The 129,410-nt window shown below is 45.0% G+C and overlaps 3 protein-coding genes and 2 pseudogenes across 3 annotated transcripts; 2 read left to right on the top strand and 3 right to left on the bottom strand.

Annotated features, from left to right (window-relative positions):
- Positions 1 to 7,226: 7,226 nt before the first annotated feature.
- Positions 7,227 to 32,909, bottom strand: Rnf125 (ring finger protein 125). The gene is made up of 6 exons (XM_032885848.1): positions 32,358 to 32,909; positions 20,166 to 20,322; positions 16,642 to 16,736; positions 15,231 to 15,321; positions 13,402 to 13,509; positions 7,227 to 11,355 (listed from the first exon to the last, which is right to left on the bottom strand). Exons 1-6 carry the CDS (start codon positions 32,519 to 32,521, stop codon positions 11,269 to 11,271), a joined length of 702 nt encoding a protein of 233 aa, XP_032741739.1. The 5' UTR covers positions 32,522 to 32,909; the 3' UTR covers positions 7,227 to 11,268.
- An 8,542-nt stretch (positions 32,910 to 41,451) lies between these two features.
- Positions 41,452 to 42,716, top strand: LOC116884489 (phospholipid phosphatase 2-like). The gene has a single exon (XM_032885610.1). The coding sequence runs from the start codon at positions 41,762 to 41,764 to the stop codon at positions 42,236 to 42,238; it is 477 nt and encodes a 158-aa protein (XP_032741501.1). The 5' UTR covers positions 41,452 to 41,761; the 3' UTR covers positions 42,239 to 42,716.
- Positions 42,717 to 54,238: 11,522 nt separating this feature from the next.
- LOC116884939 lies at positions 54,239 to 95,244 on the bottom strand (annotated as a pseudogene).
- A 1,326-nt stretch (positions 95,245 to 96,570) lies between these two features.
- On the bottom strand, positions 96,571 to 99,330 carry LOC116884938 (annotated as a pseudogene).
- Positions 99,331 to 113,681: 14,351 nt separating this feature from the next.
- Positions 113,682 to 126,511, top strand: LOC116884741 (trafficking protein particle complex subunit 8-like). Its single transcript, XM_032885959.1, has 2 exons — positions 113,682 to 114,193; positions 125,954 to 126,511. Exons 1-2 carry the CDS (start codon positions 114,037 to 114,039, stop codon positions 126,154 to 126,156), a joined length of 360 nt encoding a protein of 119 aa, XP_032741850.1. The 5' UTR covers positions 113,682 to 114,036; the 3' UTR covers positions 126,157 to 126,511.
- Positions 126,512 to 129,410: the final 2,899 nt, after the last annotated feature.

Here is a 129,410-nt window from a genome sequence, read left to right as displayed (position 1 = left end):
CCAGCACCCACATAGTAGCTTACAACCATCTGTATCTCCAATTTCAGGAATCCAATAACATCATCTTGATTTTGAGAGCATCAGGCACACCTGACAGTACACAGACATACATGCAGGCAAAACATAAAGTAGCAAAGTTATTTCTGGGTTTTTGTTTTGTTGAGTCCGGGGTCTATCTGTGTAGCCCTGGATGTTCTGGAATTTGCTCTGTAGAACAAGCTGGCCTCAAACTCAAGAGATCTGTCTGACTCCCGAGTTTTGGGATTAGAGACCTGCCACCATTATTTTAACAAAAAAGATTAAAAAGCAAATACAGTGAAGAAAGCACAAGAAACACACACACACACGAATAAAAAAAATAAAAGGAAAAGACATGACTGCTCCTACATATATGCTGGAGGGGTAGACACATCTGGGTGATTCCCAAATGTTCATGATCCTGAAACCATGCATGCAGAGAGGGGTTGGAAAAATAGAGAGGAGAGCCAAGTACAGCAACCAGGAGGCCAAAGGTACAAAAAGAGAGCAAAATAGGCAGAGAGGCAGGTAACCAAAATGTCTAGATTAAATAGGAAGAACCTCTTGGGGAAATGGCAGCCTAGCCCCTAGGCTATGAAGCTCAGGAGACAGAGGGGAAGGGGATCATGCCAGACCTACCTTGTAATGATAGGGACTGAGGGACTGTGGGAGAACCTGGAGGCCAGGGCTACTTGGATATGTTAAATAAGCACCTGTGCTGCTTGTCCAGTGAATGAAGTTATCGAATCAGTCCGTCAGCATGCGCTGGCTGGGTTTTAAAGCCATTCTTAAGAGGACCTAACAGTAAAGTGGATCGAATGGCTTTAATTTTGCTTCATTGTCTGCAACCCTAACATTCCACATGTCTGTTCAGATATATTTATACCACCCCCACATACCGCACAAATCATGTGCTGTAGCTGAAAGCATAGAGCTGGTAGCACATATAAATCCGTCAGTAAATCGGTGGTAAGAGCTGGGCATGGTGGAACCAACCTCCACACTGTAGGTAGAAAGAGGATGTTCAGTGCCAGCCACAGCTACAAAATGGGCTCCTCCGGAGACCTTATCTCAGAAATTTGATAAAATAATTTTCTTCTTGACGAAACCTAGCTTTGTCTCATTACAGAACTTCAAAAGCCTGTTTTGTTGGTTAGATTGATTGCCTTAGAGGAAGCAACTGGAAAACTACAAGAATGAGAGAGAGGTGCAGGTTCCACCCTTTTTTGTTCCAAGACTTTAAATAGACAGGACTATACACAGGCCCCTGAAGAAAATCCCCATGATTCCCTTGTAAAAGGAGGGGATCATAGTGGAAGTACTCAAGCCACGCACGCATGCACACCCTGCTCCCAGCTCAAGCATCCTGCTGCAGCTCTTGGCTCAGCTCAAGCAAACTTTGTCAGACTGCTAAACTGAAGACCCAGGGCTGAGGCTGGGAAGGTGGCCTGGTGGTATAGCACTTTGCAGGCATGGGTAAGGTTCTGAGACTCCCTAGGAGGCAGACAGATAGGGAGATGGGCCATGACTAGGTAATAAAGATGCCCAGCTTCCAAGGTGGCCTGGCTTCTTTCTCACCTTCTTGGGCTGAGACAAAAACCCTTAAAACCAAGACTTTGTAGGCCTGTCTCCAGCCAGCCAGCCCATGCTGATGGACTGGTTCAACAAGTTTATAGCTGGGACAGGGCATGTTTACACAACACCCATGGGCATCAGATCTTTCTTTAAACTGATCAACTCTAAATTAGGGAAGGAAAACTATTTAGAGACTTTAAAATGTCCAGCCCTCCAGAAAATACTGGATTTCTTGCATTCCCAAGTGGCCTTTCATACAGAAAAAAATATCAGCTCAGGATCTGAGACCAAATTCTTAGCACAGAGGAGATTTGCCCCAGAGGGATAGAGGGCAGGGAATAAAAGACAAAGATAGGAAACAGAGAACTAGGGAGAAGGGGAAGGGAACAAGGAAGAGAGGGCAGGATATTTGTCCCCTGAGGATCAAAGGCTGTCTCCTGATAGGTTGAGACAAAGGTGACACAGAGGAAAATGGCAAATGGGAGTGTTGGGATGAGGTGTTCGATTTTAATTGGGCATGTTAATTAGGTGAGCCGGAGGGGGCTTTTGATTGCTGGGCTTCAGTACTTTGACAGATGGACCTTGGTAGTGAGCCTCAGGAAGAGGAAGTGGTCAAATAAAGGGAATAGACCTTGGGGACCAGCTTTTGGAATGCAGTCCAACAGTTTTTAGCAGGGCCTACCAGAGTCGCGCTCACCACTCCAGCTGGCCAGAATCCCTTGACCCCTGCAAAGCAGAGGGTCTTTTTCCCGTGCGTCTCCTGCATGCAGGTGTCTCCTCACCTCCAATAGCACCATTCTTCAACTGCTAGCTCTTGTCTACTCCTGTTTGAGGGCTTTGACCGTTCTCCTATGCTATCTGTAGGACTCAAATGTTCCTGCCCTTTTATTCTTTCCTTGGCAGAGAGAATGAAGCCAATAAAGACCACCCCCCGAGACTGTATCAGCCCAAGTTCAACTCTAGTACCAAAAGTCAATAAAGGAGAGGAAAACTGAATACGGGGTGCACTTCTGGGATCTAGCACTTAGGAGGCTGAGGCAGGATGAACCCCTTGGGGGCCAGCTAGTGTTACAGAGTGAGATCGAAAAAGAAAGGGAAGAAGGAAGAGAAAAAAGAAAGAAGAAAGAAACTCAAAAAGGGGAATGAGGATTTGGTTAGGTTGGGATTGTGTTGAGGCCCTGGGTTTAGACTCCAGCACCATAGAAAACACTAGGTGTGGAGGTATACTCTTGTATTCCGTACTGGACAGGGAAGAGCAGGAAGGCCAGAAAGTCAGGGTTATCTGCTTCCTCTCCTGAGTGCCAATTGGCTATCAGCCTGTCTGGATTATGTGAAATTGTATCTAGAAAAAAATGGTGAGAGAATTTTAGCCATTTCCAGTGCCACACACCTATATAGTCCATGCTATTGAGAGACTAGGGCAGAAGGCTCTCTAGACCCCAGGAGTTCAAGGTCAACACGGATAATATAACAAGACATCCCAACACACGTACGCACGCACGCACGCACGCACATGGGTGCACTCATATAATCTCAGCACTCAGGAGGCAAAGGCAGGTTGCAGGCCTGCAAGAGACAGCCACTGAGAACTAGGATCGGACTAAGGGATGGCCTCACTTAGAAAAGGCCCAAATTGCTTAAAAGATAAAGGACAACGGCACACTTGAGGGAAAACTATATTCCCCAGAGAACAAAGAAAAGACTCACTTTGCTAAATACAGAAATGGACTCATTTAGGAGATAAGAAGTTTGTCCAAGTAGTTAAGGTGTATGTAATAGACTTTAAGATTTTAGCCAGAGAGACAGTAGAAAGTATAAGGTATGTCAATAAGTGAATGCTTAGCAAGCAAACAGGGCAAAGAGACCTAGAGAGTTTAGTGAAAAGTCAAAGTGAACTTCACTGAGATAAAACCAGAAAAATATAATCACAAGTATCTCCTAGTGCTTGTAGATACTTTTTCAGGAATAGATAGAAGCTTTCCTCGCCAAATGAGAGACGGCCTCTGCAAAATCTCCCCCCCCCCATTTGGAGTGCCCAAGGTAATCTGGTCAGACAAAGGCCCTAATTTCGTTGCCAAGGTAAGCCAGGGTGTGGCCAAGTATTTAGAGGTTGATTGGAAATTACATTGTATTTACAGACCTCAAAGTTCAGGACAGGTAGAGTAAATAAATAAAACTCTAAAAGAGACCCTGACCAAATTGACCATGGAGACTGGCGCAGACTGGGTGACACTCCTTCCCTCTTGCTCTCTTCAGAGCAAGAAATACCCCTTCCAGATTCAGCCTTACCCCTTTGAGATCTTATATGGGGCCTCAGCCCCCCTGACTGTATTAGATGATGTTACTGAACCAACATGTCATAGTAATAATGATTTGTATGCCAGGCTAAAAGACCTACAGGTGATACAGAAAGAAATCTGCTCACAGCTGACAGCAGCCTATGCCCTGGAGACCCCTGAGACATCCCATCAGTTCCAGGTCAGAGATTGCAGCTACACTGAGCCCAGACACTCGAGCATCGCTGGAAAGGACTGTACCTGGTGCTGCTGACCACCCTGACAGCTGTCAATTCTCAGCCCTCACCAGCCGAGTACTAGCTGTTGGGGCTGAGAGCTGGGACCTGGAGGGAAATTCAGTCAGGTTTGTCCTGGGTTCTATCAAGATAGGTGTGGGATAGGCTTGATTTCCATTACAAATGATGTAACATTGCATATGTTAGTACTCCTAACACTTCTTGGGACTGTGCCTCAGGGATCACAATCTGTATAAGTTTAGAAGTTCTAAAAGCTAGTCATGACCTTGGTGTGTAGGCTTAGATAGTGTCCAGATTGGATCCTGATGCTAAAGACTTAGTAAAGAAAAAGAAAAAAAAAAAGAGTTGAGAATTACTTAAGGCTATCTAGGTGCTACAAGGGCAGCACAAGGACATCTGCCCTTGCCCTGCAACGCAAGGCTTATAGAGAATTCAGAACTGCCATTGACTCAGATATAAAAAGAGTGAAAGAGTTTTTAGCTGACCTCCAAGAATACCTAACCTCCCTCTCAGAGGTAGTCCTTCAGAATAGAAGATTAGACCTGATATTCCTTAAAGGAGTCTGTGTGCTACACTGGAAGAAGAATGTTGCTTCTATGTAGACCATTCAGGAGTAATTAAAGACTCCATGAATAAACTTAGAGAAAGGTTAGACAAAAGACAGAGAGACAGAGAAGCACATCAGGGATGGTTCGAGAGCTGGTTTAGTAGATCTCCTTGGATGACTACTCTGATATCTTCCCTTATGGGACCCTTCTTAGTTTTGCTTCTGCTTCTGATTATAGGTCCATGTGTGTTAAAGAAACTAGTTAATAGGTTTGACACCTACAAAAGATAGAGACGCTCAACAAGGTTGGTTTGAGTCTTGGTTCACTCAGTCTTCCTGGATGACTACCCTACTTTCTGCTATATAGCTGGGCCATTACTAGTAATTTTCTTGGTTTTAGTTTTTGGACCCTGCGTGACAAACAGGTTAATTGCTTTTGTTAAAAATTGAGTGGGTGCTGTGCGGTTGATGGTTCTGAGACAACAGTACCAGTCAGTTAGGACAACTGGTGAGACCAAATACCAGACTTGATATCAAAATTCTAAGATTAGAATTACTTAGTAGAAGAAGAGGGGAATGAAAGGAAAATTATACAGATTTAAGGTTTAAAAATATGAAGTTAAAAGAAAATTCAGACTCAGGACTAAACACTGTGAAAAGCAAGTCCAGGCAGCCCCGCCCTGCCGCTAGGACTAACAGACCATAAAGATAAAGAAAAGGAATGCAGGAACCAGCCCGAGTTATCAGGACTGACCCAAACCATCTGGCAGAAAGGCACCTCCCCCAGCTTACTCAGAGTCACACCTTAAACAGATGTCCTTCAAACCCTGATACGCCCCTAGCTCCTAAAATCCTGCACGCTCCAGTCAATACGTACTCTCCTGCTGTGCTGAAATCTCACTGCCATGTTTAAATGAGCCAATCACCTATAGCCACACCAGAAATTAGCCAATGGTGTGTAAATCCCCAAACCCCTAACCTCCCTATATAAACCCCGAGTTTGGAGGCTCAAGGTCATTCCTCTGTCTCCTGTGTGAGATACGTGTGACCGGGATCCCGCTAAGACCCGGATCTCGTTAATAAAGCTACCTCATGCTTTTACATCAAGAATGGCTACTCGTGATTCCTGGGGGCACCCCACCCCGCGATCGGAGGGAGAGATGCAGTTCCCCGTTTTGGGGTACGCTCTTTCAAAATCAATATATAGCCAAGGACAACCTTGAACATCTGGTCCTCGGCTTGTACCTCCTCAGTGCTGAGATTCCAGGGAAGTGTAACCACATCTGTTTCACTTGGCACTAAGGACTGCACCCGCATTTATCACAGAAGTAATCTTCGTTTAGTTTAGTAGTTCTCAACTAAAGAATCTATATCCCAGCAGATGTTGTCACTGTCTAGAGAGATGCTTGGTTGTACTAACTGGGAAGACAGTACCATTGGCTTGGAATCTACACAGAGACTAAAGATATTCAATATTCTACCCCGTAGAAGATAGCTCTCATCGCTAACATTGAAAATATCCGTAACAGCACGGCATAGAAAACATGACATTCTGAGCACCCTGGTGTTACTGTTGACTGTGGGCTGTTGTCTGTATGCTGGTGAGGGCAGGCACAAGGTAAGGCCAGAGTCAGTGACTGGGCAGTGAAAAAGAAAGGGGGGCTCAGAATTTTAGAGACAGGACAGAGATTACGGAGGGAAGGAGGGAAGAAGGAGGAAGAGAAGGACGACGCAGATCCGCGTGGCTTTAAACAAGCACAGGTAGCTATGAATATCATATAAGGGATGGATTATTACAGGACGATTAGTCCAATCTAAGTGGGCAGCTTATATCAGTATCAGTTGACTCCAAGTTCTTTGTTTTGGGCATTTTATGGGGTAAGAGTTTACTGATGCAAATCTGACTGATAAATTACAAGTCTCTAATGTTTTGATTTTACTGGGTTACAGGGATTTGTGACAGCTAACGCAAGATGGGCGGTCACTGCATGGGGCTAGCTATGGTGGCAGTGAAACCACCGCTGGAGTCAGAGAGTAGCAAGTGCCAGTGTGGTGCATCTTTTTGTTTTTAGTATTTCCCGTGACAGTTGACTGTTAGCAAGGGGATCTACTACACCTGAAAAGGTAAACTGGAAGTATGTACATGTCCTGGGTTCATTCCCTAGCACCGCAAGGAATCAGGGAGGGGCCTCTCCTAACCTACTTAGCCAGGAACAGTATGTAGTGCATGGATAGCTATAATCACAGCTCTTTGCGGAGCAGAGACAGAAGGATCGAAAGTTCAAGACCAGCCTGGACTACGTAAGCAAAATCCAGGCCAGCAGGGCTACATGGTGAAACCCTGTCTCAAAACAACAAAAACTGTGTATGGTGACTCATGTCTATAATCAGTCCCAGCTACTTGAGTTCGAGGGCAGCCTAGGCAATTTAGATCTGTTAAAAAGGAAGCAGACGAGGGATGTAGCTTTGCCCTAGAATGCTTGACCAGCATGTGTAAGGTCTTAGGTTCAATACCCAGTACCACAAAAACAAAACACCAAAATACACACAGTGGATATTTTAGGGAGAACAATGGTCCTGCCATTCTTTATTTCTCATAATGATACAGTCTTCAAAAGAAAGAATTATATAGATTCTGATCAGACGTTCTTTTTACATTTGAACAAAAGAATGAATCTCTTAGTACTTCAAAAAATACCTTCAATGCGTAAGCGTACAATTATCATATGATAAACACCCAAAAAACTGGAGTAGGCTCACTTCGAAGTGAAACACACCTAATACCCATTAACAGCAGGAAAACATTCCCAGCCAGAGTCAGGGCTTCTCAGGAGCTCTAACTCTTTACCGCTGACCCACAATCAACCCATTTCTCCACCAACAGTTTAGGAGAACTTAGTTTTAAAATAACACAGCATCTTTTTCCCCCTGGTCAAATTGTTTCATTACAAAAAGCACATGGAAGTTTTCTTACTGATGATCAACAACTTTGAATACTGGTTTTTACTTTTTAAAACAATGAATCAAACTCCTTTCTGTAAGAAGATAAAAGCACAGTGAAATGATATCTTCATCTCATTTTCAAAACGCGGCAGTTCAGAATACAAAATAATTCAGGTGGCCAGCACCTAATTTATCCTGTATGTGGCAAAATTAAACAAAAAAGCCTTGGGTGGGACCTGCGTCTGTCCAGGCACTTGAACACAAGGTTTTGTTTTGAGACAGAGTCACACATAAGTAACCCCAGGCCAGCCCCAAACTATGTAGCTGAGGCTGGCCCTAAGCTCCTGATCATTGTGTCTCTACCTCCCAAATGCTGGAACTTCAGGCTTTAGTCACCATGCACGATTTAGAATGCAGTTGTTGGGTTTCTTATTTTTTTTTTATTATTTTTAAATATTTGTGTGCATGCGCCTGTGTCCCCAAGTACCAGTGAGACCTGCTGGAGTAGGCTGTCCTACATGGGGCTGAGACCTTGGTCCTTGTGAGTAGCAAGGGCCCTAACTGCTGGCTCATCATTTCCCCAGACCCCGCCTGCTTTTGTGGGTGCCGACGTGAGTTCAGACGCTGCAGTGCATGTGGCGATGTGCAATGACAACTGTCATGAGTCCTTGTACCTCGAGTGTGCTGGGAGTCAAACTTGGGTGCCAGCCTTGCTCAGAGGGCGTTTAACCTACTGAGCCATCCCATTTATCCAGAACATGTTTTTTGTTTTCTTATTTTTGTCAATGTTTCATGAGTTGTGGTGTTTTGCCTGCATATGTCTCAGTGTGGGTGTGAGGGGTCATGTGGGTGCTGGGAATTGAACCTGGGTCCTCTGGAAGAGCAGCCAGTACTTTTAAGCTCTTTAGCACTGAGCCATCACTCCAGTTCCCGGAATAGGTTTTTAAACTTACTCCCGACTTTCATATTGCTCTAAATTAAGCTAGATTGATTGGCAAGGCAATAGTTACCAGTGCTCAGAACTGTGCTGTATTTTCCCCCTGCTAATGATCAATTTCTAAAAACTTACTGTATCATTGACTCAGACTGGAGGGAGAGAGGTTGCAAAAGTCTGTTACTTGTTAGCAGCCGAGAAGAGAGAGTTTGAAGTCAGTAAGGAAAGCAAGAGTGTGACCCAGCCCTGGCCTTATGCATAACAACAGTTCCCAGTCTGACTCAACACGGAAAGATAAGTGAGGGAGTGCCAGGGCTGCCCCGAAAACCTTTCCCTCCCCAGCTTTAGATCTACCCAGTGACCTTGTCCTGAGTGAGAAAACAGTAGCAATATCAAAGCAGTTATGTTAAATTCACTAGAGACATTTTAGAGGCCAGAGCCCACATCTAAGTCCCAGCACTTGAACCAAAGTTCAAGGTCAGTCTGCTTTACAGAGTGAGTTCCAGACCAGCCGGGCACACGGATGAGAACCTGTCTCAAAAAGGTGGGAAGAAATCATGGCACCATGATTATGACAATGTTTATGTACAACAAATGATGCATATAAATTATTACAATATAAACTGTACTATGTTTATTTGTGTGTGTGTCGGGGAGGGGGTGCACATCATGTTTGCACTTGTGGGAGCTAGTTCTCCTTCACAAATGTGGTCACAGGGATCAAACTCTGACTCTCAGGCTTGGCAGTGAGTGCCTTTACCTACTGAACCATATTGCCAGCCCTTTACAAAAGGTAGTTTTAAGTCAACATTTCATCCTCAGGAGTTGATGTCTATAGTGTTTGTTACTTTTTCTTAATTCCAAGATGGAAACCCTAGTAAGTGTCCTGAATATAACATTGAAGAATCACATGTGAAAAAAAAATGCCAATACTAAGATATACACATTACTTGAACTGGCAGATAAAAGGGAGAGAGTAGAGCACAATCCAACTGTTTTTGAAAAGAGGGAATTGCAGGCATGGTAACACATACGTGTATCCTTACACACAGGAAGCTGAAGCAAGAGGGTCTCTTGTTAGTCCATCCTGGACTACCGTGGCTACCAAGCCTGGCCATTTTTATCTTTACAACAAGCATACAGCTGTTTCCTGGCTCTCTCCTTGAAACAATAACCACCTTAATAGCAGTCACCGTCCTTAGAGCCTTTCTTCTGGAATGAGAAAAGGGGGCTGGTTGAGACAGGGTCTTGTGTAGCCTAGGCTGTCCTTCCACTGTAGCTGAGGAAGACCTCCTTACAGGCATGGGCATGAGCTACCACCCCCCAGCTTCCAACTGTGGTTTGAAATACTATTGCCTACAGAAAGAAACAAGGCTTCTTAGAGAGTTGCTGATCTCAGGTCCATAGAAGGAAACACATTCAACGTGGAGGACCTGGCTGTAGTAGGAGACAGCAAGGAAAGTAATAGAGTTTAAGAAGATTGGCCAGCCTTCAAGGGATGGCCAAAGAGAACTGAAGTTGAACCTTAATAAAGTGACATTTGTAACAGATGGAAGTCTACTCACAGATGTCTAAATATATGGGTTCATAATGCTTTTGTTTCTTTGGCTTTGAGACAGGGTCTTATACTATAGCCCAGGCAGGTCTGCAACTACCTGTGTAGTCCAGGCTGGCTTTGAACTGTAATCCTGCTCTGCCTCCTAGCCATACACACAAAACTATCCATGAGCAATGTTCCTTATAACACGTTAGGCTATACATCCTGTATCTGGCTTTTAGTGTGTGCTTTATTTTATACTTTTTAAGATGTTAAAATGAAAAACAAAGCTTGGATGTTCCCCTCAAAATCACCAATGTGGAAACTAATGTGAATACCCGTAGATGGGTCTTAGAAACCGTCTACACTACAAAATACTTCCAAGTAATAAGCTACAAGCATTTGAAAAATAGTCTATCAAATTTTTATATGTGCAAATATAGTGTGTCAATAGTTAAGTTCACCTATTTTTTTCCTTTTTTAAGTTTTTAAATGTTTTAATTTTTTTTTCATGGTCTTATTAGCTAACCCATTAACTGTGGCTGGTCTTACACTCCTGACCTGTGTTCACCTCCTGAAGACTTGGATTACAGGCGTGCTTCACCAGGCCTGGCTAAGAATACACTTCAAACACAGAATTTGTTACGGTATTATGTACTGTAATTTGGTTAAATTGGATTTTGGGTGACTTCAAATTCTTTCCTTTCCTCCTTTCTCATTAGACTATTCATGTTCTTTATTGGAGATGAGAGCATGAGAATTTGACTAAATTTCAGACTTCCTTTAATGTCCGTATTTTGTTCCTTTCTCAGTCTTCTTACATAGAACAGAGATTGGCTTTTCTCACTTAACCATGATGATGGCTGGGAATATGTAGGGTTATACACAGCACCACTGATGTACACGTGAAGCTCCTCCATCACATAGCCAGCCTGTGCTGTGTCTCTTCCGTCTGCTAGTGGCTGACGGAGGCCGTTCCTTGTGGTTAAATGTCTAATAAACTCAAGAACGTAAAGGCAGATCCAAACCAGAATGAAAACAGTTTTTGAATGCAACGTAACAGAGACAAGCGAATAACACTGTAGTACATGCTTCTCCATCAAGCATCGGCAATTTCTCTCCAGTCCTTCAAGCAGCATCTTTAGTGGTAGGAGTGATTGGTCCCCATCCTATTCATAAAATTATGTGGTGTTTGACTGATTCACATATTCAAGAAGCGAGCGGTCTAACACTCTGCGAATAATGGCTTCCTCAATTATATCAAAATCCTATAATGCAGAAAAATGATTAGAAATAGTCAGTAGTGTTTCAGAACTGGGAGGAACACCACAATGCAATGTTCATTGCTCAGGAAATAAATCCTCTGTTACATGGCCTATCCGACTTTCCAGAAGCTTGTCATAGAACTTACTTTGAGGTTACTGTTTCCTGTTTGACTTCCGTGGCCTTTCAACTGTTGTTATCAAGTCTTTTTTTTTTCCCCTTTAATATTTATTTATTTATTTTATGCATATGAGTGCACTGTAGCTGTCTTCAAACATACCAGAAGAGGGCATCAGATCTCATTACAGATGGTTGTGAGCCACCGTGTGGATGCTGGGAATTGAACTCAGGACTTCTAGATGAGCAGTCAGTGCTCTTAACTTCTGAGACATCTCTCCAGCCCTTGCTACAAGTCTTAATGAATCATTTATAGTGAACTAGACACCTGGGTTGGAAATATGTCTCAGTGGTTAAGACCACATAGTGCTCTTCCTGGGGACCCTAGCTCATTTCCTAGCCCCCAAATGTGATGGCTAAAAAACTCCATTTGTCCTAGGCATCCATGTTGGTACCTAATAGCTGTTTGTCTCTTACTTAAGTTCCTGGCAACCCTGACTCCTTGACCCCCACCCAGAAATGTATGGCCGTGACCATCTGCTTGTTATGCTATGACCAGCTGCTGATTCTGGCTTCTGTAATCTGCCTGTGCAGACATCAAGGTCACCTTGACCATAAAATCTTGGCAGAGCAGAACAGCTCTTGTGGTTTACACCTTTAAAAGCTCTTTCTGCATCTGCTTCTGCGTGGTCAGGTTAGAGACTGTAGGCCTTGCTCGTAGCCTTAATAAATTTGCTTTAATTATAATCTGAATTATGTCTGTAGGTCTTTCCCCAGTGGTCATGAACTCCACAATAGCACATACCCACCAGGGAATCTGATGCCCACATTTGACTGCCTTGGGCACTCCCTCCCCACATACACATATACATGTAAATAAAAAGTACATTAAAACTTAAAGATTTAGAAAAATAAAAGAAAGAAATTCTGGTCAAGATGTTACCTATATTTCACACATATCAGGAATAAAGTTACACATTCCTGCTAGTTTTCTAGTGACAGAGTTGAATAACTAGTATTTTCCTAGAATGGTCAAGACCCTAGGGTTGATCTCTAGCATTGGACAAAAAAAATAAGGCTACCTCTAGGATTCAGAATGCTAACAGTGGGCTGGAGAAATGGTGCAGTGCTTAAGAACACTGGCTGGACTTCCAGAGTTCCCCAGTTCAATTCCCAGCAACCACATGGTGGCTCACAACCATTTGTAATGTAATCTGATGCCCTCTTCTGGTGTGTCAGAAGATAGCAACAGTGTACTCATAAAAAGAATGCTAAGGGGCTGGAGAGATGGCTCAGCAGTTAAGAGCACCCGACTACTCTTCCAGAGGTCCTGAGTTCAATTCCCAGCAACCACATGGTGGCTCACAACCATCTGTAAAGAGATCCGATGCCCTCTTCTGGTGTGTCTGAAGACAGCTACAGTGTACTTATATATAATAAATGAATTAATCTTTAAAAAAAAAAAGAATGCTAAGTTATATTTATTTTTCATTTATGGAGAGAAAATGTAAGTAAAATGTCCTTCTCGCTTCATTTTACTTTTTAAAGTGAAATGTAGACTTCATATCAGCTCTACTATAAATAAAACAAAAAATGGCTGCTCCAGCTCATTTTTTGTCTGTTGATATAGTAACTTATCGTGAGGCCCTGGCTGGCCTGGAGCTCACTATGTAGACCAGGCTAACTCAGAGAGCTCACCTGCCTCTGCCTCACAAGTGCTGGGATCAAAGGCGTGCACCATCGCAGCTGATTAAAGAAGACTGCTTCAACATTAGTAGTCAGTTTTACAAAGCACTTGACTGTCAGGACTTTCTCCTTAATGCCAATACTTAACGCTCACTTTTTCTTGCATACTTTTACCCATGGGGATTATAAAAAGTAAGTCTAACGCAGACTGCACAGAAATATAATGTAAAGGGTAGATATATACTTACTATGAAATCGTCGTAAAACAAAGTGTGGCTGACTTGCAAATGTCTAATTAAACTGCCACTGAAGGTACTTGGGCTTTCATTGGGTTGTGAATGGCAAAGTGGGCAGAACTGGAAAGAAGGAAAGACAAGTAGTTCAATAACAAGTTTTAAATAATTATCAATGCTAGATTTTTAAAGAAGTTGCCATTGAATGTGAATCTTAACTATGAATCTGTTGGACACACATCAACATTGTTGGTTTAGTTTCATGGTGTGTGATGTGTGTGTGTTCATGTGTTTGTGTGTATATGTACAGGATCATGTGTGCGCCTGTCTGCGTGGAGGTCAGAGGTCAGAGGTCAATACCCTCAGTTATTCTCACCCTGTGTTTTTAATTTATTTTTATTTTTCATTTCCACTTCATATATTTAAGTTGTCATCCTTTTTTAAAGGACTTTATTTAAAATGATTTACTGACTTTTATTTTATGTGAGTGAGTGTTGGCCTGCATGTATAATATGTGTATCACATGTATGATGTGTGTGCCACATCCATGCTGGGTCCCATGGACCCCGGAAGAGAACATGAGGTACCCTGAAACTAGAGATAAAGCTTGCTGCAGGCTACCACATAGGTAAGTGCTGAGCCTGGAACTCCTCTGTAAGAGCAGCAAGTGTTTTTAAACACTGACCCAGCTCTTCAGCCCCTCTTTCAATATATTTTTTGAGCCAGAGCTTCTCATTGAGCCTGAAGCTAAGCATTTAGTCTAGGTTAGCTGGCTGGCCAGCAAGTTCCAGCAATCTACCTTCTCTGTACTCCTTCCTAGTCCTGGGGCTACAGCAGGTTTTAGGGGAGCACTGGGGATCAGAACTCAGATCTTCCTGCTAGTGTGCAGACATTCTACTGACTGAGGTTTTTAGTGACTGAAACCCCAGCACTGTTTGGTTTTGTTTCTCACATAGCTAGAGCAAGCTTTCAATTCACTGTGGCTAAGGCTAAACTTAAACACCTGTCTACTACTATGCTTAGCTCAATAACAAAATTTATATTTATAGCCAGGAAGATCTGAGTTCAAGACCAGTCTGGTCTACAAAGAAAGTTCGAGATCAGCTAGCGCTACACAGTTAGCCCTCTCTTCATCTGAGTATCTTCCCCCACCCACCATCCCCCTCCTCTGTCTCTCTCTCTCTCTCTGGTTTTTCAAGACAGAGTTTCTCTGTGTAGCCCTCGCTGTCCTGGAACTCACTCTGTAGACCAGGCTGGCCTCAAACTCAAGAGATCCACCTCCCTTTGCCTCCCAAGTACTGGGATTAATGGCATGGGTCACCATTGCTTGGCTATCTTTTTCTTAACAATTAGAAAAATGTATAGGGTCTCACAGTTGTAGAACTACGAACCTGAAAAATCACCATGTAGTCCAGGCTAGTCCTAAACTCACAAGAGTCCACATGCTTTTCCCTTCCAAAGGCCTGTAGCATCATGCCCAGCCACACAATATCAAAGAAAGTTTCTCGGAGCTGGTGAAAAGCTCAGAGGGACGCCAGTTGTGCCAAAAGTTCCCTCATCCCAACTTGTGAACTGTGTGTGATAAATACATGTAGTAATTTTAGAAACTGGAAAATAAGTAAGCAGACTTCCTGATGAACTGTTTCTCCGTGGGAGGAGCAGATACAGTTCCAATCCTGTAGCCCAGGCTGGCATGAACTCTCTGTGTAGCCCAGGTTTGCCTCAAACCTACAGCACCTGTCCTTCATCACCTCTCAAGCGCTGAGATCACAGGCATGAGCCACCTAAACTCCAACGCTACAGACAGACAGACAGACAGACAGACGGTAGATCAGAATCATTACCACAGGCCTCCTTTCTGATCTGTGGTGGATAATACAATGATCCAGCAAGCAGTCTTCATCCAGTTCTCTCTGACAAAATGGACACACGCATCTGGAAATAGCACAGAATCACAATCACTTAAATAGTGGTCAGCTAGAGCGGCCACCTAGTTAGAAATTTCAAAAGGAAAAGAATTGTATAGCCCACAGCTAGGTTAGTCCCCCTCCCCTTTTTTTCCAGAGCTGAGGACTGAACCCAGGGCCTTGCACTTGCTAGGCAAGTGCTCAAGTGCTCTACCACTGAGCTAAACCCCCAACCCCTAGTTCCTTTTTTTTTTTTTTTTGTAGGTCGGGTTCTCACTACACAGCCCAGGCTTGCCTTGGTCCTCCTGCTTCTAGCTCCTACGTGCCAGGATTATGGCTGTACACCACCACATGTAGCTTGCTTTTCTGACTGTTTTAAGACAAGAGTCTTGCCATGTAGCTCAGGCTTTCCCCAAGCTCTCAGCCATCCCTCTGCCTCAGCCTCCCGGAATGCTGCGATTACAGGCACGTCATCACACTGGGATGAGGTTTTGTTTGGATCTCCTTGTGGTGTTCAAACTGTCCTCAAAGTTACTACACAGACCTTCTGCTGGCTTGGCTCCCTGCATACTGGTTATACTCATGAGCCACTGAGCTTAGTTTTACAATTCCTTGTTATGATTTTAATTAGCAAAAGAAATTAAAGTCAGTTCCCGTGTATTTTAAATTTTTCATAAACTCCATGAACTTGCAGTCAAAGCCATATTTTCTCAACTTATTTTTTAGCCTTTCTTCCTCCCCACTGATCAATCTAGCAGAAGCTGTACTCTGTTTACAGCAAAAAAAATATTCAATTTAAAATTCATGGCACCATCTGTAAAGCAGACCCTGCGACGACAGGTGCATTAGCAGGGCAATTTCAAGTAAAGTGAAAGGAACAGAGGAGTCTTTGGATTTCTAGGTTAACATGCATGCATTTGAGGCTGGAGAGGCCGCTCCGTGGTTAAAAGCACTGGCTGCTCTTGCAGAGGACTCAGGTTCAGTCCCCAGTACCCACGTGCGGTTCAAAACTGTTCATAACTCCAGTCCCAGGGCAGTCAACAGTCTCTGACCTCTACAGGATCCTGCACCAGCACGGTGCCGACATATATTTGGGTACAGATACATACACACACACACACACACACACACACACACACACACACACACACACACATTAAAAAAGAATAAAGGTAAGACTTGGGTACTGAAATCCCATTTTGAGTGGCTTTCCACACAGGAGTACCTCACTCTGTAGCCCAGGATGGCCTCAGAGTCACAACTCTTGCCTCAGCCTCCCAAGTGCTGACCTTACATTCCTCATAGACACGCTGAATTTAGCATGGCGTTCTACTGTACTCAAACAAACCTTGCAGTGGTCTCTCCAAGCTCTTGCAGTGGGCCGTATTTATCGATGTACTTCTCACACGTCCTTATGTGCGCCCTCATGTCACTGAGGCAAACCTACACAAAGCAAATTCGAGATAAAACTCCTGTTGGCAAGGGCCCTCCTGCAACCTGGCTTCATAACTTTCAAATCGGGTTACACTGGGACAGTTAATGAATTGGATTTTTTTTTTTCACAAAATACTCACCAAGTACAGGCCTTCTTATTAAAGAGTAATGCATGTACTTTGGTGGTGGCCCACACTGTTAATCCCAGCATTGGAGAGGCAGAAGCAGACAGATCTCTAAGTTTGGGTCCAGCCAGGTCTACAGATGGAGTATCAGGACAGCCAGAGCCACCCAGAGAAACCCTGCCTTGAAAAACCGAAAGGTAATAATAATAGTAATAAATGTGATAAATGCTGTGCTTATGACTGAGGGGGCTTGAGACGCCATATGAACAACAATGCCAACAACCAGAGCTTCCAGGGACTAAGCCACTACCTAAAGACTATACATGGACTGACCCTGGACTCTGACCTCATAGGTAGTAATGAATATCCTAGTAAGAGCACCAGGGGAAGGGGAAGCCCTGGGTCCTGCCAAGACTGAACCCCCAGTGAACGTGATTGTTGGGGGGAGGGCGGTAATGGGGGGAGGATTGGGAGGGGAACACCCATATAGAAGGGGAAGGGAAGGGGTTAGGGGGATGTTGGCATGGAAACCGGGAAAGGGAATAACAATTGAAATGTAAATAAGAAATACTCAATTTAATAAAGATGGAAAAAAAATGTTGTGCTTATAATCTCCTAACACTTCAGAAACTAAATATTGAGATTCTAAATTGTTCCTTCTAAAAAGCATACTTTTTTTTAAAAAAAGGAAAAAGCCAAAAGATGTTTAGTAACAAAGGATGTTTTGCATATTGCTATGCAAATAGGTTTTGTGGGAAAAAGACAAAAACTAGGTGAAAAGAAAGAGTAAGAATAAGGAAAGAAGAAAAACATTCCACAAGATGAAAAGAAATGGAGATGAGAATTGAATGTATTCTGCAAGTGTCCATCATAAACTAAAGGCTCACACATTAAGTGAAGTAGTAAATGCCATCGATGAGTGACATGAACAGTGTTGTATGAGTTCACGATGCACACCATATTTAATAGAGCCATCAAGGCTAACATAAGCCACCGCTCTTGTAATTCATCTTCTTCAGTGCAGGATGAGGAGCCACGCCCACACTCGGAGGGCTCTGTTGATAGTGTAGTATACAGGCCGCTCAGAAATGCCGGTTAAGATCTGCTGGAGAGGGCTGGAGAGGTGGCTCAGTGGTTAAGAGCACTGACTGCTTTTCCAGAGGTCCTGAGTTCAATTCCCAGCAACCACAGGGTGGCTCACAACCATCTGTAATGGGATCTGACGCCCTCTTCTGGTGTGTCTGAAGACAGTGACAGTGTACTCACATATTTAAAAAAAAAAAAAAAAAAATCTACAGGAGACAATGTCTCGCAGTGGCCACTAGGTGACAGCCTACGGCCAGCCCAGGCTGCCCAAACTTCTGTTGCAAGTTCAACTTCAAAAACTACCACGTGATGGAAATAGCCACACACATTTTGGTGTACACCTTTAACCCCCGCACTTGAAAGGCAGAGGCAAGCGATCTATACCAACTTGACCTACATAGTGAGTTCCAGGCCACGTAGGTCTACTCTGGTGCACACATAATCCTCAGTACCTAGGATGCTGCAGCAGGGGGATCACAAGTTCCAGGCTAGACTAGGCTAAGACCCTGGGTTTTCTTTTTTAAGTGTACTCTTTGTTCAAGAAAAACGAGCTTTCCTTAGAAAGATCACCAATCTGGGGACTGTACATGGAGAGATTGACAGATTTACAATGTACACATACATACATTATGTAAGGTACTGTTGCAGAGATGATAGACAATGAAGTGCTTGCCTGTTCTAATGCTGCAGATAATTCCACAGAGGAACAGAGACGTGAGGGCAGGTAGCTAAGAAGTTCCTCTGAGAGGAACTCAGGATAGTAAGGCCAGGCTGCAAGGAGGCTGCAAGGAGGCTGCAAGGAGAGGAGAGCTGCTGCCCTGGACAGTGAAATATGACAAGCTTCAACTCGTTGCAGGAACAGGCAGCCTTCCAGGACAGAAGGGTAGCCTAGAAAGCAAGACACTGGCACAGCGTTCCTCAAACATTAATTACAATCCTGTGACGGATCAGATACAAGAAGAGAGTCTGACGGGGGACTTCATCCAGGGTCTGAGAGAACGCCGTTTTAGATAGACAACTACGGTAAGGTTGTCCATGTGTGGCCCCCTCCACACACAATAAATAATTAAAAGTAAATAAATAACAGAAACAGGAAGAGAGAGAATTAGTGTTGGATATCAGGATGCTTGTCCCCAAAGATTATGTACAGATTCTGGTCAGGTGGCCATGATAGATTATTCCTACATGTATAAATATTTGTAAATGCACCAAGGCCTTAGTAGATAAGAGTTGGGTACAAGGTTACAGAAGATGCTATGCTCCTTGTGTGTCTTTGCTTCAAAGGCCATGGCGATGGCTGACATAGGGAGGGAGAGAGGGGGTCCATTCAGCTCACTGGGAAAGATTGAAAGGAGTCTAACAGGGGAAAAGGACCCGGGCAAGAAGAGGTCCAGGTAACCAAATCAAATCAGTCACTTGGTGGGGCTGGGGGGAGGAGAGGGCTGAGAGCCATAATCGTCTTCCTGCTACCTCAGTCAGAAATAATTCCTTAAGGGCCAGGGGGAAGGGGGACGATATCCAGTTGGTTTCCAGGCTCTGAGGCAAGGGGAGAGAGTAGGCATGCTCTTTGACTGCCTGGGACTGACTTTTTGTTTGGGGTATTTGTTGTTCTGTGACACTGTATTGTTACACAGCCCTGGCTGGTCTGGAACTTGCCATGTATCCTGGGCCAGCCTTGAACATGCAACAGATCCTCCAGCGTGCTGAGATTAAAGGCAAGAGCTACCTACCACACATGGGTTTTTGTATGTTTTCCTTTTTTTTTTTTTTTAAAAAAATTCCACATTAAAAATGTTATTTTCCCAGCTCTGGATGGTGATAGGAAAATAAATGAATGAAGTAAGAGTTCGAAGTCTCAAAAAGGATGTTTAAAAAGCTGGTGGAGCTACAGAATAGGTTCATATCTAGCACAGAGAACTTAATGACTCTGTCTCAAAATCAAAAGAAAAATGAGGACTGGGGCTCTGGTTCGGTGGTATAGCACCTAGCATGCAGGAAGCCCTGGGTTCAACCTCCAGTGCTGTATATACACAAATACTAAAGGCGCTGTCGTGGTGGGGCCTGCATGCAACCCCGGCACTTCCAAGGCTGGATCTGGAGATAGCAAGTTTAAGTCCTCCCTGGGCTACAGAATGAGACCCTGTCCCCAAAGCTGGGGAGCTGGAGAGCTGGAGAAGGTGTAATTTCACTGGAAACCTTTGCTTGTAATGGTGGTTGTGTTACTCACCAGAGTTCCACACTCAGTACAGTTCTGGTATTCTGACTTCATCCTCTTGGCGATGTCAGTTGCGGGCACTCCCTCTGAAGGAAGGTACGCGCGGCAGTATGGGCATGTCCACTTATTATTGTTCTTTATACTGGTTGCAATGCAAGAGCGGCAGAACCTACTCGAAAGAAACAGAATACATCAGAGATACGGCTCAGCACCTGAGTTCACGCTGTTCTTCTAGAGGCCCAGAACACCTATACTCATATAGGCAATACTCACACATACACACATACACATAAAAATTAAAAAAAAAAATCATAGTAGTCCACGATTTTAATTCTAACACTCAGAAAGCAAAGGCAGGTAGATCTGTGAGTTCAAAGCCAGCCTGGTTTATAACAGGTTCCAGCATAGCCAGGGCTGCACCACAAGTCTTCTCAGAAAAGAAGGCCGAGGTATCTGGACTTGGTTACAGCCCATCCAACCACTCCCAGGTAAAAAGACAGAATCTAAGTCCTACCTGTGGCCTGGTGTGGAGACCCAAAACGTTAATCAATCCAGTTGGGCCTGCCAATCAACTCAGACAGGTAAAAAGATGGGTGGGATAATTGTCCCATCACTGCGGTGACGGACTTTTAATGTAGTTTCCCCTCTCAGAAACCCCACCCGGAAGTAGCTGCTTTGGAAGTCAGCATTTCTCTGAATTACCCAGAAAAATGTAATGTCTTCTCTTTCATGCTCTCACTGATGTTCTGGGCCCTCTCTGTCTCTGCTTCTGCTGCATGGCTGCTTGCCGAACATAGATCCTAACTCAAAAGGCGTGACTTTCTCCCCGTGTCTAAATTCTTTTATGAGTGAGACTAAGAATCCGAAGGGGTTGTGTGTGTAGAGAGATGGCTCAGTGGTTAATAGCACTGGCCGTTCTTGCAGAAGACCCAGGTTCAATTCCCAGCACCTACATGGTAGTTCATAGCCACCACTAACTCCATTCCCTAGGATCTGATGTCTTAGGATCTCCACAGGGACTGGGCAAGCAGGTGGCAAACAGAGCTCATACAATAAAAATAAGTATATCTATCTAGCTGGGCAGTGGTGGCCTTTAATCCAATAACTCAGGAGGGAGAGGCAGGTAGATGTCTGTGAGCTCGAGACCAGCCTGGTCTACAAAGTAAGTGAGTTCCAGGACAGCCAGGGCTACAAAGAGAAACCCTGTCTCAAAAAAAACCAAAGGGGATGGGGGGGGGGGGTGGGAGAGAGGAGAGAGAGAGAGAGAGAGAGAGAGAATCTGAAAGGAGACTCAGTTTTCCCAATAATATCTTTACCCCTGGGATCTACTGGGGATTACAGTAGTAAGCCTGGCTGAAGGTGTATTCTTGTTTTCTTTGTTTGCTTTTTAGAAAGGGGTCTCATTGTGTACTCTTGGTTTGCCTGAAACATATTACAAAGATGAGGACGGCTTCAAACTCACAGATATCTACCTGATTCTGCCTCCTAAGTGCTAGAATTAAACGGATGGGCCACCAAGTTGTGGTAGTTGGAATGTGCTTGGTCCATGGGAAGTGGCATTATTAGGAGGTGTGGCCTTATCGAAGGAAGTGCATTACTGTGGGGTGGGCTTTGAAGCCCCACTCATGCAGGAGAGTCAGTCTTCTCCTGTTGCCTTTGGAACAAGATGTAGAGCTCTCAGCTCCTCCTGTGCCATGCCTGCCTGGATGCTGCCATGTTCCCACCGGGATGATAATGGACTGAACTTCAGAACCAGTAAGCCAGCCCCAATTAAATGTTACTCTTTTAAGAGTTGCCTTGGTCATGGTGTTTCTTTACAGAAATAGAAACCCTAAGACACACGTAAAACCTTGAAAGTATATCCTTTTTAAGAGTATTTTTACGAATGGTTCAAACATTCAATTAAAAGAAAAAAAAATAACATTCCAAATACAATTATCAATGGCTACAACCTGAATTCTCTGCTTACACGACTTATGTCCTGGTAGATGACAACTGACTCTATGGGAAGCTGGATATGAGACTGCAGGAGTACGAAGTCTGGTAAGACCTGAGGTTTTATGCTGGGCATGGTGGCACGACTCTAATCTTTGCACTTGGGAGGTGAAGGCAGGGAAATCAAGGTCACTCTGAGGTAAATAGCTAGATTCGGTCTAGTTTAGCCTCAAAAAGCAAACAAATAAATAAACAGAAGCCAATGGGGCATAGGAAGCAGAGGAATGAGATAAAAACACGGGGAGATTCTTTGTCAAATTAGAGGGGGAAAATTAAATCAGCACAGTAATATACCTCTCTAATCCCAGTACTTGGGATTTCAGCCAACCTGGGCTACATATGAAAGTTTTAGGATAGCCTGAGCTACAATACAACCCCTTTCCTAACAGGAAAAAACAGTGGTAAGCATACAAGGGAACCTGGAGAAGAACTGGGAACACTCCTAATAGTAACAAAAACTACAACAGCTAGGAACTGCACTCGGCTGGCATTCAGAAATGCCAGGAATCTCAGGGCATAATCTCAGCTGTGCTGAGAGAGAACGTAGACAGAGGACCAGCCTTAACTCAAGATCACACGAGTTCAGGGCCAGCCGGGGTACTGATCCAGAGCACCATGAAAAAAGACATTATTTTCAGTTGAACATGTGAACCACTTGCAGTATGTGCTCTTCAAGAATATATATACTCTCAGCCCTTGAGACCTCTCTCAAAACATAAGCCAGGCCCAAGGCTAAGAGTCCTAGTGAGGCATTCAGAATTAAGCAGGAGGTTTAACCTTCCGAAGGTCACTGGAGGCCCTGCAGAAGAATGAGCCATCTCATATACTTTCAAGTTTATAATACCTCTATTCAAGAGGGGCGGTGCCTTAAGCTGGGGGCGAGAGCACAAACCTGTAACCCTGACCCTTAGGAAGAGGATCAGAAGTCCGACATGAGCCTCACCAAGTTCAAGACCAGCTCGAGGCGTATGAGATCCTGTCTCTAAAGTAGGTTAGGAGTGTACTTCAGTTGTCTTGTCACACAAGCAGCCCTGGGTCTCATCCCCACCTCTGTGTAAACTAGACAAGGTGGCACATACCAGTCTCATATAATCTCAGAAGTCCAGAGACCGAAGGAGAAGGAGTTCAGGGTCATGTTAGTGAGTTACTGGCTGCCTGATCCCAAAGTTGATTCCAGAAAGCGGGTGGGGCTGATGGGGCTAGCCATCGGACAGACATTGACCACAAAGGACAGGAGGTGATTTGTCAGTGTACGGGAACTAACGATCTCAATCCGGACTGTGCTGTTGTTACAGTGTGAACAATGGCGGCAATTCATCAACCCACTCTGCACTACGTGAGTCAGAGTGTATCACCTCACTAACCCCGAGAAGCAAAACAAAAATAATTCTGTGATGGCAGGGAAATCCCAGTAACACTGTGACGAAGATCACGGGGCCACTTAGAACACAAGGCCCCTCCTCCACAACTCAAGCACAATAGGAGCTGCTCAGAACACGGTCAGAAAGTTGACACAACAGCCAGTTTAGGAGAAATTGCCCAATAGAGACTTTTCTGGGAATTGCTGGAGTTCCCATGAGTAAATCACACTGTGGTGTCCTGGCTGTGGTGTCTTGAGGCTTGGCTGGTTTGTACTGAGTATTTGTATGCACTAAGTGTTTGAATGCTCATAGACAGTAATACACACAAAGCCTGGGTGCTGAGGTACATGCCTATAATCCCAGCATTTGAAAGGTGAAGGCTGGAGGGGCCATAGTTCAAGATCAACCCCAATGGTGTAAAAGGTTGACCAGCCTAAACTCTATTAGATCCTTTCTCAAAAGGTGTGATGTCTTTCTGCCACAAAGACAGAAAGTGGAGGGGAACTGGGGAATGAACACTAGGGAAAGGAGTTATTCAATTGTCTACCCTGACCCCACCCGGGGGGCTGTGAAGAGGGGAATCACAAAAAGAGGGATCAACCCAAGAGAATATAGTTAAGACTAAAAGCTGATCATGGATGTAATGGGATACCATCTTGAAGAAGATCTCACTCCACCCCAGAGTGGTGGCATACTCCTTTAATCCCAGTACTTCAGAGGCAGAGGCTGGAGGATCTCTGTGAACTGAGGACCAGGCTGGTCTGCCGGTCAGTCAAGACTACAGAGTGAAATCCTGTGTCCAACAGCAACAGTCTGGCTTCTTGTTTTCAAACCTCTGAATGCAGTCAGGGAAATACCGAGTGGTAAGAAGCCACCATGGGTTGTCTGACCCCCACAGGAACGCTACAGCACACACACCCTTCCACATACACTGCACATAAAACAAATAAATGTAATTTTTAAATGAAAAAACAACCGCCACCACTACCACCAACAAAAAAAGCTTCTGAATACATTACCAGGGCTTTGGAATCAGATTTCACACAAACCCAACCTCCTGGCTTTGCTGGTCTGACTTTTCTTACTAGCCTGGTACCACTCCAGTGCCATCTCCCAGGATGCTTGGGGTAAAGCCCCTCTCTCTGGGGAGTGTGGTCCTTCCCTCCAGCACTGACCCCATCCCTCTTGTAGCACAGCAGGAGAAAACCAATAAGGAAATCCAGAATGACTCAACCAACTCGGAAACCAGCTGGAAACTTAATTACATCACTCCTATTTGTTATTTTATGAACCCCCATTTATTTCCCTAAAGTAATTAGCCAAAATCCCCTGTAACGAAGAGGCCGGCAGAGTGCTGGAAGGAAACAGGAAAACACAGCCAAGGACACTGGACAGACTTATGTCCCCAGTCTCAGAGCAAAACTAAACTCTAAATGAATTCAAACAGGAAAGGGAAGCCCTGGGGACTCTCTAGGGTTGAGGAGAGCATTCTGGAGGGGTAGTTCTGAGGGGAGGGATCTGGAAGACACAATTGGCAGCAGGTGGCAGGCCTGACCTTTTAACTGAGGCACTCAACATAAAGCTTCACGGTGGGTGAGCTGGCTAGGCTTAATAGCTCACGTCTACAATCCCACCAGTTGGGCAGCTGAGGCAGGAGGACTGCTTTAAGTTGAAGGCTGGTCAGGGCTATATAGTGTCTTCCAGGTCAGCTTGGGTTAGAGTGAGAACCTGTCTAGATAGAGTTAAAAAAAAAAAAAAAAGATACAAACTGACAAGGTAAGCATCAAAATGGAAACAGAGTAAGGGGAGCTGTTATACAAGGACAAAAGTCACAGTGAATATTCCTCAATAAAGCAACACACGCACACAAACCAACTCCCTGGTTGTAACCAACAATGGATCAGACTGGTCCGGCCCAAGTATAGCTTAATGGTTCAGTGTATATAGTGCTATAGTGCTTGCCTAGCGAGAGCGAGATAATGAGGTCTGTCCCCAGCACAGCAAAAAAACAAAAACAAAAATGAAACAATAATTGTATCATAAAGCCTATCATATGTAGTATGGGACATACAGACACACACACACACACACACACACACACACACGCACACAAGTTAAGCTACAAAAGGTCAGAAGAGGTCGGGTGACTGATGCTATGGAAGGACACAAATTGCACAAACTATAGTTTGCTTTGGAGTCACTTCAACTGATAGCCAACACTGAATTGCCAAATCTTCAAGGCCTGGTCACATGTTGCTTTTAAAAAGAGTTCACCTACTAGAACAATGGACACAAGAATTTCCCAATTGGAGCATAAAAGGTAAGAACACACCACATTCTAACACACTCGCCAAGTACGTGGGGTGTTCTTCCGGGGCATGGAAGGTTTGTGGCTAATCATCGGATCTATCCTAAAGTCATTATAGAAAAACCATGGGAGCTGGGGACCTGGCTCAGCTGGGAGAATGCTTGCACAGCATGCACAAAGCCCTGGGCTCAGTCTCCAGAACTCTCGAAGGTCCTCTCCCTCTCCCCTCCCTCTCTCTGTTGTTATGAGCACTTCCTGCTCCTCTACAGGACCTGACTCTGTGCTTTAGCTCACCAGCTAAATGAAAGGATATGCTCTTTTTTTTTTTTTTTTTTCCGGAGCTGGGGACCGAACCCAGGGCCTTGCGCTTCCTAGGCAAGTGCTCTAACCACTGAGCTAAATCCCCAACCCGAAAGGGCCTGCTCTTGAGAGCCACACTTTGCACAGGTTTTGCAGCTTCTGCTAGATCTCTAAGGGGTTTTCATCCACTTTCCTTAATGTGACTGAGAAATGCCCTCACCAGCGTTGCCTTCTGGGAAAAGTGTGCACATCGATGATGACGTTAAGCAGTTGTCCCCACTGAGTTCAAGGGAGATACAGCTCTTCCTATATTACGCCCCCCACTCCAGTTCTCCGCTCTCTTAGGCCCCCACTCCAGGCTCCTCTGGAACGGTGGCCCTCACCCTTACTAATGCTGCCATCCTTTAATACAGTTCTTCACCTCGTGGTAACCCCCCCAACCATAAAATTATTTTAGTTGCTACTTCAGAACTGTAACTTTGCTAGAGGTATGAATCGTGATGTAAATATTTGCATTTTCTGGTGGTTTTAGGTGACCCCTGTGAAAGGGTCACTCAACCCCCAAAGGGGTTGGGACCCACAGGTTGAGAAACATTGCACTAGACCTTTGTGTGATAACTCAGCTTTCATCTACTTCCTCCTAAATGTATCCTCCAGGATCTCCGAGATATTTGTATTTGCTTGTTTCTTTTTGGTATTCCGTTGTTTGGGAGACAGCGTCTCTTTAGGCAGCCATAGCCGGTTGATACTTGATATCCAGGCTGGCTTTAAACTTGTAGCAGTCTCAAGGATTCTACATGTTGAATGCTCACAGGCCTGCCTTGCTAGAATCAGCGATTGGCAGCTGCTTTTTACATCCTTTTTACCGGTTTGCTGGATGTTCAGCAGGGCTCTGACGGCTACTCTTGACCACATGTGGAACTAACTAAAACCCGAAAAGGCAAGGACACGCCTGTGAGGGATTATTTTACTTAATTTGAAGTAGGTAGATTCACTTCTAATCTAGAACCTTGAGATAGGAAGACACAACTTTAATCCGGGCCACACCTTCTGATGGAAGTCTGTATGAGCCCACGGGAGAAACTTAACTCTTTGCCTGCTTGCCCTTACCTTGCTAGCATCTCCAGTCTTTCACTGGCATTGGAGGCTTCTTGGGGATTTCAGGATAGGCTAAACGTTACCTGAGACAGACAGCCTTGTGCACTGACTAACTACTAGATTCGTGGACTTTCTGATCACAGCCAGCCATTGTTCATTGTTGGATTAGTAGGACTGCAGCTGTAAATCAATCTAATAAATTATATATATATATATATATATATATATATATATATATATATATCTCCTTTCATGAATTCATTAAATCCTAGGAACTGTCTCCCACACATTTCTCCTTTGTCTACTATATCTAATTGGAAAGCTAGTCATTTGCTTGTGTCTGTTTGAGTGTGTAACACTAAGCAGTTGAATCCAAAGTATAGAGAGAATATCCTATGTATTTTACGCATGCAGCACCTGTCAATAAAAAAAAAACAAAAAAACCTATGGCCTATAGGAAAGGGTAGAATAGAAGGTGGAACATCTGGGAAGCAGAAGGAATTCTGGGATAGATTGAGGTGGGAAAATTTAAGGAGAAGTGGTACCGAGCACAGGTAACCAGCCACATGGCAGAATGTAGATTAAAACACATGGGTTATTTTAACTTATGATTCTAGTCTGAGAAGGACCTAGCTATATGACCAAGGTGTTTGTAAATATGTTATGAGTCTGAGTCATTTCTGGGAGCATGGGGCTGGAAGGAAAAACTGAATCACAACTTTTACACCAAAGCCTCTGTGCTCACTAGTAAGAACTCTGTCACTGCATTAGAACTGTGGTGGTTTGAAGGAGATGTCCCCCCTAGTTCTGGGCATTTGAATATTTGGTCCCCAGCTGATTGCGGTGTTTCCAAAGGCTTAGGAGTTGTGGCTTTGTTGGAGGAAGTGTATCACCTGAGGCAGACTGGCCATTTTGAGTGCCTGCTACCTGCTTCCAGCTCCTTGGCTCCTCTCTGCTGTCATGGAAACCATATGCCCAACAAATTCTTATTAAGTGGCTTTGGTCATGGTGTTTTATCATAGCAAAGTAAAGTAGCTAATATTTATTGCCAACCCCCCTCAGCAGGTGTGTCTATATCACTCACAGAAGAGTTTTTTATTTGGCACTGGACACTGAACCTTGCACACATTAGGCAAGTGCTTTACCAGCGAAAAACATCCCCAGACATGACTGTTCTCTTCAACAGTAAATTAGGTTCTTTTTTAGTCCAGTTCACAGTTTCCATTCACTCTTTCCCCAGTTCTCTGACAATATTAAAGCAAATGTAGGAAGTCCTTTTGTTCTAATACAATTTTTACAACTATATTTTGTGATATGAATAATCAAATCAAAATATAAAATGCTGGACACACATCCAAGCACTTGGGAGGCAGGTGGATCTATGTGAGTTCACTCAGAGTCTTGTCTGTATGTCTACACAGTGAGTTCCAGGCTGGAATACAGAATAAGCTCAGTCTCTCTCTCTCTCTCTCTCTCTCTCTCTCTCTCTCTCTCTCTCCCTCCCTCCCCTCCCTCCCTCCACACCCACATCACACACACACACACACACACACACACACACACACACACACACGGAGGGGGGAAGGGAGAAGAGAGAGACAGAGACAGACGAGACAGACAGACAGACCACAAAGTAGAAGCAGAGACAGAAGCCTGAACATCAGTAGTTCTTGTTCATGACGTGAGTTTAATGCCAGCTTGAGGTACATGTGACCCTGTCTCAAGATGATTTAAAGCACTACAACCACACCTGATTACTAGAGCAAAACCTCTAGTAGGAGAGTGAATTCCTAAAAGCTATCCTCTTGCCTCTACCCCTGTAGCCTGGGAAGCATGTATCATTGTGATTGTATATGCTTGGCCCAGGGAGTAGTACTATTAAGAGGTGTAGCCTTGTTAGAGGAAGTGTGTCACTGTGTAATGGGCTTTAAGACCCTTGTCCTAACTGCCTGGAAGTAATATTCAGATGAAGATGTAGAACTCTCAGCTCCTCCTGCACCATGCCTGCCTGGGTGCTGCCATAGTCCCACCTGGATGATAATGGACTGAACCTCTGAACCTGTAAGCCAGCCCCAATTAAATGTTGTCTTTGTAAGAGTTGCCTTGGTCATGGTGTCTGTTCACAGTAGTAAAACCCTAATCATCTTACTCAAATAAATAAATTAATTGGGAACCCAGAAGTTCCATTAAACAAACAAGCAAGCAAAAACAGGTATCAGAGCAGTGGTCACACAAAATTTTAATCCTAATACTCAGGAGGCAGAGGAGAGCAGATATCTGAGTTTGAGGCAAGTCTGATGTACAAGGCAGGTTCCAGGACAGCCAAGGCTACACAGAGAAACTCTGTCTCAAAAACAAACAGGTCTGGAGTATAGTTCATTTGGTAGAGTGCCTGCCCAGCCTGCCTTTCCGGCAAAGGCCCTGGGCATCACATGCAAACCACGCCAGTAATCTAGACTAGGGAGGCAGGAGAAATAGTGCTTGTTGGTAAGGATGGCATATGCCTTTAATCCCAGCATTTAGGAGGCAGAAGCAGGAAGATCTCGGAATTCAAGGCCAGCTTGCTCTACGAAGTCTGACCCATTTCTCACAAAAAAGCAAAGAGAAAAATGAAAGAAATGTAACGACTGAAAGTGAACGGTCATCCTTGACTGGAGAGTGAGTTCAAGGTCATCTGGGATACATGGGACTCTGTCAAGGCAAAGGTGATGACTAAGCCTGTATGTGAGTAACACTGGAGATCTAGTCCGGGGCTGGCCTTGTGCTAAGCCAGTGCTCTACCACTGTGCTCCACTATATTTCCAGCTCTCCACCTTCCTTACAGGCTTCTGTGGGTCTCACACGCTCCTAACAGCTCACGCCTCACCCATTTTAAAGGCAGAGAATGAGAGAGTCAACCACTTGGACACAAGGCCGAATCCCAAACCCAGCTTGCAGTCACGTGTTTGCACACCGTGTCACACTTCCTGTAAAGGTTCACCCACACATTCATCCAGAGAATTGTTGTCATTTGTTTGTAAACTAAAATCAACAAAAACAATCCAGTTTTAAAAAAAATCTAACCTCAGCTACGGGATAATAAAGTCAGAGGGTTTCACTTGCCATTTTCTCACTTTCCAGCTTAAGCTTGGCAGAAAATGGTTCATTTAGAATGTACAGTTGTGGGGTTGGGGATTTAGCTCAGTGGTAGAGCGCTTGCCTAGTAAGCAAAGGCCCCAGTTCGGTCCCCAGTCCAAAAAAAAAAAAAAAAAAAAAAAAAAAAGAAAAAAAAAAAAAAAAAATGGACAGTTGCTGTTAACAACAGTCTCCAGTACAAATGGACTCTGGTCAACATTTAAAAAGTGGAAGGGGCCCAAGTTGGCTAAAAGGAAGAACATGGAAATTCTGCCCACAGCCAGAACAATGGGCATAGATTTGTCAAAACAAAGAACAGTTAAGGGAGGGAAGGCGGTTTGTTCGGCCCTTGCGATGATATTTTATGACTATTTTTCCAGTGGCCAGTTTCCTATTCACTATTAACAAAGAAAAAAGATTAAACAGAAAGAAATGTAACAGTTCGCAAGTTTATATTCTCCTTTGGTAGAAACAAATAAATTAAAGTGTTCACAGTCCAACCCCTGAAAACAGTCTGGAGTCACAAGTGACTATAGTGGCAGAGCGGCCCCTGCAGAACAGTGGAAGGGATTTTCAAAACTTACTGTTCGTCTTTGGTTCGACTGTAAGGCTATGCAGGGAATTGAGGCTAGGCTATTTACTTTACCCGAGACTCAAACTCGCCCCCAGAACTCCCAAAAGAAAACAGAGGTTTTTAAAAACGTAATTCTCTTCAGGCCTTTGTTCTGACCTAATTGATATATTTCATAACACTACACAGCAGCTCTCACCCTGTCAACCTGGCCTTTGGATGGTGTGTCAAAGAGCTATGTTGAGACATCTAGGAAACGCCACCGCTAACTGGAAAAGACGTTTAAAAGCTGAAGAAAACAGGTCCTGAGAATAACCACAGAGTAGCGCCCAGAGCACTCTTGATTTAAACACCGTGTGGGCGGCACATTCTCCTCCTTGGCTCCCCGTGGGTACCAGGGCTTCCTGGATCTCCATGTTTGTCAAGCCTTTCCTCAAGTGCTGTTAAAAACATGGTCGCGCATGTGCGTTTTACATATACGGGGTTTTGTTTTGTTTTGTTGGTAAGCCAAAAGTTGACAGCAGCAAATGTGCTTTTGTTCTTGTGCTTATCCGATTGGCATTAGTTTCATCGGAGATGACGGAGGAGTAGGCTTTGCTACTGATCTATGCATGCGTGCAAGCACACAACTTACACCCATGTGACCAACAAACAAACAAACAAACAAAAACCAACCCTGCCGGAATAAACGGCTCTCTGCTAATTCAAACACACCCTAAGAACACACCCTAAACGCACAGGCCTGAGGCTTCTTTTTTAAAATGCCCTCTTAGAAAACTACTGCTTGCTTTGTAACTGCACTGGGTTTTCACTACATTTTGAAGAAAAGTCTATACTTTCGGTTTGGGGAGGGGCCGTGCCAACGGCAGGTAGCACACAACCTCCGGTCACTCTGCAGCAGAGTTTTAAACGGGTGAATTAGTGGCGTGAAGCAAACATCCGAGCTCCAAGCCCCACCCTATCCATGGGTCACGTTAACGACCTCAGAAAGCCTTTGGCATGCTCTAGTTGGTCTGGACGGTTTTCAAGGGGTCGAGGTCTGTGCATGTAGGGAAAGGGACGCGTGTGGGAATTAAAAAGAGTTTGCACAGGTCCTCTACAGCACAAGAGATCAGCCTCTGGAGGTTTTGGAACACAGCACCAAAAAATCAAATCAAAACAAAACCCACCCAGGTTCTCAGGAGGGTGGGCTCAGTCAAAATCAGCGGGACCTATGTGCATGTCGGAGGTCCCTGTCCTACCGCGCCACGATAACCGGGCTCTCACAATCCCGTGTAAGCGCCCCCAACCACATACACACACAAACACATACCCCGGGTGTCTTCCCGGACCTGTCCAGGTGGACGTAGCTCTGCTTCGGTTTCCCCAATGCTCGCAGCTTCTACTCCCACCCACCTTGTGCCCTCCGCTTCCCTAGCATCCCTCGGCGCTGGGTGGGCGCGCCACTCGACACTCACACGTGGCCACAGCGGGTCCGGACCGGCTGGTGTAGCACCTCCAGGCACACGGAGCAGTCGAAGGAGGTGATGGGCAGCTCCGGGTCCCCGCTGCGCTCCAGAGTCCGCCGGGCGGAGTAGGTTGGAGCGGACTTGGAGCTGTCGCTGCTCAGCAGGGAGCCCATCGCTGCGCTGTAGCTCAGCAAGCTGCCGGGAGCTCCGAGCGGGCTGCTGGTGGTTCTGTTGTCCCGCCCGGGAGGAAGGAAGTCCCGGCCCAGCCCGGATCGCCGCCTCCTGGATCGGCCAGCCGCGGCGCGGGGCCTCTCGGTGGAGCGCAGGCGGAGCGCGCGGCCGCCGCTTACAAACGCTCTTCCGCGAGCGACCGAGCACTGCAGAAGCTCGAGGTCCCCGGAGGGTGAAACCTGAACCCTCCACCCGGAGTCCGCACTCCGAGTTCCGCAAGAGTTCCGATAAGTGCAGTTTGAGAACACCCACTGGAGACAGAATGACTCTATCTGGCCTCCAAGTTGGAATCTTAATAAGCCTCAGAGCCGACCTATGACCATTTAGGTGATTGACTCAATACTTTCAATAAGCGAGAGCTAGCCCGGGACAACGGAAAGTTTTCTGATCCCGATGTGAAGCTTAATCCAGAGCCCCACTTGGTGGCGTACAAATACAATGCCAGCAGCTGGGCTGCATTTGAACAAGACTGGGTTTCAATAGATAGATAAGCCAGGAGTCGTGGTTTATGCCTCAAGTGTCAGCATTTAGGAGGTTGAGGAAGGAGGAGGACCGAAAGTTTCAAGACAACCTGCGCCACACGGTGAGTTCCAGGACATTCAGGGCTAGGGAATGGTACCATCTCAAGAAAACAGCAAAATTTTAGATGTAGTTCAGTGGTGGTATGCATGCTTAGCCTGTATGAGGCCTGGGTTTGTTCCCTAGTGCCTTAGTAATGAAAAAGTAAAGAATAAAATAAAATCCGTACGGCTTGTGGTGGGGCATGTCCTTAATCACTACACTTGGGAGGTAGGGATAGGAGGAGAAACAAGCTGAGAGAGTTATAGATATAACGCAGTTGTATGGTCAGATGCACAATACACTATGAACTGTATATAACACCGCAAAACATGTAATGTGTAAAAATCCCCTGAACAGCTGGACCATGGTGCAAGACTTTAAATCCCAGCACTTGGGTAGCAGATGTAGGCGGATCCTTGAGTTCAAGGCCAGCCAGGTCTACAGAGCGAGTTCTAGGACAACCAGGACTACAGGCAGAAACACGGTCTCAAAAACAAACAAACAATCCCTTGAACCTCACTTAACTTCTCCAGGCTTTGCCCTTTTTGTGTTTTGACACTTTTAATTTTTTTTTTCTCTTTTATGACAGGGTCTCTCAGTGTTGTTTTTGGCTGTCTTGAAACTTGCGTTGTAGAGCAGACTGACCTCAGACCGAAAGATCTGCTCTGCTGAGATTGAAAGCGTGCACCACCACCATGTGCAGCTGACCCTTTTAATTTAATTACTTTTAATTTAAAATTTAATATGTAAATTTTAATTTACATATTGTTTAATTTTATGATGCTGGGCCTCGTTTGTTAGGCAAGCACTCTATCACTAAGTTGTAATTCAGGTCCTTTTCTGCTTAGTTTTTATTTTTTTATTCTTGGTATTGTTTTTGAAAACAGATCTCATGATGTTGCCCTGGCTGTCCTGGAGCTCCACATGTGGACCAGACTGGCCTTGAATCCCCAGAGATTTACCTGTCTCTCCCTCTTGAATACTGGGATTAAAGGCAAGCAGCACTACACTGAGCCTAGCCATAGGCTAGTGAACAGGCTTACAGTACCATGTATTCTCTTCTTTTGACCAGGCCTCAGCTCAAATCAGAAATCGCTTGACCGCCCCAGTGCTACCATGCCACTTTTACACCAGTGATTCACTTTTTGTCTGAAGGGTGTAGTGACTAGTGAAGCTCTTGTTCCTGGCCTGTCACCGGGTGGGATTGAACACATGCTCTGCCTCTGACTTATTCATTCTGCAGGCATTTAATGAGGGAGCCTACTTTGTGTCAAATACAACAGTAGACATTAGGGACAAGATAAGGAGTGTTCTAGCTAGTATTGACTGTAAGCTTGACCCAGGCTAGAATCACCCAAAGGAAGCGACTGAGCAGTCGTCTTTAGCAGGGTGATCTCTGGGCCCGTGCATGAGAGATTGTCTTGGTTGCTCATTGGTGTAGGAGAACACAGCCCACTCGTGGCAATACCTTTCTCCAGGCAGGTGGTCCCAAGCTATATAAGAGAGCTCTGGGTTAAATGTTTTATCACAACAACAGGAAGGGAACCAGGATAAGGACAGCTGCTGGTTTTGTCCACTGGGCAGCTTCACCTTCAGTATCCTTGGGTTAATTCTTTTCTTCACCTAGGAATTTAAGAGGCTATTTTGCTTGATCCCTGTGGATGATGAGGTTAGAGGCAATGCAGTGTATGTCTGTGTATGCTTCTAGGACATACAGTGGCTTTGGAGGCTGCCACTCACTGTCCACTTTTTAACCTCATGGCCCGCCCTCCCTTTTCACGCAATCACAACTTCCCTGGCACCTCCCTCACAGCTGACACACTCCCCTTCATCTCCTGCCTTACAGCCTACAGCATCTTACCAACACTTCCTTTTCCTTACACAATCTACTCAGTCAGTCCTGTGGTCTACGCCCACTTTATACTTCTTTCCTGTCCTCGAGACTCTCATGTCTGATAAGCGGTTTAAGAAAATAATACCTTTAGAACCTAGCGTATCATCTGTGATCAAAATCCGTGAAAAAGAATGAGGGTGCTAACTTAGCCCAGAGCATGTAATGAAGGGGAGAATAAGAAAGAACAATTCTAGAGATGGGACTCAGTTAGCAGAGTGCTTTCCCAGCATGCGTGAAACTCTGGGTTTCACCTCTAGCAGAGCAGAACCTGAGTGTGGCAATGCACGACTGTAACCTCAGCTCTGGGGAGGTAGAGGGCCAAGACTTAGAAGTTCAAGGTCTCCTTCAGCTGTGTAGCAAGTTTAAGGTCAGTCTGGGTTACATAAGACCTTAATTTAAAAAATTAAAAATCTCAGCATGGTGGTGAAAAATCCCAGCACTTGGATTAAAGGCAGAGGCAGGTGGATCTCTGTGAATTTGAGGCCAGCCTTGTCTACATATCAAGTTCCAGAACAACAAGGGCTACATGGAGAGACTCTGCCTCAAAAATGAAAATAGAAAAGAAGAGAAGGGGCTGGGGATTTAGCTCAGTGGTAGAGCGCTTACCTAGGGAAGCGCAAGGCCCTGGGTTCGGTCCCCAGCTCCGAAAAAAAAAACCAAAAAAAAAAAAAAAAAAAAAAAAAAAAAGAGAAGAGAAGAGAAAGAAAAGAAAAGAAAGAAAAGAAAAGAAAAGAAAGAAAGGAAACAACACAATACAGTATTTTCAAGCTCAGCATGGTGGAGCACACCATTGAAGCACTCAGGGACAGGGGCAGGAGATTGTCTGTGTTGAGGCCTGTCTACATAGGGAGTTCCAGGGCAACCTGTAATGTAGTGAGACTCTGTTTAAAGAGGAAGGACTGGGGCTGGAGAGATGGCTCAGTGGTTAAGACTGCTCTTCCAGAGGTCCTGAGTTCAAATCCCAGCAACCACATGGTGGCTCACAACCATCTGTAATGAGATCTGATGCCCTCTTCTGGTGTGTCTGAAGACAGCTACAGTGTACTCACATACATGAAAAATAAATAAATAAATATTTAAAAAAAATAAATAAAGAGGAAGGACACCCCCAATTCAAATTGAAGGAAGAGCAAAGCATTCCAGACAGATGAGGATGATGGGTACATGATTTGCACAGACAAGGGGGACAGGAAAACCCAAGCTCCAGGTCAGAAAGCTGCACACAACACTCAATAGAGAGGGGGTGGATGGTAGGGGGGACTTGAGGCCAGGAGGTGTGGATATAAAAGTGGCCTTGGTTAAGTATCGTTTTGTGGCTTTATAGAACTGACCTTGGGCAAGCCAATGACATGCCCATACTGCCTTTCTGTCAAGTCACTGTGTCATCTTGCATCAGACTCACCTGAGAAGCCTGCTGAGACGGCTTGATGCCAAGGTAGCAAACTTCAGTGTCTGTGGTGAGTTATGAAAGCCAGGGTTTAGCTGGGTGTAGTGGTGCACACAGGGAGCTAACACAGGAGGATGGCTGAGAGTGTAATGAGGCTAGCTTACGTATAAGAAAGACCTTATCTCAGACAGGCAAAGCAGACAGTATCAAATCAAAACCAAAACCAGACAACCAGCCAGACAAAAGCCTTCCATTTTAAACAGCCCCCCCGCTGGTGCACATGCAGGGCTTGGTGGTCTAATCCTTTCCAAGCAGTTCGTTGGCTCCTACTGCAGTAGGCTCTGTATATTACTCTGGCAACCACCAGGGTCAGTTCTACTGTGCTGCACAGGTGAGGCTGGGGCCCACTACTCTTCAAGTGCTGCAGCCAACAGGAAGGGCAGGGCCAGCTCTCCTGCTCACATCCCCTCAGGGCTGGCCCACCAGTGTCCCACACACAGGGCCAGCTCTACTGTACTGCCCGGGTGGTGTGCAGGGTCCACTCTCCCAGGTGCTGCTCGCCACTATTCTTGTCTTTAGTTGCTAGGTTTCAGATCATGTGTGTTAGACAGCTATCTCCATGACATTCTGACCAAAGAATTTTTTTTTTATCTTCTGTAGGTAGTCCCAGTACAACCTACCCTCAGAGCAAGCTGTTTTACTTCAGTAATGACTCAAGAAAGATCGTGTAGGTGTCAGTGGGAGACTCCCTGGGAAATAACCAGGCCCGAATCACTTTCACATTAGACAAGCTCTACTTCAGGAAGCGTGAAGTTGCAACATGGATAGAATGTGAAAGGTCTGAGGGAGCGTCTGATCCAATTCTCCCATTTCCAAGACAAGTAAACTGACTCCCAGCGGGGTAAAACCATTCACTCTGCCTCTTTCACCATTTCAGATGGACACGTTTGAAATACCAAGTCTTCGAGCTACGAGTATAATTAAGTGGCAGAACTTGCTTAGCATGGGCAAGGCCCTGGGTTCAACTCCAGCACCACAGGCACATGCACAAAAACTTACCTTATGGTTTGAAAATAACACATCCCCTGTGGACTCATGTGCTTGAATGCTTACTTTGGTAACACAGTTTTGAGAGTCAGAGGATCCTTTGAGACATGAGTCCTGGCTACCCTGGTGGGGAGGTGCTATGCTGGTTCTGCTTGCTGTCTTGTTCTTTGTTGCCTGGTGTCTTAGTTAGGGTTTTGCTGCTGTGGACAAACACCCTGATCAAGGCAACTCTTCTAAAAGAAAACGTTTCTTTCTTTCTTTTTTTTTTTTTTTTTTTAACTTGAGTAATTCTTATTTCCATTTCGAATGTTATTCCCTTTCCCAGTTTCCGGGCCAACTTCCCCTAACTCCTCCCCTTCCCCTTCTCTATGGATGTTCCCCTCCCCATCCTCCCCCCATTACTGCCCTCCCCCCAACAATCACGTTCACTGGGGGTTCAGTCTTAGCAGGACCCAGGGCTTCCCCTTCCACTGGTGCTCTTACTAGGATATTCATTGCTACCTATGAGGTCAGAGTCCAGGGTCAGTCCAAGTATAGCCTTTGGGTAGTGGCTTAGTCCCTGGAAGCTCTTGTTGGTTGGCATTGTTGTTCATATGGGGTCTCAGCCCCTTCAAGCTCTTCCAGTTCTTTCTCTGATTCCTTCAACGGGGGTCCTATTCTCAGTTCAGTGGTTTGCTGCAGGCATTCGCTTCTGTATTTGCTGTATTCTGGCTGTGTCTCTCAGGAGAGATCTACATCCAGGCTCCTGTCGGCCTGCACTTCTTTGCTTCATCCATCTTGTCTAATTGGGTGGCTGTATATGTATGGGCCACATGTGGGGCAGGCTCTGAATGGGTGTTCCTTCTGCCTCTGTATTAATCTAAAAGAAAATATTTCATGGGGGCTGGCTTACAGGCTCAGAGGTTCAGTCCAGTATCATCAAGGCAAGAGCACGGCAGCAACCAGGCAGGTGTGGTGCAGTTAGAGCTGAGTTCTACATCTTCATCTAAAGGCTGCTAGTGGGAAACTCGATTCCAGGCAGCAAGGTTGAGGGTCTTAAAACCCATGCCCACAGTGACACAGCTACTCCAACAAGGCCACACCTCCTAATAGTGCCACTCCCTAGGCAGAGCACATGCAAACCATCACACGTGGTTGCCACCATGTTCTTATTGACCTAGAGCCACTGTGCCATGCTACTCCATCATGAAGGACTGAAGTCCTGAGCCCAAGCAAATCCTTTCTCTATGAAGTAGCTTCTGCCAGGTATTTTATCAACCCAGGACTGTTCAGAGACAACGTTATGCCTTTCTTGCACATGGGCCAATACTTGGAAATAATAAGGCATAGCTGGGCATGGCGGTGCACACCTTTAATTCCAGCACTTGAGAGGCAGAGGGAAACCTATCTCTGTGAGTTCAAATCCAGCCTGATCCGGTTCTCCAAGTCTGGCTGGACATGCAAAGAAACTGAGGATACTCCAAAGCAGCAGGAGCTTTAAACCCAGAGCAAGGAAGGACACAGGAGCCCCCGAGACAGTGGATCACAGTAAACCACTCCAAAACACAATTCTAATTATATAGACAGACTTTCCTGCATTTAAAAAAAAATGGGAAACTCCATTTCAGATCCCTTAAAAGCAAGGAAAAGATTTGAGGGGATAGAAATGTTATTTGAAAAAAAGCTTATCACGGGGCTGGAGAGATGGCTCAGTGCTTAGGAGCACTGACTGCTCTTCTAGAAGTCCTGGGTTCAAATCCCAGCAAACACATGGTGGCTCACAACCATCTGTGATGAGATCTGATGCCCTCTTCTGGTGCGTCTGAAAACAGCTACAGTGTACTCATATGTAATAAATAAATAAATCTTTTTTTTAAAAAAAAGCCATCACAGTACTTATGGCAATAACATAAAGACCTTCCTACTTTCAGTTGCAATCTTCAATTGCAATCTTTATAAATTTCCATCTCAAAAAAGTTTGAAAAAATAGCTATAGGACAAGAAAACTTAGCTATGAGACAGAGAAATTAAGAGAACAGAAAATGCTTGATTGTGAATCTCTGGTACCTAATGAAATTTAGGATCAAGATAGACAGCCCACTGACAATGGGTAAGAAGCCTGACTCTCTGGTGTGGAGCCCAGCTCATGGCATGAAGCCCGCCCAGTTCTCTAGTGTGGAGCTGGGCATGGAATGTCAGTGCCTACCCAAGCGTCCAGTTCATGTGTGGATTCATAAAGTTCTAATTGCACCTTGATAAGCAGAGAGGGGGAATAAGATTACCTGAAAGACACTAGACTATACTGGCTGGTTTTGTGTGTCAACTTGACACAAGCTGGAGTTGAGTTATCACAGAAAAGGAGCCTCGGTTGTAGAAAATGCTTCCATGAGACCCAGTTGTGAGGCATTTTCTCAACTAGTGGTCAAGGTGGGAGGATCCAGCCCACTGTGGGTGGTGCTGTTCTGGGCTGGTGGTCTTGGGTTCTATAAGAAATATGTTTGTGCAGGAATAGAAACCCTGACTAAGACAAATTGGTAGAATAGTGGGTTATTCCTGTGACAACTTGACCATGTTTTGGGGAGGACTGTGGAAGGAACTTTGCGCTAGAAGCGCTATTGGGATGTTAAGAACTTCTGTAGGAGCTTGGAAGACAGTGTTGAGAACAGTGCAAAAGATGACGGTCTGGCTTGTGAAAGTTCAGAGGGAAGATTAAAGATCAAGGTCATGTTTTGTTTTGTTTTTTCTTTTCTTTTTTTTTTTTGGAGCTGGGGACCGAACCCAGGGCCTTGCGCTTGCTAGGCAAGCGCTCTACCTCTGAGCTAAATCCCCAACCCCGGTCATGTTGTTTTGATTGTGAAGATTCTGTGGTTTTTGGTTAGCTGGGGCTGAAGAATCAGCTGTGATTAACAAGATACCAGAACTACAAAAGCAAACCTTTGGGACTATTGATGCTGGTCAGGTGGAGCTAAGAATTTAGCAGCGATTAAGAAGAGACCAGCATGGGGCTGGAGAGATGGCTCAGCCGTTAAGAGCACCCGATTACTCTTCCAGAGGTCCTGAGTTCAATTCCCAGCAACCACATGGTGGCTCACAACCATCTGTAAAGAGATCTGATGCCCTCTTCTGGTATCTGAAGACAGCTACAGTGTACTTATATAAAAAATGAATAAATCTTAAAAAAAAAAAAAAAAAAAGAAGAGACCAGCATCATTGAGGTAAAATCTAGGAAGTGTTTTGTGAGAGCACAAAGAGGCTGTGATCCAGAGATGCCAAGGTTGTACCTTGTGCTGTGACTGGACTTGGTAATGTGTAAGAGTCACCCAGATGGTACTGGTTGTGAAGGCAGGAAGGGGTCATGAAGAGCAGCTGAGGCTGGGCACTGTGAGAGGCCATGGAAGGCCATTGGTGAAGGTGCAGCCTCAGTTGCAATTGATGCTCCAGGACTGAAGGAGTTGTGCAAAGGAGCTGAGACTTGGCACCATGAAGAGAGCCTGTGAGAGGCTATTGGTCAAGCTGCAATGGAAGACAACAGCATTTTGGAGATGCCAGAATCATGAGATGACCACCAAGAGCAGCAGCAGCAGTGGAGTACAGGCAGCTGGAGCCTAGAAGACAAGGTGTGCGCTACAAAGGGCAGAGCTGGAGAAGTGACCCAAGCCCTTGGAGGAGCCCAGAAGATCGTGAGTGGATCCCAGACATTGGATGGTTAGAGTTTGATTTCGCTTTTGATTGTGACTGTGCCCTGATATTTTTCCCTCTTGAAGTAAGAAGTATTTTAGCGTAGTCCACAACTGAGAGACTTTGAATTTTACAAGATATTGGATATTTTAAATGGATTGAACTTTTAATATGTAAAGACAGTGTGACTCAAAGTTATTTAGATCTTGGGGATGACTAAGAAAGTAAGAGTGAGTCTCCACGGCCATGTGATCCTGGGGCTGCCGGGACAGTTGGGGCAAGCGGGGGTCGCGGGCGTCCCTGGGCGGGGGTGACATGGAGCGGAGCCTCTCTGCCTTTCATCATTCTGACTCTGGTGAATGCACCATATAAGAGAGGGTTCTACTGTGGAGACGACTCCATCCGCTACCCATACCGTCCAGACACAATCACCCATGGACTCATGGCTGGGGTCATCATCACAGCTACATACAGCTTTGTCGTCCTTGTCTCATCGGGGGAGGCCCACCTGGTGTCCACAGACCGTCTCTATTCGCGCTCTGACTTCAACAACTATGTGGCTGCCATCTACAAGGTTCTGGGAACCTTTCTGTTGGGGCCGCTGTGAGCCAGTCTCTGACTGACCTGGCCAAGTACATGATTGGCCGTCTTCGACCCAGTTTCTTGGCTGTGTGTGACCCTGACTGGAGCCGGGTCAAGTGCTCTGGCTACGTGCAGCTGGAGGTGCGCAGGGGCAGCCCTGCTAATGTCACCGAGGCCAGGCTGTCCTTCTACTCTGGCCACTCCTCCTTTGGCATGTACTGCATGTTGTTCCTGGCGCTCTACGTGCAGGCCCGGCTCTGCTGGAAGTGGGCACGGCTGCTAAGGCCCACCGTTCAGTTCCTCTTGGTGGCCTTTGCCATCTATGTGGGCTATTCCCGAGTGTCTGACAACAAGCACCACTGGAGTGATGTCCTTGTTGGCCTCCTGCAGGGAGCCTTGGTGGCTTGCCTTACGGTCTGCTACGTTTCAGATTTCTTCAAATCTCGGCCACCCCAGTCTTGCCAGGAGAATGAAGAGTTGGAGCGTAAGCCCAGTCTGTCACGGACGTTGACCCTCGGTGACCGACCCTAGCTGCTATGCTCTGGAAGCTGGGAAGCCACCTGTGGGCCAGTCATGTGTCGGCCCCTTGTCCCTGATCAGGCACTGCTGGCTTTGGAGCTGCCCTAGGGTCCTGGCTGGTGACTGTGGACCAGGGTCTTGGTGCCTGTCTGGCTCTGAGTGTGGGCAGGGCCCGTCCTCATTGTTCCTTGACTCCATGGCCTCCAAAGATGTTGTCCTGCTCTGAGGGTGCCGTGTCCCATCACCAATGGGTTTTCGAGGAATGCCATCCCAGCATGGCCCCAGGAATGGTTGGTCGGAGACTGTTCATGAAGTCAGCACCCTCCTTGATGGCCCTCAGGGAGTGAATACCTTGTTTGCCTGGGTGGGGCGGTTGGCCTTGGCCTTGGCCTTGGGCAGGGATCACAAGTGTGAAGATGGCTGCCAACCCTTGGGCTGCCTAGGAGTCTGGGTTGCCTGGAAGGTCACGTGTAGCTTTTGGTCTGAATCCTTTTCTTTTTTTTTTTTTTTTTTTGGTTCTTTTTTTTGAGCTGGGGACCTGGGGCCTTGGCTTCCTAGGTAAGCGCTCTACCACTGAGCTAAATCCCCAGCCCATGAATCCTTTTCTCAAGCCTGCATAAGATTACTGCTTGAGGCTCCAAGCCCCTCCCTCAGGATTGATGTCGTATCCTGTCCCCACTTTGTCCATATGGAACAAATGTGTAGCCAGGCATTGGAAGTCCTGGATCTGCCATTCCCATCTGTTTCAAAACACTTCAAGCTACTGTTTCATGGGAAGGGTGTGTTATAAACTTTGTACCAAGTTAAAAAAAAAAAAGAAAGTAAGAGTTGAGGCTTCATAGTGATGTGTCTGTGTGTCAAGTTGACAAGGGGTCCATTGTACTGGCCAGTTTTGTGTGTCAACTTGACACAAGCTGGAGTTATCACAGAAAAGGAGCCTCAGTTGTGGAAATGCCTTCATGAGACACAGCTGTTAGGCATTTTCTCAACTAGTGGTCAAGGTGGGAGGACCCAGTCCATTGTGGGTGGTGCCATCCCTGGGCTGGTGGTCTTGGGTTCTATAAGAAAACAAGCTGAACAAACCAGGAGGAGCAAGCCAGTAAGTAACATCCCTCCATGGCCTCTGCATCAGCTCCTGCTTCCTGAGTTCCAGTCCTGACTTCCTTTGGTGATGAACAGCAATATGGAAGTGTAAGCTGAGTAAACCCTTTCCTCCCCAACTTGCTTCTTGGTCATGATGTTTGTGCAGGAATAGAAAGCCTGACAAAGACAAGACTGTAGAAGAAACCTGCTGAATTAGATCAACCTGACATCAGAATGGAACTCAAGGAGTGTGTTAAGTTGGGAAAGAGGTTTTGCCTATGAAAGACTATAGGTTCCATCAAAATTATTAAAGATAAGATCTGAACTTAGACAGGCTTCCACATGAAAGGTTTGACTCAAGAAAGAGACACAGAAAGACAGAAGTGGAGACAACACAGAAAGCAGATCACTCTGCATGGAGACAGCTCAACAAATGAGCTGAAGAAGGACAGATTATTCATTAGACTAACAGATTGGAAAGCCTTGATGCTGTAATGGGCATTTGCTGAAGACAGATGATCAAGACTGAAGGCTGCAGTTATGAAGAATCATTGCATCAACTGATCTTCGTAAGGACATTTGGAAAGTGTTAGAGATTGGTTCTAATGCTTCGATTCAATAGGGAATCTGTGTGTCCAGACACTGAAGGTCCTTGTCCCCAATTGGTTTTTGATCAATCAATAAAGATGCCAACGGCCCATGGCTGGCATGGGGGTGGGACATTTAGAGTTGAGTGGGCAGGACGCAGAGAGGAACAGAAGAGAATCGCCATGACTCAAGGTAATAAAGGCAAGAGATAAAGCCAACCAGTCACATGAGACTGCAGATAAGTGGCCACTGGCCACTTCCCAATTTGGACCTGGGGAAGCAGCAGAAGGTTAAGGAGTGCCCAGCCTTTGAGATAGCCAAGGCATTTTAAAAATAAGCTTGTGTGTGTGTGTGTGTGTGTGTGTGTGTGTGTGTGTGTGTGTGTCTTTTATTTGCAGATCCAAAGATAGTTCCTGGGGGCGAGGGGGGGAGGTGAGCACATGTGATCTGCCAGGAGCACAAAATGGTGGAGCAAAACCCGCCTCAGGAATGTTAAGTTTTATGGAGTTGATAATTATTTATGATACAATAGTTAAACTGTGTACAACCTTTAGCTTAGACAAACCAGGAGATTTGATGACACTGTGAACCTGAGATTGTGAAAAAAAAAAAAAAAAAAAAAGAAAAAAAACCAAACCACTTTCTAGCTGAGGCGAGACTCAGCCCTTATCCACAGGCCTTTAATCCCAAACAATGAGGGTAAAGTGAGTTTGGAGGAAGCACCCCACCCATGTTGGAAAATGATGTATATTGAGGCGACAGACAAAGTGATGAATCAGAGAAAGATTGACAGAATAGGATATGCCCAATTCTCAGGGGGAAAGGGAAGGAAGTTAAGAGAGCAGTGCAAAGGAGGAGGCAGTTTTACTGGGGGAGTTTTCCAGAGACAGGATGAAGAGAGAAGAAGCTACACACTGCTAAAGACAGAATGAGGGAGAATAAGGAGCAGCCAGAAGATGAGAACAAATTGCCAAAATTCATGTGAGGTCACATAGAACAATTCAGGAGAAGACAAGAAAAGCTAGATTAAATCAGTCAGCTTAGAGAGGAGTTTTGAGTCAGACTAGCTGAGTCGACCAGCCAGTACAGAAAGAACAAGAACAAGAAAGGCTGACTAGATTTGATTGTATGGAGGCTAGAAGCTTCCAGGACTGGGTCTAGGTTAGGAGAGGTAGTCAGTAAGCCTTGGAGATGGCAATCACATTGGGCAAGTAAAAATACTGGTCTACATAGCAAACTTCAGGACACATAGGGCTACGAAGAGAGAACCTGTCTTAAAAAAGAAAAAAAGAAGCACAAAAGGAAGACATATTTGGGGAAGCAGGGTCACAAAGGGTAAAAGGATAAATGACAAAATGGCAACTTCGTAGAAAACGAAAAGCTACATTATAAATTAGTCCATGATTCATTCATAAGAGCTTTTATGATTTTTCCAAACTGCCTCAACAACTATATAAACACCTTCCCACTCGATGTTTGTCTGCTACACACCCCTCATTCGCCAAGCCTGCCGAGCCTCTGACCGCCACCAGTGTTCGTGTGTGTGTGTGTGTGTGTGTGTGTGTGTGTGTGTTGTGCTAGCAGATATGTAACTCAGGTGAATCATGTCTTTCACCTGGGTAAGTGAGTTATCTTTTTGATGGCATATACTACAAGTCAGATTTATCTGATTCACGTTAGATGACTTTTGGCTAGCTGGTAAGATGGGGTTCCCCGGGGCCATCACCTTCTCTCATGCCTCACTACTCTGTATTAAACTCTGCTTATATTCTATACCTAAAAAATGGAAGGCCACAATAAAAACAGAAACTGGTCCAGAGTGTAGTGGAAACCACCTACAGTCCCAGCAAGGTAGAGGACAATGAGTTTGAGGTCAGCCTGGGTGCTATAATGAGCTCTAGGTTAGCTTGAACTATACATAGGGACCCTGTCTCAATTATCAACACAAAACAGTATGCTGATGCTAGTTTAGTCAACTACATAGACCCTGTGTAATATTATTACTCATATATAAGTATGCATATGTCTGTGGTATAACAATTAAACTATGAATGGTGTTTAATTCCTGCTATCAACTTGACAGGATGTAGACTGGATGTTTCATAACCATAGAAACACACATCTAGGTGAAGGATGCTTCCTGAAAGGATTAGTAGAAGAGGGAAGACACACCCTGGCTGTGAGTTACAGCCCAGCATGGGCTTGGGGCTTGCGTATTGAAGAGAAAATGAGCTGAGTACAACTCTATTCATCACTGTCTGCTTCCTGACTACATGACTGTGGATGTCCCCAGTGACAGGCTGTGCGCGCACGCACGCACGCACGCACGCACGCACGCACGCACGCACGCACGCACGCACGCTGTGATCTCTGCTCCAGTCTAGGCATATCAGTAGGTCCAGAGTGCTTGTTTAGCTGAAGAGGCCCTGAGCTCCATCACTGCATGCACACAAACAACGTCACCCTATCGTGTAGGGGTTGGTAGGCGTTGGGCCAAGTGCGTGAACTCTCTGAGCCTGACTGTTTGAAAAGATGAAAGAAGAGACGTAGAATGTGTGCGAGGACACTGAGTCCCTCACAATGTCAGGATATACAGATAGGGCTGAGTGTGTTCTGTTTCTGTGCTGTGTTTCCCTTAACGTATTCACGTTGAAAGTCTGTAGGCATCAATCCCTGAATACACGACACAAAGCACAGTAGAACCGGAAAACCTCATGTCTTTAAGTCACAGTCTGAAGACCTCGTCATAGTTGAGCCTCGAGATGTGGATCATCCGCAAAACGCAGATAAGTCTGTCCCCAGCAACACAAAAAGTCAGTGTAATGAGAGTGTCTCCAGAACAAAGAATTTATGAATTTTATTATTCCAGTTCACAAATGGAAAACTGAAGTGTATAAATAGACGGGACGCTGTTTATTTATAGTCTGTGCCCCCATGGAAACTGGTAGCAGTTAAATGTTAACGATCTAAAGCTGTCAAGAGCAAGTGATATATAGATTTTATGAGATTCTGGGAAGAGTAGAGCTAAGAGCTGCTTTTTAAAAATATGGCTTCTTCCTAGCTTTCTCCTTGAGACAATGAGCAGCTCAGTAGCAAAGAGGAGGCAGGCAGAGGTGTTGAGAACCGACTTCATATACTGAGGATGGCTTAAACTCCTGATCCTCCTGCTTCTATCTGATGGCTGGGATTACTGGTGTGTGGCACCACAGTCACCTCCTTGTCATATTAAAAATCACCTCAAATTTCAAATGGCTTGAACCACATGAAACCCAGTTTGTGTTATTCTCAAATGTAGAAGGGAACCAGCAAAAGAAGATTTCATCGTTATCACCGTCACCGTCACCACCACCATCATCATCTGATTACAGTTCTTCCTCCTCCTCCCAGACCCTCCGAAGAAGATATTTTTTTAAATAAATAATAAATTAAAAAAGAAAAGCATGTCAGAACAGTATTCGGGTTTGGCCCCTCTCTGTCCTGTCAGCTTCTGGTCATTTGGTTCTACATAAACACGAAGGCAATGGGGAGGCGTGGTCCACTGAGTGATTGTGGTCCATGGACTCCTGGGTTAGGCTACACCTCCAGTCACCATGGTAGCCTCACACCTCAACTTGCCAGCGTCAGCATCTCGGTGGCTGAGGAGGATCATCCCCTGCCTCGTTAGTATTGCCAGCAGACTCTGAGGGAAGAAACATCATGTCAGTGGACACCAGATCTCCTTTCTTATTTTGAGGACATAAAAAGAGAAGTGTTAAGCTGAGCGAGGCGGGAAGATCAGAAGTTGGAGGCCATCTTTGGCTACTCAGTGAGCTTCAGGGCAGGCTCGGCTAAAGGAAGTGTGCCGCGCCCCCTCCCCCATTTTAGGGGGTACGTTTCCACCTTTGATGCAAAATATCAAGATAACACATCATCACCGGCTATGAAATTTATGAAAATGACAATATGCATATATAAAAGCTCGTAGGAAAAGAACTAACATATTCATCCACAAATTCTTCAAGGCACTAGGTAATTAGATCCAGCAGGATTGAAATGTGCTGTAATTGCTTTTTAGTCCGCGTCTAGCTTGAGCACACTGCATTAGCCTCGTCTGCTTCTGGTGACCCTAACGCGAGGCTGGCTGCCCGGCTGTCATCTGAGCCAGCGGCTTTGGAAATGCCATTGCTGCTGCAGTGAGCACACTTGTGAGCAGAGGCACAATGACGTGGCTTGTCATACTCGATGCTATTACGTCTTTATACCTGAGCCTCATCAAAGACCATCTTGCTGAAGTAAAGGGGACAATACACACACACACAAAAAAAACAAAACAGCAAATGTTCGAGAAGGATGCATGCCAAAGCCCAAAGCTTCAGAGGCTGAGGCAGGGGGATCAGAAGTTTGAGGTTGGACCAAGCTACGTAGTAAATTTGAGGCAAGCCTGAGCTATACATTGAGGCTTCTTCTCTCAAAGGGACAAAAATAAACCCAGTATAGTAGCACATACCTTAATTCCAGCACTGGAGAGTCATGCCCAGTGTGGCCCTGGAGGGGACAGAGTGACATGGTTCCTGCTCCTGGGACAGGGCCCTGTTGTGAACCTCCATGAGTGTTGATGGCTGCTGTTGGCATAAGGCTTGTTTGTGTAATAATGTGTATATTTTCTATATACACTAGCAGTGGAGGACTCTTTTCGTCCAAGGAATGTCCTCCCTGTTAACATTAATGACTCCATGATAATTAGAAGTAGGAGTCGAGGGTGTGGCTGCATTTCCACAAATGGTAAACACTGGACCTTCAGGACAGCCCTTAAGGCTGTGGGAAAGAGCTCTAAAAATATGAGATCAAAAATATGTAATTTCTCAACTATGCAAAAATATAAGGATGCAATATGGATTATGAATCTAAAGGATCAAAGGCAGCTACACTATGAGCTAGCTTGTCAGAAAGATACAAAGGCTGGGAGATACAAGTGCTGGCAGATTCCTGAGTTCAAGGTCAGCCTAGGACAGATTAGGCCCGGGTGTTGTAGAAAAGGTAATTTCAGGGAGGGTCCCACCCAACTAGTTTATCAACTGTGCTTAACAAAAGCAGACCTCTGAATTCTTTTGCAATAGTAAGAAAAAAAAGTATGCTTGCTGTCTCCTAGGACTCAAAGGGCTGGGGTCTTTGGATGCTTATTCATAAGATAATCAAAAGGAAACCGGGTGTAAATGACTGATTGATATGTAAAATAGAAGACTGGAGGCTGGAGAGATGGCTCAGTGGTTAGATCACTGACTGTTCTTCCAGAGGTCCTGAGTTCAAATCCCAGCAACCACATGGTGGCTCCCAACCATCTGTAATGGGATCCGATGTCCTCTTCTGGTGTGTCTGAAGACAGCTACTCATATACACAAAATAAATAAATCTTTAAAAAAAAAAAAAAGAAGACTGGATCTGTGTTCTGTAGGAGATGAGCTATGCAGATAATATTTTAGGATAAAAAGAGAGGACTGCCTAGAGAACTTGAGCGCACACACACATACACACACACACACAACACACTGTCTCAAAAGACCAAAACCAAAAGACACAAGAACAAAGAAAGGTGTTTTCCTTGTACATAATATGTACATAATTTTGAAACATGACACAATAAAATAAAATCTCAGAAATGTGTGAACTGAAACTTAATTTGGGCCGAGGGTATATGGCTATAAGCTACAGGGAAAGTCCTGAGTATGGTTCTCAGCATTGCAACCTTCTAGTAAGAAAGGAAAAGTAGGGCCTGGAAACTTAATTTCCTGGCAGATTGTCTGCCTAGCATGCCTGAGACCCTAGTTCCCATTCTCAATAACACACACACATGCACACCCACACATTCACACACACATGCACACAAGGGAAAAGTCTGGGCACAGTAGCATATGAATATAGTCTCAGAACTCATGAATAGAAGGCAAATCGAGAATTGAAGGCTTGAGACTAGAGATAGAACTCGGTTGACAGAGTGAGGAAATCTTCAAACACTGAGTCCCAGCGCTCTGCCGGAGGAGGCAGGAGTATTGTCCTCGGTCATCCTCAACTACTTAACAAATTCAAGGACAACCTGGCTAAATTAGAAAGGAGGAAGGAGCTATAAATGTGCCTTAAACACACTTCTCCTTTTTAGTTACAGCTGCTGGCCATGAGCTAACAAGCAAAAGATGGTACGGCACACAGTTTCATTATGTGTGTTTCGGAGAATCGTCTGGATTCTACTGACAATTAAGAATAGCAGGCCAAGAATGGTGGCGTATGCTGTGAACCCCAGTGCTTGGGAGACAGAGGGAGGCTCTTTGTGAGTTCAAAGCCGATCCAGTCTATACATTCAGTTCCAGGCTAGCCAGTGCTACATAAGAGACCCCTGTTGAAAGAAAAGAAAGAAAGAAAGAAAGAAAGAAGAGAAAGAAAGAAAGAAAAGAAAGGAAGGAAGAAGAAAAGAAAGAAAGAGGAGGAAAGGAGGAGGAGGAGGAGGAAGGGAGGAAGAAGGAAGGAAGGAAGAAAGAAAACACCAAATGGAACAAAACAAAATTCAGCTAAACAGCAGCATTTGCCACTAAGCCTGATGACCTCAGTTGGATCCCAGGCCTCACACGATAGAACTGATTTATGGGCTGGAGAGATGGCTCAGTGGTTAAGAGCACTGACTGCTCTTCCAGGTGTCCTGAGTTCAAATCCCAGCAACCACATGGTGGCTCAGAACCATCTGTAATGGGATCTGATGCCCTCTTCTGGTGCATCTGAAGACAGCGACAGTGTACTCATATATAATAAATAAATACATCTTTAAAAAAGAACTGACTTTTGCAAACTGTCCCTTGGCTTCCAAATGCACGCCGTGGATCTCTCCCCACCCTCCCCACCACCCAATAAGTAAAAAAAAAATGTAATTTTTAAGACTCCCCCTCCCCAATAACCAAAACCCAACAAACCAATCCCAAGTTAAGCAATCAAATCCAAAACAGCCCGAAATCCACCAGAACCTTGCACACACCTAACAGGCAGTCTACAAAAACTGAATCGCTCTGCTGCTGACAGATATAAGATCCGAGAAATAATATGAAAGTTTTTTAATTTTACTTTATAGATAGGGTCTTACTAAGCTGCTCCCACTGGGCTCAGGTGATCTCCCCACCTTGGCTTCTGTCATATATAATGGCTTTTTATATGGCGTGACAGTGCCCATTTCCTGCTTATCTCTGTGCTGTTGCACTGAATGTAGAAAAGGGCAGGAAAAGCAGGTGCTTCTCATCAGCAGATTCGGCATTTCCTTTACTTCAAGGCTCATGGCCCCTCCCTTAAGGACAGCGGGGAATCAATGCAGTGGGGTAGGGAGGGGCGTTGTTAATGGTTCTGCTGCAGTCAGATCTGTGAGCAGACTCCTCTGCAGACAATCAATACGAGCGTCTTGCAGCAAAGCAGACTGCAGAGCTGGAACCACAGACATCCATCAAAGACAGCAGCCGATATCCTCAGGGCCCCTGAGTCAGGGCGGCTCCTCCTGGTGCCACTTAACTGATAAAACAGAGTTCAAAACACAGAAACACACACACACACACACACACACACACACACACACACACACACACACACACACACACACACACACACACACACACACACACACACACACCACCCAGCCCTTTTCCTGTTTCTTTAGACCGTGGTTAAAATGGTATTTGGTACGATGCCTGCCTGCTAGGCCTGAAGCTGCGTTTAATCCCCTCTACCACGGAAGCCAAATGGTTGGCAGGTGCCTGTAACCCCAGCACTAAGGCGGAGGTGTGAAAATCAAGGTCATCCTGAACTATACATCGAGTTCGAGGCCAAACTGGGCTGAATGAGGCATGTTTCTACCCGAAACAAGCAAACTGTATTTTAATTTTATTTTGGTTTCAGGGGTTGAGCCTAGCTGCCTCCCTCTAGCTGTACCCTTGACGTATTTGTTTGAGGCAAGGCCTCATGCTCTACTCCAGGCTAACATGAGATTTACCATGTAGGCCGACTCTGGCAAGCATCCTGACTCAGTTTCCAGGGTCTAGGGATGGCAAGTGTGTGTTACTATGTCCGGCTTGGCTTTTCTGTTTGTTCTGTTTAGACTTGGGGTGGGGTGAGGGGCGTGTCTCGTGTAGCAACTTCGAACTTTCACCGTGGCTGACACAGTCCTTGAATTTCTGATCCTTATACCCACACCTCTACCCTCCCTGCCTTACAGGCCACAGCTGACACACCCTTGTTTATATAGCACTTGAGACACATCCCCAACCCTATCTATAATTTTTTATGTACTTCAACCATTTGAGAAAAATTTACAAGTATTATCAGCTACTTTTAATATACTTTTTCTTCTTTCTAGCTATTTCGTGGGGAGCAGGGAGAGAACATAGCACACTTGTGGAGGTCAGGGGACAATTTGCAGGAGTTGGTTCTCTCCTTCCTGGGATTCAATCTGTCATCAGACTTAGCAGCAAGTGTCTTTATTCCACCCCCCAGTTATTTTTTTATGAGGTGTTTACTGTGGGCCACTAAAAGTGCTGACTGTGTTGTATTCTATATATATTGTATATCACACAGGTCACTGGCCTCAGCTCTAAGCATCTGACAGTGCTACGGTCCTCATTTAAACTAAAATAGCCAGCACAAAGACAGCCGCTGATAGGCCTTACAACCTAAACATAGACTTGGGTCTGTGGGACAACAGTTTCTAGTTGTTGACAACTATGCTTTAGTTTCTGTTCTAAAATGCAAACTTTAAGGAGAATGATTTCATACAAGCTCCCAAGCTAAACGCTTTCAGTTTCTCAGATTCCCATCATTGTTGCTGGGAACTTCTTTTCCTGATACTGTTCTCACATCCTCTCTGTCCATTCAGATCCCCAAGAGCCACCACTTCTCAAGCAGTGGCCTTGAACCGGACCTCCGCTGACCTGTTTACTAGCTCCAGGTAGCTGCCTGACTCCATCCAGGCTCAGTTTATTCTGAGGGAATTTCGAAATTCAGGTAGAGAGATTTCAAAAGACAGAGAAGGCCGAAAACATTTCTCTTGCGTTAGCTATGACGTGCAAACTTCAAAAGCCTCGTGTGACACGTGTTCTTCATTGTGGACTGAGGGGTGGGCTAAGGCATTTGACAGCGAGGGAAAGACCGAAGACCTAGAGAACGTGAGGGGAAGAGTTAAAGATGGCCATGTTGGCGAACCTCTGTAATCTCAGCCCTCGGCAGGCTGGGCGCAGGAGTCTCCCAGCTGAAGGCTGCCCGGTCTGCATCCGCAGTTCCAGGATCATCAGGGAAGTAGGGGCCAGGGTTAGAAACAGGGCAAGCACCACCAGGTGTTTGGAGAGACAGCTACTTCAAAAAGCCCAGCAGGTGTCCAAACCTCCCAAGTGTCATAGTGGGGATCCTGGGCTTGGCTTCCTCCCTGCTGTGACACTTAGCACCCGTGTGAGCCAGGGTATCTTATTTAGTTCTCCAGAGGTGTCTTATCCATGAACACGGTCAGTCATGGTACTTACCTTGGTACTTGGAAAATGGAGGAAAGAGGACTTTCATGAGTGAGACCAGCCTGGGCTATACAGTAAGTCGCAGGTCCCCTTGAGACCCTATATAACATGTATATATGCATTTGTGTGTGTTTATCTAATAGTAAATGTGTATATATACACATATAAATGTATATGTGCATGCATATACATTATATATGTATGGACCACGGTGTTGATTAGTTGGTAGAGTACTTGCATATTAAGCACACACAAACTGGGAGTGATTAGAAAATGCTTGTATTCCCAGTTCTCAGGAAGAGTTTGGAGGACCAGAAGCTGAAGGATGAGCGAAAGAGATCACTCACCAGTTAAGAGCAGTAGCTGTTCTTCCAGAGATCTAGAGTTCAAGCCTCAGCTCTCACAGGGTGGCTCACAACCATCTATAACTCCAGTTCCAGGGGAACAAACTCTCTTTTCTGGCTTCTGAGGTCATGAAGCATACACACGGTGCTCAGACATTAATGTAGGTAAAACATCCATACAGGTAAAATTAAAAATCATCAGACATTAAACACCATTTTCTTTTCAACCACAGAAGAGTTTATTACTTCAATGATTCGCACGGCTGGGTTGCAAGTCTAAGGGTTGCCTGCCTTCTTGGAGGAACTCACCCCACTTCCCCCTCTGGGGGAGTTCCACTTGGCCATGGACCCCATAAACCTCTGAGTGCATTTATTTAGACTTTTGGACATCTGCTATTTCCCTCTGAAAATGCTAACTGCCAAGTCCTGCCCACCCCACCGCCTGCCAGTCCAGCCTGCAGAGGGCCATTCACCCTGGCTTGTAATTCCGAAATAAATAGAATTGGTAGCAAGGGAGTGCTGAGTGGTGTCAGGGTGGCCCCAGCAGCCTCCGGACGGGCACTGTGGGGACAGTCTCAAGGTGTCTTCTGATGGGCGGGCACTGTGCAGCGTGTGGCAGTACCAGGCTGCCTACAGTTTGTCCAGGAAGTTGTCCAGCGCTGGGATGCCCTCCTTCAGACCTTTGCCCTTGCAGGTCTCAGCTACGATTGGCTGGGGTGGCTGCTGTTGTCAAAGGGGTCCCCAGGCAGGATCTGCCAGGGGTCAAACACACTGGGGGAAAGCCTGGCCACCAGTGTTGCATCGAAGGTCGGTGGTGAAGCCAAAGAACTCAATGATGGGCGGGTAGGCCTTGACCATGAACATGGGGGTCCCTGCCACCTGGGACTCCTCAAAGACATGGCCAGGCTTCCTGTTCAGGACACCGTAGATGCCACCTACCACTTGCTCAGGACACTGAATCTCCACCAGGTAGATAGGCTCCATGAGGCGGGGCTGTGCGGTCAGCACACTGGCATAGAGGCAGCGGCATGGTGTGGGGATGATGTGATCATCTTCCCGGTGGATGGCATCAGCGTACAGGGTCACATCATGGACATCAAATCACATACCACACATGTTCTCCTCACAAAGAGCACCCTCTTAGTGGCCCACTGGAATCCAGCCACCACACTGTCCTTGATCTCATTCAGGTACTGGACGCCCTTGGGGTGATGTTGGTGAGAATGTTGGGACCGGTGCCGTCAGGTCCAAAGCACCAGATCTTGCAATCTTCAGCAACATCCCACTCTGGGATGTTTTTGACCAGGTAGTGGGCACACACCTTGAGCTCCTGGCGGGCAGATACTTCACCCTTATCGATGTCCTCTGCCAGGCCACCAGGGAAGGGCCTGGCCTTCATGTACAGCCGGTTGTGCTTGTTGGGTGACTTGGACAGACACAGCACGTTGGACTCCTCACTGACTGTCTCCCGGTAGGACATGACAGGGTCAGATTTCTTGATGGGGATGCAGGCATGGTCCTCCTCCAGGTCCTTAAGGCAGCTCTCCAGGTGCAGCTCTCAGGCACCAGCAATGATGTGCTCCCCAGACTCCTCGGGTCAGACTTAGCCAGCCGCTTCAGCCCCTTCACCAGCTTGGGCAGGTCAGCTGAGTTCTTGGCCTCCACTGTCACCCTAGACGACTGGGCTGACCCTGAACTTCATCACCCGCATGTTGTGAGCATGCTCAAAGGTGGTGACGGTCCGGGTCTTCACAAGAAACTGGTCCATTCCAACCAGACCCACAATGTTGTCACAGGACACATCCTCAATGGGGTCCACATAGCGGCCCATCATCAGAATGGTCCTCTGGATAGGCTTCAGGTACAGGTCCTCCTTCTTCCCAGTTCATGAGGTGGGGCCCAACCCCTGTGCCTTCAGGCCAGTGGGTGAACTCCCAGAGAACATCTACCAAAGGCATAGAAGCTTCCTTTGTCAGAGGGACCCACAGCACCATCTTGAAGATGTACATCATGAGCTGGGGTCTTTAGGGGGGAAGTTTTTCCCCGAGCTGGGGACTAAACCTGACTTGCTGAACTTGCAAACGTTGGCCATCAAGCTAAATCCCCAACCCCTTTTTTTTTTTTAAAGGGGTAGGTTTATTTCATGTATGTACACATGGCTGTCCTCAGACATCAGAAGTGGCATCAGAGCCCGCTACAATGGTGGCGTGCAGTGACCATGGGACAGCAAGGGATGGTGGACCTCTGGAGCAGGGCGTCCCTTAACCTTTGTCTCTCAGCCTCCCAGCTTGATGTCCAGCTTCTTGATCCGCTGGCCCAGTCCCTCCTTCCTGAAGTTCAAATGGTCAAACACCTTGCACAGAGGGAAGTGGTTCAGAACGCGCAGGCAGCCAAGCAGGCCAGAACCCAAGGGCTACGGACCCAGGACAGGACCCACCTTGAAGATGGGGGGCCAAGATGAGCCTGGCAGAAGGTGGAGGGAAGTTTTTCCTGTCTGGGCTATTGGACTCCTGATGAACTCCAGCTGCGGGTCAGCAGGGCCTCCCCTTGCTTCTTCATCATGTCTTGGGCTACCCTCTGGCCCAGCGGTGCACCTGTCGCCAGCCCTCACCCTTGGCTGCAAACCTGACACATACATCTCTGCAAACCACTGTTCAGAGCGAGGCCCAGCCAGGCCAGAACCAAAGCCTTGTTGCCCAGGACAGGAAGTCCGATGCCCTGGACCCATGAGGAAGCCGAGCCATCCTTGCTCTGAATGACATTCACGGTTCTCCACGATTCTCGGAAGGTCATAGAAGAGGAGATGGGGGTGGACTTGCATTGCAATCCAGCAGGCCCCTGTCCATCTTGTTCATCATCAGCACGGGTCTGACGACTCAGCTCCGGCCAGGCGATGATCCGCCTTTGCACACAGACACCAGACACACAGACCACCACCATCACCAGCGCCCATCGTGACACGCGATGACTGACATGTTCTGGGATGAAGTTCACATGTCCTGAGAGTCATGGAAGCCCGAGCCATCCTGCTAAGTTCACCATGAAGTTCAGGATGGTTCTCGGAGAGCTCATAGAAGAGGGAGATGGCGGTGGACTTGAAAGGGAAGCGCGCCGACAATGGCGTGGCTGTGGCGGAAGAGTAAACACTATTTTTAGCGATACCATAAATTGAAAGCTAGCCTGGCTATATGAGATCTGTCTGTCCGTCTGTCTGTCTGTCCGTCCACCTATCCAACTCTCTATCATCATCTATCATAACTCTTATTGTCTTAGGTCCCAGGATACAGACTCTGAGATGGGAATCTGGATACAGGCAAGTTATTGGACTGTATTCTTGGGGTCTACTCCTGTGACTAAGAGAAGGAAGCTGGAGGAAAAGGACAGGCCATATGACACAATTGTCTCAGAGGCTTCCTACAGTTCAAAGCTAAGGGAGAAACAGGACTGATTTGGTCACTGTCCTTTTTACCTGCCCTTCCCTCATACCTCTGTCCAACATGAGGAAATTGAGTGAAAGTTCCCCTAATAATTCAGATAAGACATGCTGGCGTGGTCTTGGTTAGTGATCTGCTAGCAGCTGTCACTCAGAACAGTAGGCGGGCTAGAAGAGTTGGGGTGGGCGTGGCTCACTCCTGTGATCTCAGTGCACAAGATGGTGGGCCAGGATTGTGCATTTGAGCCCAGCCTGATAAGACGACTGTGTGTGTGTGTGTGTGTGTGTGTGTGAGAGTGTGTGTGAGAGAGAGAGAGAGAGAGAGAGAGAGAGAGAGAGAGAGAGAGAGAGAGAGAGAGAGAGAGCACTGGGTGTAGGTAGACCTGGCCGTGCATGGTAGCATCTGGTGGACAGATGTTCATCAATGACCATGGTCATATGTGGTCCATTCAGCTGAGATGGTGGCAGTAAGTTCAGTGATTTGCACTTTGCATTGCTGTCTTTCCCAGTTCCAGTTCCAGCTCCTCCCAGTCAAGTGTGAAAAAACAGATCTCCTCCTAGCATGTCAGTACTTTATGTATTAGAGTTCTTTAGAGCAACAGAACTTACAGAATGAGTCTCTATATATATATGGATAGGGGGTCTAATATAAAGACTTACAGGCTGAATTACAGCCAATCCAACAGTGGCTGACCGTGAATGGGAAGCCCAAGGATCCAGGAGTTTCGCAGTCCCACAAGGCGGATGACTCAGCTGTTCATCTGGACATGCTGGACTCCCACAGAACTAGGCTCCAATGTCAGTGGAGTGATGGATGAGCTATCAAGGCGAGGGCAAGCAGACAGGGGGCGGCTTCCTTCTTCTATGTCTCATACAGGCTTCCAGCAGAAGGCGTGTCCCAGATTAAAGCCGGCTTCCTGCCTTACGATCCGAATCGAGGATGTATGTCTTCCCGACGTGTGTCTTCCCATCTAAGATCTGGATCAAAGTCATGCATCTTCCTACCTCGAAGGTCCAGACTGGAAGTGGAACCACCCACTTCACACCAACCAACCAAGCAAACTCATCTCTCACAGGCGTGCCCTCCATTTTGGGGTTTTAGTTCCAGTTGTAGTCAAGTTGATAACCAAGAACAGCCATCACATCATAGAAGAAGATGTCTGATCAGCAAGTGGGAAAACGGGACTCGGCTTTGGTGTGCACTTGTTATCCCAGCATTCAGGAAGCTGAAGCGAGATCACCCTGGTTTATCCTAGACTGTACTTGGAACGTCAAAGGGTGTTATGCCACCGAGTGGAAAGGAGCTAAAGGCGAAGGGAACTTATTTTTTCTGTATTTGTATCTTTCTTACAATGATGACCCATGGTTCATATTACATTAGGTAGAGGTCAGTAGAAATAATAAAAAGGGATTTAAAAAGCATGACGCCAAATAAATCCAGGGAGATTTTGGCCTGGAAAGATGCTCAGTGGTTAAGAGCACACACTGCCCTTACAGAGGACCCGTCTGACTCCCAGTCCTGAGGTGTCTATTCATAGTCACCTATAATAGCTTCTGTGGGTTCTCCTCAACACACATGCACATATCCCAACACAGACACACGAATCAAAAGAAAATGTTTTAAACTGGGGAGACTTGTGTGACTCCTGATTTAGGCATTGAAAGTGAGATCGATGAAGCTACTGAACTGGACCATTCCATGGGTAGAAAGCAAAGCTTAGTGGGGGATCCAAGTGCCAGGCTGTCTCCTGAGAATAGAGGCCAGCAGCTTGGTGGGAAAGCAATTGGATTTTATACAATAGCCAGCAGGGTGGGGGGCTCTGATCTCATACAGGCTGTCCAGATTAGTGGCAACCAGATGCCCTTGCTTGAGGTATGCCGTTGACCATTGAGGCAGATATGGGATGTAGTGGTTTTCCTGAGAGCCCTGAGGAATGCTGAGTTTAAGTTTCTGTTTACTGAGTAATAGTCCTCTCTTTCCAGGTCCTTTTGTTTAGGACATTGTCACCAGAACTGTTTTGTACCTAAGAGTTACCTTATGTCAGTCAACTTGATACTCCTAACTTCTAGTACAATGTAGGGTTCGCTCTGCCACAGGGCACTAGGGGAGGCAAGATGCAGGAAGTTGACTGCGCTTACCTCACATCTTTGCCAGGCTGGTGTTGGGCTGTGGGAAGCCAAGAGATACCTCTCCAGGGGTGGGGAAGGGCAGTCTGAGGCATGGGACATAGCTGGAGCTGGCTTGGAGGTCCCCAGACCTGCAAGGAGGCCGGGATAGCCGGGTTCTCAGGCTCTTGGGCATCCAGGCACCATTGGGATGCTGTGGAAGAGCTGAGAACAGAATGGGGCCTGCAGGCTGAATCTAGCCCAGGGTCAAGGGGGAAAGAAGGGGAAGATCCAGCTGGTCCCACAGGATGGAGTCCTTGGCTTGATGATGGCAGACTTGGGGGTGGCTGTAGCTGAGAGTGCAGGGAGGCCTTCTATGGGAGATGAGATGGCTGCTCTGTAGGCGAAGGCCTTCTCTGTGGCTCCCCATGGTGGATCCCGATGAAAAGAGACAGTCCAGAGTTTTAGGACATTTATTGTAATGGCAGAAAGTGGATGAGTAAAACGTACCCCACTTCTCAGGGTGGGCCTGAGATTAAATACCTTTAGCAGGGAGGAGTGTCTGGGAAGGAAAGTTCATTGACTAAACCTTTAGATACTTCAGTATAATGAAGATCTGTCTTGAACCTTTATGATCTGTGGTTATGTCCTCTACCTGTGGAGGGAAATGGGGCATTGCCCTTACCATGACTGATGGCCACAAATCTACGGAGGGCTGTGACTAGTGACAGGGGCCTGGTTTCCTGGGAGTCAGGTATAACACCTACCATCCCTTTAGGGTCACCGGGGTTTCTAGCCTTAGCTCAATCAGGAGCCAAGCTACCTTTCACAGTCCCACAGTTCAAGGGGGTTTGGTTTATGTTGGGGGTCTCTCTATGTACCTTTGGCTGTCCTGCAACTTGCTATGTAGACCAGGCTGGTCTTGAATTCACAGAGATCTGCCTGCCTCTTGCTGCTTGTGCTGGGATTAAAGGCATTCATTGCCAGACCTATTTACTTTTATCCTTTAAAGTCCAGGGTCTTAAATATTAAATAAAAGCGGGAATCTCCCATAATCACTTACTTAACAATTACTCTCCATTTATATTCCCCCACCCTCCCAAGGGAAGGTTGAAGTAGGGTCTCATGTAGCCCAGGCTCAAGTACAGCTGAAGATGACTTTGAACTCTAAATCTTCCTGACTGCATGTCCCCAGGCTGGGTAACAAGCTTTTGTAGTATACAGTGTGCTCTGGGTTCCTTTCCAGCAGGAAGGAAACTCAGGTGTGGTTGTGCATGCCTGTAATCCCAGTGCTTGGGTTAAAGATCAGCAAGACAAAGTGTGAGAAACATTTTTCCCCCATCAAAGGTGACTAGGTCTCTAGAGTCCAATATTCCACAAATCTCCTCCAGCCTGGTAAAACTTATACAGCTCTTCCGTTCTCTCCACCTTACAGGCTTCTGATTATAAAAGGTCCTGCTGCACCCCGGAACTGTGTAACTCAGAGAGGCCCGTGCCCCTCCGGAGCTTCTCTTCATTTTCTCTGTACCGATTATATATTAACCAGTTGTCTCAGATCGTGAGCCTAAGCTCCCACCAACAGGATGAGAGACACTGTCACCACCTGAATTAACACAACGACTTCTGTCCTGCTGTGCTTGCTAACCCTGTTGGGTTGTGGAACCCCTGTTTTGCAAGAAGAGATTGCCTAGTTGGATGGCTTGCTTTGTGAGGTAACTTCCTAACAGAGACAAACTGTGGATGTGCACTGAGTTTGAGATTACCTTGGACTACATTAGACCTTCCCCCTGCCTCCCACCAAACCCTCCAGAAACCATATTCAACTTGCATTGTATTGTCCTCATAGTGCAGCATTCATTCTGTCCCTTGTCCCTCTAATAGTAGTTTTTGGAAGTTGTCACAAGGCAGGAGCTCATCTCTACCACTCCCATCATGCTCCAGTGACCTTGGGCTGCTGGGTAGGGCTGCACGTCTTTGCAGGCTACACCCCAGCCAAAATTCCTTGGCCAGGGTGTCCAAGTGAGGCTCACAACTCTATTACCTACTACTAAGGATGGAGTATCTTCTCTTTACCTAGAATTAACTAAAATGCCTCTGAGTTAGCTTCTTGTTGCTTTGAGACAGGGTCTCCTATATCCAAGGAAGGCACAAATTTACTATGAACCCAAGCCTGGTCTTGAAACTCTTGCTCCTCCTGCCCCCCCCTCTGAAGTTTTGGGATCACGGTAGGTGTGTGCCACCACGCCCGTTTATGAACCTAGGGTCTTGCACATGAAGTAAACTGTACTGTATTCCGATAGAAAATGTATTTATTAGCTCACATTATGTATCTGGGCATGTCAGATCAGTAGAGTTTACCACACATCTCAGTCCCATTGTCCTCTGCTACAGAACAGTTTGTTATTTCCTTCTTTGCTGCTATGGTGGTGCCACGAGGGACACCTTTGGGATGATGTCTGGCATCATATTTGCTCTAGGACCATGACTGCTAACTTAATCTATTTTACATTCTCTTAATAAGAAGGCGATGATGTAATAAGCAGCCGAGGCCTGAATAGTTTTCAGGATTTAAAGCTACAGCTTGATAAAAATAGAAAATCTTAACAATCCCACCATGACGACTGGCTTAATTACCAACGCCAACAATTCCAGGAAGCTCTGTCCCAGTGGCCCAGCACAGCCATCTTCCTGGCTACCCCGTTTCTGTTTAGAATCCTGCTCACCGTCAAGTAAACAACGTGCTTCGGGAAGGGCTTTCAATTATTATTCTTTGCTTGCTTTAAACATAGCTAAGTTATCTTTTATCTGTAAACGAAGTACAGCTAAATGAGATGTAAACAAACCTTTGATTTTTACTGCGTTTCACCTGCTGAAATAGTAGTGTCTAAACAAAAGATGTAATGAACGTATAGTGCAGCAGGCAAATGTATGGTGCACATGTCACCCAGCACGCCACAGCAGAGGCAGGTGGACCTCAGTGAGTTTCAGGCCAGCCTGGTCTACATAGCGAGTTTCAGGCCAGTGAGAGGTGCACAGAGAGACGCTGTCGCAAAACAACAGACAGACAGTTGATTAATTATAATAAAATCCAAGTATATTCCAGAGAGAGATGGGAAGGCGGGCATTAACGAGAACACAGAACACAGAACTCGTGAAGATGCTTCTAAGGCGGAACGAGCTGTCTCACTTAGCAGGACCACAGGGAAAGAATGAGACCAAAGTTCAACATTTATGTCACTTCTCAAAAAGTGGGTGTTAAATAATTAAATTTTTAAACTTATTATATGTGTATGCACGTAAAATACATGTACACACACAGACATACACACATACTTATATGTGCCATAGTTCAAAAGTGGAGGTCAGAAGATAACTTTTTTTCCTGTTTATCAAAAATAGATACTTTTCCCCATATGTACAACAATGCCAAGCAACCAGAGCTTCCAGGGACTAAGCCACTACCTAAAAGACTATACATGGACTGACCCTGGACTCTGACCTCATAGGTAGCAATGAATATCCTAGTAAGAGCACCAGTGGAAGGGAAGCCCTGGGTCCTGCTAAGACTGAACCCCAGTGAACTAGACTGTTGGGGGGAGGGCGGTAATGGGGGAGGGGGGGAGGGAACACCCATAAGAAGGGAGGGGGAGGGGGATGTTTGTTGAAACCAGGAAAGGGAATAACACTCGAAATGTATATAAGAAATATTCAAGTTAATAAAAAAAAAATAGACACTTTTCCCCCTCACATAATATGGGCTAGTTACACTGTTTTTCCTTCTACTTCTCCCAATTCCTCCCACCTTGCCTCCCATCTGGATCCACCACCTTTCTGTTTCTCATTAGAAAACAGGCTTTTAGGGAATAACAATAAAATATAATATAATAAGGTAAAATGAAAACTACCACATAGTTTCGGACAGAACAGAAGGAAAAGAGCCCCGAAGAAAGAAGCCATTAGTTGGTTTTCCTCTTTCCAACTTCTGGGTTCTGGGAACTGGACTCAGGTTGTCAGGCTAGATGGCAAGTGCCTTTCGCTGCTGAAATCTTTCCAGCTCTATGACTTTTTATCTCCTTTCTGTCAACTAGAATATAAATTTTAAGAGAGGAGGATTAGGGATAAAGGGAGAAGGAAGAAGGAAGAAAGGAAAGCTTACGTGTACATATGTGGATGCAGTACCTGCTGCGGCCAGAAGATGGCAGTGGTTCACCCGGTTTTGGAGTTAGCTGTGTCTTGTGGGTGCTGGGAAACAAACTTGGGTCCTTGACAAGAGCTTGTTACGTGTTCTGGATTTTTCTTTGTTCTTTGTTTTTGAGGCAGGGTTTCTCTGTGTTTCCCTGGCTGAACTCTTTCTCTGTAAACCAGGCTATCCTCAAACTCAGAGATCTGCCTGTCTCTGCCTCCCAAGTGCTGAGATGAAAACACGGTATACTTGTATACTCGCTCCTAACCGCTGAGCGACTCCATCCCACGCTTTCCTCTTGTGGGGCACCGATTCCTTCTCGAAGGCCTCGGCTTCATGACCTCATCTACACCAAACCATACTGCCTGAGACCCTCTTAGAGATAGGTCTAGTCCCCTTCTCTGGGGAGGCAAATGTGTCTCTTCTAAAGTCCCATCTTCTTGCTCATCCAGTATTTCTCATGCCAGTGAGTGTTTGTGGAGGTAACCGGTGCATCGGTAAGACTGAAGGATCCCGTCCTACTCTCAGGCATTTTCTTCTTATGCCTACAACACACAGTTCTTTCCCTTCCCAGCCTCAGAGCCATACTGGGACCCTCACCAGTTCTTTTAAGTGGGAACTTCTACTTCTTTGGGAAGTTAATTATGTCAGATGATGTCTCACTGGGGCACACAGGTGAAAGGATGTCTGGCTATAGCAAACACATGGAAGGACACGTTGATGAAGAAGTATAACTATAACCCCACCGACAGCGGGAGATGGGCACTGCGCCTTGGTTTGCTCTGCCTTGCTATTCTCATTAAAGACACACATTTATTGGTTCAATTTACATAGAGTAGTTGAGCTCCATTTGTGGTAACACTGCCACTGAGAGAAGCTCACCCAAGAACTGCTCCTGAGGTTCCTGCAGCAGCTTGCCGCTTCAGTGGCCTCTCCTCAGGCGGGCTGGAGAGCCTGGTGGTTTCTTCAGGATTGAACTACAGCTGCCTGATATCTGCTTGCCTCGGGGACTGGACTGCAGCTGCTGGTTCCTGCCTGGTGTCTGCCTGCCTAGAGGACTGGTTTGTGGCCGCTGAGTCATATTTGGTGTTTGCTACAGGACTGAACTGCTGCCCAAGGAGCTCAAACTCCCATCAAAGAACTACTGCTGAACAGGTCCACTTCCCCCATAGCCTAGTAACGTTTCTCTTCCACTACCTCTGCTGGGTGGTGGGCTAGAGGAAAGGTTAAACCCGTATTAAGAGTAGGTTGCAGAAACTTTATGCCTATGGTTCTTCTGGGTGCTTTTCAAAATTCTGAGTATCACGAGTTGTCATACAGTCCAAACACAGCCCTCTGCTCCTGCCAATGATCAACTAGTTTGGAGGCAGAAGGGTGAGCTTTATACTAGCCAATTCTGACAGCCAAATCTGGAGAGAATGTTGGCAAGCCAAGGACATCTTTCAGCGTAAGCTCCCGCCTGTGGCCCAGTGGAGACATGTGGTTTCCCTAGTGTGTCTGTTCTACCAAAGGTGGCAGAAAATGGGAACAGGTGTGCGGTGCTGTAAAATTATAATAAATAGATTGGGGTCTTTTACCCCGCACTAGATCCACAAGACATCTGGTAGATCTCTTCATCTCAGTCAGCAAAGCCTCTCACTCACCTTGCTCTATCCCATTTCACACTGACAATGGTTTCTCTCTGAGTCTGGCAACAATCTCCCCACCCATCTAGTTCCCAAGGCAGGTTTCCACCATGCCAGAAATATACATCCCAATTCCATGGCGGCCTACTGTCTCCAGCCACCACACACTCTCTTGAACTTAAATCACCACATGAAAGAACACACAACATAATAACCTCTGATCCAATTGATAAGATATAATTGCCCACCTAGACATACAAAGCCCTGCACACATCCATCCCTTGAGAATATTCATAAGAACCTGTAAATGCACAGGGGAATCTTAACATCTGCCTCCATGTTCTCTCAGCTGCTTCTTCCCCTTGCTTCAGTCTCCTCCTCTCTCTGAAACTTTTCTCTCACCCATCCTGCCTTCTTGTCCAATGACAGGCCCCATTCTATCTTGTACCTGCCTTCACCTGCATGATGACATCATCCTACATTTCACCCTTTTTGTCTAATTAAAAAAAAAACCTTTTCTCTTAAATATAAGCTGAGCATAACTATTATCATTTTGTAATTAAAAGCATAAAATAGGGGTTGAGGATTTAGCTCAGTGGTAGAGCGCTTGCCTAGCAAGCGCAAGGCCCTGGGTTCGGTCCTCAGCTCCAAAAAAAGAAAGAAAGAAAGAAAGAAAAGCATAAAATATACCTAACACCTAGTTCAACATTTAATCAGTTAAACAGAACATTTAGTTGTCCATTCCAGCTTAAGTTAAGATCTATGTTATATTCTGGCTAGCTTGTATACTATCTGATAACTATCTAATAAAATACGTATTTTCAGAGTTAAACAGCCTGATAGGCTGTGAGACTGTACTCAGTCTTCAACCCCGTCAGAAATCTGGGAATGACCAAATATCTATACACATAGGAAGCCTAACACGGCTTCCAGAACTGAGAGGTGTAGAGACAAATCTCCACTAGTACAGTCCTCTGTTAGCAACATGTGAGGGCAAGTCTTCAGCCTTCTGGCCAAAATCAACTGACAGACTCTTGAAATGCAGACACCTTGAAGGACTGATAATTCTGGCTTGGCAAAAGTTATCAATCGACAGCTATTCTGCATAAGGTGTCCCTTTTTGGACAGTATTAGTCTGCAGATGAAACAGGCAGTTTCTGCCCAGTGGCTACCTAGCCACAAAGTATTGCCTCACCTTGAGGTTAGAGATGCTCAATTTCTTGGTTAAATCCACCAAAGGGGAACTGTTAGGAGCAGATATGTCTCAACGAAAGATAAATAACTTTAAATCTCATATTTTGTGGATTTCTGACATTTTTGAAAACCATCTATCTATATAAGTTAACCTGGACTATTGACCATTAATTTATCTTAATATATTGAAAGTTCTAACAAATTCAGAGCCATGAATTTACTATTTGGCCCTTAACTCACATGTGTAATCGACTCAGAAGTTCGTAATGGCATCAATAGAAGGACTGGGTCTAAACTTTGTACTTTTAAAAATTTTTAACAAATACATTCTATACCAAAGCAAAGATGTGATTTTAGCTTATTTACCAAGCGAGATTATGGCTGAACAACTCAATCTAGCTAATTCCTCCCTGTTAAATTATGACCAATTTTAAACTTCTCATAAAAACAACCTTAGAATAACCACTTTCAGCCCCCCAGAAGTCCAGGGAATTGGGGAGATGACTCTTCAATAACTTTTTCAAGCTGTGCATGGGCGTTGAGATATCCTTGGGGGTACGGGGTAGGGAAAATAGAGCAAATGTTGTAGCCTGATGTGTCCTGACTGGACCCAGCTGAAAGTCCTTGAGACCAGGAATCCAAGTAGGCACACTCTGCAAAATATAATTCTCAAGACAAAAGTTTAGTATCGAGATATCTTCATGTTTGATTCTCTTGAATTTAGTTCTTCAGGAGGTCTCCCTCTCTCAAACTGTCAGACTCTGTGAGGTTTCCAGAGCCTAATCACACTTTTTAAAAACACAAAGACAAAACCTTTCTCCCAAAATACTGTGTTCCTTAGTCTGTAACCAGAAAAGCTTGTATCTTGCACTCTCTCCCAGAGTAATAATATAACCATAAAACTCAAAGCCACACCCATTATGAAGATTAAATAATTTTAATGATGGAAGTAATCTAAACAATAGTGTAAGAGCCTATCAGGCTTTTTAAATCTGTCATGTCAGGAAATTAACCCAAAATTCCCATGGAGCCCACGTCAAGAGAATCTGAGCTTCCTGTTGTGGTAAATAACAAAAATAACCACAAATCCTTGCTAGTCATCATCAACAAGCCATATGGCCTTTAGTGGGGTAATTCATAAAACAAATTAAACACCTTTATCAATTCTAATATCAATAAGTAAGCAATTTATCAAACCAGGACTTTAGCTCAAAATATATTGATCCATCAAGCTCTCTACCTGGAGCCTCAGATTTTTATTTATTAGTAACTTCTATAATATATATCTGCATTCACTCTACCTGGCGTTACAGACTTTTATCACAACTCTCTACTTGGAGTCAGTGACTAATTTTCCTTAAGTTCTGAACCATGGATGAAAATCCCCACATGATTCAGGTAATCTCTGTACTCTCTTCTTCTTAAAAACAAACTTAAAAGGGGTTGGGGATTTAGCTCAGTGGTAGGCTTGCCTAAAGTGCAAGGCCCTGGGTTGGTCCCCAATCGAAAAAAAAAAAAAAAAAAAAAAAAGAACAAACTTAATCACCTTCTAATAGTAACTGTCATTAAGAAGCAGCTTGTCTAACTAGGATTTCAACCCAAAATTCCTGTGGAGCCCATGTTAGAAGGAATACGAATATCCTGAAAGACTTTCTAAAAAGCAGCTTTAATCTCTAACTTTAAATCTCATATTTTGTGGATCTCTGTTTCAGTCTCCTCTTCTGTCTTAAACTTCCCCCCACCCACCCTGCCTTCTTGTCCAACGACAGGCCTCATTCTACCTTGTACCTGCCTTCGCCTGCGTGATGACATCATCCTACAGGTATGTCCTTCAAGAAGAGGACACCAAGGGAGGCGATTCCTACTGGCCTTGCATGTGGTCCACGGGCCTTACTCAGGTACCTTTGCCACATATTAGTTCCGTGTGAACGTGGGTTAATCCACAGCATCCTTCCTTGTACTTTATTTGCCTTCCCTCCATCACTGATCAGCAAAGAGAACCGGGTTCTCCTGATTAGCTTAGTCTGATGAGCTGAGGTGGAAAGGGTTGGGAGGAGGCGAGTCCATCACAAAGTTCAACCACAGAGGAAGTGCATTTCCCAAGGAGAATCCTGGGTCTGAGTGATAACAGAACAGTCGAAGGCCAAGCAGATGAGCAGCTCAGCCAGTAGTTAAGTTCAGCCGAGCGGGAGGCGCTTGCCTTTTGCACACCTCCCATTGCCATTTCTAGTTTGCAGTTCATCTGGTCCTTCTTGTTTCAGTTCCTTCTCCTCTTAGTTTTATGAGGTTTTTTGTTTTTAAAGATTTATTTATTTATCATATGAGTACACTGTCACTGTCTTCAGACACACCAGAAGAGGGCATCAGATCCCGTTACAGATGGTTGTGAGCCACCATGTGGTTGCTGGGATTTGAACTCAGGACCTCTGGAAGAGCGGTCAGTGCTCTTAACCGCTGAGCCATCTCCCCAGCCCAGAGGTTTTTAAGAACTATATTATATGGGTAAGTATTTTGCCTGTATGTATGTCTGTGCACCATATCATGCCTCCTGCCCAGTGTCCTAACCACTGAGCTGTCTATATACTTCCCCCCTTTCTAAGATAGAATCTCGTCAGGCTAGTCTGGGACTTGCTATGCTATGCGTTGCAGGCTGACTGACAACTCACAGAGATCCTCTGCCTCGCCCAATTTTTATTTTTTGTTTGGTTTTTGAGACAGGGTTTCTGTGTGTAGCTTTGGCTATCTTGGAATTCACTCGGTAGACCAGACTGGCCTTGAACTCACAGATCCACGTGCTTCTGCCTCCAGTGCACTGGAATTAAAGGCGTGAGCCTTCACCTTCTGGCTTCCAGTCCAATCTAATGGTGCTTGGGACTGAATTGAAGGCTGCTGGAATGCTAGATACATACTCCCTGAGTCACACACTCAGCCCCTCCTCACTGTGCATGAACCTATCTTCCTGGCTATTGCAACTTTCAGCATGCAGAACCCAGATCCTGGAGCTTCACTCTCTGCTCTGGAGCCATGCCAGGCCATAAGACTTGGCCACAGCTGTTGGCAAGTTTTATCGTTTGAAGTTGGATGTCATTTTCCCGCTGTGGTGGTTTGAATATGGTTGGCCCATAGAAAGTGGCAGTGATAGGAGGTATAGCCCTGTTGGAGGAACTGTGTCACTATGGGGTGGGCTTTGGAGTTCTCCTCCTATGCTCAGGCTACACCCATTGTGGAAGAGAGCTTCCTCCTGGCTGTGTGAGGATGGCAGTTTTTTCTTGGCTGCCTTTGGATCAAGATGTAGAACGTGAGGTTCCTCCAGCTCCACGTCTGTCCAGATGCTCCCCTGCTTCCTGCTATGATGATAATGGACTAAACCTCTGAAACTGTAAGCCAGGCCCAGTTAAATGTTGTCCTTTATCAGTGTTGCCTTGGACATGGTGTCTCTTCACGGTAATGGAAACCCTAACTTAGACACCCACTTTCCCCAGATCTCCACTTCCTGTTAAATAAGGAGGTTGTAGAACTCCAAACTCAACTTCCATAACTAAATATGTTAACTTCTTCACACTGGAGCTTCTGATTGCGTTCGTGGTGTTCCTCCCCTCATTTGGAAAAGAGAGAAACTTTGAGAGAAGATATACAGAGCCCCAAGTCCTCAGCACTGGCTGTGATGTAGGACCTCTCGTCCCTTCTGTACCCACATGAAAAGGAAAACTGAACTCACAAACTCATTCAGAGACTGACAAGTAAGACACACCCAGGAAAGAAGTCCTGAGCCAGCTGCCAACACACACCCTCTAATTTCAGCCCCTCAGAGGGGGCAGCATTGAGAAGATCAGGATTCGACGCCACCAGTTCCATAGTGAGTCTGAACTCAGCCCTGGGCAAACGTTTGTTTGTTTGTTTTGTTTTAGGACAAGGTGTGAATACAAAAGGTAGCCAAGGATGACCTGGTCACAGCAGATGGCTCAAACTGTTTCTTAGGCCCAGTACCGCAGCAACACGGTCCTTTAGTTTCCGAGTTGACTCCTCCTTGGCCTAGTTTATAAAGCTGGCCTTTGCTATCCTCTCTATCGTAATAGTTGTTTATCTGGCACCATTCCAAGTGCTTTTGCCAACAGTGACAGAAAACTTATTGTCCTAAGCAAGACCTTGTTGAAGATGAAAAAGGTGATTGTTGGTGTTTGAGGGACGAGGAATTGTGAATCGGGGTCCGCTGTAGCAAAAGGTGACCTTTGAACTCTGACCCTTCTGCCTCTACTTCCCAGGTATTACAGCCATACCATAATGCCAACGAAAAGAACTGTTATTTACACGGACACAGCAGGTGCTACCCAACTGTCCTGGCATACAGCGCATAGTTGTTATAAGATTTGGAGCAAGGCCTATGGTGGGCTTTGACCCATCTTCTCCTTGGCAACTGAGAGCCTGTCCCTGCAAACAGCCCTTTGGGTGAGTAGAGGCTATCAGCAAGCAAGATAGGTCTTCCCAACACTGGTTGACTTACTAAAGGACACTGACCTCTACCTCCTGGCTAGACTTTTATTAGCTGACTCACTCTCTCCACCTCCCCTGTTAGGATAGCATGGACAGGGCGAGTCCCAAGACTGGCGCCTGTTTCCCTCTCAGAAACTGAGTCTGAGTTCCTGGTTAAAGTATAAGCCATCCTTAGACAAGAGCGAGCAGGCACATGTTTTGCACGCACAGGACTAAGGCACTTTGCTGGGAGCGACAGCACTTGCAGCAGGAATTAGGTCACTGGGTCAGAAGATCCTGGGAGTCACGGCAAAAGGCAGAGTTATTTGATAAACTGCTTTTCCTCGCTCCCTCCCAGTTTTATTCCTGCATCCTACAAGGTGGAAGGAAGGGGACCGATCTGAAGGATGTCTTCTGGTCTCGACCCATGCACTGTGGTCCGTGTGCCCTCCCACACGCGGATACAAGGATGCAGGTGCAACGAGAGTGACTGTAATAAACATTTTTAATTAGCAAATTGGAAACAGCGTTGCTAGAAGGCTGGGCCTCACAGGCTGCAATTGCTTATCTTATCTTACGTGCAGTGATTGGAAGGGCAGAGCTGAGGGAGCGTGGCAGCTCATCCAATCCTCCTGCATCAGCCTCGCGAGTGCTGGGATCACTGTGCTGTTCCACCATTTCTAGCTGAAACGGAGATATCTTGAAACATGTTAAACTCGGCTTAGAATTTTGCCATAGGAAACTGAGCTGTGCTTCTAGTACAAGCGCAGTACCACTGAGGTGCGCTTTAAACCCCCACCTTTTCCTTTAATGTATTTACTTTGTGCATATGTGTGTTTTGCCTGTATGTCTGTGCACCACGTGCCTGGTTCCTGAGGAGGTCAAAGAGTGTGTTGGATCCCTTAGAACTAAAGTGAAGGACGGTCGTGAGCCACCGTGTGGGTGCTGGGAATTAAATCCAGATCCTCTGGAAGAGCAGCCAGTGCTCCTAACTGCTGAGCCATCTTTCCAGTCCTGTTATCAACTCTAAATAAGCTGGATGGCCTCACTTTTCACTTTGTTTTGTGTGTGTGTAGCAGGGTCTCGTGTGGCTCAGACGGGACTTTAATTTTCTGTGTAGCTGACTTTGAACTTCAGACCTGTCTGCTTGTGCTTCCTGAGCGTTGATCTACGTCTCCAGCTGTGACCTCAATGTTCTGTAATAGGGATACATACATACCAGGGAGCACTCTATCAATAAAGCTTATATCCTCAGCCCCGGCTAAGTTCTGGAGAGGAGTCCAGCGAAGATGAGGATATCTACATATTGGCAAGTTCTCTCTAGCTTGTCTTCAGAGAGTGTGGGGACCCCTGAAGGAGCAGAGCCAGTCTGAATACACTCAAGTTTTTATTGGTCCCTGCACTTGTTGTCCTCTCACATTTGTAGGAAGGAATATCTGTTAACTGACCTTTCTCTTGGGGGCAGGGGAAACTTGACAAAACAAGACATGGGTTCGCAGAGACACCCCGGCCTAGAAGTTCTTAATGAGATTTTAATAGGATGCAGGCTGGATCTTCAGTCCCTATTAACACAGAAAGTCCCAGCTATTGAGTGACTGGCTCGATTTAGGTGCAAAGGCTGTGGCTTGAAACATGAAAACAGAATCTGGCCGTTATTCAAGCATCTAGACCAAAGTTTAAACCTGAACTGGGCCCCGTGCCTGAGTATCATCCACTTAGCCGTGAAAACAGATCACAGGCCTTTAAGTGGGGTGGGGGAAGGGTCAGGCTGACGACCATTTTCAGATAGCAGTTTTAAACAAAGCGAACACTTTTGTTTATTTGTTTTATTTTAGGGCCGTACTAAAAATGCAAGAAGGCTCGGTGGCTGAGAGCATACCCCACTCTTCCAGGCGACCCGAGTTCCACCCCCAGCACCCACATCCGGTGTCTGGCAATGGCTTCTAACTCCAGTTCCGAAGAACTCGAGCTTCCACAGACACTACAGTCCTGTCACATGTCCACCCCCACGGGCAAGCACAAGTAAAATGATTTTTTTTTTCAAGTAGGGGCTGGAGAGGTGACTTATCAGTTAAGAGCACCGACTGTTCTTCCAAAAGTAATGAGTTCAATTCCCAGCAACCACATGGTGGCTCACAATCATCTGTAAAGGGATCCGAAGCCCTCTTTGTTTTCTAGTGCAGGGTCTCACAGTGTTTCTGGTCTGATGGGCCCTGGATCACACTGTGCTGCCCACACTAGCACTTGCTTTCTCCATTTCTCTCTGTTCTTTTCCACCACCAGCTCTTCCACTCCACTGTAGGGAAACAATAGGTGTGTGTGTGTGTGTGTGTGTGTGAGAGAGAGAGAGAGAGAGAGAGAGAGAGAGAGAGAAGAGAGAGAGAGAGAGAGAGAGAGAGAGAGAGAGAGAGAGAGAGAGAGAGAGAGAGAGAGAGAGAGAGAGAATGATGCACCACGTGCTCATGACCAAGCTTTCCAAGCTCATTTTATTTTTCATCGTGAGACACTAAACTGTCAAAACTGGCCTGGAACTTACTGTGTAGCCCAAGGCTGTCCTTGAACTTGTAATTCTACCATGGTGGTTCAAGTGCTGGGATATGGGCATGACCTACCACCCCCTACTTTCCCCTCTCTTTTTTTGGATAGTGTCTCATTTGTAATGTGTTGGTCTTATTGGAAAGTATGCAAACCAGGAAGCAGGGTGACTAGGAGGGTCCCTGGTCACTCCTTGCTCTCTCTGCTTCCTAGTAGCCTTGGAGTGAGCAACTTTGTTCTATTATACCCTCCCCACCATGCTGTTCTGTCTCAGGTCTGAGGTGACACTATCCAAAAGATGTCCATTGTCATAGTTTCAGACTCAATCTGAACTATGTCCCTAGTCTGACCAGAATTAGGTTGTGTGTTCAATAAACTATTCTTGCCTAACTGAGACCAGTATTTGTAGGGTTTGTGTGGAGATCCCTAAATCCCAACATGTCTAGCAGAATGAGAATACGACATAGTCATGAGTCATGTTCTCTGCCTTTTTAAGGAGGTCAAGTGGGTTTCCTGTAACTCAGGTTGGCTCTGAACTCACTATGTATCTGAGGATGACCTTGGATGTCTGGGAACCAGGTACCAGAATTCAGGCTGACACTACACATGGTGTTTTCTTCTTTGTTTGCTCATGTCTGTCTGAGATGCTGAGAGATTCGGATGATTCTCAAGTGTCCTGTGCTCAATATGACTTAAATGAAATGTCCTCAGTCGCTCTCATTTCCCCACTTCTGATACCAACTGGGCAGATGTTTAGTGGGTAAGAAATATTGCACAGCTCACAGGTAAAAGAAACAGTATGGGGAAGAGAGGAGAAACTTGAGTCACGTAGCAGTGTTTGCCAAAACAATGTTTTCAACCACAGCTCATGACCCTCTACAGTTGTGAAATCAATTTCACCAGTTTTAAAAATCCAATATATAATAGAAAAGGAAGAGCAGACACGTGCAACACACACACACACACACACACACAGAACAGTCAATGCCTTAGCAGACATTTGCTTCACCTTCACGTCCATAAGTCTGTGTGTGTCGCTGAAATATATTCCAAAGCAAAGTCATGGGAAGGGGAGAAAGGAGGCCACTTGTATTTGTCTGTGTCACTGCAATGTGATGCTGTGGTTGGGTAACTTTATGGAGAAGAGGTTTATTTGCTCTTGTGGCTCTGATCCAAAGTTCAAGGGCTGCCTCTGGTGATGCCCTTTGTAATGGCAAAGTCCTAGTTGTGGTGGTTGGTGTCACAAGGCTGGAAGGCAGAGAGCGTGCATGTGTCTGCTCAATCTCTTGTAAAATCACTAAGATTCAACCATATTGGGTTCACGCCCCTGAAATTATCTAATCAAATTAAACTTTTTTTCTTTTAAGACAAGGTCTCTCTGTATAGCCCAGGGACTGGGTTGCTAGAACCTAAGGCAATTTTCCTGAATACTTCTGAGAACTGGATTAGATAGAAGCCACCCCTGTGCCCCTCTTCTCTTCTTAGATAAGTTTCCTGTATCGTGGCTTGGCTTCCATTCATTAGGTAGCCAGTGATGACCTTGACGTGATGACCTTGAATTTCCGATCTTGCTGCTGCATGCTGGGATTACAGGTGAAGCTTCCACTGCCAGTTGGAGTTAGAACCAGGGCCTTTTACATTCGAGGCAAGCACTGCCACAGAACACTTCAGGCCCCATGCTCAGCTCCTGGTGCTGTTTTGCTGGTGACTGAACCAAAGCCCCATGCATTCTAAGCAAGTGCTGGACACCACTGAGCTTGCTAGATCCAACTTCTACTTCTGAAATCTGAACCAGGTTAATACGAAGATGAGACCCAAATGTCCCTGTGGGAAGCATAGGCCACTAAGAGTGAGGAGATGATGTCAAATTTGCTTCATCCTTATCTAGTGTTTAAGAGCAAATTTCTCAAGCACAACTCACATTTTGAAAGTTGTTCTTTGTTAACCGGGCTTTGGTGGCACACGCCTTTAATTCTAGCACTCACTATGCAAAGGCAGGCGGATCTCGTGAGTTCTTGAGGCCAGAGTGGTCTACAAAGTGAGTTCCAGGACAGCTAGGATCTCTCTCTCTCTCTCTCTCTCTCTCTCTCTCTCTCTCTCTCTCTCTCTCTCTCTCTAAATGTTTTTGTTGGCCATGGTGTTTACCTTTAGCTCCAGAACCTGGGAGGCAGAGGAAGGTGTTAGTCTGTCTGAGGCCAGCCTGATTTATAGGAGTTTCAGGACAGCCAGAGCTACATGAGAGAGAAGCCTTGTCTCAAAAAACAAACATTGCTTTTAGTCCAATCTATTGTGTTTACATACATGTTTACATTTTCTTTTGTGCACCTTTTTGTGGGGTGTGAGGTTATATGAGTCCGGAGGCACAAAGGCCATGGACACAACCACCTGCCACCCTCCTCTGGGGAATCTGATGCCTTATGTCATGCTTAAATATATACATACAGATACATATACACACATAGTTTTAAAAATAAATCTGAATGCGGAATTTGTATATGAATTTAAATAGAAATGTTGTCTTTCTAGTCTTCCCACCTACCCACAGTGGATTCTTAAAGCACATTCTCCAGTAAGCAGCATGCCAGATGAGTACCTTTTGGCCTGTTACCCATTTAGCATGGCTGGTACTAGTCCAGTTTCCTCAGAACAACCAGATAGGCCTGACACACCTTCTACACAGCCCCAGGAACTGTACTCTGGAAGGTTGTGTATATTTCAGCCAAATAAACCTCTTTAAGTTATAAAATATCCAGTCTCAGGAGTATTTTGTAGCAACACAAAATTAGCTACTGTAAAAACTGACCTCCCCCCTCCAAAACCAAAACAAAAACCCAAAACAACAGCAACAACAACAAAACTCAAACTAAACCAAACTCTGAGACAATTCTCAGATATTTTCCCGGGCAATTTTTCACACCAGATGATGGGAGGAGAGTCTGGAATCAGTTTGGTGGACGGTAGATAGCCAGTTTCCCTGAGACACCACAGTAATAGGCCTGCAACCATAGGTTTCTTCGCCCACAGTAAAGAGGCGCATTCTCCTGACCAGCTTGTTCCTTTATCCTCTGTGGATTGGAAGGCAGCTTAATTTTCATGAGGTGGAACATAAAAACGTTCTTCCTTTTCTCTTTCCTTCTAATTTGTCCGCTAAAGTAACTGATCTAGAGCCAGGACGCTTGATTTCAGGGTCTCTCAGCCACTAGCATTACATTGAAAACACTGCATTAAGAATCAAAAGAATAAACGAAAGTTAGAAGGTTTGGTGACTCAAACTTGTACCCCTGGCACTTGGGGCAGAGGCAGGAGGATTTGGAGTTCAAGGTTATCCTTGGTTAAATAGCAAGTTGGAAGCCAGCCTTGGCTACAGGAACCTCTCTTAAACAAAAAATGACAGTAACAAAAGCCACAAGTTGTAAACTGATATAGTCTTATAATCCCAGAGCTCAGAAGCCTGAGGTATCAGGATCTGAGTTCAAGGGCACCCTGGGCTGTAGAAGGAGACCCTGCTGGAAATGACAGCTGCAAAGTCACGACATCTAGGAATGACTCTGGGCCCTACCGTGACCTGGAGAGTCAGTTTATCTTCCTCATGTATGTGGTGAGGAGGCCACACACTCATTCTGAAACTTCTCTGCCAGTGTTTGATGTGGCATTCTGTAACTTCTCCTTTTCTTCCTTTCTTCCCTTTGTATGACGTTTTAGAGTCTCCTGTGTGAAAGCCTTTTGGAGGCCCCGAAGAGGAGCACAGTTGTGGAGATAACCTTCACCAGAGAATTCTTCCACCATTGTATGCAGCTTTGGGAGGACGACAGAGTGGTGAGGAAGGGACACCTGCACAGCCAGATCAGCTGGCGTAAACCTGCTGATAATGGAGTGACACATGTCACAGCCAGCTCCCCCACCCCCCTTTTGAGACAAGAGCTTATGAAACCTACACTGGCATCGAACTTGCTAGAGAGAGTCTCTGTTTCTGTTCTCTCTTTCTCTCTCTCTCTGTCTGTCTGTTTCTCTGTCTCTGTCTCTCTCTCTCTGTCTCTGTCTGTCTGTCTGTCTCTGTCTCTGTCTCTCTCTCTGTCTCTCTCTGTCTCTCTCTCTCTCACACACTCAGACTCACACACACACACACACACACACACACACACACACACACAGACCCATGAATCTATATGCCTGTGTGTGGATTGGAGCAAACAATGGATTATCATCTTGTTCTGTTACTCTCCAGCTCTTTGAGGCAGGTTTCCTGCTGAACCTGGAGTTTATCTGGTAGTCCACAGGGCCCAGAAATCCTCCCATGCCTGTCTCCATAGTCCTGGGGTTACGGATGTGTGCATGACCACACTCGGCTTTTTATGTGGGTGCTGTGTATTTGAACTCAAGTCTTCGTGCTTAGGCAGCAAGCACTCTTACCCAGAAAGGACCTTCCCAGCCCCATATCTTACTACTGAAATCATGGTGTCAACTATTACAGATATGGTAACATAGTTTCTATACCATGTTATACTTTGATCGCTATTCTATGAATGTGTGTTTTGCTTACATTGTCTGTCTGTGCAATATCTGTGTGCCTTATGCCCAAGAAAGCCAGAAAAGGGTATTGACTGCCCTGGAGCTGGAGTTATAGAAGGTTTTGAGGAACCATGTGAGTGCTGGGAACTAAACTTGGCTTGGGGAAGAACAGCCAGTGTTCTCAACTGCTGTGCCTTCTGTCTGCAGAGCCTCATGTGTTATGTCTTCTTTTGATCACGAGCAAGGATCTGATGTAGTTCAGGCTGACCTCGAGCTTGCAACATAACTAAGGATGATCTGAAACTCCGATTCTCCGGCTTCCACTCCCTAAGTTCTGGGATTGCAGTCTATGTCTGTGTCCTCCCATACACTCCACAATGATGAATCTCCGCTCTCCATTTAGACAAAACCATTCTTCCATTCGGCTGTTGCAGACAAGATTCCTTCCTTCCTTTCTTTCTTTTAAAGATGTATTTATATGAGTACACTGTCATTGTCTTCAGACGCACCAGAAGAGGGCATCAGAACCCATTACAGATGGTTGGGAGCCACCATGTGGTTGCTGGGAATTGAACTCAGGACCTCTGGAAGAGCAGTTAGTGTTTTTAACCTCCAAGTTATCTTTCCAGCCCCCAGACAATATTTCTTTATAGAAACACCCCTTCTTCTCACAGAAATAGCTCACATTTGGGGCTCAAAAAAGGCTTGGTGGGTGAAGAGCACTGACTGCTCTTCCAGAAGACCCAAGTTCAATACCCACCATCTACACAGTAGTTCACGACCATTTGAAAGTTTAGTTTCTGGGGATCTGAGGCCCTCTTTGACGTTCAAGGGCAGTACATGACAGAGATACACAGACATACATGCCCAAAAGAACATTTCTACGCATAATAAACAAAAAAATAGATTTAAAACCAAACTTCATATTTGCAATAGAAAACAAACCAGGCCAGCTTTCTGTTTAGCAAAGCTTTTGCAACCTTGGAATAAGGGCACGACCTCGTTAAATGCGGTTGCCATGCATCAATATCTACCCAAAGTTCATGTGCTGCTCAGGCTCTGAGTCCCGAGGCATGAAAGTGCGTGTGGGTAGGAATCACTTCCCAAGTGGAAAGTGCTTTACAGCAGAGTTAAATAACAGTGGTTATTGATACTGATCGATCCTCAGAAAGAGTGCAGTGTCCGTGTTAGCCCTAGAGAACTGAGGTGGTCCACACAGAGCAAACACTCAGCTTTATTCTGCAGGGTCGTTTGTTTGTTTTGTTTGTTTTGTTGTTGCTGTTGTTGTTTTGTCATCCTCCTCCTCTCTAAGTTTTTCAAAACCAAACCAAACATACGAACAAAGCACCGCCATCTTTCATTTTTCTTTCTTTATTTGAGGGAGGAATTGTTTACCTGAGACTGGGTCTCTGTAGCTCAGGCTATGACACAGGATGACCTTAAATGTTATCCTCCTGGCTCTGCCTTCTGAAGGCTGGTCTCACAGGGCGTGCAATACTATGCCTGGTTTACGAAGTGCTGTGGTCAAATATAGGATGAGCCTGCATGTTAGACAACTGTTCTATCAACTGAGATACAGTCCCAGTATCTATTTGCATTTTCTTTTCTTTTTTTTCTTTTCCTCTTTCTTTGTTTCTTTTTTTTTATTTCTTTTTTTTTTTTTTTCCTTTTTTTTTTTCGGAGCTGGGGACCGAACCCAGGGCCTTGCGCTTGCTAGGCAAGCGCTCTTCCACTGAGCTAAATCCCCAACCCCTTTTTTTTTTTTTTTTAAGGCATTGTCTTCTTGCAGCCAGGCTGGTCCTGTAACTAGAAGCAATCCTCCTGCCTTAGTCTGTCCAGAGATGGAATTATAAGTGTGAGCCACCATGCTAGCTCTTGTTTCCATTTAACAATATGCAGAAATAGTTGTGTACACATGAAACTTAATGCGCATTTTAAGAAGCCACTGGAAAGCCTATAGACTAGAGGGAATGACCAATCAATAACAATGCTTGCTACTCAAGAAAGAAGACCTGAGGTCAGATCCCCAGCACCCACACAAAAAATTGGACCTACAGCGCATGCCTGTAACCCTAGTGCTTAGGGTGTGGAAAGGTGTGAATCTTTGAACCTCGATGGACAGCTAGTATACCCAGTTCATTGAGAGACCCTCCCTGAACTGTAGGGGAAAACAACTGACTCTGACCTCTGGCCTCCCAGTAAACAGAGGGTGGGGTGGGGTGTACTTTCCAGTGGATAGAAGATAAGGGTGACCTTGTATTCTGCAGTCATTGTATTATGTAGGGAGCACAATATAAAACATTGATTGGGCTTTTATGAGCACACACACAAATGAAAGTATTCTCAGAGAAATGAGAGTGAGACAGACAATAGAACTTAAAACCAAAAACCCCAGCATTCTAGGCCAGTCCAGACACACACACAGTAAGAGCTTATGGTTTTTGTTTGTTTTTAAGTTTATGCAATCTTACCGAGGTGTGGGTTAATAGAACACACTCATCATCCTAGGATTCAGGAGAGGATCGAGATTATCATAAATGCATAGCCACCTGGGCGGTAGAGTGCATTTAAGGCCAGCCCGTGTTGCATGAATCTTGTCTAAAAACGCAAACAAACAAACAAACAAACTCGGCATGGTAGTACTGCATTAGCATACTAACAGAGAGGTAGAGACAGATGGATGTCTGAGTTTGAGGTCAGTCTAGTATACAGAGGGAGCTCCAGGCTGCCCAGAGCTACACAGTAAGACCCTGTCTCAAAGTAAATAAGCAGTTAAATGAAAAATAAAAAATGAAGGTTCAGAATGGTTGACTTGCTTTCTTCAAATATCTCTAAGGGGGCAGCACCCTCACCCTGTGCTGCTCTGGAAAGCGAAATCCTCATGAAGGGCAGAAGCCATGAGCAAGCACGTTCTAGCTCAACCTACCACGCTGATCAAGTGTTCGTTTTCCTTCTCAGTGACCTCTGGATCAACAAGGGTCATTTTAGAGTTGTGAAAGAGAAACAGCCCTCATGGCTTTGGGTATTTGAATATCTAGTTCCTAGTTAATGGGGCTGTTTGGGGAGGTTAGGGTGGCACAGCCGGAAGAAGTGTGCCACTGGGGGCCGGGCTTTGAGAGCACGTAGGTGCTTGTCCTACCTTCCTTTGTTCTCCCTGCTTCATGCTTGCATTGAAGATGTGAACTTTCAGATTCCTGCCTTTGAAGTCTGTTATGCTTTTTCTTCATGATGGACTCTTCTCCCTCTACAACTGTAAGCACCAATAAACCCTTCCTTCTATAAGTTGCCTTGGTCGCGGTGTTTTATTCCAGCAACAGGAAAGTAACCAAGGTTAGCTTAGAGATCACTTGGCTGGAATACTGGAACCTGCTATGCCACCGGACACCAGACTTGCCTGTTCCTTGTTGACCTTCATTCCATCTGGAACCTCAGAAAGGAATAAAACTTGCACTTCTACGATACATTTCAAAACTTTCTGGACATGTCCACTGTGTGGCCCAGTATGTTTATTAATTCAGACAGACACATTTGGGGATTACAAAGTCATGCTTCAGGGTTAAAGGGCAGCACCCAGGCTAGCTAAAGCCAATTGATGCCTTGGTTGGAGCCCTGTTACAGTTCTATACCAATTGCCAAGTTCTGTCTGATTCCATTCATAGGTCTTTTTTTTTTTTTAAAGATTTATTTATTTTATTTATATGAGTACATGTAGCTGTTTCAGACACACCAGAAGAGGGCATCAGATCCCATTACAGATGGTTGCAAGCCACCATGTCGTTGCTGGGATTTGAACTCAGGACCTCTGGAAGAGCAGTCAGTGCTTCTAACCACTGAGCCATCTCTCCAGCCCCCCATTCATAGTTCTGATGGACAACTCTCAGAATAAACAGTACGAACTGTCCCACGACCTCAAGGATATAATTTGAAGATATATCTTACTTGCAGAACCATAAATGCCAGTTTCTGCTATTTGGAAATTGACACTCTGAGAGTCTGTTCCTAAAATAGACTGAGCTCAACTTGCCCTACAATTCTCTAGGAAAAAACAAGTCAGCTTTAGACATTCAATCTAGGATGAAAATATAAGAGTCATATTCCATGTATAGTCCATCTCGTAGTGGGCAGAGCATAGTACAAAGCGGAACCCTTGCTCTGAGTGGGGGTAGGGAAGGGGGTGGCCGAGGGTAAGGCCAGCAAATGCATGCATGGAGCAGAGAAGAGAGAACCTGGAGGACTAAGCTCAGCAGATGGAGAGCAAGGACCGGTGGGTACAGAGCTGAGCACAGAACAGCGGTTGAGACGATGGCCATCCCAGAAGGAGCCTCAGGGAAACGTAAGCAGAGACACTCGGATCTCAATTCACTTGTGATGGGAAATGGACAAGCCTATAGATCTGAGGATGGTAATACTACTTTATATTTGAGTGCTAGCTTCAATTTTTCAAAACCATTTTACTTCTTTTTTGCCATCTTAGTGAGAGACACTGTCTCAAAACAAACAAACAAACAAACAAACAAACAAACAAACAAACCAAGATAGATGGCTCACGAGGAACAGTATCTAAGATTGACCCCTGGCTTTCATCTTCCATATGCATACGATTTCATGTACACACACACACACACACGCACACACACATACACACACACACACACACACACACGAGAGAGAGAGAGAGAGAGAGACAGAGAGAGACAGAGAGAGACAGAGAGAGACAAATACAGAGACAGACAGAGAGAAGAGAGACAGAGAGAGAGAGAGAGAGGCTCTCCATTCAGAAAGTCAAGCATAGTGGTGCATGTATATAAACCCAGCACTTGGGAGGCTGAGACAGGAGAATCTCAAGTTTGAGGTCAACCTTGACTACATAGCAAAACTCTGTCTCAAGATACTGAAATGGGGGAGGGGCCTGGGAGTGCACCGGGGTTGGCAGAATGCTTTCCTAGTGCTGGACTCTGTATGACTCCAGGAGTTGACCAAACTGGGATGGCAAGAGAATAAAAAAGTGATAACATATTACATACTTACACACAAAAGCTTGACTTGATGATTGGGGCCCTTGGATAGAGAAACCAAAGCATCCTGAAAGCTCAGTGCTTATAGTATATACAGTTGAACAATGGAAGCTCAGTGCTTATAGTATACAGTTGAACAGGGAGGTAAGGTTTCCCCCCTCCACTGTCAACATTCACACTCAGACCAGAGGAAGCCTCTGGGCCTCATCTGAGGAAGGCTCTGCCACTCTCATGGGTCTGAGGACTTGGGGTTCTTGACATGGCTGTGCTCATGTCAAACACATACTTTCCCTCAAGTTGTTACTAGCATCAGGAAGTGCTGAGTTCAAGAGTCAACACGGCACAATCCCAGGCAGGGTGACACATGCCTGAAATTCCAGCACTTGGAGGGTAGCAGGAGGATCAGAGGTTCAAAGCACCTTTGGGCTACATGGTAACTTTAAGGTTAACCTGGGTTACGTGATACTGAAAGACCCCAGCTTAGCAGCAGTAACGCCATTTTACAAGGCTGTACTTAAGATGACTGGTTCAGGGAAAGGTTAGAACACTGAGTACACAGCGGCTGCCAAACAAGATGTATATGGTTGAAGGCATGGCAACAGGACGACTGCATTGAGCGCCTGACAATGAGAAAAAGCCCCCGGAGAGGTCCCACCCCTGGTGGGGGGCCAGAGTCCAAATTATGTTCCAGGAAGGTAGCTAGGAACTTGCCCCAGGCTGAACCCTTGCCACATTAGAATCCACCAATTATATCCTAACCATGCATCTGCTTCTGTATGCTTGCTTCTGGAAATCCTATAAAAAGCCCATCCTTGGTTCCGTGTCCCAGTGACTGAAGCGCCCACAGGTGTCTGTGCCTGTGTCCTGACAATAAACCAAATCCTCTTGCTAATTGCATCCGTGGTTCATTCTGGTCATTGAGTTAGAGGACCTCCATCCCGAGGGAAGTTCTCAAGAACTTTTCATTTAGTCAAAGCAAAGGAATCCTCTACCCAGGGACCACCGACCACCCACTGGGAGGATAGCTATGGCGTCTGTCTGATTCTGTCTCGTTCTGCCCTATTCTGTCTGTTCTGTGGCGCTCAGCCAGGTTGTTTTGGAATTTGGGCGGGGACGTGAAAAACTGGCTCAGACTTCTCGCCCACAGCCCTGGAAGACGTTCCAAGGGTGTTAGGGAGCCCGACTTTCGGGGCTCAATCTGGGACTCTGGTTGGGAGGAGGATCCGGACTTCGACACCTCTGTCTGTATTTTTTGGCTTTCAGAGGGCCCGGACCTTTGCCACCTCATCTGACTTTTGCTTTCAGTTTGGTACCAAAAACCATTACTTGTTTGACTGATGGAATTGTTTGTCTTCTTTGTGACCTGACTGTGGTTTTCTGGGCGTGTGTTGGTGTCTGTTAGTGTCTTTTTGACTTTTGTTTCGTGTTCGAATTTGGACACTGTCTTTAAAATCTTGGACTGACTGTGTTTGAAATCAAAACTGCTTTGTTTGTCAAGGAGTTTTACTTGGTCCTCTTGGTGCTTAACTTGGAAATAATTTGCTTGAGAAAATTGTTTTTTCTGCTGGGGAGTTTATCTTTCTCTCTTGAGCCTCCTCCCCAAGGAGATGCCCCTCCCTTTGCTCCCCTTGTCCAGAATGAGGCTATTAACAGTTGTGTATGAAGGACTCCAGGTTGGCGAGTGCCCCCCCCTAAAACAGGTATTAACAAGAGCCTGGCTTTCATCTTAGATCCCCTAAAGAAAATTTCTCCCTGTTGCTTAAACATTCAGCTTCTAAGGAAGGGACAACACAGAGTAAAAAAATGTAGGGGCTGAGGGTGTTGAGCATACAGGCCTGCTAGAGCTGCAGGCTGACGTGGGCAGTGGCGCAGCTCAGGCCAAATCAGTGTAAGAGGAGTTTCAAGGTGATGAGGCCTGCCAGGGTTAAGCTTTGCCAGTTGCTGCCTTCAGTGGCCAGACCTTCAACACTTGCTCACAGAAGGAGAGTGTTCATTATGAGAAGTTCTTTAAGAGAGCCTGCCTTATCTGCTGGCCCTATTCCAAGAAGGAGTTGATCTATCCTATCCCCATAGCATAGTTCCTGCCCCTATGGTCAAAAATGCCCCAGGTTGGGGGACAGAGAAGCCTCTCCTAGGGCTATAGAATGGATAATTACATTGGCCAGCTCAACAGCTTTCTCCAGAGAATAAATCTTAAGAACAATTTTTGAAGCAGGAAACAACGTCTCCTAAGAACTAGCGGACCATGAAGTTAAACAATCTGTCTTCTCCTAGGAAACAATCTTGGAGACAGAGAGGATTTTTCACTGTTATTCTATGACGCCCATCCCTGCCCCCCTCAGGTTGTGGTTTCTCCTTTAAATACCTCTTCTCCCAGCCTCTCAGGGTCGAACTCCACTGCCCCTGCATGAATCTTTCTAGACCCCAGTGCACTGGTTGCTATCGATAAACCTCATGTAATTACAACAAGGACGGTCTTGTGTGAGTTCTTGGGGGTTCCTCATCCTGAGACTTGAGTGAGGTCTCCCACTCTGGGGTCTTTCATTTGGGGGCTGAGTCGGGATGGGTGACCACCCTCGTCTCCAAAGACCCACTTGGAGGTGAGATAACATCTGTGTCTTTGTCTGTGTCTGTGTTTTGTGCGGCTAAACTCTGGGTCTGTATTTGCTACTCTGGGTCTGTATTTGCTCGTGAGTTCTGAGTTCTGGTTTTGCAGTCACTCCCCATCTCGGGCTGAGAGGGAGGCTCGTTTCTCAGGAGAGAGAAGCGAGTGTGGACCAGGCGTGCCTAGGGCTCACTGATTGCACTGCCCTGGGAGACGTCCCAGGAGGTGAGGAGGGACCCCCAGGACGCCTGGGAGATTCCCATCTGGGTGCCTGTGAGGATTCAGTGATTCTCTAGATTGGAGAAAAGACCTGCCCTCCTGGCCATCTGTATTTCAGGTGGTTTTTCTGTGTGTCTTAGGTCTTTGTTTTGTGTTCTGGTTGGGAAAGAGGGGTGATGTGGAATCCGCTCCCCTTCATCTGTTTTTGGTGAGCCCCTCCATCTGAATCAGTTTGGTTTGTGGTGATCTTGTCGCACTTCTGTTTTTTTGTCTGTTAATCTTTTGAGGTAAGCCTAGTGTCATTTGGAGGCTGGTTCTCTTGAGAGGCAAAGCCACCAAGCTGACACTGAAGAGAGGTACTCCTTAAGGGAAAATCTAAGTCAGGAGACAGCCGGTAACAGATGGCTGCCCTCTCTTGTTTCATAGACAAAAGTTGTGCTTATTTACAATGGCCTTTTGGTCCCAAAGAGCCTCCTGGTTTAGTTGTGTGTGACTAAATGCTGTTTGCCCTCTTCAGTAGACCTCTATTCTAGCTCTTGTTTTCTCCCATCCCATTTGAGATGCTTGTTAGTAGCTCAAGGTCTTCTTTACCACTGAGGAAAGACAGAATCCTACTGGAGGCCAGAAAGAAGGTTCCACACGGATGAGAAGGCCCTCAATTCAGACGCCTGAAGGTAAAAGTGCTCCAGGTCTGCCGCCAGGCTCAAGGTGGGTCTCTGAGGGGGGAAAATGCCCCATCTGGCTAAGATAAAGTTCAAAGAGTTAAGCTAAGTTGCTGAAAAAAAAAAAAGAGAACTAAAGAGATAAAAGATGAAAGCATATACTGCCACAGTAGTTAACCTGGGTTACCTGACAACAGAAGAGAATTCCTGGCTAAAAGATAATGCCACTGGGTCAGGGACTGCCAAAAAGAACAAGAGGGGCCACTGGAAAATCCTCTGGCTATGTACAGAATAAAAAGGGAAGTGTGGATACAGGGACCCAATGCCTGTACCTTGAGTGGACTGACAACGAACAATACTTATGGACTGCCGAAGAACAGTGGACCTTTTAGAACCCCAGTTCATAGTCATCCCTGACTGCCCTATCCCTATAGAAATTTGCTCTCCAAAATACAGTGTGGGCTGATGGCTGGGTGAGATGTATGCATATCTACAGACTGTGTATGTGGAGCTTAAGACCTGTCTCAGTGTAAGTACCTGATGCTGGGAGATGTGCTTATTGCCATTCTGCCTGGAATACACTGTTCCTGCCAGCACATCACCCAATCCAGGACAATAAACTGTGATAAGTGGCTGATGTTTGCCTTTGAATAAGTGTCCCAAAAGACCACTGATAAAAACATTCTCCACGGGTGGGACAATCTGGTCACCTTGCTGCCCATCCAGACCTGGACCACCACAGCACAGTGTCAAGCACTTTCATTAGCCCATAGTGGAAAAAAAAGACCTCTCTGGAAGACTGGCTGATTGACCGCTGCTGAAAGCCGAGGACCTTGTCTGAGCGCCAGTTCTCTTCATGAATAGGGAAGAGATTCCATGGGGCAGTAACAAAGCAGATTGGCTCAGGAAATGGCTATGCGGAGCCTATCCTGGTTACAGGCCTGCAAGGGCAGCCACTGGGAACTGGGATTGGACTGCATGGCCTCACTTAGAATGTAAAACAGAAGAAAAAGGCCCAAATTGCTAAACAAAAAAAAAAAAAAAAAGACAATGGGACTTGAGGGGAAAAGCTGGGGAACAAGGAAAAACTCCTTTGCCAAATACAGAAATGGACTCATTTAGGAGATAAAAAAGTTTGTCAAGTAGTTAAGTGGTATAATAGACTTTAAGATTTTTGGTAGAGGCAATTATAAGATATGTCAATAAGTGAATGTCCCAAGCAAACAGGGCTCCTCAAACGGTTAAATCATCAAGAAGATACTGGAAGAAATCTTCCCCGGAATGCAAGGGAATCTGGTCAACAACAGGCCCTATTTCAACCTGCTGGTAAGCCAGGGTGTGGCCAAGTATTTAGAAGTTAAAATTACATTGTATTTACAGACCTCAAAGTTCAGGACACTCTACCCTGACCAAATTGACCATGGAGACTGGCACAGACTGGGTGATACTCCTTCCTTCTTGCTCTCTTCAGAGCAAAATACACATTCAGCCTTTACCCCTTTGAGATCTTAAATGCACCCCCCTGACATGATGATGTTACAACCAGATGTCATAGTGCCAAGTAATAATGATTTGTGAGCTAAAGACCTACAGGTGATACAGAATTGCTCAGGGCAGCAGACCTGGATCCCTGGGAAGTCCTACTGAGGACATTCGAGCCCAAGGACTGTACCTGGTGCTGCTGACCACTGAAAATTCTCAGCCCTCCAGAAATGTACTAGCTGTTGGGGCTGAGAGCTGAGTTAAAGGGAAATTCAGTCATGTTTGTCCTGGGTTCTATCAAGATAGGTGTGGGATAGGTTTGAAGAAAATGATATAACATTGCATATGCAACCCTAACACTTCTTGGGACTGTGCCTCGACAATCATAAGTTTAGGTTCTAAAAAGCTGGTCATGACCTCAAGGTTTTGTCAAATCCTGATGCTAAAGACTTAAAGACACAAAAGGAGTTGAGTTACTTAGGTACTATCTAGGTGCTGGGAGAAAATGAAGAGAATTCAGAACTGCCATTCAAAGGTTCCTGAATAAACTTAGCAAAGCAAGGCAGACACAGAAAGCCTGGTTAGAGCAGATCCCCTTGGTTTGCTACCTGGTGTCCACCTTGATGGGACCCTTAATCATCCTCCTCCTAATCCTCCTCTTTGGCCCCCCTCATTCTAAACAGCCCAGTTCATAAAGAACAGACTCAGTCATTCAGGGATTACCCAACAATACTCTGGGCTTAAGACAACAGGAAGAGATTCCTTATTTTTTTTTTAATCTAAAAGAAAATTAAAGACCCCACTTAGCAACTTATTTTACAAGGCTGTATTGATGACTGGTTCAGGGAAAGGTTAGAACCTGTTGTGGCTGCCAAACAAGATGTATATGGTTGCATGGAAAGGAAAGGTTTGGCGCCTGACAATGAGAAAAGCCGGGAGAGGTCCCAAGGGATAGATGTTCCAGGAAGGTAGCTAAGGAACTTGCCCCCGGCTGAACCCTTGCCACATTAGAATCCACAATTATATCCCTGTAAATGCATCTGTGACCTATAAAAAGCCCATCACCTCAGGCAGTCCCAGTGAAAACCCCCAGGTGTCTGTGCATTTCTGACAATAAAACCAAATCCTCTTGCTAATTGCATCCGGTGGTCATCTGGTCATTGGTTAGAGGACCTCCATCCAGAAGTTCTCCCTGGAACTTTTCAATACCCTGTCTCCAAAAATAAAATTCTATTGAAATGGGAGAGGACCTTGGATGCACTCTATAGCACACCTAACTTTTAGATAGTTATGAAGGATACTATCTGAAAAAATACAATTTATGTGTGGAGTGGCTCAAGGTGGAGCAGTAAACAATATCCTAGACTTTATTTAATCTATAGCACCAGAATAATAATGATAATGATGATGATGGTAATAATAGAAGATAAAAACAAAGGGGAAAAAATCATCTGGGCTAGAGAGATCATCCATTCAGTAAAGTACCTGCCACCCAAGCCCTAGGACCTGACTTCATTCCCACTGGCCCCATGGAGTCGGCTGCAGCAGTATGCATCTATAATTCTAGCACTGGGAAGCTGGGGATAGCGGGAGCCAAGGAGCTTGCTGATTGATCGGTCTAGTTGATTTAGTACATTTCAGTTTCAGTGAGTCCCTGTTCAAACAGTTAAATATAGAAGGACAAGGGAAAACAGTGGCATCAACCTCTGGCTCATGTGCATGTACACACACACACACACGATGACAACAGAAGAAATATAATAGGAGCTATTAATTCCAGCATTAGGGCAAGACCTGGATCTAGGAAGTCCTAAGGGACAAGGCTCCAGTATACAGAAATACAGAAATGCAGTTACAGAGAAGGCTGGTAGAGACAAGAGAAGAGCCTTGCAATGCAACCACAACGGGAAGGACAGAGGTCTAATGGCCTCAACTCTTTCAAATGCTCACAGCAACCTTAGTGTGGTACAGTAAGGAGAAATGAAGACAACTAGTGGGGGTTCCTGCAGCAGCAGGCCAAAGCCTGTTGGCAATCTGACTGATCACCGCTTTGGGTCATTATCTCAGCCCTGCGAGCCATGTCTGGGATTATCTCTGGGCTTAGGGAGTCATTTTTTTTTTAATCCTTTATCTTAAGGTGATTGTCGCTAGGGCCTGTTGTGTCTGGTAACTAAGGTAACTGCAGGAAAGAAAGGCTTGGGAAAGCTCAAGAGGATAGATGGAACAAGACGGAACCAGAAACAAATTAAACAGTGACTATGCCCCACCTCAGGCATCAAACCATTGCATTTCTATGAAAAATCTCAGGGACCTCACATGCAGAGTGTTGGACAGTTTTCCTATTTAAATATGTGTCCTTAAACATTTTTCTTCTCTCATTCTCCTTTTTTCTCTTTCTCTCTTTTTTTTTTTGTCACCCCGACTGTTCTGGGGATGTAGACCAGGCTGGCAAATCCACAGAGTTCCCCTACCTCTGTCTCCCAAGCCTGGGATTAAGGCTAGGGTACTACAACTGGCTGGGTCCTTTCTTGAGTGGCTTCTTATAGGCCTAGGAAATCAGTGGAACTTCCCTAATGCAACATATGTTTGAAAGAATAAGGGGAGATTTTTATTTCTATCCTTAAACATTTTATTTCATTCTAAGATAGGATCTTGTTTGACAAGCTGGCCTGGGATTTACAGTAATCCTCCTGCCTCAGCCTAAGGGCTAGGATTATTGATGTCAGTCACTGCTTGTAGCAATATCCTTAGACCTTTGTAGGATGATTACTTCTTGTTCTCAGGTTTTTAAATTAATAGAAAAAGTTGATCTATATTTAGTAAACATTCTCTATTTACTTATTTATTTGAGACAGGCTGGCCATGGCAGAAGGTGACCTTGAACTTCTGATCCTTCTGCAGCTGCCTCCCAGTGGTAAGATTACAAGCCCAAACCACCACACCTAATTTTATTTGGTGCTGGGTATCAAACTATATTTTACATTCAGTTTCTAATGGTTCTAAGGATTGAGCCCAGGTACCTTACGGAAACACCCCTTCACCAGGTGACACTGCCTGTACTAATGTCATCTCTCTGAAATTAGGAGATGTAGGCCTGGTGTAGTGACACACACTAATCCCAGAAGCAGAGGCAGGCAGATCTCTGTGATTCAAGGCCAGTCTGGTCTACCTGGAAGGTCCCAGGATATCCAAGGCTACACGTAGAGATCTTGTCTCAAACAAACCAACAAACAGATGGAATTAGGGAGTTTAGACTGGTTATAGACCAGTTACTACAGCATTATAACAACAAAACAAACAAAATAAGAAACAAAAGGACTCCTAGATAACTTAAACACGTGGATTGAAGCGCTTACACAAGCGAAGAATGGAGCCTGGATCAGTGTTTCCTCCAGGTGTCTGATAAACTCATTGATTGAACGTGCGAAGCACAACCTTCAAGGAAAGATTAAAAGATGATTATAGATATCATTATTGCTTTTGTAATCTCTGTTGTTTTCATAAACAAAGCTTTATATGCGAGGTCAGGTAAAGTCCAAAGTGAGGGAGCTGCCTTCTCAGGCTGACTCTGATCACATCTGAAACAGGATTTATACACAGGGCAAGTCCAAGGGCTGAAGCGGGAAAACAAACCATGAAATGTTAACCAAATGGCCAGAGCTGTCAAAACAACCATGACTTCATTGCTTGCTTTTTGATTGTACTTTGTTTGTTCTGTTTTGAAAACTGAGGATCGTTGGTTAAAAGGGGCCAGGCTATTGGTTAAAAGATGGCTCACCAGTTAGGAGCAAGTTCTGCTCTCCCAGAGGACCTGAGTTTGGTTCCCAGTCTACATGCTGGGTGACTCACAACCACTTCTAACTTCAGTTATAGGGGACCCAACACCCTTTTCTAGTCTTGGAGCAGAAGTAGCAGATATGCAAGATACACATGGACATAAACACATGCACACACGCGTGCACACGCGCACACACACACACACACACACCACACACGAGAAGCCAGTAACCCGAGGATCAGAAGTACAAGATAATCCTTGATACCCAGTGAATTAAGAACGTCAGCCTAAAATGCACGAAACTGTCTCAAAGGAAGAAAAAATGATGCGGGGAGAAAAAATTAAATCATCCAACAAGTTATAAGTTATAATTTTAAAGTAGATAACAGGAAATAGTGTATTGTTCTAAAATAAGAACCTTGAATAGTATAAATATTATAAAGTCTATTTAAAAATGTACACTTTGCCTTTCTGGCGTGACGACCTCCCCATGAGAACACGCCTCTCGAAAGGATCTCCTTCATCCCTCTCCAGAAGAGGAGAAGAGGAAACACAGGAGAAAGTGCCTCGTGCAGAGCCCCAGTTCCTACTTTATGGATGGATGTGCAATGCCCAGGACGCTATAAAATCACCACGGTCTTTAGCCATGCACAAACGGTGGTCGTGTGTTGGCTGCTCCACTGTACTCTGTCAGTAGGAAGGAAGGAAGGAAGGAAGGAAGGAAGGAAGGAAGGAAGGAAGGAAGGAAGAAGGAGCAGCACTGAAAGCCCCTGATTCAAGATGAGTGGGAACCTTCCCAGTAAACACATTTTGGATTAAAATGTACACTTCATGCCTTGCAGACTACCAGAGTTTAATTTCCATCACATCTGACAGTTCACAGCAGCCTGTAAATGCCAGCTCCAGGGACTCTGACACCCTCTTCTGGCTACCAGAGGTACTGCTCTCTTGGGCACATAACAACACACACACACACACACACACACACACACACACACACACACACACACACACGCACACACACACACTATTTTACAAGCACTACCCACAAATAAGCAAACACATAAGCAAACACACAACATACCACACACAAACACAACACACACACTACATACACACCACATACACACCACACATACACGCATTTTATACATATACGCCACTCTTTCTCTCTTTCTCTGTCATAATTGTTTTTTTAAAGATTTATTTATTTATTATATATAAGTACACTGTAGCTGTCTTCAGACACACCAGAAGAGAGCATCAGATCCCATTACAGATGGTTGTGAGCCACCATGTGCTTGCTGGGATTTGAACCCATGACCTCCAGAAGAGAAGTCAGTGCTCTTAACCGCTGAACCATCTCTCTAGCGCCCCCCTCTCTCTATATATATATATGTGAATATATATTAGGGTTTCTATTGCTGTGATAAAACACCATGACCAAAAAGCAAGTTGAGGAGGAAAGGGTTTACTCAGTTTTTGCTTCCCCATCACTGTTCATGTTCAAAGGAAGTCAGGACAGGGACCTGGATCCAGGAGCTGATCAGAGGCCATGGAGGGCTGCTGCTCATTGGCTTGCTTAACACAACTTGCTCAACCTGCTTTTTCAAAATTAATTATTCTGTTTGTTTATATCTCAAATGACATTCCCCTTCCCCGTTACCCAGTCACAACCCCCCCATTCCATTTACTTTCTTCTCCCTCCTCTTTCCCTCTATGAAGGTGCTCCCCCACCCACACACCCACTCCTGCCCCACTGCTCCAGCATCCCCCCTACACTGGGGCACCAAACCTCCACAGGATCGAAGGCATCCCCTCCCACGGATGTCAGACAAGGCCACCCTCTGCTACATATGTATCCGGAACCAAGGATCCCTCCTTGTACACTCCCTGGCTGGTAGTCTAGTCCCGGAACACTGGATGGTGTAGCCAGCTGACATTTTTCTTCCTATGGGGTTACAATCCCCCTCCACTCCTCTAGTCCTTCTGTCAGCTCCCCCACCGTGGTCCCTAAGCTCAGTCTGATGTTTGACCGCAAGCATCCACCTCTGCATTGGTCAGGTTCTGGCAGGATCTCCCAGGGAACAGCCACACCACAACCTACTTTTTTTTTTTTTTTTTTTTTTATAGAACCTAGGACCATAGGCCCACGGATAGCTCTACTCATATCAATACCTGTCGTAGTCAGTGTTCCATTGCTGTGAGGAGACACCATGACCATTGCAACTCCGTAATAAAAAGCATTAGGTTGGGGCTGGCTTACAGTTTCAGAGCTCCAGTCCATTGGCAGCATGTCAGGAAGCCTGGCGGCACACAGGCAGACATGGTGCTGGAGGGTCTGAGGATTCTCCATCTGGATCTACAGGCAGAGGAAAGAAAGAGACATATTTGAGCACTTGAACCCCCAAAGCCCACCCCAGCAATATACTTGATATACTTCTTCAAACAAAGCCACACCTCCTAATCCCTGCCAAGTAGCACCACTCCTTAAATGACCAAGCATTCAAGCAGATGAGCCTATGGGGCCCACTCCTATTTAAGCCACCACAGTAACTATTGAGGGAAATGCCCTACGGCTGATGCATTTTATAAATTTTTGTTATAGAGGCATTTTCTTAATTAAGGTCCCCTTCTCTCAGATGACTTTAGCTCATGTCAAGTTGATATAAAACAATCCAGCACAAATACCACATACACCACCCATCTTGTGTACCGCCTCACACATATGTACACCACACAGAATCCCACCTTGACACATGCACACACACACTCAATATCACACACACCTCACACACACATACCACACAAACAAATACAAATTAAACCTAACAAACGCATAAAATGATTTTTATAAGTACAAGCATCCTCTATTCAGAGTTGAAAAGTATACTATGTTTTATACATTATTGCAAACATTCACTGGCACAAAACACCTTGCAGTGGGGAGAAGGCGTGGAAAGTTGATTTTCAAGCTCATTTCTATGAAGTGCTGTTATAGTGCTGACTTTGCAAATCACAATTTCAAACTGCGTTTTCTTTTTCTAAAAAAAAAAAAAAATCACTCAAGGTTTCTGAGGCTGAAGTGGTTGCTTCAGAGAAGGGGGAAGGGGTGGACATGTCAAAGAATTTCTCTTTCTCTTTCAGTGCCCACACACTTCAGGGCATCATCTGCCTGCCTCTATCTGGAATAAAAAAAAAATGGCTCACCATTCTGGATGGCTCTCTTAGCAAAGTTGCCTATCTGGTGATCACCGTTAACCACCATAGCTCTTGCATGGCATTTGGACATACTGAATGATTAGCAAAATGATTGTTTTTTGTCTTTGTGGGTTGTATTCACCCCATTGCTCAGGTTGAACAGGAAGTTGCGTGTGTATTTGTCGGTCCCTGTCTTCTGTTGGCTTCATCCTGAGAATAATCTCTCCACAGAATACTGGGGCAAATTCATTGTCTTCTGCACAGGGCCTTTGATGAAGCTCCCCCAGCATGCCACATTAGATGGTGCCGGCAGTAAGTGCCTTTTAGAGCCCCACTGAATACCGTAGGACACATTTTTGCTCCCCTGATGGCTGTTAGCTGGATATGTGAAGGGGAGGCCAGAGTCACACTCTGGGACAACCAGGTGACACAGACGCAGCTTGATGTCTCACTGTGCTTAGCACGGGCATCCAGGAAAGCCATTGTGACCTCTCTTCATTTGCGCTTTTCTGCAGTGTGTGGCCCACAGAGGAGGGTCTACATCCTCAGTGAGGGCACGAGCTATGATCCTGGATGTTGACCCTAAACTCACATGCCCGTCTACATGGTTTGGTTCCTGTTAGCCTAACAGTTGCATGTGTGGCCTAAAGATTACCATTGTAATTACTGATGAGGACTCTACACACCGACACTTCAGCCCTACTCTACTCCACATTCTTTTTTTTTTTTTTTTAATTTTTTTTTAGATATATTTCTTTTACTTACATTTCAAATGTTACTCCCTTCCTGGTTTCCTGTCCGTAAGCCCCAATTCCCTCCCCTCTCTTTCTCCCATAAGGGTATTCCTCCTATACATTCCCCTTACTGCCCCCCACCATATTCCCCTGCGCTGGGGGTCCAACCTTGGCAGGACCTTTCCAACAAGGTTATTCTCTGCTACATATGCAGTTGGAGCCCTGGGTCAGTCCATATATAGTCTTTCGGTAGTGGTTTAGTCCCTGGAAGCTCTGGTTGGTTGGCATTGTTGTTTTTATGGGGTTGCAAGCTCCTTCACCTCTTTCAATCCTTCCTCTAATTCCCCCCAAGGGGGTCCTGTTCTCAGTTCGGTGGTTTGCTGCTAGCATTGACCTCTGTATTGGACATGCTCTAGATGTGTCTCTCAGGAGAGATCTATATCCAGTCCCTTTCCGCATGCATGTTTTAGCTTCATCAATCTTATCTAGTTTTGGTGGCTGTATATATATGGGCCACATGTGGGGCAGGCTCTGAATGGCCATTCCTTGAGTCGCTGCTCTAAACTTTGCTTCCATATCCCCTCCTATGGATATTTTTTCCCCTTTTAAGAAGGAGTGGGAACATCTGCATTTTGGTCATCCTTCTTCATGAGCTTCCTATGGTCTGTGGATTGCATCTTGGGTAACTCGAGCATTTGGGCTAATATCCACTTGTCAATGAGTGCATACCATGTGTGTTTTTCTGTGATTGGGTTACCTCACTCAGGATGATATTTTCTAGTTCCATCCATTTGCCTATGAATTTCATGAAGTCATTTTGATAGCTGAGTAGTACTCCATTGTGTAAATGTACCACATTTTTTGTATCCATTCCTCTGTTGAAGGGCCTCTGGGTTCTTTCCAGCTTCTGGCTCTTATAAATAAGGCTGCTGTGAACATAGTGGTCTACTCCACATTCTTAGGGTCAGCGTTTGCCTTCATCTTTGTTAGCGTTTGACATAAGAATTTGTTTCAGAGGCATGCAAGTTTCATCTTCTTTTCTCTCATTCTTCTTTAGTGTTGTTCCCTCACCTAGTCACAACCCTTGCTTGTCCGTAACCTTTGACTCCAGCACATGCTGGACATGCTGGGTCTGCTACAGTTATCTGGCAGTCTCCCTCTTCTACAAGCCCCTTGGTGTTTGAGTGGTGTCTCAATGAGCTCAGCAATAAGGTGGCAGCAAACTCCTTAGCGGTCTCCACGAGCTGGTAACACTTGGTCCACAGGCTTGTTGTCCAGAGCTGTTCCTGTGTTCTTTCAACTACATGTATAGCATGCAAGGGGGTGTAGGAAGCCATCCTACTGACAACATCACTGGTGGAAAAGTGTGTAAAGTGAATGTAAGTGTTGCTCTCTCTGACCAGACAGCATGTGGTGCATCTATGCTCTGGGTACATTCAGGAAGCAGAGCACCGGGTGTCTGCTATCCACGAGTTTCCTACATTTTTCTTTTAGGTTTGATGCTATGCCCTTATCTAGAAACACTGAGGAAATTTCCAAGATGGCCAACCTTCTTTGTTAGCCTGGCTATCCTGTAGATCTTTTTGTTTTCCTTTCATCCAGATCATCTCCGTCATCATTATCATCAACAACGATGCATTGACCAAGATCATTTATCAACTCAGCAAAAACGTCGCCATTTGTAAATTTACATTTTCTTTTTCCATCCACGTCCCCATCATAATTTTTTTTTTACTAGTTCTTCAGTGAAAGTGCCATCTTGATCAAGAACTTCATGCAAGGAATGCCATGTAAAACAGCTTCATCTTCCACCATAAAATTCTTCTGTAAGGACGACCAAGAATATGTTACATGCACCGATGCACCCAGGGTCTTTAATGGGATGACTCGTGCTGGAAAATCCGAATCAGTGGTAGCTGAAAAAGGAGTCACAATGTGCACAGACTGTGTTCCCTTCGCTGCTTCCAGTTTAAGGCTTCTGTGCTTTCCAAAGTTTCCTGATTAATGGGAGTAAGCACAGCCTTCACTTCTGCAGCTTTTCTGAACATCTTAAGCTGCTCAGTTTCTCATGCTCTGATTTTACAGGATTCCACCAGCAAGCCGGTCCCTTCCCAGATGGCCCGTGGTCTCCCCTCCCCCACGCAGCCACCTCTGCAAGGATTCCACAGCCTTTGATTTCCCACAGAGTGTTCCCTGAGACCCTGTGGAGTGCAAAATGCAGAACCCTGCATTTTTAAAAAATATTTTACACATTGCTAAACCAACCCAATGGTACAGACAAAAGAGAAAGGGAAATCAGGTTACCAATAAACATGTGTGGCTAACAGACATTTTCAGCTTTACATGGTAAAAGTGATTGTTGAAAGTGGTGGGCTTTGTTCGCCTCTGTAGTGCTAGCCGAGGGAGGTACAGGCAAGAGGATCTGGAGTTCAAGATCATTTCCAGTTCCATAGGGAGGTCACGGCCAGCCTGGGCTTCACAAAACCCTGTCCCAGAAGAATAACGACGACACAACTATCATTGATACCAATCATTATAAACAGATGTGTCATGTGATTCCTCCTACAGTATCCTGTGGATTCTGCCTGGTTTGGTCAGCATTTTTCATTCTAAGCCTTGGGAAATGGGCAAATTTGCTTTTGTTTCTTGTCCAGGAATTATTTGGTTCTGAAAAGTCTTTGTGAGAGGGCATGGAGAGAAACCAGTCAAAGCTGGTTTAGTTAGTGTTGCAGGCCTTTAATTCCAGCACCAGGGAGGCAGAGGTAGGTAGGTGGGTCTCTGTGAGTTTAAGGCCAGCCAGGGTTACACAGTGAGACCCTGTCTCAAAACAACAACAAAAATAGCTATGTAAAGTAGGTGCCCTTCAGTAATTCCTCATCTACAGGCAGAGGCAAGAGGATCAGGGCTACAAGGCTGGCCTGAGCTATCTACATGAGAGCGTATCAAGGCTAGAAGAGTCCTGAGGAGTGGAAGTTACAGGCATTTGTGAATAAGCTGATACAGGTGCTAGGAATTGAACTCAGGTTCTCTGCAAGCCCTCTTAATAACTGGGCCATCTTTCCAACCCCTATTAAATACAGTAGGGCTCCCACAAAACTTTAAAGATTGAAATGAAGGACAATTAAAGACCCCAACCACTCCAGTAAAACTCAGCAGATGATGGCATCTCACTCATTACATCTCTAAATGTTCACGTAGTTACATGTGTTTCACTGCTGTGCTTGGGGTATCGTATTTCTCTCTGGTCTGGAGACGATTCTGCCCAGGCTATCCACTCTGGGCAGCAGGCTGGCCTCAAACTCTGTGATTTGCCTGCCTCTACCTCCTGAATGCCAGGATTAAAGGTGTGCACTACCACTGCCTGGCCACTCACTGCTCTTGTAGAGGACCCAGGTTTGGATTCCCAGTACCCATATGGTGTTTTACGACCATCTGTAACTCTAGTTCCAGGGAATCCAAAACCTTTTCCTGACCTCCATGGACACCAGGCACAAACATGGTGTACATACATATACACAGCAAGACACTCAGAGGCATAAAATTAAAGAATTAACTTTTAAAAGAGAAAAAAATTTTCTTCAGTAGTTGTTTTATGGGTGTGAATGGGGGTATAGTACTTAATTTTTATATGTAGTAAGAACAATCTAAGCTTATCCCCGACTAGCTTACAAAGAAATGAGACTCAGACTAGGGTTATTTCATTTGGGTTTGATAATTACTGGGGGGTCACCCCTAATTTACTCTTTTAACTGCAGGTCTGGCTGCCTCCCCAGCTGTGTACCACAGATACTTGCTGTTTCTCCTGGTCATGTGCTCACGGCTCCTCTCCCCTCATGGTGGCTTCCTCCCTCCTCTTCCCCGCTCTGGTCTCTTCTCCTCCAACCAGCTCACTCTAAAACCCACCTAACTCTAATCCTTCCAGTAATTGGCTGTAGCCAATGTTATTTAACCAATACTTTTAAATCAAGGAACAAGGTTTGCACAACAAAAGCTTGTACACCTGAGAAGTTACTCCTAGGTCAAGATCTCTGGATATAGAATTTAGTGTTACAATACATAGCAGTAGACCAAATCTCAACAGTTGTAACTTTGACATTTTGTTGTTGTTTTGTTTTTTAAGCTAAGGTCTCAAATAGCCAAGTCTTCCCTCAAAGTCTTTGCAGTTTGTACTGGTGAAGTAAGTATTCTGAGAATATCTCCTATATTTTAAGACCCTAGAACTTTTGCTGAACATTTTAGCCAGTGTCAATAATACACTTGAGGGGCCGGAGAGACAGTTCAGTAGTTATGAGCATTGGCTGCTCTCATAGAGGTCCCATGTCCAATTCCCAGCACCCACATGACAGCTTATGACTGTAACTGCTGTTCCAGGTGACCCGACACCCTCACACAGACAAACACCAATATATATAAAAAATACAAAGGAATAATGCACTTAAGGAATAAGTCACTTAAGACAAAAAGACTGCTAGCCTACTGTGCACTCAAATTGTTTAACTTACCTTTAAGAGAACAATATAATAAGCAATACTTGCCTTGGATTTCTCATGTAATCAGCTTTTACAACCCGTCCTAATTATAGCTAATGCACAGGTTTAATATTAAGTTAATCAGTCTTCCATGCCCGACCCAGATAATACACGTGTGTCATTTGCTGAAAGCAGATACAGAAATTGAAAGCAACCTAACATCTACCATAAAGGTGGAAAGCACCTACTTGTGGATATCCATTGATAAACAATGATGTTTGTTATCTGGGTCAGTTGGGATCAGTTGGAAACAATGACTTAATTTCTTTTTTTTAAAGATTTATTTATTTATTTATTATATATAAGTACACTGTAGCTGTCTTCAGACACACCAGAAGAGGGCATCAGATCTCATTAGAGATGGTTGTGAGCCACCATGTGGTTGCTGGGAATTGAACTCAGTGCTCTTAATTGCTGAGCCATCTCTCCAACCCAACCTTGAACTCTTTTTTTAAAAAATTTATTTATTTATTATATATAAGTACATGGTAGCTGTCTTCACACACACCAGAATAGGGCATCAGATCCCATTACAGATGGTTGTGAGCCACCATGTGGTTGCTGGGATTTGAACTCAGGACCTCTGGAAGAGCAGACAGTGCTCTTAACCACTGAGCCATCTCTCCAGCCCCCAAGCTTGAACTCTTGATTGTTGTTGTAAAAATATAAAAATAATAAAGAGTAATGATGTCTTTTACCCCGCTAGCTCTGCACAGCGGTGCCCAGATATCTGCTAGATATTGGCGGAAACACATCCTAGCCACACACTTTCCTACACTCAAACCCTCGCATAAAAGAACACACAACACAATAATCTTAGATCCAATTGATAAGATATAATTGCCCACTTAAACATACACAGCCTGGTACCATCCATCCCTTGAGAACACTAATAACAACCTGTAAATACACAGAGCAGAATCTTAACATCACCTGCCATCTTGTCCTGCCACGGCTTCTCCCCCTCTCCTCTGCCCTCCTCTTCTCTTCAAACTTCTCTCCCGCCCATCCTTCCTTCTCCTCCAATGACAGGCCCCCTTCTATCCTGTACCTGCCTCACCTGTGACATCATCCTACACTTGATCTGCATCTTAAACATTAGAATTACAAGTGTGTATCAACACAAGTAACAGCTCTGGCTGTCCTGGAACTCACTTTATAGGACAGGCTGACTTTGAACTCACCGAGATCTGCCTGCCTCTGCCTCCCAAATTCTGGGATTATAGAAGTGCACCACTGGGCCAGGCTAGATAGCTAAAAATATTTGAAAATAACCTGAAAGTGAAATTAGTCATTGTACTGATATCTCTTCTTTGATTTTCTTCTCGTCATTTTCCCCCCCATTTTTCTTTCACTGATGTTTTTGTCTTTGCTTGCCTGCAAGGGAGGATTTACACAGGGAATAGTAGATTTACACAGGAAGTAGACTCGAGTCTTGATGAGTAAGCCTGGTTCAGAACCATGGAGAGCAACAAAGCCATTCCCAACCTGAGAAACACAATTTGGACAGATGGTGTTCTAAGGTTTGTCTATTTGTTTGTTTTAATTTTTGAGAGATGGAGGGAGGGAAGGAGGAAGAAGAAGAAGAAGAGGAGAGGAGGAGGAGGAGAGAGGAGGAGGGAGGAGGGGGGAGGAGGGGGGAGGGGAGGAGGAGGAGGGGGGAGGAGGAGGAGAGAGGGGGAGGAGGAGGAGGAGGAGGAGGAGGAGGAGGAGGAGGAGAGGAGGGGGAGCCACATTTGTTCCCTGTCCAGATGAGGGTGGTCCAGATGAGGATTCTGGGAACTGAACTGTCACCACCTGAAAGGGTAGCAAGTATTCTTAACTACTGAACCAGCCCTGGTCTTCCTTTAAATAAGAATTTGGAACAGTACCAGGAGGTACTTGAAGGAGTATTTGAAGTTTCTGCAAATACCTGTCTGTGTCTCACTGGATTTTGATTGAATGGCTATGCCTTTCCTTACTGAACCATCTCACTGACCTAAATAGTCTTAATTTTTTAAATTATTTTATTAACTGTATCTGTTTCTGTCTGAGTCATCTCACATGGAGTCATTTGAAGAGAATTCTGAATACTTGTAAAAAAAAAAATTCCAAGAAAACAGTTTCTCCAAAGCACCAAATTGTTCTGGGGATGTTTTTGTGCTCCTCCAAGGCATAGCAAACAGGAGTGAGTTTACTTCAGAGTATTTATTACAACTGACTATTGTTATTTGTTCATATGCCTCTATGGGGAAAAAACATGTTTTTGTAGTGTGCAACTTGTCCATGTGATTGTATATGGGTCGAACACATGAGAACTTTACTCATGTGACTTTTCTTACCCCTCAGAGTAGAAACTGCCTGATTCTCTGAGTAAAGGTTGTATCATGGTTTGGTATGTACGGCCCCCATAGACCTGTGTGTTTGAATGCTTGGCCCTTGGGAAGCAGCATCCTTAGGAGGTGCGGCCTTGTTGGAGGACGTGTGTCACTGTGGCTTTGAGGTCTCCCATGTCAAGCCGTGCTCACTAAGGCACACAGTCAATTCTGCTGCCTCCAGACCAAGATGTAGGACTTTCACCTCCTTTCCGGTACCATGTCTGTCTCCATGCTGCCATGCCTCCCAACATGATAACAGTGTACTAAACCTCTCAACTGTAGGCAAGCCCCATGAAATGTTCTTCCTTTATAAGAGGTACCTTGGTCATGCGATCCCTAAGACGGTTGGCTATTGCATGAGAGTTGAGTCTGCCTCATATGTCACCTCCACGCTCCCTGGCCCCATTGCCTATAGGTCAGTAAACACCTGCATAGGCCAGAAGAGGCTTCGGATCCCTTAGAGACGCTGTCTGAGCATCTACCAGACTTAGGCTCTGGGAATCAAACTCTGGGTCTCTAGAAGAGCAGCAAACACTCTTAACTTAGCTGCTGCGTCACAGCTCAAGGCCCACAAACAGTTTTTAAAACAGTTCTATTTATTTTCCATGTATGGGTCTTTTGCCTGCATGCAGTCTGTGCACCAACTATGTAGTGTTCAGATGGCCTTGGGTCCTCTGGAACTGGATTGCAGACGGTGTGAGTTGCCGTGTGGGTGCTAGAAAGGGAACCTGGGTTCTCTGGAAGAACAGACAGTGCTCTTAACAGTCGAGCCATCTCTGTGTGGAGCATGTGGACCATGCCACAAGAGGAACTGGAGGAACTGGCAAGGTGGAGCATATTCAAACCCCGGAAATCTCAAAACCTGAGACTGGCAGGAACTCTCTCCCTATTTCCATGCCTGCCTTGAAACGTGTAACCAGGTGACTCCCAACCAGGTGGTCACAAGTAGTCGGTCGCCCACTCTGCGCCTGGAATGCTTCTCCATGCTAATTAGGCATCTCAGTACCTTAGCTTCCAGCCAATGACCTTTCCTCACTGTAAGGGTCCATGATTCACCGAAGAATGACACTCCAGACTCAATGTAAATGCAAAGAGTGTTTTATTCTGCAGAAGTTCAGCACGCTGGGGTCTCCCATTACCAAAATAGAGAGACATCCAGTTGATCTTGCAGGCCTGATTTAGAGCACATCAGGGAATTCTGGGGTAGGTCACCTCTATGTCCATCTGTTGGGTTTATCTCGTGTTCCTGGAACTTTGATTTTACTGGGCTAAAGAGGGAAGTACGTGAAAGAGATGACTGAGAGATAGTTTGAGCATGTGGATCTGGTTCTGTTGCCCACGAGGGCCCACAGAACAAGGTGTGTGTGTGTGTGTGTGTGTGTGTGTGTGTGTGTGTGTGCGCGCGCGCGTGTGCGTGTGCACGCGCCCTCAACCCCCGAGCACGTGCGCGTGCGCACAGGCATGGTAACTTCTGCCTAGGGACCACGCAGAGAGGGAGACAGCCGGGAGAGTGCAGCCTGCAGACCGCATGGCAGAGTAGCAGCTGGAGAGACCAGATCCGGCTCTTGGGAACTGATAGCAAACGATCCACTTCAATTTTTGCTGCAATGTTCGTGGACATTCCATTACCTGGGTGTGGGGGCTGGGAACTTGCTTGAGAGGTCTGGAAACTGCTGCTGAGGAAATCTGGAAACTGCTGCTGTCTGATTGTCCTTGCCCCTCAGGCCAGGCAGCAGGCAGCTTCTTTTTTTTTAATCTTTTTTTTTTAAGATTTATTTTATTCATTATATATAAGTATATCGTGTCTGTCTTCAGGGGGCATCAGATCCCATTATAGTTTGTGAGCCACCATGTGGTTTTGCTGGGATTTGAACTCAGGACCTCCGGAAGAGCAGTTCAGTGTTCTTTTTTTTTTTTTTTGGTTCTTTTTTTTGGGCTGGGGACCCGAACCTGGGGCCTTGCCCTGGCAAGCGCTCTACCACTGAGCTAAATCCCCAACCCCCAGTTCAGTGTTCTTAACCACTGAGCCATCTCTCCAGCCCGCAGCTTCTGAGGTCTGGACTTGCCTGGAATTGCCCAGTTCTCGGAAACAGAGATTTAGGCCTAGTCTTCTTAACTGCCAATTTGAAGCTTGTCATGGAATCAGCCTAGACTTCTCACCACCCTGAATATTCTCACCCTCAAACGATATAATCCTTGGTTCACCCCGAATAAAGTATATACATTCAACGTACAAGCTAAACTAGACTCAGAGAGTTGCTTCATTAAAGGTCATTGGAGAAGGCCTTCACCTAAAAGAGCTATAACACTAAGATTCTCGGAGAAGGCCTTCCCTCTCCCAGAACCACAACATCGTCCAGGAGGGGCTTCCTGCTTCCGGTCTGGCAAGTAGCAGTGTCTAAGGCCTCAGAGGTAAGAAGCAGATTTCCTACCCCACCCATTTCAGGCTTTGCCCTGTCCTTTCCCAGCTGGTGCACTGGCAGCATCCGGATGCCCTGGGAAAGAGAAGCAGAGCCTGGAACCACATCTCTGCAGCTGCTCTATGAAATCCTAATCCTTGGGAAGTGGAAGCCAGAGGATTCGGACTTCAAGGACAAAATGGCGTGGGCCAGAGGCGAGGTTAGCACAGTAGCAGAGTATTGTCAAGTAATAATGAAGCTGTCTGATCCCTAGAACTGCTAAAGAGTATGAACCCACACGCAGAGTACAGGTTTATTACATGTGAGCATTGTACACACACACACACACATACACACACACACACACACACAGCACACACACACATATATATTGTGCGTATATGTATGTATTGGGTACTAGATTGAACCCAGAACCTTGTACATGCCACTGCATACATATCCTACCATTGAGCCGCATGTCCCTGCCCTGATAGAACTAATTCTCCACCCCCCCTTGTCTGTGTGTGCGGTGTTAGGGATTAAACCTGGAGCCTTCATATCTTAGGTAAATGCTTTACCACTGAGCCTCATCCACAGCCTATAGATTATATAATTAAACCTTCTTTTGTGTCAAAGTTTTCAAGTAGCCTATCCTAACATCTCTGAGTGTAGTTAACTTAAAATTCCCCCTTTCATGTGTGTAGGCAGTTTCCCTGCATGTATGTCTGCACCATGTGTGTGCAGTGCCCACAGAGGGCATTGAATCCCTGGAACTGGAGCTGTAGTTGTCTGTGAGTCGCTATGTGGGTGCTAGGACCTAAACCTGGATCCACTGGACGAACAATCAGTGCTCTTAACAGCTGAGTCACCTCTCCATCCCAAATAAATTCTAATCTACAAATATTTTCAGGGTCCCTAACTTCCAATGCTTTGATGTAGAGGTATATAGGTATTCTCTATGAGATGACTATGCATTTGAGAATTATCCATTTTTTACCATTACAAATTACAATGTTCAACAGCACCATCTGCTGGTGGAAAAGGTGAGCGCAAGTGCAGTTCTGCTCCTCACATTCAAACCCGAGTAATTAATTACCGTGGGCTGGAGAGTGGACCTAGTCTTCACTTTTAAACGAATATACGAACATCTAGCCTCAACTCAGACTATATGTATATGACGTGTGAGTGTGAGCGCGGCACTCGTGAGCCACCGTGCACACGCAGAGGTTAAAGCACAGCTTTGTTGCAGTGGTTCCTTCCTTCTGCTAGGTGGGTCTTGGGTTCGAATCAGACCATCAGGTTTAGCAGCGAGCGTCCTCACTAGCCTCTGGTCCCAACCTTCTTTTTAAAAATATTGTCGAGGAGCTGGAGAGACGGCTCGGGAGCTAAGAGAACTTGCTCTTGCAGAGAGCAGAGACACTCAAACCGTCAAATAAAATCTTTAAAAATAGCTGTGGGTTTATTTTTATGTTACCCAACAGAGGCCAGAAGAGGGTGATAGATCTCTATGAACTGGAGTTATATTGTGGTTGTGACAATGGACACTGGGAATGAAACTTGGGTTCTCTGGTAGAGCAATATTGGTCTATTATAAATAATTTATGTGTATAGATTGCTTTGCCTGCGTGCATGTTTATGGGCCAGTCTCTCTCATGCCAGAGGAAGGTGAAGAAGCTGGAAGAGGGTACAGGTACTGTGAGACTGGAGTTCCAACCACTTGTTGTAAGCCACCAGGTGGCTGTTAGGAATCAAACCTGGGTCCTCGGAAGCAGCAGTCAGTGCTCTTAACCACTGAGCCATCTCTCCAGACCTCCTACAGCAGTGTTCTTAACTACTAAGTATCTTTCTAGCCTACTGGTTCTCAACTTGTGGACTGTGACATCTGGGGGGGTCCAACAACCCTTACACAGGGGTTGCATCATATATCTTACATATCAGATATTTACATTACGATTTATAACAGTAGCAGAATTAAAGTTATAAAGTAACAATAAAACAATAAAAAGTAAAAATAAAAGTAACAATAAAAATAATTGGGGGGGTCACTACAACATGGGACACTGTATTAAACAGTTGCAGCATTAGGAAGGTTGAGAACCATTGATCTAGTCCCTACCACCAACTCTCTAAGCATAAGTAAATAATGTGCAACTCAGAAAAGAGAAAAATCTTGTAAAGTGACAAACGCATTGTTGTGACACTGTGTTAGTTAGGGTTACTATTGCTGCAATGGAACAGCATGACCAAAAGCACCTTGGGGTGGGAAGGATTTATTTGTTCACTGTTCCACATAACAGTGCGGGATGAAAGGCAATGAGAGCAGGAACTTGTAGGCAGGAGCTGATGCAGAGGCCATGGAGCAGTGCATTGCCTTGCTCTCCAAGGCTTGCTCAGTCTGCTTTCTTATAGAACCACCTACAGTGGGCGGGGCCATTCCCCATTGATCGCTAATTAAGAAAACTCCTTATAGCCACATTTTATGGAGGCATTCTCTCAATCGAGGCTCCCTGCTCTCTGGCAACTCTAGCCTGTGTCAAGTTGACATCAAACTAGCTGGTACAGACACGATATGTGAGTGCAAGCTAAAATGTCTGCAGGTACACTCAGGACAAGGAAACTTGGTGGGAAGGCAACATGCTCGTGGGGAGCCCTGTGGGATGCAGCAGAGCTAATCCTGTTTCTGGCATCATGTCGACTGTCCAGGAAAGTCAATTGCCTCATGGTTACTTCCTGTATCAGAAAATTGGTGACCGAAGGTGGTACAGGGAGTCTCAAGGATGCAGCTTTTCTGAGTCATCATCCACGCAGGTACAGGTATTTTGGTGATGCACGTGCCATCTGTGTCCCTCTAAGTAGGCCTAAGTATGTTCCCGTGTTCAGTTCAGCACGCCTGATGGAATGGTTTCGTTAGTTGTCGTGGTGGTTTGAATGAAAATGGCCCCTGTAGGTCCACAGGGAGGTGGCACTATTAGGCCTTGTTGGAAGAATTATGACACTGGGGACTGACTTTGTGGTTTCGGATCCTCAAGCCAACTCTGTCACTCTTTCTTTCTGCTGCCTTTGGGTCCAGACGCAGAACTCTCAGCTACTTTTCCAGCCCCATGTCTGCCTGTGGCCACCATGCTTCTTGCTCTGGCAGCAATAAAGTAAACCTCTGAACAGTAAGCCAGACTCCATTAAGTGATTTCTGTTATAAGAGTTGCTGTGGTCATGGTGTCTCTTCGCTTCAGTAGAATCCCTAACTGAGACAGCCAGCTATCAGCAGTCTGTGACATGTTTTCCCATCTCCTCAGGAAGATATCACATGTGTTTGGGTAAGTACAGTCTGTGATATTAACAGTAACGGACTTGCCTAATGACCCAGTTCTGAGAAGGAATCTTACTGCTGAGTTTTGTTCAACAAGTGTTTACTTGTTACCAACCTTGCCCTCTTGGTCTTGAGGGTAACCAAGCTAAGGACATGATGAACTATTCAAAACTGTAAGTAATAGAAGTACAGCCAGTGTCCAGAAGAGGCATAGGAACAGAGAGCATAAGCTGAACCTGCCAGCCCATCCTGCCCAGAGCCTCATTCCCAGCAGTGTGGAGACACCGAGCTATGGCTTCATATGCAATTCTCTTCACTCATGGATTCTTCTGGCTTAGTAACAGGTCCCTGGACCTTAACATTTGCAGGGGCAAAGAGTTTGAGTATAGGTGGACTTTGGTATTGCTATTTTTATGAAGCATCACCTGTCTCAGTGTTTTATAAACATTCTTCTACATCGACCTTCTGATTGGTCAATAAACAGCTAATTTGTCAATTAGCTGGGCAGCAGAAGAAGAAATAGTGGGGACTTCAATTCCACTGGGGTTGGGGGGGGAGAGAGAGGGAGAGAGAGGAGGAGGGAGGAGGGAGAGAGGAGGGGAGAGAGAAGAAGAGAGGAGAGAGAGAGAGGAGAAGGAGAGGGAGAGAAGGAGGAGAAGGGGAGGAGGGAAGGGAGGAGGAGAGGGGAGGGAGGAGGAGCATGAGGAGGAAGAAGAGGAAGGAGGAGGAGAAAGGGAGAAACAGGGTGAGGCAGAAGGTCCAGGAGGAGTCACTGTGGAAAGCCCAGGAGGTCAGGTCACCAAGGGCTTCTCCCATGAGGACATACATGGAGCAGAGCAAGCCAGGGCAAGACTCAAACTCCAAGTAACACAGGCCCCTGGCTGGGAGGTAAGTAGCCCAGAGCGTTAGAACAGCTCCGAACCTGTTCAGCTCAGGCTTACAGCTTGTTGATAAAAACACCAGGTCTCTGTCTCTGTCTGCTATTCAGGAGCTAACACGGGCCTAGAAGACCCCCAAAGAATTACAGACACAGAATTACAGTATTGTCTAGAACTTGCAGGGTACAGTGGAATGTGGAATTATTGAATGACCCTTTTATGATTTGATTTTGTTTTTAACAAGACCATTTTTTATTACATTATAAAAAAGTAATGGGCAGAGCAGTGACGGAAGAACCGACTGCTTGCTTTGATCCCCACCTCTTTCATTCTGTAGCACTGGACACCAAACCCATGGCTTTGCAGATGCTAAGTGAGCGTTCTGCCCTGGGCTATTCCAGCACCCGAGTCTTCACTCTCAACCAGTACTAGATACCTGTAACCAGCAGGTGGAGAGTTTAACGTCTATCTCTGTTACCAACTCACTCATTTTCTATGGACGCATGTACATATGTATGTAGGTATACCTGGGAGGAGGCTGGCTGCCAAGCCTGACCTCCTGGCCTGGGATGCCCTGGTGCTGTTTGTATTTTGATGCTAATTATGCTTCCCTACGAGGTGCCGCCTAGGATGAGGAGTGAAACAGTACTCAGGTGACTTCACGGGGACCTTCTCCCTATTTTAACTTGTCAAATAAAGGCTAGAGCTGGTGACAGTGCAGGGGAAGGGAGAGTGGAGCCAAAGAGGTGGGGGGAGAGAGAAGAGGAGAGAAGGGGACGGTGGAGAAGGAGGAGGAAGGAAGATGGAGCTGAAGCACGTGGCCTGGAGAAACTGCAAGTTTATAAGGGATCTCAGAGCTAGGAATAGAGTAGTGCAGTGGCAGATCTGGTCAATCTAGGCGCGCAGCTTGTATTCATATTAATTGTGTTTTCTTTCTCCAACTTGGGTTGGAGAATTTACCACAACACTCTTAGTCCCAAGACCCACATGTAGAAGGGGGAAAAAAAAGGTTGTACTGACCTCCACATACAAATCATTGCATGTGTGTATATGGGCACCTGAACAAACACAAGTAAACATTTATAATGAAATATTGAAACAATATTTGGGCCTGTGATGTGCTTCAGTTGTTAGAATGCCTGCCCAGCACACACAAACACCTGATTTTAAATCTTTCACACCACATGAAATGGAGGGATTCTAGCACTGAGGAGGTGGAGGCCAGAGGATCTGAGGTTCATGGTCATCCTTGACGGTACAGTGGAGGACAGCCTGAGCCTGTCTCAGAAATTAAGAAACAAATAGAATGCTATTGGTCATAGACTCTGAAGGCCCTCATCCAGAGATCCCTGTGTCAGAAGTGGCTATAAAGATTTTTTTAAAGAATTATTTATTTTATGTATATGAGTACACTGGTCATACCAGAAGAGACAGATTGTTTCACATGGTTGTGAGCCACCGTGTGGTTGCTGGGAATTGAACTAAGGACCTCTGGAAGAGCAGTCAGTGCTCTTAACCGCTGAGCCATCTCTCCAGCCCCAGCTATAGAGATTTCTGTATGGTTGCCTCTAGGTAAAAAATGAGTCTGTCTTCAGTAGTAAAAGAAATAATTATTGAGCAGAGGCATTCTTAACAATCACAGCTATGGAAGAAGGCCACCTGTGGTTATGGAGAAGCTGATGATTAGTTTGTGGCGTGATGATTAGTGTGTGACTTTTATATTTGGCTGGTAAACATTCCCATCTCTAGTTCGATAGTCAAAATTCTATCTTCCTTCCTAGAAGAGCAGAGTTATGACATGACTGGCCAATAATAGCTAACGTCCCTAGAACTTGATTGGCTCAGGGAAAGCCATGGGGTGTGAGTGGACCAGATTAGAAGCATTTCCTGGGATTGACAGACTGATGCTGGGAGTAAATTTGTTAAAGTGAGAGTATGGGGTCTGGCCGTGTGAGCAGGCCCTACACTGGGTTCCAGAGGGGTGAAGACAGAAGCAGAGAAGCCAGGGGAAGACTCCTGCTGACGAAACTTGGGGCTATGCTTAGCAAACCCCATTTCCCTTGAGCTGCATTTCTCTTTTACCTATTTATGGTTTAAGCTACTATAACCTTAACTTCTGCCCAACCCCATTTAAAACACTGGAAATCAAACTTAGAACTTCACATATGAGACAAGTGTCCTACCACCAAGCTATATTCCCAGCATGCTTTATATTTATTTATTAAGATAGGATCTTATGTGGCCTAGTAGAAATCTCAGAATCTCAAATGCTGGGATTACAGGGGTCAGCCAACACGTGCTCCAGGCTGGCCTTGAACCTGTGCTGACACTCCTGCTTCTGCCTCCCAGCTGTTGGGGGTTATAGATGTAGTTACCACTACCTGGATACAGTTTTTGATGTTAAGTGCGGAATCTCATGTGTTCTAGACTAACCTGAAACTTGCTATGTAACTGAAGATAACCTTGAACATCTATCTATCCGCCTTCACTTTTCATGTGACAGGATGACAAGCACGTTCTACTACGCCCAGTCTACATTTTTTCCCCCAGCAAGGATCTTATCGTGTATCTCAGCGTTGCAGGATATTTGTTCACACTGTGAAACTGGGGATTGTGTTGTTACTGAAAAGACAGCTTTTAGTTGCGGTGTGGCTCAGCCCTTAGCACATAGCTTTCAACCCTCTGGCTGGAACGTGCCCAATTCAGCCTGAGGCTGAGAAAGAAGTCAGATTGAGTCAGTTAGCGTGGAGAAGAGTTTTGAGCTAGAACAAGAGCCAAGCTGACCAGGAGCCACCGCTCAGAAAGAGCTAGAAAGGATGATCTTACTCATCAGCAAGTCTCGGAGGCTGAAAATATTCTGGGCCTCGGTGACATTGTAAAGAGGCTAGAAGATTCCAGGACTAGGTAAATGAATTACACCAGGCAAATAAAAGTTACCTTTACATCTCATACTGACAATCTTGGCTTCAGTCTGGATTTTTTTTGACAGCTGTGGAACTCCATTTGCAGACAAGGCAGGCCTTGAACTCACACAGAGCTGCTTGCACCTGCCTCCTGAATGCTGGGACTAAAAGGTCAGTACCACCACACCTGGCAGTTCCTGCCTGGAATTACTTGGTTGGAATTACTGGCATATGCACCGTGCCGGATTTTAACTTAAAAAAAGATTTATTTATATGTACATGTGTGTATATGTATCTGCGTGGGTATGTGTATATGGTACAGGTGCCCTTAAAAGTCAGGAGAGGGTGTGAGGTCCCCTGGAACTGGAGTTACTGACATTTGTGGACTACCAGATGTGGGTGCTGGGAACTGAACTCAGGTCCTCTGAAAAAGCAGTAATTGCTTTTAACTACTGTGTCATCTCCTCATCCTCATTAATTTTTGTTTTGATGTTGCAAAACTCTTGATTATAAAGCCTGCTACCACTGGGCATGATGGCACACAGCTTTAGTCCCAGCACTCAGGAAGCAAATAGATCTCTGAGTATGAGGCTGGCTAAGGATACAGTCAGACTTCAAAAAGTCTGTTAAGGATTTCTACAGGTTAATAGTACTTTGCCAAGAACCGAGCAGGATAGGAATACCCCCCCCCTTTTTTTCTTGAGACATGGTTTTATTGTATACAGTCCTGACTGGCTTGTAACTTGATCCATAGACCAGGGTGATTTTATATTCACAGAGATCTACACCCCTCAGCTAATGGTCGGCTCCTGGGCCTAGTCTCTAGTCTGGTAAAACTCTCTGTTCTGCATTCTGTCTGTGGCAAGCCTCTGGTAATTCCCTTTTTGCAATGTAGGTGTGGGTCATGTGATTATGGGGACTGGCAAGTCTGAAATGTGCAGTAATGGCCAGCCAGCCACACAGTATACAAGTACTGGCTTCTCCACCTCCATGAAGTAGATACTCTTAAAAAAGAAAAGGAGAGGTGGAGCTGGGAGTGGTGGTGCAAACCTGTAACCCCAGGAACTGGGAGGCCGAAGCAGGAGTTCCAAGAAATCCAGACAGCCAAAACTTCACGTATGAGAGACAAGTGCACGGCATCCCTAGCATGTGACTTAAGAAGATTAAAAAAAAAACCAAAAAAAAAAAAAAAAAAACAACAACAACAAAAAAAAAAAAAAAAAAAAAAAAAAAAAAAAACAAAAAACCCCAAAACCTGTCATTTGAGGACATCTTTTCCCAGAGATCCAGAAAAATGCAGTTTCCCTTTAATACTCCCGACGAACTAAAGCAACCTCAATAGCACACTTTCCTGCTCGGTGGTTGAGCATATACTGGCAATCCGCTTCTAAAAGCATGAGGGTATTCAGAGGATACACAGCCAGTCCTGGGCACCTGCGGAGGGAAGCCTAGGCACTCTCTGTCCACACCCCTTCTCTATCACGCATTTGCAATCCCGCAAGGAAAAGGCGGAGCGACAGGTCAGAAAGTAGCGCGAAGTTGCTTACTGCAGGCAGGTAGGATCTTTGGGAGGACCGAGAAGGTCAGGTTTGACTGAATGGCTTGCCAACACCTAGACAGAGTTGCTGGGCACCTGCCAGAAAACCTAGCCAAAAGAAGAGTGCCGCCCCGCTCAGCCACGCCCACCCTCCCACGACCGGACTCCAGCCCAGCTCAGGGAATCCACTCGTCACAGTATTTCCGGTTCCAATCCCCCAACCGGCTTCCGTCGCTCCCCGTTTCCCAGTCATCAGCTCCGGCCCCGCCCCTATCGCCTCTTTGACACAGTCACGTGAGGCGTGCTCGCAGGGCCTGCCGGGAATAGTACTGCCGGCGGGTCAGGGTTCGGCCCAACATGGCGGTTCCTGTCGGACAGTGACCAAGGCTTTGCCGAAGGGAGGACTGAACGGCGGTGGTCGGCGTCCCCACCTGCCAGGGTGGGATGCAAAGCCTCGGAGAGCGCTGAGCGGAGGCAGGGACGGGCTCAGGCCCCGAAGGTCGAAGCAGCGGCGGCTACTCGCAGTCGGCTGCAGGCTCCGGAGTGGGGCCGCGCCCGGCCGGGCAGGCGGCGGCGGCTGCGGCAAGCTCGGCTCCGAGGCGGGGCGGAGGCCGGGCGCCCGGCCGCGATCATGGCCCAGTGCGTGCAGTCGGTGCAGGAGCTCATCCCCGACTCCTTCGTTCCCTGCGTCGCCGCGCTGTGCAGTGACGAAGCCGAGCGGCTCACTCGCCTCAACCACCTCAGCTTTGCCGAGCTGCTCAAGCCCTTCTCTCGCCTCACTTCCGAAGGTACGTGGTGTCCTTCCTCGTTCACCAGGCTGAAACCAAGTTGTGGCCGAGAGAAGGAAGTTGGGAGCAAGTAGAGAACAGAGGGGCGGCGGCCCGGGGCTGCGGCCGGACGAGGGGCGGCGAGCGTCTGTCAAGAAAGCGCGCTCCTGACCTCCGGGTTTTCTAGGCGCTTTCTTCCTTGGACGAACCGGGTCGTTAAGTCGTGAAGATAAACTTGAGCCCCGACACAAGGGAATCGAGACTGTTGTTAGCAGTCACCGAACAGGATTTGGCACTTACTAGACAAAATAGAAAGATGCAGCTTCCGAAACGGAGTGTAAGAGTGAAGATCAGTCATGTCCCCCTGATCGAGTATTAAATTGGACTTTCAGTTATGTCGTTCGTGACATTCGTCTAGCCTTGAGGTTCACCTCTTTCTGAACTTCTGTTTGGCTATTTACTTTTTTCCTTTTGACCATTCAAACAAGTTAATAGCTATGCAGGAGTTTGCCCAATCTCAAGAAAGCAAGCAAAAAGTCCTACACGGATAATAAAGAATGGGAGCAGCGATGTAGCTCACTTGGTGGAGTGCTTGCCCATCGATTGGGTTCTCAGCACCACATAACCTTTGCACACCTGTGATCCTAGCACCGAGGGAGAGGCAAGAAGTTGTTTAAGTCTTTCTTGGGCTCTGTATCATGTTCGAGGCCAGCCAGGTGCACATAAGACCTTATCTACAGAGAAAAGAAAAAAGTTAAAAGTTAAAAAAAAAGAATAAATTGTAGTTAACAATGTAGATGTTTAAGTCGTTTAGACATACGGCTAGAACAGTGCAAATATTTTGTTCATATTGATGGTTAATCATAAGAAACGTATTTATATTTAATAATTACTTGCCTTAACCAGCTTTATTATTTGTTTTTGTTAATTGTTAAGATGGGTTTTACTATACGCCAGGCTGATCTGGAACTCAAACCCCAGGCAATACTGCTGTTTCAACCTCTCGAGTGTTGAGATTACAGGCATATGAGCCATCACACTTGGCTCTTTCTCCAGACCTTGATTTTTTTTTTATTAAGGAAAAAACTAAATTATACTTATAGTCTTATTCAAGGGGTTAGAGAGATGGCCCAGTGGTTAAGAGCTCTTGCAGAAGACCAAATTTTGATTTCCAGCATCCATGTGTAGTGGCTCAGAACTTTCTGTAACTTTTAATTCTGGGACCAGTCTAAAACATACACACACACACACACACACACACACACACACACACACACACACACACAGACAGACACACACAGAGACACAGAGAGAGAGAGAGAGAGAGAGAGATATGAAAGAGACAATTTTTAAAAGTTAAAAACTTTTACTTAAGTATATTCCAAGTATGGTTTAACTGTTGTCTTTCAAACCAAACCTAGCTAAAAAGAGCTGGTGAAGTTCTTTGAAATTTAAGTTCTGTTAATGCTGAAGGGCTGGTTTTCTTGACAAACTTGTTAGCTAAATGGCTGTGGTGTTTATTTTGTTAAAGTGCTTATCCACAGTCAAATAGTGCTTTATTGTTGATTCACAGGTTTATGTGCCTCAGACAGTCTTTTGGAGCCTTACAAGTTATCTTTGTAGTTAGGGTGGAAGGAACTACCCAGAAAACCATACCGAGGGCAGAGAGATGGTGCAGTGGTTCGAGCACAGGCTGCCCTGCAGAGGACTGTAGTTCCATTCCCAGCACCCATTTGACAGCTTATATGTGTCTATAACTCCAGTCCTGGGGGATTCAGCACTGTCGTCTAGCACAGCCCTGTTCACAGATGTACTTACATACGTGTAGATATACATACTCATAAAACTAAGCAAAAAGACCTTGTTTGTTTGTTCGAGACAAGGTCTATGTAGTCCTGGTCTACTAAATAGACCAGGGTGGCTTTGAACTCGGATAGACCTGTCTGCGGGTGGAGGGAAATGGACTGATGAGATAGAGCCCCGGAATCGTATAGCACTACACCCGGCTAATCCAAACACGAGAATTCTTGGGTTCTCTCCACCTCTTCAGCCTGTAGTTTATTCACTGTTACACCCTTCCTGTGCTTTATAGCAGTGGTTCCCAATCTTCCTATTGCTTCGAAGTGTTAATACAGTTCCTCATGTTGTGGTGACCCCAGCCTTAAAATTATTTATTGCTACTTCAAAACTGTAATTTGGCTACTGTTAGGATCATAATGTGAATATTTGATACACACACAATGCCTGATAAGTGATTCCCAGAGGGGTAGAGACCATTGCCCTAGAGTTGCCATGAACAGCAAATGCATTCGAAATTATTCTTTTGGGAATGGAGTTCATAGGTCTGAGTATTAGCTCAGATTGACTTCTATTTCTCTTTGTAGCCCAATGTAGCTTCAATGTTAGATTCTCTTGCCTCGGCCTCCTGAGTGTTGGGGCTGCAGGTGTGTATCACTATGTTTTGGTTTTAGTTTATAGTCTTAAACCTTCCCCTGTTCCCTCTTCTGAGGGTCAGATTCTGGGTCCTCCACATGCTAAGCAAGGGCTGTCTTGTTGAGCTACATTCCTGGCCCCTCTACAGTCTTAAATGATTAAAATGAGGTCAGTTGGACTTTGTGTGTGCTCTTTCTTGTGTTAGGAAAAAGCTGTAATGCTAATACTTTAGGTTGTGTCCTGTAGCTTTCCTTTCAGTCGTGGAGTCTTTATTGTTTCACCATCTGTTATCGCTGTTATTTTGGAGCAGAGTTGGTTATGTTGCTCAGGCTGGGCGTAAACTCAGCATGTAGCCGAGGCTGACCTCTAGCCCATGCTGATTCTCCCACCCAGCTTGCTACGTGCTAGGACTACAAGTGTGCACCACTACTTAGCTGTTATTGTCCTTTTAAAATTGAGGACAAAGAAGTATAGAAATAATAGCTTATCTGCAGTTTTATATCTAGGAAAGATTTAAAAACAGACAGTGTGATTCAAGATATTGTGATCATCTAATCTCCTGAAAGTGCTTAAAATTACTTATTTATACTAGAGAGCAAGGTCTCTTGTAACCCAGGCTGGCCTTGAACTCTTGATCTTTCTGACTTATGTTCTAAGCATTAGAATTACAAGCATGTGCCACCATGTCAGGGCTCATGAATATAGTTAAAATTTTTGGTAGGCATGATGAAATATATAAAGGAAAAAGTAGCAAATGGAAATGTCCTTTCTTTTGATGCTGAATATTGAACTCGGGACCTCTTGCACTAACCATTTTTTTCCACTTGGTGGGATTCCCCACTCTGGTGGGATGAGTTCTAGTAATCTAAGCTGTTTAACTCATGCATTTCTAAAGTTTAGGCAGATTTGTTTTAATAGATATCCAATAATGGGATAGCTCCCAAAAAGCTATAATGAGAAGTTTTGCATTTTTTTTGTTGCAAAGTTTTTGAAATTTTGTGTTTTCACTTCAATATCCTTTCCTGTGAGTAGGTGCATTTTTTAGAGGCTCAGTCTTCTGTGGTGTGGCAGTTCCCTTCATTGGACAGCGCAGTGATGGGGTGAACTGTCTGACTACTTCCGTTTCCCTCTGCAGCATGGGAAAGACCAGAAAGGAGTGCAGTGAGATGATTGATTGATAGGAAAAGCAGTCACTGCTTACTCAGGGCTCTGGAAGGAACGAGGGTAGATTGGTGTCTTCGTGTCTTTTGTTGTTCCTGTGATAAGACACTCTGACCAAAATCAGCCTAAGAGAGAAGGGGTTCATGTCAGCTCACTCGAAAGTATAGTCCATTGTGGGAGAGAGTGACGACAGCAGGAGCCTGACGAGTCAGGGGTCAGGAATCAGGGAAGGTTGCAAACTAGAGCTATCTTTCCCATTTTATACAGTTCAGTTTCCTTCAAGAGACAGTTCCTTTTATAGTCAAGATGGAGTAACCATCACAATCAGGATAACCCTGTAGTGGCATGCCCAGTTTTCAGTGGTTGCAATTAAGACTGGCATCAAGTGGTTAGTTAGGTCAGAAGGTATAAATTGTAGTCTAGTGGTTAATGTCAGGAAAACTGTCTTCTGGGGTACAGAATGCAGAGGAGAATCCAGGAGAAGAGAAGCTTGAATTTTATTTAGGAAGGGGCTTTTAGATTTCATCTAGTGGTAGGTATGAATTCTTGAGAAGGCCATTTTGGTAGGTCATTGAGTTTGTAGTTTATAAAGTTTCATACTGAGTTCGTATAAATTTTTAAAAAGCTTAAGCTGGCACATGTCTGTAATCCTGTTGTTTTAGAGGAGGAATCAGGACTTCCTGCTTGATGCCAGCTTGAATTACATAGGGAATCATCACTCAAAAAAGAAAAAAAAGTTCAAAGGTGATTAAGATACAGATTACAGTGGCAGCATAAAAAAAATTGGTAGAACATGAAGCTGTGAAGGCGTTGGGAGGAGGTAAGGGAGGTCGGGTGTGGGTGTGATCAGATATATTGTTTGCATGTATGAAATTCTCAGAACTAATGAAAGTATATTTTAAAAGTTGGTGAAACACCCACCAACTTATTGATGATGAATAAAACTTTGGATTTTTCTTTCGTGTGTGTGTGTGTGTGTGTGTGTGTGTGTGTGTGTGTGTGTGTTTTTTTTAAAGATTTATTTATTTATTATATAAGTACACTGTAGCTGTCTTCAGACACACCAGAAGAGGGCATCAGATCTCATTACAGATGGTTGTGAGCCATCATGTGGTTGCTGGGAATTGAACTCAGGACCTCTGGAAGAGCAGTCAATGCTCTTAACCACTGAGCCATCTCTCCAGCCCTGTGTGTGTATCTTTAAAGCTTGTTTTTTTCCTTAGGCAGTAAGTCATGAGAATACCACTTTAGATAGTACAATTTCAGGATCCAAGTAGTAGTAAATCAAGTTAAAGTTTATTTTTTAATAGTTTTGTTTTTATTTTATGAGTGTGAGTATTTCTTCCTGGTCTCTGTGCCCCATTTGTTGCTGGCAGAGATCAGAAGAGGGTTTTGGATACCCTGGAACTGGAGATACACACAGGTGCTAGCCACCCTACACGTGCTGGGAATCTAAACAAACAACACTAGATTTTAATTTGTAGCCTGCAGGTGTATTTGATTTGTCCTGAGTTCTGAGATCAAACTTGGCTCAGTAGTATTTCTAGTAGACTTATCTTTAGGTTTCAGTAGAAAACAGTTTAAAATCATACTGAAACGAAAGTTGCGAGAAGAAATTTGAGCACTATTTTTGTATAGGACCTTGAAAATAGAGTTTAGGCTTCATGTGCATATATATTAGATGATAGGGAACCATTTAAGGTTCTTTGTTTTTAAACCCTGAAGAGAATCAATATACCACTATATTGGCACTAATATACCAGTAAAGCATAGCTACATGCCTCTGTCCTCTCCAGCATCCTTGGAAGTTCTTTGTCTCATACTGATCAGCCAGGGCTTCTTTTTCCCCAGAAAACTTAGCAGGTCCTTTGCATATATATTATGGCTTCCAATTTTTTGAAAAATTTTCATGGGATTCCTGGGTGTAAGAATGTATTTGTCTCTGTGTCATGTGTGTGCCTGTGTGTGTGTGTGCATGCATGTGTGTGCGCACGTGCTATTTTTGTTGTTTGTTTTAGCTTTCTTTTGTCTTTGTTGTCTTTTTTCCTGTTTGGTTGTTTTGTCATATTCGGATTTGTTTTTTGATTATCTTATTGTAGTTTATTATTATTCCTTAGCTGCCTATATGCTTTCTAACTAGAGACAGTATCGATTTGTATGGGAGGGGAGAAACTGGGAGGAGTAGGAGGAAGGAAACCATAATCAGAATATATTGTATGAAATGTATTTCCAATAAAAAATAAAGGAGTAATGCACCCCACCCCAAACAAAACAAAACAAAACCAACCAACCAACCAAACAAACCAGGGCTGGGGATGTGACTCAGTTACAGACTGCTTGTCTACTTCGCATAAAAGCCTGCATTCAGCCCTCACCACCATAAAAGAAAAGCAACCCAAAAAGTACATGGCAGTGAGTCCCCTAACATTCAGTCGGGGATTTGTATTGACCATCTATTTCCAACTTAATCATTCCTTCCTGTTCATTTAATGGTAGTTCTCTAATAATTTTAAATGTATTTTTTGTATCATTTTAGACATATTTAAAGAAAATTTCACTTTAAACATTAACTTTAAATCACAGTTTTGGAAGTGTTTAAATTGATTAAATTTATTTGTATGACAATTAAATTATTAAATTTATTTAAATGATAATAATAGAATGTAATTCTACAGATCTTGAATAATTTTCTACGTGAATTAGGGAAGTTTGGCAGATAAGCCTAGGAAATACCTTTAAAAGGCAGCTTTTTTTTTCTTTTTCTTTTCTTTCTTTATTAACTTGAGTATTTCTTATTTACATTTCGATTGTTATTCCTTTTCCCGGTTTCTGGGCCAACATCCCCTAACCCCTCCCCTTCCCTTCTATATGGGTGTTCCTCCCCATCCTCCCCCATTGCCGCCTCCTCCCAACAGTCATTCACTGGGAATTCAGTCTTGACAGGACCAAGGGCTTCCCCTTCCACTGGTGCTCTTACTAGGCTATTCATTGCTGCTATGCAGTTGGAGCCCAGGGTCAGTCCATGTCTAGTCTTTGAGTAGTGGCTTAGTCCCTGGAAGCTCTGGTTGGTTGGCATTGTTGTTCACATGGGTCTCGAGCCCCTTCAAGCCCTTCCAGTCCTTTCTCTGATTCCTTCAACGGGGGTCCCGTTCTCAGTTCAGTGGTTTGCTGCTGGCATTCGACTATGTATTTGCTGTATTCTGGCTGTGTCTCTCAGGAGAGAACTACATCCAGTTCCTGTCGGCCTGCACTTCTTTGCTTCATCCATCTTGTCTAATTGGGTGGCTGTATATGTATGGGCCACATGTGGGGCAGGCTCTGAATGGGTGTTCCTTCTGTCTCTGTTTTAATCTTTGCCTCTCTATTCCCTGCCAAGGGTATTCTTGTTCCCCTTTTAAAGAAGGAGTGAAGCATTCACATTTTGATCATCCGTCTTGAGTTTCATGTGTTCTGTGCATCTAGGGTAAAGCATCTAGGTAAAGCATTTGGGCAAATATCCACTTATCAATGCGTAAAAGGCAGCTTCTTTAATTTGTCTTCTTTCTCCGTTTCCTACCTTTTCCCACCTCCTTTTCCCTCCTTTTTCCTTTTATTCTTTTCCTCTTCTGTCTTCCTCCTCTTCATGATAAGGTCTCCCTGATAAGGTCTCATATGGGTCAGGCTGGCCTTGAACTCCTGATCGTCTTGCCTCTACCCACACAGTGGAATTGCAAATGTGTACACCATACTTTTCTTTTTTGCTACAACTGTCATAATAATTTAAGTTAAATATCTTTTAGTTGTAAACTTTCCTCTTTTCCTTTTGATATTCAGGGATTAAGCCTTTTGAGGCACCCGTACCTGAAACCTAAAGCATTCCATCTCAACATTTCTTGTTGCTATTCTGTTGTGACAGAATCAACCTAGGAAGAAGGGTTTGTTTTGATCAGCAGTTGAGGGTATAGTTCAGCTTGGTGGGGAAGGCATGGCAATAGTAGGATACAGGCTTACCAATCTGTCCTGTGGGTGGGACAGTGCCATATATATATACAAGGATTAATCCAGTCTAAATTCCACCAATCCTAGATCAGTCTAGATCCTTTCAGTTTGATTGTCACTATTGACTACTGCATATCTGTCCCTTCTCAACATGATACCCAAGTATATCACTTTAAACTATTTTAATTTTTATTTTATTTTTTGACTGCTTGCCTGTAAGTTTGTCTATGCACCACACATGGGTGTTGCAGCCCCTCTGAGGTCAGATGGAGTTGTCTGATCCCCTGGGACTGGAGTTACAGATGGTTGTGGGTTTCCACATGGATGCTGGGATTTGAACTCAAGTCCTCTAGAAGAACAGCTAGTGCTCCTAACCATGGAGTTGTCTCTGTAACCCCCAGTGTCTCACTTTGAAGCCACAGCCTTCTGTCATTTGTCCCTATAGGTACTTCATAATGTAAAATGCATTCAGTCTAAATTCAGAAGCCCTTGTAGTTTGTAACAGTACAATATTCTGAAGTTAAGTGCAAAGTTTCTTCTGAAACACTAGTGATGTATTCACATAAACAATAAAATAAAAATAAAAACAACAGATTACATACTTCCAGTATGGGATGACACAAAATAAACACCCCCATTTCTAAAGCAGGGAATGAGAGTATAGCAAGGATGGTTTGAACCAATGCAGGACAGAAACCCAGCAGGCAAGCATTAAATCTTAAGCTCTGTGTTGGGTGTCTGGGCCTGTGCTCCAGGTCTTTTGTGTACCCCCACCGTTCCTGGTCTGCTATCTGCAGCACATGTAGTCTCTCAAACCAGCTTCACTGTGTTCCTGAGCTTTCCCTAGCAGATGTACCATTGCCCTGGCCTTTTTGTGATATCGAGGAGCTCCCAGTACATCATAGGCTTTCCCTTCCAAGTTTTTCACAGTGCTCTTTTAGGCTCTCTTAGCCTGCCACATACTGCCCTGCCTCGGGGGCATTTTAGAACCTTGGCATAACCTTCCATGTCCTTTTGGTGCTTGCAACGTCCATGCCTATAAAACTAGTAGTGTGTGTGTTGCCAGCTTGAGGCGTATCTTGGGTCCCCTGGACCACAGTTGAATTGTTCTCTGTCCCTTCCAAGACGACTCTAGGGAGATAATTTTTCCTCCAGTTGTTTTTGAGCAGGCCATCCCTTCAGTAGCATTGTTTAGACTCCTTTAGGGAAATTTGGATTATTTCAAGGTATAGTACTAAAAGAGTGGAGCTGCTCTCTGGGTAATTTTCCTATTTCCGTTCAAATAGGTTTCTGTAGAGTGGTAACCATTCATTCATTCATTCATTCTTCCCTCCCTCCCTCCCTCCCTCCCTCCCTCCCTCCCTTCCTTCCTTCCTCTTTCTTTCTTTATGATTACATCTCCTTTCTCTTACCTTTTTTTTTGAAGCTGAGGACCGAACCCAGGGCCTTGTGCTTGCTAGGCAAGTGCTCTACCACTGAGCTAAATCCCCAACCCCACATCTCCTTTCTCACTAGCATGGCTTGTCTGCCACTTTTTATATATATACACATACATACATACACATACACACACACACACACACACACACCCAATATGTGTTTTATGCATATATATGATATATATAATATATAATATATATAATTAGAATAATATGGTACTATATAAGGCCCACTATATTTAGCTGCTTATAGTATTTGATAATTATGGAACAACTTTAAGGAAAATATGTGCAAAATTTGTTCCTAAAGATAGCAGAGATATACCACAATACTCTGGCAGTTCTGTTTTCCTTTATTTTTTTTCTCCCTTTTCCCTTTTCTGTACTATAAATTGTGTGTAAGTGTGTGTATGTGTGTGTAGGTGTGTGTAGGTGTGTGTGTAGGTGTATGTGTGTAGGTATGTGTGTGTAGGTGTGTGTAGGTGTGTGTGTGTAGATGTGTGTGTGTAGGTGTGTGTAGGTGTGTGTGTGTGTGGGTGTGGGTGTGTGTGTATAGGTATATGTGTATGTGTAGGTGTAGGTTCCTGTATGGAGGTCTGAGGGACCTGTGGAAGTTTTTCTCTTCTTCCAATATAGATGTGTGATCCAGGGATCAACTCTAGTCTCAGGCTTGGCAGCAGATGCCTTTACCTGCTGACTCATCTTGCTGACCCCCCTTGTCTTCAGCTTTAAATCCCTTTTTTGAACAAATGGCACACGTTTTTATCACTTGTAAGCAGTGAGTAGTTAACAAGACACAGTCTGGATGCTGTCCGGCTTAATGTTCTCAGCCAATCAAAGTCATTCATTACCTTTGAATTTGGCCTCACCGAAGCTCTCAGGCCATAGGAAGATGCAGACAGTTTCTTTGTCAGAATACAGCAGGAATGACTTCTACCTTAGTTCCTGTGGAGTCTTTCTTCCTTGTGAAACCTCATGTTTTTCTTGGTTATCTGATTTTCCAAATTCCTACCAGAATGGCCTGTTAAACTCCTTTTACAACATTGTAAGGCTTTAAAGGCCAGAGTTCTAAGCCCTGTGACATTCTTCTTGTGAAGAGTCTCAAAGACCTAACAATCATGGTCAGATTTATCACAAATTCTACTTCTGCTGTCAGTTTCATATTAGTTACTTTCTTCACTGCTGTGACAAAATACCTGATTAAAACATCTTAAAGAAGGGCAAGTGTTTTTGGCAGTTTGACAGTCTGAGGGTGTACTCTACTAGGGGAGGACACTGCAGCAGAACAGGAGGCTGGCTGCTTACCTCACATTCACAGTCACCAGAGAGATGAGTGAATGTGGGTGTTCAGCTCACTTTGTCTTTTTTATTCAGCTTAGGACTTGAGCCCATGTGATGTAAGTCAGTCCACATTCAGGGAGGGTCCCCTTACTTCCCCGAATCTATCTAGTCAGGTATACTCAGGTTTGCTTCCTGATGACTCTAGAGCCTGTCAGATTGAAATTACCGACAACTACTATAACATTGATGTAGCATTTGACAGTTATGGAACAACCTTAAAGAGAATACGTGTAAAGTATGTTCCTAAAGGTATCAAAGGTGTGTTATAGCACTCCGGCAATTCTCTCTTCCTTCCTGTTTCTCCTCTTCCTTTTCCCTCTCGGTGTCATAATTATATAGTTGGGAAGTTTTTTTGTTTTTTTGTTTTTTTTTTAACAAGAACAGTTTATTGAATGCACACACCAGAAGAGAGCATCAGATCCCATTACAGATGGTTGTGAGCCACCATGTGGTTGCTGGGAATTGAACTCAGGACCTCTGGAAGAACAGTCAGTGCTCTTAACCACTGAGCCATTTCTCCAGCCCCCGGGAAGTTTTAATTATTGAGGGAGGTCTATATATTTAAATGAGGAAACTATCAGATCAATACAGGGAATACAACAAATACATTTCCATTATTCAACTAGAAAATGTAAAACTTGTTATCTTTCTAAATCTTTGTGTGTGTAAATATGTGTGTTCATGGTATGTGTGTGTATGTGTTTGTGTTTGCAGGGCAGGGGAGAATCTGGGTATCTGTCCTTGTCCTTCACCTTGTGTGAACTAGGTTTTCCTTGTTCACCCCTGCATGTGCCATGCTAGCTGGCCTGTGAGTGTCCCAGTATTCTCTTGTTTCCACCACCATGTCTCTGGTGTCTCATACCTGTTACTCAAGCACTAAAGCAGCTCAGGCCAGAGGCATGCCTGGCTATAAGTTCAAAGCCAGCCCAGATTACAAAATGAGACAAATATTCACAACATATGCTATTTTGATATTTTATTGTTTTTATTTTTATTTTTTTGTTGAAACATTGCCTCATTTTGGACAAATCTAAATGTAGGGGAAACAGGACCTATGGGGAAATCATGACCAGTAGTATTGTGTGAGAGGTAAGTCGCCCCCCCCCCCTTTTGAGACAGCCTCATGTAGCCCAGGCTGGCCCCGAACTCCTGGTCCTCCTACTTCTACCTTTCAGGTGCTGGGATTAGAGGTATGTGCCACTATGGCTGGCTAAAGAGGAAGGCAGTTTATGATTAATAGTTATTTCTTTTGGTTTGTAAGAGAAAATGTAACCAGTTATATTTTGGAAGAATATTCTTTTTCTTTTTTTTTTTTTTATTTGATTTGAGTTTCTTTTGTGTTTGAAAACAGTTAAACCAATTTTGGTTTAGGATGCATTTTACCAAGTTAATTTAAATTTTCTTTCTTCTCTCTTTTTTTTAAAAAAAGTTCACATGAGAGATCCTAATAATCAACTGCATATAATTAAAAATTTGAAGATAGCAGTAAGCAACATTGTCACCCAGCCACCTCAGCCGGGAGCCATTGGGAAGCTTTTGAATGATGTTGTTTCTGGCAGCCAGCCTGCAGAAGGATTAGTCGCTAATGTGATTACAGCAGGAGATTATGACCTTAATATCAGTGGTAAGTAATAAGTGTTACTATTTTTTAAGTGAAAATTTCTTTTGTTAGGAGAATAAATCTCTTTGTCTTAGAAACTTTTCAACCATGTACTTCAGTGTTTACACAGTGTTAGAGCTGGGCCTACAGAGCAGTTCTGAAAGGCTCTCCCAGGAACTTCTGTTTTATTCTAGCACCCATGTAAGTAGCCTAGGGTAATCAATGTTCCATGATAAAACTAATACCAGATCACAGGAGTATGATTTTTTGTATGACTTGATTATTAAATGAAAAACATGATAAACTTTTAATCTTGCTTGGAATTAAGTGGAAATGTTTATAAAATATATGTAAATACATAGTTTAGATATCTTACACTGGTTTAGATAATTTAGTAAATGTTTTCATGATAAGACTTATAAAATATTACATTAATATATAGAATGAGTTAATCTTTGATGTGATTCTCTTTCAGTGTCCAAAAGTCTTTACTTATTAAAAATACATGAGGAGAATTTTTTTTTTTTTTTTTTTTTTTGAGCTGGGGACCAACCTAGGCCTTGTGCTTGCTAGGCAAGCGCCCTACCATGAGCTAAATCCCCAACCCCATGAGGAGAATTCTTAAAAGGAATATTAAAAAGTATGTCATCTAATTACAATCTCTCAGCAGCTTAAAAACTGCCTAAAAAGCAGCCTAAATTTTTTTAAGTTGATATAATTTATATTTTGACACTTTTATACTTACTGGTTATATAGTAGATCTTCCTGTGCCAATGAGATGGCTCAGCTAGTAACATGTTTGCCATGCAAGCCAGATAGCTGGAGTGTATGCCCCAGAACTAACTCGTGGGAATATGGAAGAGAAGTGCCTTTACCTCTAGGTCATAGGCACTGGGACATACATGCAACCCCTCACGTATTATTATTATTATTGTTATTATTATTATTATCATTATTTCATTGTTATTAATAATACAATAATATAACTATTACTATTCAGAACTTGCTGCCGTATGCAGAGAATAGGTTGTAAGTCAGCATGGTATTTATGCCCAGAACTGTCTGTAGAATTACTGTGTTTCAGTTTGCCGTATTTTTCTTTACCATTAGTTTTAATTGCAGCAATATAGATCAGTCCGATTATTTTGTTTTATCTTTTTTTATTTTATAGTTCTGGGACTTATCCCAGGGCCTTAAACATGCTAGTAGTCATTGAGCCACCACTGAGCTATACCAATCAAAACACCAGTCAAAAGAGTTTGAATTTTTAGATGCAGGGTTAATCAGTTTCTGGCACAATGTATTTTAATGAGATGCAAAAATTTGAATATTTACTTGAGAAATGGTAGAAATTGAGGGGCTTTTTGTTGTTGTTAGTGTTGTATGAAAGGCAGAGAGTCAGATGCTACTATCTTAAGCTTTTATACTATAAACCTGAGTTAATTGGGTAATTGAGGTAGGCCACTGACTGTTGATGAAGCTTTGCTTCATTTCCGAAAACATGAACTTGACAAGATTAATTCTTCCTTCCTCTATCCCCTTCCTTGTTTGCTCTTTCTCTGTCTGCTCTCCTCACCCCCTCTCTCTCCTTCTCTTTGTCTTTCTTCCATCCCCTTATGTGATCTCCCCTTCTCTGCCTGCCCCCATTGGTTTTTGTTGTTGTTGTTGTTTTGTTTGGGTTTTTTGTTTGTTTGTTTTGGTTTGGTTTGGTTTTGTTTTGTTTTTGTTTTTTGTTTTTTTTTTGGGAGACACTAGTCTTACTGTGTGCAGCCCTAGGTGGCTATGAAGAGAAACCATGACCAAGGCAACTTATGATTATGAAGGCAGACATTTAATTATAATGTTAGAGATTTAGTCCATGTCATGTCAGGAAGCATGGTAGGTAGCATCTAGGGCAGACCTGGTGCTAGGGAAGGAGATGATAGTTCTGCACTTTGATCAGAAGGCAGCTAAAAGGAAGCTCTCTTCTGCAATGGGTGAAGCCTGGAGGCATGAGGAGACCTCCAGAGCCACCCCACAGTGACACAGTTCCTCCAACAAGGCCACACCTCCTAACAGTGCCACCCCTTATGGGCCAAGCATATTCAAACCACCACAATGTCCTATAACTCACACAATTCACCTGCCTCATCTTCCTGAGTCTTGGAATTAAAGGTATGCACCTGTCTTAGCTAGGGTTTCCCATTGCTATGAAGAGACACTGTGACCAAGGCAACTCTTATAAAGGACAACATTTAATCAGGGCTGGCTTACAGGTTTAGAGGTTTAGTCCATTATCATCATGGCTTATCATCATGCAGAACTGTGACTGCCTCAGGTAGTAGACATGGTGCTGGGGAAGGAGCTTGGAGAATTATACATCTTGTTCTGAAGGCAGACAGAAGACTGTCGCCCTCAGCAACCAGGGAGGAAACCTCAAAGCCCATGCCCACAGTGACACATTTTCTCTAACAAGGCCACATCTACTCTCAACAAGGCCACACCTAATAGTGTCATTTCATGGGCCAAGATATTCAGACCACCAACACACATCACATCAGTCCATTCTTTGAGGAAAGGCCTCAAGATTTCTGTGTAGCCGGTGGTGCCTTTGAACTCCCTTGACCTTCCTGCTTCTGCCTTTCAAGGGCTAGAAATTCAGGTGAGAACAACCACTTCTAGATTCTGTGAATCTATATTAATATGGTGTTTCTTCCTTTCTCTCCTTCACTCTCTCCTTTTCTCTCCATCCCTCCCTTTCTCCTTTCCTCTCTTGAGACCATGTCTTTCTATGTAGCCCTGGCTAGCCTGGAACTTGTGTCAGTCCTCTTGCCTCTTGACAGGCCAATACTGCTAACGTGTACTGGCTGGTTGCGTGCCAACTCGACACAAGCTAGAGTTATCACCGAGAAAGGAGCCTCCCTTGAGGAAATGCCTCCACGGGATCTAGTAGTAAGGCATTTTTCTCAATTAGTGATTAAGGGCAGGAGAGCCCATTATGGTTGTGCCATCCCCTGGGGCTGATAGTCCAGGGTTCTATAAGAAAGCAAGCTGAACAAGCCAGGGGAAGGAACCAATCCTTCCATGGCCTCTGGATCCAGCTCCTGCTTCCTGACTGGTCCTGACTTCCTTTGGTGATGCACAAGCAATGTATGTAAGCTGAGAAACCTTTCCACCTCAACTTGGGTCATGATGTTTTTGTGGAATAGAAACCCTAAGGCAAATTGGTACGGCATAGTGGGGCATTCCTTGACAACCTGAGTTTGGGGAAGCTGTGGAAGGACTTTGAACTTTGAGCTATAAGAGC

The sequence above is a fragment of the Rattus rattus genome, chromosome 15, assembly GCF_011064425.1.
Source record: "Rattus rattus isolate New Zealand chromosome 15, Rrattus_CSIRO_v1, whole genome shotgun sequence".
Classification (NCBI taxonomy): Eukaryota; Metazoa; Chordata; class Mammalia; order Rodentia; family Muridae; genus Rattus; species Rattus rattus.
This window is presented reverse-complemented; position numbering and strand designations above follow the sequence as displayed.

Coding starts and splice junctions, on each gene's coding strand:
- Rnf125 (XM_032885848.1), bottom strand. CDS start 32,521: ATGGGCTCCCTGCTGAGCAGCGACAGCTCCAAGTCCGCTCCAACCTAC. Junction 20,323..32,357: donor CGGACCCGCTGTGGCCACGT/GTGAGTGTCGAG, acceptor TCTTTCGAGTAG/GTTCTGCCGCTCTTGCATTG. Junction 15,322..16,641: donor CTTGGAGAGACCACTGCAAG/GTTTGTTTGAGT, acceptor TGCTATTTCCAG/ATGCGTGTGTCCATTTTGTC.
- LOC116884489 (XM_032885610.1), top strand. CDS start 41,762: ATGATTGGCCGTCTTCGACCCAGTTTCTTGGCTGTGTGTGACCCTGAC.
- LOC116884741 (XM_032885959.1), top strand. CDS start 114,037: ATGGCCCAGTGCGTGCAGTCGGTGCAGGAGCTCATCCCCGACTCCTTC. Junction 114,194..125,953: donor CTCTCGCCTCACTTCCGAAG/GTACGTGGTGTC, acceptor TTTTAAAAAAAG/TTCACATGAGAGATCCTAAT.